Source organism: Camelus ferus, chromosome 25, assembly GCF_009834535.1.
Source record: "Camelus ferus isolate YT-003-E chromosome 25, BCGSAC_Cfer_1.0, whole genome shotgun sequence".
In the NCBI taxonomy this organism is placed as follows: domain Eukaryota; kingdom Metazoa; phylum Chordata; class Mammalia; order Artiodactyla; family Camelidae; genus Camelus; species Camelus ferus.
The window spans coordinates 25,449,265-25,571,160 of record NC_045720.1 but is presented as its reverse complement, the minus strand read 5'-3'; the positions used below and the strand labels follow the sequence as shown (position 1 = coordinate 25,571,160).

The following is a 121,896-nucleotide window of genomic DNA, read 5'->3' as shown; positions in this document are numbered from 1 at the left end:
CTCAGAGGTTGGGGAGTATGGCCAAGGAACTGGAATCCTGAGTGAGGCTCCTAGAAGTAGAACTTGAGATCAGAAGTCCAATCATATGAATCTGGCTGGATTTTTGGGAAGTTGACTCAGGAGTCCAAATAAAATAGAGACACCAAAGAATAGTGAACAGGTTGCAGATCAGGAGGGATCAGCCTGGGGATGCCACTTTTTCCAAGTCAGGGACTAACTTAATGCTTTCAGCCCCTTAGGATAAGATTTCCTGGAACAGAATCTACAGTCAAAGGAGATTGGTAGGTGTAACTATGGGGAAGGTGGGACAAAAAGGAAGTGAAAGGCATTGAGGAGAGGGCTCTCCAGAGCATGCCCAACTCTGAATTTCCTTAAATGCAATTTGCAAAGTAATATTGCAGGTATCACCACCACCTAGCATTTCAGTAAGTACGTACTATGTGCCGGGAACTGTGCTGAGTGTTTCACGTGTATCATCTCTTTATTCTTCCCAGCAACCTTGTAGTTAAGTTTCTTTCATCACTGAGAAAATTTTCAAAGAAGTAACGTGCTCAGCAGAAGAGCTAGAATTCAAATCCAGATGTGTTAACTGCTGATTAACAGAGATTAATTACAGATGAGTTTCCCTAAAATTTGCTCATTTGTATTAAATCACAATAGTCCTTCCTGAAGTACTTTTCTTTATTCCTTTCCACTTGTAACTCCAGTTTATGAAGAGATATGAAAAACCATACAAATATACTCACATTCTCTGTCCCCCTCTCGCATTGCTGTTATCTACATACATAATTTGTATCTATGTATGGCTAAAGCAGCAACAGTTGTTAAACTATACAAACACTGAGCTCCTATTCTGTTTTAAGCATTTAGTAAGACAGTGTGAAAGATTCAAGCCCATAGGAAACATTCTCCCTGGGCTCAAGGAACCTTTAATTCAGTTGGGACAGTAAGACAAATGCCATAAGAATGTGATGAAAGTCATATGTATCACATGCTATGCAGTCAGGCCAACAACATGCTATGAGAGTCCAGAAGAGGGAAATCTCCCTTTGATAATTGGGGATGACTTCATGAGCAAGGGAACCATTCAGTTAGGTCTTCCTACCGGTCCGTAAAAATCAGCTGACTCGAGTTTTTACATTTTTACTGGGAGTGCCTAAGACACAGTAGGAGTCAATACGTTTTGTATTAAGAGGATAAGCCAGCGAATGATATTTGTTGACCACTTAGTTCTACTTTTGTAACAGATTTATGACTACACACAAATCATTCCCTTTGTATGACTGTTACATATTATTTAAAGGATAATTACATTTACTACCAAGCCTTTGAATCCAATCACCCTCTAATATTTGTGGTTATTGTAAGGGACTCTCAAAAAAGGCTGGAAATGGAAAACTAAAAATACACTTCGACATGGAAAAGAAACTCAAAGTGTTTTGAATTACACTCATTAAGCTGTGCATATCTCTGTTTTTCCAGAAGCAGAAGCTTGCAGAATCTTGTCAAGAAGCAGTTCTTATCCCACTGAAAGGGACTCAACAATGTTCCTTTCATCTTTAGGGATCCAATGTTAGGGTTTCATTCTCTATTAATTGTAAATAGCGTCAATCTTCTAGTCTTCCTCCTACAAGGCAGTTGCATTACTTATCTATTTCTGTATAACAAATCACCCCAAAAGTTACCAGCTTAAAACAACCAACATTCATTATCTCAGTTTCTGGGAATTGGGAATTTGATGGCAGCTCAGCTGGGTGGTTTCACATCAGTATCTCTCACGACACTGCAGTCAAGATGGCAGCCTGGGTTGCTGTCATCTGAAAGCCTGTCTGGAGCTGGAGGATTTACTTCCAAGTTGTATCACCTGTTGATAGGAAGCCTCAGTTTATCACTGGTTGGTGGTTGCAGACCTCAGTCTCTTGCCACGTGGACCTCTCCATGAGGCGCTCAAAACAAGGAAACTGGCATCTTTCAAAATAAGTAATACGAGAAAAAGAAAGAACAGTGTTAAAGCCTGCCTTTTTATGACCTAGTCCGTGAAATTGCATGCCTTTGCTTTCACTGTATTCTATTTATTAGAAATGAATCACTAAGTCCATCAAAAAAGGGGAAGAGAAACAAAGAATCTGTTGAGATTTGTTTAGAACCACACAGTCACATATTTATATTTGTCTCTATACATCCTGCTTTAGAATATGAGTGATTTTTTTTCTTTGAAAAGAATGATGTGCAATTTGATTTATATCCGTGTCCATACTGCAAATGGATTGGTGTGGTAGTATTGGATTCTTTTGAAGAGTATTTTAAGAAAAAGACCTGTGTGAAATTGATTGTTTTCTAAAATAAGAGCTATCATCTGTTGAGTGCTTATTAGATGTAAATCGTTTTATGGATATTATTTAATGTTCACAAAGACCATTTGATGTAGGGAAGATTATCCCCATTTACAGATGATGCAGCAAGATTAAAAATAGCTAGTTATTGGCAGACCAGGATTCAAGCCCATGTGTGTCTAACGCCAAAGTCTCCCCATGACACAGGGCACACGTAAGGAAATGGCCAAGATTCCTGATCCCCCAGCCTGACTCGCAGTGCAGCTCTCCTCACAGTCACTGCGGATCAATCCTGCTGGCTCAGGAGAAGACACTAAGTTGCAGTCTCTGGGTCCCAGGCTTCCTTTCTGTGGTACGAGGGGTTGACTTCCCAACTGTCTTGTGTTTTGTCCATTCCTCTCCCCGCCCCCCACCAATATAAAACAGAACAATGAGAGAGCACTAGTGGAACAGGGACTAAAATTTATATTCTGGGAAGGCACAGAGAGCTTTGTGGACTTAAAATATTTGACAAGTATCTTTGAGGGCTCCATTTGATTCTATAAAATTCCCTTCACATTTCTGTTTGGACTTTGGGATTGAGATTAGTGTTTCACTTGATACTCAGTCCTACTGCCAAAATGAAATGCTGGCCGCCTTCTTGTTTTTAAAACAAATCTGTACAAATTACTGAGCCATGTAGAATTTCTACCTGTGTTAATAAACCGATGACCTAAAATTGGAGAGGGAGGCATGGTATGTATTTCATTTGATCTGTTGGCTGGTGAAGGCAGAGAATCAAGTTTATGAGATTCAAATTCACATTTTGCTTTCAATCAACTTTTCTCTAAGTCTAGAGAATATTTTTTTCCACTTTCAAATTTTCCACATGAATAGATTTTGGAGTAGTCTATGCAATCCATTCTATGACAGGTTGACAGGGATGGAAGCCCTTGAGAGGCATAAGCTCTCTGAGCTGCATGTGGTCTGTAATGTTCCTCTGTTGATTTAGCTCAGGGAGAACTCAGTTTATTCAGCATCAGCATATGAGTATTAGTCGACTGTAGCTCCTGCTTCATTTGCTCATGTAGATGGTGTTCTATTTTAGACCAAGGGATATAAGTGCAGATTTGAAGATATTATATAAGTGGTGAATATTTTTATAGCAATCTTTTTATGTCTTTAGGGATTGAATTCTTTTAGAAGGTAGATTTAGCAAAAAGCTGAAATATCTTAGAAGTTGAATACAGCAGTAAAAAAAATTAGTCTCAGAGATTGAAGTAGTATAATTATTTGACTTTTTTTTAAAATAAAACAATTACTCTATCCTCAGATCTATGAAAGTATAAAAGAAATTTTCTTCTCAGGAGATGGCTAGAAATCTAAACATTTCTGAGGGAATATTTAGGAAAGACATTGACTGGGTATTTCTTTCCTACATCTTTCTGGCTCTAATCCTTTGTTTAAATTTGTAATTTCTGAAGAAATGGGCCAAAAAAGATTTTATCTGATATAGCCAAATAACTGAAGCCAAACTTGGATCTTTAATTAAATTATTCAAATACTTCCTGAAATTTCTCTTGTCACTGAAACTAATAATGAAAGAAAAAAACATTCAGCTATGTATTGGGGATGGCAGAGAGTTTCTGAGATACAAAAAAACATACAATGTCTAGGGTTTTGGATATTCATTCATTTATTTATTCAACAGTTTTTCGACTACCCACTACGTATGCACCAGGCAGTGTTCTAGGTACTTGGATTCAGCAGTTAAAAAAAAAAAAAAGACAAAATTCTGTGTTCTCTTAGAGCAGAACATCTGGAACTCTGAAGGGACTCAGATGGACACCCTATGGAGTGTCTTGGTGAGGCCTTACATTATGGCTTTAGTATGTGTAGAGACATGTGTGAACTTGATTTATGTTTTAGATGTCTGTGAGGCAAGAAGTTCCCAGAAATTTTATCCCAATGGGAGCAACCAATGATAAGGATTTGCTGCTGCAATTTATTGAAACAGAGAGATCATTGTCAATGGCCTGTGAGTCTGCAAAAATGTGCAGAGAGGGCAAATTTGGTTCGGATGTTGAGAATGAAGATGTCACACATGCAACAAGAGGAAAAGCTTATCACCCAGATAGTGGGACTATCCAGAATGGCTTAAACAAAAGAGGGACAAGTGCCTTTGGTTTTTATTGTAGTTGGAGTTGGGGCTGGGATAAAAGATGCGTGGAGTTTGTGTGGTTTGAACTTCCTTTCTTGTGCCAGAGGCTTTCTTATGGGCTCGCCTAAATTTGGGGCAAGACAAAGGGGAGGAGGTATGGGGTTTGAGAGCAGTCAGGTGTCAGACAGGAAAATGAAGTCGGAATCTTTATTATAGTATGTTCATCATAATTTCGTTTATATTGAAAGAATTAGAATTAACCTGAATACGCAAGGAGAGCATTGAGTGAATTTGTAGATCCATGCAATGGGATATTGTGAAGCTAGAAATATTGTTAGATGAGGAAATTTAGTTATGCAGTATAATTCTATTTTAGTGTATATCCAAACACACATCTAAACATATATATACACACATACATTTAGAGGGAATGCACCAAAATTTTAACAATGTTTACTTATGTAGGATTACAATGCTTTTTCATTCTGATTTTGTTTATTTGAATTTTCTTTTAGTGCAACTTATGTGTGTAATTTTTTTTTTAAATAGCGTTTTTGTGTGGAAGTAGTTCTTTCTTAAAACCTTTGGTTTAATGTCATTTCTAGCCATGGGGGCACATGTAGAGTTGAGGTGAGAGTTGACTTTACTGCATGTGGATTTGGTCCTGCTGCCTGTGTATTTCATCATTTTGTTGGTCTTGTTTAAAGATGATCCAGATGGCCAAAAATGCTATGTTGTGTAGCTTTGCTGCATGGTCTGCTTAATTCTGATTTACCATGGTTCAGAACATCTTGAATTACTTTTGTATTTATTTTGTAACTTTGTAAAACCCCCAAATTTCAGAGGTAGAAAGATACGGTTTACTATGGTAAATTACCTTCCCCTCCACTTTTTCAGTGCCTTGCCTAGAAAATAACATCTTTATAATAAAATTAGTGAATTCTGATAATGGCATATGGTGAGAATTTGGTCCATGATAATGATTATTTCATTAGTAAAGTGTGTAACTTGTAGAGGATATGGATACTTACAGCATAAATGAAGTACAATAAATGAGGTTAAGTAAAAACTACCCTAAAAAGTATCCAAATGTTGCATGTTTGAAAGCAGCATTGCTTTCTAGTGATGAAAATGAATTACTCTCGTAAAAAAGTAAAGATCATTAAACGTGTTAATGCTTAATCATAATTACTGGAAAGTGTATATGTTTAAAAGTTGCTTCAGTAGGCCATCTAAAATTAAGACGTCTTTATTATGTGGCATTTACTTTCATTATCAGAATATTAATTAAAGATATAACAAAGTCCAGTGGGTAATACTGTAGAGTTTTCTAATCTGAAAAAAAGAGGGTTCATTGGATTAAAAACTGGTGGCAATACTGGCATTATCACATTCTAATTATTTTAGAATTGGTAATTTACATAATGTATATTTTACCATTTAAATACACTAATCCATAAATCAGAAAACCTATTTTCCCATCGCCAAATATAAGGAATTTATATAATGTAGTTTCCAGAGAGGTGAGCTTTATAAAACTGGGAGAAGTACACTCATTACTTGGCTATTATGTGCCACACAGCCTGGGTCTTTACCCGTATCATTCATCTATTCCTTGCTTTTTAAAAATTGATTACTCTAACAACTTTTATTAGCGTCCATTATGTGCCAGCCTTGAATTAGGGGTCCAGGTCTCTTCCTTGGTGGAATTTATACCTGTTTATAGAATTTCAACCTTACTACAAGTCTTCAAAGAAAGTCTCTGTAGTTGACCGATGGGCACAGGCTGTCTGTCCTCCACTTTGTTTTCTCAGCCTCCCTCATAGCTGAGATGTGGGCACCCTGACCTCAGAATTTGAGTAGGAAGAACAGGTCCTAATGAAGTGCAGGTCACCAGGAAAAAAAAAAAATCTATGCTTGTGACTGATGGAAGAAGCAGTGGGGATGGAAGGAGAAATCCATTCTCCCGAGGTGGCACAGCCTCCTACAGGCAAGCTGAGACGTCTGCCAGTGGTGGCTACTGCGGAGCTGGTCAGCCTCTGAGCCTGGTTCTCTGCTCTTCCCTGAGATCCTCTGGACCACCCATTACATCCTTCAAATAACGTCTTGCGTTTTTTGTTTTTGTTTTTGGCTAGAATCAGCTAGAGTCAGTGTGTCTGTTGCTTGCATCTAAGAATCTAAGTCATTTGATAGTATTCATCTTATTTTATCAAAGAGGAAACATCATCAGAAGAGGCTGCGAAGCCCATGCTCTTGTTAATGTCTCCGGCTGCAGAGACAGCCTCTCTTGCCAGCAAAGCGACTTCCGGGTTCAATTTTACAACTGGCTGGGAAGCCACTCAAGGCTTAGTAGAGCCCACTGCCCTTCTGCAGCCGCACCTCTAACGAGGGCAGGAACAGGACTGTCATCCTGACTCGGGTTTTATCTGTGGTGCTGAAACAATCTTCAATTCGTTCAATTCAGTGAGAAAGACTACAAAAAAAATGGCTGTACGGATAACGCTCAGCACCGTGAAAGTGGCTAAGTGGACTTACTGCATATTTTAGTTTTTGAGGCCATTGTTTTGCTATAAAGTGTAAAATAACAGTTTGTAAAGTAAAACCTGGTCATCTATCAGAACGGGCAAGGCCGTCTGAAGTGTGACAGGGCTGGCGCTGGGGCTGTGTTAACACGGCTCATTCCGCACGCTCCTGCTGTTATGTAGAACATGCTCCTGAGATTTATGTTTGTTTTGAAGTTAATTAGCCCAACGTAAACCTTATGGGCTTTTGATTAATTGGTTTCACACTGGCGGACTCCGGCGCGCATGCGTGATCTTAACGCAGATGCAAACTGGCCAACCGTTCAACCGCGGGGCTGGCGGGGCTGGGAGGGGGTGGCTGGGGGGTCTCGCCGTAAGAAGCCACTCCGTTCTCTTTGTTCTCAATTGTCTCCAAACAAAAACCTGAGTACGTTTTACAGTCTCAGAGGGAAAATTTGTGTTCCATAACCCACATCGTGATTTCATGATGTATCATGTTTCACGTTGGAACTCATTTCTGACAGTTAACAGTATTTTTTTTTTTTTTTAACAGTCTCAGGGTGTATTTTGTAAAATTCTGATGGTTATGTCTCTTTTTTGGGTACCCGAGCCCTATGCGAATAAAAGCTCAGTTTGTCAGATTGCTTCCTCACCCCTTCTCTTTCCCAAATTGACCACTTGGCCTTTGGCGCAGTCCGAAGTGTGGGGACGTAGTGAAGTTTTCAGCCTCGAAGTCCCAGAGTTGTTTTCTGGGTCCTTTTTGGGCTCTGCTTCGTGATGACTCTTCTCCGTGGGGTCACTGCTTGACCTGCTGGCCTTCCTGCTGAAGCCCTTGGCTGGGTTTTCTCCCACCTGCCACCCCGATCCTCCTTTCCTTCCCCTGCTTCCGCCGCCCCATTGCCTGAACTCCCCTGCTCTGCCCTCCCTTCTCTTGTCTTCTCCTAAGTCCTGATTTCCAGAAGGAACCAGTCCACGCCAGTCCTCCCTGTCCTCCCTACGCAGTGCACATAATAACCTTTGAACACCGTCTGCACCATGCTGGGGTAGCTGACAGGAGTTCTAGAAGGATGAGCCCAGGCAGTGCTTCTCCTCCATTGCACATTGCACTGTGTTTACTGTGGGTCTGCTTCCACAGGACAAAATGGGAAACCAGGCAAAATGGGAACTCTTGGGTTTTCCCCTCAACCTATCAAATATGCCTCCAGCCCCAACCTAAGATTTCGACTTCTAGTGGGGAGGAGATTTTCCTCTTTCCACCATCTTCCAGGCTTGGAATAGACTTCTTTCTTTTTCCCAAGATGACATCTTTCCTGTCACCTTCTCTGGACCTTAATAGTTGGTCAAATTACAATCAAAGAAATTGGCTTATTTTAAAAGAAGTTCCCCAAATTTTATGCTCTGTGTATATTGGCCTTTAGTTCTGTTGTCCTTGTATGTATACATAATATTTTTCTATACCTTGTAGTTAGAATTTAATGACATATACACACCATTCTTTTGGGGAAGTATGTAAACATAAACACTTAAAAGAATTTTGGAAAAAAGGATGCAGGAGTCCATTGGAAAGCCATAGTCACCTGCATTTCTCTTCCTTAACCCCCAGCCTGTTCCCCAGAAGAAACCATTTTTATCCTTTTATATAATTTCTATTTACATTTTTCTGGTCATTATCATTATACCACTAGGCAGTACATTGTCATTGTGAGGAGGGGAGCTATTAGCCTGCAGGGAACTTCTCCACTCCACCTGGAGGTGAGCTCAGAGGAGAGCCCAGGGGTTACGGGCTGATGCAGAAGTTGCATCTGTGACACTGTCTCTCTGTGACACTGTCTCTGCAGACTTAGAACCATCCATTTCTTACTGAGAACTCATTACATACTAAATGCATGAGTATGATTAAATTTGCTATAGCATTTGAATTAAGCATGCCCGATTATTTGCAGATGTCTTAAAATGTCAAACCACAACATTTATAATGAAGATTACATATATATAATAGGTATGTATAACCGATAAATTGAAAGCATGACTCATGGGATATGATCAAAGCTCTGTCTCCCAGTGCCCCTTTCAACTTTCTTCAGTAGAGGGAAGACTTTCCTCACCTACTCAGTAGAGTTCTTGAAGTAATAAACTGTCCCAGAGTAAATTTATGTTACAAAACAGTCACAATTGAAAAATTCAAAGCATGTGTCCAGTTAATTAACACTTCAGTCTTTATTCAAAGAGATGTCTTCTCGCCTTCCTCCAGCTAAGGCCTGGGGTGTAGTGATCACCAACAGGCTTGCTTTCTTATTCTGTCCTCCAGGGCATGTTCTGTCTATCCCGGCAGTGATCAGGCATGGGGAGAGAGGAGAGGTCATGGGATGCAAACATTGGCTGGATGCCTTTGTGCCGTCTGAACTTGGCCTGGTTAAAGCCTGCTCTTCCTCTTGCACTTCTTTCCTTTGGCTCTTTTGAGAATCCCAAGAGGGGGACCTCTTACTTGCTGTTCCCTTGACCCAGAAGATTGACTGTCTACTTTGCCTAGTGACTTGAATCTCCTTCTACAGCTAATAGGAACTTGCTTCTGTCTCTAGCTTCTTGCTGTAGGATCTCTGCCCCTTCTAGAACAGACCCAGGGTGACCCCTCAGTGGCTCTGTGTCACTTATAGCACATGGGAAACACTCATGCATTTCTTTCCCCAACAAACTCTGGGGATGCAGCTCAGTGATGAGGAAACTCCTGGCTCTGCCACCAACATATGAAATCAGCCGGTCTTATACCTTCAGTTTTCTCCCTGCATAGAACATTCTCCAGCCGATGGCCAAACATTCTTCCGTCTTCTATCCCCGCTAGCACCCTAGTTCACTATGCTTCCAACTTCAGGGTTCACAGATTAAGCTCTCTGCAGGGTCTAATTGACTCCGTCCCCCGCAGAGCTTGAGATAAGGGGCCCCATTTCACAGTCTTCCCCCTTAGGGAATAGGTCCTCTAGCATTATGTGGCACTCTCCCAAACTCCTCTTCACACAGGGATTTCTTCATATCCTACCTCCTTTCCACCCTGGCCTCCTTTACATTCTTCATCTGGCCATGATGTCTGAAGAGTCATGGACCAAGTTTTGACTCTTGTTTTATAAATTCTGTATTTTTGTTTGGCATTTCACCTTTGTAAATTCTATTATCATTTTTTTAATCTTCATAATCCATTTAAAAGTGAAACTATAACACTTTGTCACATTTTTTTCCATTCAGGTTATTGATCTTTCTTAACACAGCGAGTTGATTATAGTTCACTAGCTTGTAGCTTTTAGTCTCAGTTCATCCCTTGTCCTGTTTTCCTTTATCTGCAATATTTAGAACTCTTGGCATTCTAACTTAAAGAAACCACCTAAAGTTGGCTTATGGGACTGGTCATGATGACAGTTCTTTCATGGAAGTAAAAAGCAAGAATGCAGCCTGGGCTTGGGGTGGATTCGAGCCAGAAGGTTATCACCTAGGGAGCCTAGAGAATATGCTCATTCTGTTCTATTTATACACAGACACATATACATATATGTGTGTATGTGTATGTATGTATGCATGTGTATAAGTATGTGAACATAGTTTTTTCCTCTCTCCCTCCAGACAGTCTGACTGGCTTTGTTATCACCACCTGTCAGGGAGAGAAATGGTCACTGATGATGCTCTAGTTCATTTGTTACAATGCTAGTTGCAAAGAGAGACTAGTGCTCTTATTTCTAGGAAGTGGATCCTGATTGGCCCATCTTTGGTCAGGTGTTCATTTCTTGTTCCCATAAAGAGGGGTGGTAGCAAAATAAAAGAAACATTGTTATGGCTTCATCTGCCCATTTAAAATTTTTATTAGTGTATCAGTGTTTAAAGGAATGACCCATGGTTTCATCAAGCAGACCTGGTTTGTGAAATGAATAGATAGATGAATTTCACCAATTAGGTCTACTTATATTTTATGGAAAAGAAAGGAGAATATCTTTCCTCTTTCTGCAAGACAATATGCCAGTTATTTGTAGAATAGCCTTATTTCCTCCATGATAATCACAAATAATAGCAGTTTTGGAACTTTCAGTACCCTTTGTGCCTTCGTCTAGATTGTGCTATGATATCCTGAAATAAATAATACATGACATAATATTTGTTCAAACCATCATGTTGGGTCTCATTTGCTTTTAAGATACAAAATTTGTGGCTCACTATAGTCTTTTTTTATTGTGGTAAAACATAGAATATATAACATAAAATTTGCCATTTTAGCCATTTTAAGTGTACAGTTCAGTGGTGTTAATTACCTTCCCAATGTACGAACAAACATCACCACTATTTCCAAAATTATTCATCAACATAGTCTTTTATTTGACCAGTTTCCCAAGGCCTGGTTTCTATAAACTGGTTACTAAGTCTTCACACCCACTGCACTCTTTCTTTTTTTAACTTAAATAAAGGGATGTATATTTTGTTCTTCTAATTGTTACTGATTTTCACACCTCACATCAACCTGCCAAGATTACTTTGAATTTTTAAATCATATAGTCTGCAGCCTCTTCAGACTGGCTTCTTTCACTTAGTAATTTACAGTTAAGTTTCCTTCATGTCTTTTCATGGCTTACTCATTTATTTTTGGAGCTGAATAATATTCTGTTGAATGCATGTACCACAGACATTTATCCATTCACCTACTGAAGGACATTTTGTTTGCTTCTAAGTTTTGGTAATTATAAATGAAGCTGCTTATTAAAAGAAAAAAAAACCCACAGTGAATTGGGGTTGGTGAACAGCAAATACGTTAAAGCTGGCCCCTTTAACATCTATGATAATTTTTCTTGTTGAATTAGCTGCCATCTAATTGTCAATGTAATTACTGAATACCTTTTAAATACTAGTTTCTATTGCTGCTGTAACAAATTGCCACAAACTTGATTGCTTAAAACAACAAAAATCTATTGCTCGTAGTTCTGTAGGTCAGAAGTCTGGAATGGGACTCACTGGGCTAAAATCAAGGTATCTGCAGGGTTGCATTCCTTCTGGAGGCGCTAGGGGAGAATCAGTTTCTTTGCCATTTCCGGTGTTTAGAGGTCACCCACATTCCTTAGTTCCTGCCCCTCTTCCCTCTTCAAAGACAGAAATGGCTTTTTGAGTTCCTTTCAGGCTGCATCACTCTGACACTCACGATCTTGCCGCTTTCTTTCACTTACAAGGACCTTTATGATTACGTTAGATCTACCCGCATCACACAAGATAATCACCCTACCTCAGGATGCTTAAGCTAGTCACAGCTGCAAAGGCCTTTTTGCTGTGTAAGGGAACAGAATCACAAGTTGGGAGGACTGGGACATGGATATCTCTGTGGGGCCATTATTCTGCCTACCACAGCTTTCATTTGTCTACTTTTCTCTCCTGACTTCTCTGTATGTTGTACTTGACCCTATGCCTAATGTTTCTTTTTTTCCTTCCTCTTTTCATGGCTACTTTAGCTGGTCACCTACATCTTACACAGACAAAAATGATATTCCAGTGCTTTAGTCTATTCTGCCATTACTTTCTTGATGCCTTCAGGAGCTTACTAAGTATTTATTGGATGGACTTGTAGGTGAAAGATTACATACCAAACAGATCTTGAGAATGTATGTTCTTGCAAGTTGATGAGATCTCTAAAGGAGCAGAAAGTTAACGAGATAAAGGGATGGATATGAATAAGCTAATTTAAGAGGGAGCATTCTTATTAGGAAAGGAAGGAGATATGGGTTGTATGATGACAAGGAAAAGTGGTATCTTGGAAGTGAATGAAAAATGATACTCTTTGATTATGTGATTTTTCCCAAAATTAGTCAGTGAAGGAACCAACAAAAGTATCACTAATGATTTTAGCTATGAATAAAAGCAGGAAGGTCAGACAAATGAATAATAATGTACCTTTATATGGGTAGTAAAAATAAAAATAATGGCTATCATAGTTGGAAACTTAGTATGTGACAGGCATTGGGTTGAGTCCCTTATATATACAATCATAATAATAATCCTGCCAGCCTAGGTTCCTTTGTAACTGGGAGACTGAGAACTAACCAGACGATGTGAGTTTCCCAAAATCACACCAGCAGTAGGTAAATTGGATTTAAACCTATGTAGTTCATTTATACCCTACAGCCTCCTCATTATATCAGACATTTCAAGACTCCCCACTAATTGCCCTCCTCCCTACTTTTTCCTCCCTACAACCATGCAGATAAAGACATTAAGGCATGGTGAGATCGAGAGACTCTGCCACGGCCACCCAGTTTTTGACAAGGATTGAACTTAGAGTCCAGGTCCTCTGCTGCCTGTCCAAGGACAGTAGGTCTTAGGTATCAGCAGGACAAAAAAAAAAAAAAAAGAAGAAAACTGAAGCGGTGAGAAAGGAAATGAAGTAGAAACGTGGGAAAAAGCTAAGAAGGGAAAGGAAAAGAAGTAATTTAAGGTTGAATAAAACTTAAAAAGTATTCACAGTGGACAGGGGCAGATGCTGCTCTGTTTCCCTGCTACATGCCTGGAGTACTTACATCCTGTTCAGCTGAACAAAATATTCCTGAGCTCCCAGTATTTCCTGTTCTTTTCCAGTGGGCTGAAAGCTAAGCTGTGCTGTTTTTACATACTCATGAGTCATTGATAATGACCAAGCTGTACGGTCAGGCAGGGGGTCATTTAAAATCAGACTATTAAGGGCATACTCTTAAGGCGCGTCCCTCAAGGAAACAAATTGGCATTACCTTGACCTTGGGTTAAGGGCGGTTAGATGGACATGCATTTGGATGCTGTCTTCCTTTAGATGGCACCTGACAGTCACACTGATTAGTAGAGCTGCTCTAACCTCGTCTTTGCTTTGAAGTTGTGTTTCTCTGCTCCTGGGTTCACCTTTGGTGTGAAATGATGACTCCTCAATTCCTGAGAGTTCATTGCTCCAAAAAAAGACAAACAATCTGGCTCATCCTCAAGGCTTAAAGACATGAGGACCCCAGGAAGGGGGTAGTTAAAGGATGTAAAACTTTTTCTCCCTTTGGAATATACATATGGATAGGTACCCCCAAATTGCTTCTTAGAACTTCCCCAGGAAGTAGCCCAGAGAGAAAACTTTTCAAAAAAATTGACAAAATATTGCCCATTCCCTTGATGGGAGGACCTAAATTTAACATGCTCCTGTAATCAGGGTGTAGATGGAGAGACAAACCTGTATCTCTTCCAGATAACCTCTCTTTCTTACAAGCTAGCAGTGGTTCCTCAGCAGGCCTCTCCTAGTGCCACCTCGCAGGCAGTTGGCATCAGAGGATAGACTGTTTCTCTTGCCAGCAAGACCAGATAGGATGGTGATCTCAGCCCCTGTCTAATTCCTTTATAAATGCAAGAGGTGGCCAGAATCTAGGTCCCTTTCCAGGAATACAGTCCACAGTGTTTATCCATCATTGATTCTTGCACATCCCTCTATGGGTGATGAGAGGGGGACAATCTAGGCTTAGTCCTATGTCTTTAAGACTGTCGAATTTGCCCTCATTCCTTGGATGCTGATGATGGTCTCGTGATCTTTCAAAGACTCTATCTTAAGGTGAGAAATAGGCCATTTTTAGTTTCTGATCCCACAAGTCTATTGGCAATAGTCCATTTGAAATTCTCCACATTTAGCTCATCTCTACCTAGGTCTAGCTCCCTAAAAATCTGAAGAGTTTTCCTATGGTCTGGGTGGGTGAAGGTCAAGGTGGTGGGAGTCAGGGAAGATATGATTTTACTCATGACACATGATCCTAAATCCACGCTAGAGGTTCTCCAGTGGAAACATGAGAGCTAAATCTGGTCTATTATAACCAATATATAATGTTTAATTTTTAAACTTAAATTTGCCATCATTCAAATGAGAATATATTCTACATAAATCTGGGTGTCTACTTGTGTTTTTTTTCTTTAAAGGAAATTCTGAGTGGTTTCCAGCACTTGATGGAACATGTCCTCTCTGGCTCAGTATAGTCCCCTCTATTACACGATTATGAGTGTTAGTTGCCAAATATTATCACACAATAGCTTGAAATTCTTCTTAGTCTAAAAGTATGAGAATCCATAATTTTAGCTGTAATTTCAATAACACTGAACTGTTTATGAATTTCCATAAGAAATAAAATGGTAAAAGAATTGATTGTGGGTGTAGAATGAACAGGTAAGTTTCAGCTTATTGTATAAGCTTTAACAGGGCTGTGAGATACTCTGATTTAAAAAAAAAAAAAAAAGTGAAGCAGTGATTTTAATTCTAAAGGGCTACAGTGAAAATCAATAATTACTGCCAAAACCTTGTGATTTTTTTCTTTGATGGGACAGAGACTAAGGGCAGGCGAGAAATGTCAGAAACCCTATTTCCCAGGCACAGGCCTGGCTCATTTCTTCATGTCCAACAGCTCTGCTCAAAGGTTATCCGGGAAGCCTTCTCTGACCAGCCTGTTTAAAACTCGGCGCGGTTTACTCCTTGGCGTCTCTTTTTCCCTTCTCTGCTTGATTTTTTCTTCAAAGCACTTAACACCTCGTAAAAATAGTACCATATTTAATTTTCTTTATCATTTGCCCCTCTCTCATCTTAACTAGAATGTACTTTCAATGAAGGCATAAACTTACGTTTGTTTGGTTCATTCCCATGACCTAGAACAGTGCCTTACGTTTAGTAGGTCTTTAATCTGTATATTTTGAATGGATGGCTGCTGAATGAAGAATCAACATTTGCTGAATGGATAAAGAATGTGTGCTTCCATTTTAACTGATAATCTAAGCAAGTATTTTCCAGAGCAGATGTTTCTAAGATTTGAGAGTTGTGAACCATTTAAAAACAAATTAAATCAGTTATTATTACTTTTAACCACAGTACTTCGCATTGTTTAAATGAAAAGTTACTTGGCAGTGGGTGGGGGAGATCATGGAAGATTTTACTGCTCTTGTCTTATTTTTAATTTAAAATTTTCCGGAAGAGCATTCATGTTTCTTTTTTGATCAGAAAAAAAATCCATAAATATGTACTCTAGTGATCATTCTTAATGTTTGGAATGTGTCATGTCTGGAATAAGGACAAATCCTGAAGGCTGTTAACAAACGAGGTATTCATTGTTACTAATTCAGAGTCATCTGAAATCTCACTCTCTCTCGTAATGGCATGCTTCATTGCTATGTATTTACCAGGGCCAAGAGTGAAATTGCAAATTCAGAAAGCATCTAGGAAAATTCTGTATATATCCTAAAATATTATTATAAGCAAAAGTAAGCTAGTTCGAATGAAAAGGAAATGGCACATTTAAACTCCTATTCCTTTTTACTTAATTCAAGAATTTTTGTTGTTTTTCTATCTAAATTAATTTTGGCATGCACTTATTTTATTTTTATCTGTGCTAAATGTTACTGAGAACATTGTTAAAGGTTTCTTCTGATTTAGGGGGCTTTCTTTTGCTATATTTTATTAAACCAAGAGAATATAACACATAATAATATGAGGCTCCTTTAGAAGGGACATTAAGGTGATTTATTAAAATTGTCTTAATAGAGATATATGTGGAGCAAACAGTTTATTTCTTGATGCATTTAAGTTGAGTTTTTATCTCCATTCACCATATGGTGTATTTTAGCTCATTCATACATATTTTCTATGACCCACATCCCATTGAAGTATCTGGGGGAATTTGTAGAATGTAATGATTTAGCATAGGATCTTCACAAATAGATGACAAGAAGCAGAAAAGAGCTTGGATCTCTCAGCTGTTAAAGCAATGTGTTTAGTTCTGAGTACAGTGGTAAAAGTTGGAGGATTCTGTTGTATTTTTGGCTTTTTTATTATGAACATAGAGCAATGAAGAACTCTGGCTTTGAAGTCATAAAAGTGAATCACGATTTCATATTATAATTTAGGGCTTAATTTCTCTAAGCCTCAATTGCATCATCTGTAAAATGGGTGCTATTTAACACACGTGTTAAACAGTGCTTACTAGTTTGTCTGTATAGAAGAAACCATATGAATTAGCCACTGACTGTGACTTTATGGTATTGATCAGGGAGTTTTAGTGACCTAAGACCTTGTAACTAGTTATTGGTAGAGTCTGGCCAAGGCTGGCACAGCTTCCAATACTGCATTTTTCTCATTATGCCCTGCGGGAATCCATTAACACCTGCCTTACAGGACCAGTGGCATCCAAAAGACAGAGAAATAAAGAGTTGTAAACAATAAGAGACCAAGAGACAATGAAAATAAGTGGCAGAGCGAATGACAGAGAAGGGATAGGTTAGTCAGGGTCTAAAGATGTTTTCTTTCATTACAATTTTTTTCACTGAGAAATAATTAACACATAACAAATTATCAGTTTCAGGTATACAACATGATTCGGTATTTGTACATACGAATCACACAAGATTACAAGAAGTCTACTTAACATCCATCACCACACATACATTTTTTTTTTCTTATGGTGAGAACCTTTAAGATCTGTGCTCTTAGCAACTTTCAAATATACAGTACAGCACTATCAACTATTGTTACTGTGCTGCATACTACATCCCCAGGACTAATTATTTAATAACTGTAAGCTTATAGCTTTTGAACACCTTCTCCCATTCTGCACATCCCCCCACCTCCCATCTATGACAACTACCAATCTATGGTCTCTCTATCTATGAGCTCCATTTTTTGTTTTGTTTTGACTTTTAGATTCCATATATAAGCGAGGTCATGTGGTATTTGTCTTTCTCTGTCCTACTTCAGTTAGCATAATGCCCTGAAGGTCCATCCATGTTGTCATAGATGGCAAGATTTCCTTCTTTCTTATGGCTGAATAATATTCCAAATATATATATATACATACACAGACCACATTCTTTATCCATTCACCCACTGATGGATATTTAGGTTGCTTCCATGTCTTGGCTATTGTAAACAATGCTGCAATGAACAGATATCTTTTCCAGTTAGTGTTTTCATTTCTTTGAGATAAATACATAGAATTGGAATTGCTGGATCTGTTTCTATTTTTGATTTTTTGAGGGAACTCCATACTATTTTCCATAAGGGCTGCATCAATTTACAGTCCCACCAATGGTACACGAGGGTTCTATTTTCTCTCTATATCCTCGTCAACGCTTGTTATTTCTTGTCATTTTGATAATAGCTATTCTAACAATCATGAGGTGATATTTCATTGTGGTATTGATTTGCATTACCCTGATGATGAGGGATGCTGAGCATCTTTTCATGTACCTGTTAGCCACTTATACGTCTTCCTATATGTCTGTTCAGATCCTCTGCCCACTTTTAAATCAGGTTGTTTGGTTTTGCTTTTGAGTTGCATGAGTTCTTTATATATTTTGGATATTAAACCCTTATCAGGTACATGCTTTGCAAATATTTTCTCTCATTTGATAGGTTGTATTTCCATTTTGTTGATTGTTTCCTTTGCTGTGCAGAAGCTTTTTAGTTTGATGCGGTCCCTCTTGCTTATTTTTCTTTTGTTGCTTTTGCTTTTGGATTCTAAAGATAATTTTATTGATTAGCATAAAAGTGCAGTGAATTCTAATCATGAAAATGGACCTGTCATATTCACATTTCACTTACCCAAATTCAACTACATCTGCTATAAAAACATAAACAATTATCTATAACTTATTACAGGAGGAACTTTATATATTAGCTAAGTACCTTATTTGGTGCCCACCAAAAAGAGAAAAAACAAAAAACAAAACAGCAATCAGTCTCATGTTGGAGAGAGAGTGCACAAAAACGCGTAGTGTAGTTTATGGTGATTTAATGGTTTATTAAGCGTAATTTTTACAACATGCAGTTTTCTCCTTCTGCACTTATTTTAAAACATAATCCATGTTAGAGGTGATTTCATTGTGGTATTAATATAAATGGTTTTCTGTGAGTTATATTAATTTTTGCTTAACCTACTGTAATTCATAGATCTGTGCCAATCTGTGCCAACCCTTTACATTCTGCAAAAAGCTTTAACTAGTACAGAAGTGGATTTTCTTATGGTGATATGCTTATAAGTCTGTTAATTCTTAGTTTGTTCATATTTATATAGTTTACCTTGTGTTCGTATTTTATATTCACGTGCATATAGAGTCAGTGTTATAAATGGTAGTTACTGCTCCGTCAACCTCAGAAACTGCAATGTACCTGAAATACACATTCTACATTTATAATGAAAACAACAGCACAATACCAACTTGAAAGGAAATTGTCCTGGATGACTCATAGAGCAGAAAAACTTATCCACAGAAATGCTTTGAAAGCCTTGGAAGAAATGTGCCATCAAAATGCAAATATGTTTTCACTTAAAAAGAAAAAAAATTTCTCTCTGGAAACTGGTTTACATAGGATTTGGAGTTAACATTCCAGTTTTTCAACTGATTGAAGCCATTGGCTATTTTATTTACCAATGTTCTTTGGACTTAGTACCATCTGCTGTTCATTGCTGGAGCATGCAAAATTCCTGGGATTATGTATCCTCCAGCAGATTTCTTTGTTGTGGTGCATTTTTGTAGGCTGTTGGTTTAACTTTTCTTGGTAGCTCCAGTGTTCCTTTTGCTAAAATCTGTGTTTTGGTGTAGTTCTTCCATGACCCAAATTACAAATTCCTAATTTCCAGAAGATATAACAAAGCATATGTAAATTGGAATAGCTTAAATTATTCCTACCTTGTTAACCACATTTAATTTTTTGCTTTTGATGACTAGATGCGTTTCTCTTCCTCTCATTTTTACTTCTTCCCTGAACTAAACTTTAACTTATGTTGTTACCTAAGGTATTGTTAAACAGTATCTTACTTTGCTCGCCCATTACACAGAGCTCTTCCTGATCTGTTGCTTATTGTAATGGATTGATTATGCCTCCCCTGGTACCTGTCAAAAAAGATGTATTGGAATCTTAACTCCCAGTATCTCAAAATGTAACCTTATTTAGAGGTAGGGTCTTTAAAGAGATAATCAAATTAAAATGAGGTCATTAGAATGGGCCCTAATCCAATTTCTAGTGTCCTGATAAAGAGGGACACTGGGAAACAGAGACATGCCCAGAGGGGAGAATGCCATGTGAAGACGAGTCATGCTGCCACAAGCCAGTGCTGCCCATTCTATTTCTTCATGCCTTCTCCTGTTCCCAAACTTCCCCAGTTCTTTGCCTTTTTCCACTGCTATTTCTTTATCGTGGGCTGCTCTTCTTTCACATCGATGTATTCCAAGTTAACCTTTTATTTAAGACCCTGTTTCTCAAATGCCAGACTGTTTATGAAAATTTCATAAACAATAAGCTCATAAAATATGGGGCATTTCCTCCCTGATGTCCCATTTTGAGATCTTATCTTAATCACAGAGGGCTAGCCGGAGATTCTCTGCATCACTGTAGTAGATATCCAGGACCCACGTATTCTGGGAAGGTGTGCTAAATGAGTTACTGGAAGAAGACGTGAGATATGCATGTGGAAACTGATAAATACAGGTCTGATGAGATGAGTGATGGGTGGGAAAGCTCTCCGTATCTAAACCAAGCTCCGTTAGTTTCTGGGCATTTCCCAGAAGCTGTAGGAAAATTTCTCCTCTATTCCACTTATCCTGGCTCTGCCCAGGTTGCAAAACTACTGCAAAAATATTCTTCTATGTTTTATCCTAGTTCACTTTGTTTTAATACTTAGACTTTAATATGAAATTTATTTGGGGTGCAGTGTAATTTTATTTTCTACAAGTCAGGTTTTTCCAACTCCATTCAAATAGAATGACCCAATTTTTTCTTTGCTGTGCAATGATTCTTTTATCATATACTAAAACTTCATACATGTCAAGAGCACATTCTTCTGTTGCTTGGTTTGGGGATTAAGTTTATATTATTTTAATTAGTAAATCCATAAAAGTCTGAATATTGTGCAAGGCATATCACTTTTATTGGCTTCATTTGTTTGTAAAACATACTAACTAGATGTTTATTATTCCAGATAAATTTAAATATATTTTTTATCTTTGAGTGTGACTTAAAAATTTATTATAGAAAAATGATGTCTTTACATTATTTAACATTGTCATCATTTAATGTGAGTTTTTATTCTTTAGGAAAATTTTGTTTTATTCATACCTAATATGTTTCTTATTGAGTTAATTTATAGTTACCATATTTTATTATTTTCCTTCCACTAAATTAGAAGAATGATTATTCACTTGGGAATGGTTCATTTTTGTTCAGATTCTTTACTAAAGTAGTGTTTCAATTCTAGTAAGCTTTCAGTCAATTCCTTTTTTAAGTAGAGAATTATTGAAATAAAAATTTATTTATTTTTTAAACCATTTTTAAAATTGAAGTATACTTTACAATGTGTTAGTTTCAGGTGGATGGCAATGTCATTCAGTTATATAGATATTTAGTTATATTTATATATATATATATAAATATAAATATATATTCTTTCATAAATGTTATTTTTCAGATTATTTTCCACTATAGGTTATTACAAGATATTGAATATCCTTCCCTGTGTTATACAGTAGGTCCTTATTGTTCATCTGTTTTATATATAGTAGTGTGTATATGTTAATCCCAAACTTCTAGTTTATCTTTCTCCCCTAATTACTCTGTCTAGGGCTTCCAATAGTATGTTGAATAAACATAGTGAGAGTGGGCATCCTTGTCTTGTTCCTAATCTTAGAGGAAGTGCTTTCAGCTTTTCACCATTGAGTATGGTGTTAGCTGTGGACTTGTCATATATGGCTTTATCATGTTGGGGTATATTCCTTCGATGCTACTTTGTTGAGAGCTATTAGTATAAATGGCTGTTAAATTTTGTCAGAGGCTTTTTATGCATCTATTGAGATGATCATGATTTTTAGCCTTCATTTTGTTAATGTGGTGTATACCACATTGATCGATTTGCAGATATTAAACCGTTCTTGCGTCCCTTGAATAAATTCCAGTTGATCATGGTGTAGGATGCTTTTAACATACTGTTGAAGTCAGTTTGTTAATACTTAGTTGAGGAGTTTCCCATCCATGTTCATCAGGAGTATTGGTCTGTACTTTTCTTATCTTGTGTCATCCTTGTTTGGTTTTGGTATTAGGGTAATGCTGGCCTTGTAAAATGGGTTTGGAAGTGGTCCCTCCTCTTCTGTTGAGAAGGGCTGGTAATAATTCTTCTTTAAGGGTTTGGTAGACTTCACCAGTAAAGACATCTGCTGCTGGACTTTTGTTTGTTGGGTGGTTTTTATTACTGATTCAATCTCCTTACTGGTAATAAATGTGTTCAGATTTTCTATTTCTACATGATTCAGTCATAGTGGATTGTGTGTCTCTTTTGCTCTGTTCCTTCTAATGATGATGTTCTGGAGAGGCATGCTTAGCTTCCTTTCTGTGTGTTCCTACTGTAGGTTTTTGCCTTGTGGTTTATCAAGAGGCTTACACAAAACAACTTATAACAGTCTATTTTAAGTTAGTAACAACTTAGGTTGGAATGCATCTCAAAGATCTATATATTTACCTCCCACACACATTTTTAATGCCTTAATTTACATTTTTTGATGTATTATTAACTATTCATTATAGTTACAGTTATATTTACTACTTTTGTTTTTTAACCTTTATACTAGCCTTATAAATGATTGACTTACCACTTTACAACATTATTCTAAATTTTACTATATATTTACCTTAACCAGTGAGATTTATACCTTCATGTATCTTCCTGTTACTCTTTTGCAAGCACCCTTTTATTTCAGCTTAAAGATGTCCCTTTAACGTATCTTGTAAGGCTGGTCTAGTGGTGATGAAATCCTTTAGCTTTTGCTTGTTTGGACGCCCTCTCCTTCAATTCTTAACGACAAATTTCATTTTTTCAATAGGTACTTATGTGTAAGTCTTTTTTGTTTTATTTTTTTAAAATAGTTAATGAAATTCGGGATACAAAATTACTTTTACTGCATGTTTGTCATTCTACACCTTTTGATACATAGTATCATTTTTATTATCCTATAAATTGTCTACTGCTGTTTTAGATTTTCTCTTTGTTCTTAGCTTAAAAAATTGTTAGTTCCCATGGTTGGGATATACTTTCTTTTATCATGCATTTCAATGTTTAACTTTTTTACATTATGGAGAATTATGGGTTCTAAGGTTTTACTTAAAGTTGAGGAGAAGCTCAATATTAGTGTATGTCCCTTGGCAAATATGGAAGTATTCGTTTCCTTTGTAGGATAGGAAGTTAGTTATCTCTTTTTATTTAAGTTGATTTATTTGAGTAAAAGCCTTTTATTCTTTCCTCTTCTTGTTTGTGTCCTTTATCTGTCAATAATTGAAAGTTGTCTGTTAAAATCTCCCACTATGATATTTTCACTAATTTCTAATGGTGTTTTTTGTTTCTGTTTAAGTGTATCTGTCTGAACCTCAGAGGCAAAGGACTGAGGGAATCACACACTTCAATACACAGTGCATAATCACTGATGGTCCTGCAAGGCCCTACTCTTTTTTTGTTTTATATATTTATTCCTTTTAATCCTTATTCTCTATTCCACCTGTCTCTCAACCCTCACCCATAATCCCAAACTCAGTTCTAACTAGTTTGACAGATGTCCTTTGGTTTGTATATGTGCTTGTGAAGACGAGTTGTTCCATGTCCATTGTTATTTTTTAATTTTCATAAATGGCAATGTAAACTATATCTTCACCTGTTTATCTCACTTTTTCACAAAATACTATGCTGATATGACTATCAACTTTGCTGTGTATGCTGCTTCTGAAATAGGCTTGGCGCTATATAGTAGTATGTATATCTCTACCACATTCATCCATTTATTCTCTCGGTAATGAGCACCCAGATCACATTCAACTCCCTGCAGCAAATCTGCATACATTTCCTTATATACTTCTCCTCATGGACTTATTTCTTAGGGTTATAGAAGCAAGAGAAGGATGGCCAGCTGGAAGGATATTAATATATCTCATTTAACCAGGTGGTTTCCAATTTCTCAGAAGCTTTGCACAGTTTGCACTTCCAGCAGCAAGGCATGAAGAGCCCCATGTTTTTAATCCCAGCCAACACTGGGCATTCTCCAGCTTTCTAATTTTTGACAGTCTGAAGGGTATAAATTTCACTTTCTGCATTTTGCCTGCTTTTGCCTTTGGCCTATTTGGTTTTGCTGTTCTTCTTTTATCCTGTTTGTTTGCAAAGCTGCTTTTACAGACTAGACCAGGGGTCAGCAAATTTTGGTCTCTGGCCCAAATCTGACTTGCTGCCTATTTTCATACAGACAACAGGCTAAGAATGAAGTTTACATTTTTAAATGATAGGGTAAAAATGAAGAGAAGACTAATATTTTGTGATACATGAAAATTATATAAAATCAAATTTTAGTATCTGTAAATAAAGTCGTTTTGGACACAGCCACACTCTTAGTATATGTATTGTGTATTGCTGGCTTTATGCTACAATGACAGAGTTTAGTTCCAGCAGAGATCATATGACTCACAAAGCCTAAAGTATTTACTAGCTGTCCCTTTATGGAGAGAGTTTGCCAACCTCTCATCTGAAAGAGAGTTTCTGATCGATTTCACACATGGTTAATTTTGCCACTATGATCTCTAATCAACAGCCATTATTTTGATATAATCAAATTAATCAATGAAAAAATTTTAAATTTCATATTCTATGCTTCTAAGATTATGTTTAAGAAACTCAGTTCCACTCCATTGTCACAAATATATTTTCTTGCATCATCTACAATTAGTTTTATAATTTAATTTTTACATGTAAGTATTTTATAAATCATGATTCCATCTTTGCAAACTATATTAACTGAATTTTTCTCTGTATAGTGAACCAACTTTCCCAAAACCATCTGATAAATTCTCTGTTCCTTCCCTTTAACACATTAATATATGATGCCAGCTTTATTATGTATTAAGTTCCTGTATGTTCATGGGTTTGTCTCCAAGCTTCCTCTTTTGATCCATCATGTCTGCCTATTTATTAGCTATTATAACAACTGGAAAAGCCAGTGTTCATCTTTGCTTTTTTGTGTGGGTCAACTTAGTTCTTTGCACACTTCTTTTTGTCCATGGAAATTTTAGAATACGTTTGACTTTTTCTTTAAGTATTCCAAATGGGATTTTTTTGGATTCAGTTGAGTTTATAGATTAAGTTGGGAAGAGCTGATATCTTTATAATATTCAGTGGACTCATGCACAGCACAGGATACACACCATTTATACAGATAATTATCTACACACTTTAGTGAAGTTTAAAATTTAAAAAAATGGAGTTTTATGCATTCTTGATAACAGTAATTCCCAGCTACCTTAAATTTATGCTGCTGTTGGGAAGAAGTTGTATAGTTGCTTTTTGCTGTTATAGAGAATGCCATTGGTTTTTGTGTATTGATTTTCTCTCTGACAACCTTGTTGAACTCTTAGTCATACTGTTCTTTAATTTAGTTGGTTTGTCTAGGTAGACGATGATATTGTCTGCAAACGACATTTTTATCTCTTCTTGCACCTTAGTTCATCGTCATCATCGCTGCTGCTGTTGCTACAATCATAATACTTCATCATACTGGCCAGGTGTTCCAGTACTATGTCAAATGACACTTGTCGGTAGACAACCTTGTTCTTTAAAATGGAGTTACTTGCAAGTTTTCCAGTAAGTGTACTATTTATCAAAGCTGGATTGTGTGTGTGTGTGTGTCAATATAAACTTTAACAAGTCAAGGTCGTCTCCTTCCATGCTAGTTTGTGATTTTTTTCCTAATCTGGAAGTTTTTTTAAAAAGTTTGTTGTCTTTATTGAGGCAATTTCATTATTTCCCTCCTTTTTAAGGTTGCAGATTACATTGTCATCTTTTACAAGATACTGTACTTTTCAAATCCAGAATTTCTCTTAAGTTTTTTTTTTTTTTATAACCTATTGGTAATCTCTACCAGATGAGATGTTGTTCTCATACTTTCGTTTAGTTCTTGAGGAATTAATTCCTTTAGTTCTTTGGACAGATTAAAAATAGCTGATTGAATCTTGTCTAGTAAGTATAACATCTGTGTTTCTTCAGGAACATCTTCTGTGTATGGGCCACATTTCCTTGTTTGTTTCCATGTCCCATAATTTTTTGTTGAAAACTGGACATGTTGACTAATGTGGCAACTTTGAAAATCCAATCTCCCTCTCTCCCGGACTTTGTTGTTACTATCTGTCGTCACTGTTGACATTTGTTTTCTTAGTGACATTCCTGAACTAATTCTGTAAAGTCTGTGATCTTCGTTGTGTGGAGCCTTTGAAGTCTCTACTCGGTGAAAGCTCAGATTATGATCGGACAGTGATTTCCTTAAATGCTTGGAACTGAGAAGTCTCCCAGTTTTTGCCAAGGGGTTGTGTGTGCATGTTAATGCAGGCTTTCCACTGTCAGCCAGGCAGTTTAAAACTCTGCCTTAGCCTTGATTTCCTTGAAGTCAAGGTCAGCCAGAGATGATTGCTGAGGGCTACCTCAGGTCTTTCTGGAGCATGCACACAACCCTCCACGTGCGTGCAGCCTTCTTGAGTCCCAGGAATATGTAGGAACTTTTCAAAGCCTCCTATGCCTGCTATTAGCCACATCCATACTGATGCTCAAATGGATGTTCAAAGTTGAATGCTTCTCTTGAGGATAGTTCCAAGGGGTTCCTCAGAGATTCCCTAACTGGAAACACTTGGTTACTGCTTCCCGATGCAGGCAGTGACTCCTTGGCTGCCTGCTTGTTGCCTTTTCCCTCCACACCCAGTTTCTGCCTCCAGTGGTAAATGTTCCCTTCATTGTACGAGTAGCATTGCTGTTCAAGCTCCAGAAGGCTGGCATCAAGCTCTCCAGTAGTTTCTTAGAGCTCCTCATTAGGCATAAGGGGACACTCCTTTTTTTTTTTTAACCTACAGGGGAGAGGGAAGAAATGCTACTCTAAAAATTTTTACCATGGAATTTTTCTCTCCTTTCCTCTTTAACCTGAAGATAATTGTCCTCGCTGTAGCTGTTGGGCTGAGTATTACCAGCTACTTAGCAGGTACAACTGCTTCAAAGGTATTTACCCCATTTTTACTTCATTTTGTTCTTGGCCTCAGGGACTCTTTTAAAACAGAAAGGGACTCATTTTAATGTTCTATTATATATTCAATATGATACTAGTTATGTTTTCTAATGACAATGCAATGAAATTAGAAATTGAGAAGAAAGTGATAGTAAAAATTTTCTTTAAATTAGTCTATGAAAACTTTCCACACAGCAATAATGGTTAAGATAGTGTAGTAGTGGATAGGATTATACAAATAGGTAAGTTACATGGAACAGAGAACCCAGAAACAAGGCCATAGGCACATGAGAACACAGACTATGACAGAAGTGTTCATATAAATTAATGAACAAAGAACTGAGAATTAGAAATGATTCTTGGAAAATTGATGACCCAAACATAAAAAAACAGAAAATTGCTGCCTCATTTTATATACAAAATCCAAATTCAGGTAAAGAAATTATGAAAATCAAAACTTTAAACTTTAGAAGAAATTATAGAAGATACTAAAACTTCAGAGTAGGAAACATTTTATTTTTTTTTTAACATTTTTTATTGAATTATAGTCATTTTACAATGTTGTGTCAAATTCCAGTGTGGAGCACAATTTTTCAGTTATACAAGAACATATTTATTGTCACATTTTTTTCGCTGTGAGCTACCACAAGATCTTGTATATATTTCCCTGTGCTATACAGTATAATCTTGTTTATCTATTCTGCATATGCTTGTCACTATCTACAAATTTTGAAATCCCAGTCTGTCCCTTCCTACCCCTCTCCCCCTTGGCAATCACAAGTTTGTATTTTATGTCTATGAGCCTGTTTCTGTTTTGTATTTCTGTTTTTTTTTTTTTTTTTTTAGATTCCGCATATGAGTGATCTCATATGGTATTTTTCTTTCTCTTTCTGGCTTACTTCACTAAGAATGACATTCTCCAGGAGCATCCATGTTGCTGCAAATGGCATTATGTTGTTGGTTTTTATGGCTGAATACTTTTCCATTGTATAAATATACCACCTCTTCTTTATTCAGTCATCTGTTGATGGACATTTAGGCTGTTTCCATGTCTTGGCTATTGTAAATAGTGCTGCTATGAACATTGGAGTGCAGGTGTCATTTTGAAGTAGGGTTCCTTCTGGATATATACCCAGGAGCGGGATTACTGGGTCATACAGTAAGTCTATTCCTAGTCTTTTGAGGGATCTCCATACTGTTTTTCACAGTGGCTGCCGCAAACTACAGTCCCATCAGCAGTGTAGGAGCGTAGCCTTTTCTCCACAGCTTCTCCAGCATTTGTCATTTGTGGACTTTTGAATGATGGCCATTCTGACTGGTGTGAGGTGATACCTCACTGTAGTTTTGACTTGCATGTCTCTGATAATTAGTGATATTGAGCATTTTTTCATGTGCCTTTTGATCATTTGTATTTCTTCCTTGGAGAATTGCTTGCTAGGTCTTTTGCCCATTTTTGGATTAGATTGTTTGTTTTTTTCTTATTATGTTGTATGAGCTGCTTATGTATTCTGGAGATCAAGCTTTGTCGGTTTCATTGTTTGCAAAATGTTCTCCCATTCTGTAGGCTGTCGTTTTGTTTTACTTATGGTTTACTTTGCTGTACAGAAGGTTGTAAGTTTAATTAGGTCCCATTTGTTTATTCTTGCTTTTATTTCTATTGCTTGGGTATACTGCCCTAGGAGAACTTTTTTGAGATGTATGTCAGATAATGTTTTGCCTATATTTTCTTCTAGGAGGTTTATTGTATCTTGTCTTATGTTTAAGTCTGTGATCCATTTTGAGTTGATTTTTGTATATGGTGTAAGGGAGTGTTCTAGCTTCACTACTTTACATGCTGCTGTCCAGTTTTCCCAACACCATTTGCTGAAGAGACTGTCTTTATTCCATTGTAAATTCTTGCCTCCTTTGTTGAAGATTAGTTGACCAGGAAACATTTAAAATTATAACACCAAGAGCCTATTTCATAAGTATTGTTGAAAAATTAATGTTTACGTAGAAATGATCAAAATTAGAAGTCAGTTAAAAAGTAGACAAAGGAGATTAAAAAGATTACCATTCTCTGAAGAGGGAATACAAATTAGTAGTATTTATACTCAGTATCATTACTTAAAGAAAGTGAAAATTAAAATAAGACTGTTTTATATCCATTAGATTGGCATACATTAAAAAAATCACGTAATAGCAAGTATGCTGGCTTGCTAGAGCTGGTGTAACAAAGTACCACAGGCTGGGTGGTTTGATCAACAGAAATGTACTTTTCATAGTTCTGCCACCTAGAAATCTGAGATCAAGTTGTTGGCAGGGTTGGCTCCTCCTGGGGGCTACGAGAACCAGTTCTGTGCTTTCTCTGAGCTTCTAGTTGTTTGCTGGCAATCTCTGGTGTTCCTTGGTGTCTGCTACATCTCTGTCTACCTTTATCTTTACGTGAGTTTCTCCCTGTGTGCACATCTCTGTGTTCAAATTTCCTCTTTTCATAAGGATATCGTCATTGGACTAGGAGCCCACCCTACTGTAATATGACATCATCTTAATTAGTTTCATTTGCAATGATCCTGTTTCCAAATAAGGTCACATTTGAGGTATTGGTGGTTGGGACTAAAGTATGAATTTTCAACATGATTTCTTAAGTCAATTTTGGACGAGGACACAATTGAACCCATAACACCAAGTATTGCCAAGTATGTGGAGTAATGCAAGCTCTCAGTCACTATTAGTGGAAACATAAATTAGTACTAATGATTTAAAAAGCAATTTGACAATATATATTATAGTTATGTATCACTACCTTTAACTCAAACTTCACTTCTGGATGTCTGTCCTAAAGCTACTCTTATACAGGGACAGGAGATGATGTGTTTAAGGATGCTCACAGTAGCACTGAAAGGAGAAAATAAGAGACTGGATAAATGGACATGTGAAAATTAGAGAGCTGGAACTTCATGTTCCAACAAAGATAAGTGCCAGAAACAAGAGATTAATTAAAAAAACCGAATCATAGAGTGATGTATACTCTATAATAACATTTAAAATTGATGTGTACATACTGTTCATAGCTCTCTGCATATGTAGGGTTAGGTATTTACAGCTGGGCTGATAAGGATACATTGCACCTTCAGGATAGTGAGTTTACTGAAGAGACAGGGAAGGGGATGAGATTTCAGAGCTATCAGGTGGGCTGTAACTATACTCAATGTTTGGTTTTCTATAAAAAAAAAATCTGAAAGAAAATATGGTATAATGTTAATATTTATTATATCTGGGTTTGGGCACATGGATTTTCATTATATTAGTCTCTAAATTTTCATATGTTTGAAATATTTTATAAGAAAACTATTTTTAAAAATCTCAGCAGGGTGCTGACAATAACAAGATAAAAATTAGGAGAGATATATTAAAACATAATCCCAACCTGGATTCAAACAGAAACCCCATCAATTGGATGTATACACAATAGGGGGCATGTGGGTTAAAAGAAGGATTTGTTTAAATATCTCTGATTTGATTTGACTACAATTTCCTGTGTCAGTACTACTAAAGCCTGCCAACAAACCTAATTTGTCCTAAAGCTGCAAAGTATGAGTGAAATGGCAGAAATAAAAAAAGGATAGGACTGTTCAGCTTTGCTTTAGTCAAACCTTATGTTGCTCAATTTGATACAACCTGGAAGCTGTTTAGAGGGACAATGACCAGAATGATGAGAGGAACTCAGAGTTGTGTCAGGTGTAGCACTGGCAACTGCTTGGCTTAGAGGAGACCAAGGTCAGGACGGGCGTGGTGACATCATGGTTACCATGATGGTTCCATCCTGGCCTGTTGCTGTCCTGTAGAGGTAGGATTTGGCTCATTTGTTGGGCCCTGAAGGGTAGAACAGGAGCAAAGAGCCAAGAAACTGCAAGAAGATGATTACAAACATTATGTTTCACCTCAACATAAAGAACTTTGCAGTAGGACTGGCCTGGCCGAATATGACATTCCTCACCACAAGAATTGCTTAAGCAAAGACCCTAACTGTTTGATGGTTGGCTGGACTTGAACAGTGATTCCAGAATTCGGGGTTTCAGGCACCAGTAGAACTTCAAGTGAATAATTGGCAAACCAGCGAAAAAAAGTTTCCAACCTACTAAGGAAGATTCTTACAGACAGACAAAAAAATACACCCAGACACTATTTTCACCATTACTTTGACACCAAAATTAATGAAGTACATTGTCCCAGAATATTTTTCCTTCTCAAGAAAAAGACATTGGCCACTTTGCACTGATATTTTAAAAAATTTATATTTAAATATTTTCAAGTAGAGGAAAATGTAAATATATTTTTTGGCTTTATTATATGCTATGTCATTGTTTTCTCGACTAAATGTATCAATTTGGGAACTCATATAATTGCATAGTATGAAGTAGAATTCAAATATCCAAACTAGTCCTGAAATTTATGTTTGCTTATAGTCATTGTCAGATATACTGCTTGGCCTAGAGGTGGAAGTAAAATTCCAAATGTCATTTCTCTTAATTTACAATATTCTGTATAGGCTGAGAAAAGCCAAAGAACATCACCATTATAGTTCTCATCTTCCTTTTGTGCGATTTTGGCTACAGTGGGTCAGGATCTGAACGCCAAATCTGCTAGAAGAAAGGAGCAGGGCAGTGGGCTCCAAATAATTGCTTACAAGGAAGACCACCCTGCTCAGAAATAGGGACAGAAACCCCACCAACTGAACGTATGCACAGCAAGGGGAACATGGCTGCTCACCATGAGGACCGCCAATATCACATCCTCAAGATCGTGCTTCCTCCCAGATTGGGCTGATCTCGGGGACACTGATTCTGAAACAGTGTTTCTCATCCTCTGCATCTGATATTTTCAGCCCTATTGCTCTCTTGTCAAGGACTGTCCTGTGCAGTGCGGGATGTTTTGCCACATTCCTGGCCTCTACTCATTAGATGCCAGGAGCACCTCCCCCTACTCCAGTTGTGACCATCAAAAGTCTCCAGACATGCCAAAGGTTCTTCAGGGACCAAATTGCTCCCAGTGGAGAACCACTTGTTTAGAAGACCTTTAGACTCTTCCCAGCCTAGGGATGTTAGGATCAATCTTTGTGAACTGCCCAGATGTATCTAAAAGAGGGTTTCTAATAGTAACTAAAGAATCACTCACTTGTTTTTATGATCTTTAAGGATAAATGAAAATCAGGAAGGCCATGAGGGTGGGCAGTTTTACAGGCTCTCTCCTATTAGTCAGAGATATTTCTTCTTTTGGACGTGGATAAAAATATCTGGGAACAAGTTTCATCTGCATTTGAGTGTAGGGAAACTGGTGAACCTTTAAATACCAGAGCTGCCCTTTTGGCATTAATCAGTCTTGATGAAGGCTGTAGCCCCTTTATCATGCTGTTTCTTCTCTTTTAAAAATTACCTCAAAGTATTTGGAAAACATCTTAAAGTTTTGTAGTCTGACTATTACATTTCCATCATCCTCCAAAAGCCATCAAAAAGTTAACGTCATTATTTGGGGGAAAATCCCTACTTATGTACGCAACTTTCTCTCAAACACATACATATGACTTCTCTTATTCTAGGTTTGGCTTTCTGCCTAGATCAAAAGTAGGAACTGATCTGTATTTGTCTTTGAGAAGGGGGTTTGTGATCTGGCTTTTGTTTTCCAGTGCTATTACAACCCCCCACTCCCCAGATGTCAAAGAGTCTCTTTTGTTCATCCCAATGGAAAATTATACTTCGTATAGAGGGACTTGTGAAAACAGCAAAAGATTGAGTAAAGCACTACACCAATTAAATGAATATTTTCAGGGATTTATTTAATTATTGCAGTGAATAAAGAATGCAGAGGTTGAAGCAAAGCATAATTTGCATGAAGATATTTGGTGGTAGAATAAGTAGTTCATAAAATAAATTTCATATAGGCTAAAATCCATCTCACATCCTTGATGGAGCTGTATATGGTGTCTGGACCCTATGCTTTTCCAAAATGTTGACTTTTTGTGCCTAGAATCCCTTGTATTCCAATAAGAGAAAGAAATCCAAGGCACCAGTGATGGTAGATGAATGTTAGTGATCTGCTCTGGAGAGGTAGCTCAGAGAAGGTAGAGCTCGGAGCCCCCTTGCTACTTTTTGCCCACAGTTTTCTCTCAGTAACTCTTTGAATACGTATTCAAGTCTCATTTTTTGTTGCTTTGCTCAAAGTTGCAGAGAATTTCCCAATTATGACTTGTGCAAATGTCTTTGACTTATTTTATATTACTCTTTTTTTCCCTACTTTTCAGATGCTGAGAAGTTAATGACTGTTGTTTTATGTTTCTTTTATATCTGTACTCCAGATGAATACCCTTCTGTAAGAATTTATTATTGGTTTCAGGAAGGTTCTTTGTGTGACACATAAGCTGCCTTTCTACTAAATATAAGAGCTTTTTTAAAATTACATTCCTATAAGTATCATATATACAGATTTTATTTTTATAATAACTGTTAACAGATTTTTATTGTATTTTTCTTTTAGGTTCCTCTTACATGAGGGCAGAAAGATTCCTGCTCTCAAACTGGCCAGTGGCCCTTTGGAGCAAGTGTTACTTAGGGATAGATGGTTATTGATAAGCCAGCATCAGTGACAGTAGCTCCAGGACTGCTTGAATATCCAGGAGCTCATTGGGAGCATGGCCATACGGGAAAGGATGAGACCCGCAGAGAGAGTGAGGTGGACAAATAAAAAGCTGTGATCCTGATGTCTGCAAACTTAAGGTGAGAGAAGTGAACAATCTTTCTAGTGAGACTGTAGATGGGAAACACAGGGATGATTAGCACACGATCAAGTTATAATGAAGACTTCTACGCAGGGTCAGTCCCTTGTGCCCTAGCTGACCTAGCCTCATACCGGGTGGAATTCGATAGACTGACCAAAGAGCAGACTGCCAGCTTCTTATACCAACTACTTATGTTAGTATCTGCATGTACTGGTCTGTGTTTCATGTATTCCCAGGAGTGTTAGAAGAGCAGCTAATTTAGAAAAGGTCTTTGAAATAATTTACCCAGAAATTCTCCTCAGATGGCACTGACATAGGTCTCACACCAAGAATTTCAGTTTATTGGCGGTGAGCCATCCCTGGATGTGGCGCCTGTTTTGCTCACCACTGTGTCATTAGTGTCCTGAACAGCACGTAGCACGTAGGAGGCCTCCAATAAATACTGAAGGCGATTAATATTCAGAGAGTGTAAGTATTTCACTGTAGATTATACAGCTCAATCTAGCAAATAGCAAAGCAAAAATTCCAATCCAGATCTATCTAGCTCCAAGTTCATGCTTTTCATGTTCACTCACACATAATGTAATGTATTTAATGCATCCTTACCATTTTTTAGCAAGCCAGATTATGGGGTACATTGAACAATACAGAAAAGCTCTGATTAAAATGTCATGATATTTGATACATATAAATAATTGATGTGATTTTATGAAGCATAATAACACCAACCCTGGTAAACTGTTTAGATTAAAAACTAGAGTGTTATTGACATCAGTGAGTTATGTGCATATTCCTCCAAAATTCCATTCCTCTACTTCCATTCCAGAAATAACTGATATATTATTCCCTTTCCTTCTTAATATTGATGTATGTAGCAATCCCTAACTAAAATAAAAAGCTGTTTGTAAAATTTATCATATATAATATAGGTAATTCTATAATTATACATGTATATATTATGCATTATATAATTTTATAATATGTAATTTTCTTCAACTTGCTTTTTTTCACTGAACATTATTTCTATGACTTAACCTATCATGTTCCAGTAGCTATAATTAACTCATTTCCACAACTATATAATATTCTATTGTGTGACTATGCTATAATCCATTTATCCAATTTTTTTTGGTCAATACTATTGTTACCTGATTTTTTCTATTTTAAGCATTGTTGTCAATTATACAATTCTTGTACATATCATCTGGCACTCATATGCAAGTTTCTCTAGGTTTTGTTTCTAGGAATACAATTCCTGGGTGAAAGGTAAGTTCATGTTTAAATTTATAAAATGATGGATTTTTCCAATTAAATATTCCAATTATATGTCCCCTAGAGTTGAATATATTTTTCATCACTCTGCTTCCTTGCTAGCAATTGATATTATCAGAATTTTAAATTTTTTAATGTAACACAACTAATATCGCATTGTGATCTTAATTTGCACTTCTCTGATTACCAGTGAGGCTGAACCATTAGTATTTTCTCTCACTTGAAATACCTATTTGGTCATTTATTAGGTTTTTGTTTTGTTTTATTTTTTTGGATGGGAAGAGGGTAGTTCTTTTTCATGTTGCTTCATAAGCATAATTATACTTAATTGATATACTAATGCTTTGTTGATTCCATATGCTGTAAATAGTTTGTGGTTTGTATTCTGTTTTCTTTATGGTGTCTTTTGATAAATGGCAATTTTTTTCTTTTAATGTAGTTGAATTTAGCAAATTTTATCTTCATTTAAGGTTGACATTTTCCCTACTTTGAGATTACAAACATTATCTTCTAAATTTTCTTCTCAAAGTTTAAAAAGTTTCCCTTTGGAATTAAATATTCAGTCTACCTGGAATTTATAGAATACGTACATATAAGCAAAAATGAATTTTGTTTTTTTCGTATAATTACCTTAGCTCCTTTCTCCAGTGATCAGTAATATCATCTTTCTCCTTATCAAGTTCTATTAAGCATCAGTCTGTTTCTGAGCTCTCTAATCTTTTGAGTGATCTATTCCAATGGCCAATTGGTCTCTCCTTGAATTAATATCACCCTGTATTCACTGGCATACTTTTCTTTATTGAAGCTTGGTATCTGGTAGCACAGATTTTCCCACCTTATTTCTTCATCAGTTATGCTTTACCCATTGTTGAGCCTTTGCTTTTTCAAGTTTTAGAATTAATTTGTTTCCTCCAAAACCCTGTAAAATGTTGATTAAATATATAGTGAGACTTAAGGACAACTGACATTTTTATGATATTGAGTAATCTTCCCATCCATGAAAATGGTATATTTCTTTTTATATTTGTTTTAAAAATAGCTTTTAATAAAATTAAGCATCTTTCTTCCTTAGCTTTTTGCACATATTTTGTATGTATTTTTATATATATTTAAATTATGCTTTATAAATTTGTAGCCGGTACATATTAACACATTAATTTTAAATATTGTTATTCAGGCACTTTGATAAACACTAATTCTAATATTTTGTTGGTAGATTCTTTGGGTTTCTATGTAGATAATATTGTCTGTTAACAGTGCTATTTTTGTTTTAACTCCTGTCTTACAAACTAGATAGGCCCACTGGTAGATGTAGCTACAAGCACCAGAAATGTAGGTATTATGAGCAACTGAACTTTTAATTTTAAATAATAATTTGTGGCTAGTAGATACTGTATTGGACTGTGTAGATCTAGTATTTTTGTTATTTTTTAACATGTTATTCATCATTTATTATTTTTATATTATTTCTTTTTAGATTAATGTACACATTTAAAAGTTTCTTTAATCAATGTCTCTCCTTGTATTTCCTGATCTAGAATCTTTCCTCCTTTAAGTGCATCATTTAGAATGAACATCATTAGCAAAGGTCTCTTAGTGGTAAACTCTGGTTTTTGTTTGTTTTTGTAAAGTCTTAATTTTAATAATGATCTTGAGAAAGACTTTTTATAACAACACAATTTAGGTTGATAAATTATGTCTCTCAGTATTTTGAAGATACTTCTTTAAGAACATTTGACTTCCATTGAAGCTTCAATTCAGAAATCTATTAGACTAAGTTTTTTCTACAAGTGTTCCATTTTTTCCTCTGGCTGCCTTTCAGATACTTCCTTTGCTGATGTTCTCAAGTTTAATATGTTTTACATATAGATTTTTCTGTGATTATTATGCTTCTGTCATAATTCTCATAAGGCTCTCATGTTCATAAGACTCAGCAATTCTCAGCCTCATTTTCAGTCATTCCATTATTGCCCCTCTGTATTATTTTTTCAAGGACTACAATTAAATGTATGTTTGCCCTTCTTGTGTTTATTCTATCTTCAGTGATTCTTAGCCTTTCTTTTATATTTTCATGCCCTAATCTTTCAAATGAAAATTCTTCAGTTCATTGTCTCTTTAGCTTTGTCTAATGTTATTTAATTAGCCAGTGAGCTTTTAATTTCAATAACTATTTTTTATTCAGAACACTTCTACTTTTTCCTTTTACAATCTCCTTGGTCATTTTTAATAATCTCTTGTTTCTTACTGATTTTTACTGTTTCTTAAAAATTTTTTAGACATTTCAGAATATCATTTTACATTTTTTCCCATATTCTAATGTCTCTAGCTTTGACAGTTTTGTTGTTTTTTGTATGACTCTCATTCATGGCAGACTCTTTCATTTATTGTTTAGTGGTTTATTTAAAATTGGAAATTTTCTTTTAATTGTAGGCTAGGTTTCTACCCCAGATTTGCATTTGCTTCACTGATGCCACTGGCACGTATATCCACAACCACTTTAGCTCCTATGAAGTATCCTGCATCAACGTCCGGCATCCTTAGCTTGCAGGACATCCCAGGTCTCCTGAGCCCAGGCTGCTGTTAGAATTGGGGACCTTTAACTTCTGTATTTGTTCACTGGCACTGTTCAGGGTTTAGCTCACTGTTCTTTTTATTCTTCCCTTGCATATCTTTTCTTTATCTTAATATTTAGGGCTCTTCAATGTTTTTTTTTTTCCTGAGCTCAACTCATTATAAAACAAGTATGTTGTAGTTGTGCAGGATCAACTTGCATTGCCATAGGCGGACCATTTGGAACATCTATCATTTTGCTAACTCAAAAGCCAGTGCCTAACTTTTATTTGATGGCATATGGGCTTCTTCTAGAGCCCTACAGAATTTCTGGATTGGAGACTGCATTTATAGAGCTTTGAGCAGTGAGATTAAATTGATTGACTTGATTTTCCCTAATTCCAGACTTTTTTGAGCTTCATAAAAATCCAATTATGTTATCAGATAATTAAACTGATCATTTTAATAAAATATGGACAGAAAAAAATACTAAATCCATATTTGAAAAGCAGACGTAGGTTTCACATTTATGGTCCTCCTTGGAAAAAGTTTCCAAGAAGGCTGTAGATACATTAACTTTTTCTCAAATGTATCCTTCTGATCCATACTGTCTAAAACTGCAGAGAAAGGCAAGAGGAAAGAGTACTGAATTTGGGGTCAGAGAAATGACTGTAATCTCAGTGTAGACACTAAGCATATGATTTTTCAACAAAGTAATTAATGTCTATGAGCCTGTATTGCCTCATTTGTATAATGAAGAAATTTTGATTTCTCACTGTTATCCTAAGAATTAAATCAAACAAAATAGTACATGTGCAATTACCCGTGATAATGTCCAGTAAAAGAGAGCAGAATATGCCACCCTCAAATATTTTTCTTTTTCTTAAAAATAACCAGCTCAGGATAATTTTTTATGCCATAGACAGCAGACACAGGAGAAGCTCTGAAAATTATGTAGAAGTTGACTCTTTTATAAGAGACATGCACACTTCTAAGGGAAATCTCCGTTTATAAGTGTCTCCCCTTCTGTACTGGGAAGAGAAGGATCACTAAATCTCTAGATGATACTCTTATCAATGGAGAAGGCAAGTATACCCCTGTTTATTTTGCTTTGCTTGATAACCTTACATAACTGTCTTATCTCTCCCTTTCCCAACATCTTCTTTTGTCTTTATCTGGAGCTGGTATGTAAGGTGTGGCTTGGGACATTTGGGGGGAGGTTCTCAGTTTTCCATGGTATCTCCCAGGTATACATGTTATTAAACTGCTATGTGTTTTTCTCCTGCCTTTTAGTATAAGGGGTCTCAACCCAGAACCTAGATTAGAGGGAAAATTATTTTTCCTCCCCATCAAGGACCCCTGAGACACCATAGCACTCCAGAGCCTGCAGCTGGGATCCTGGAAGATGAGTTGAAGCTGGTGGCAAAAAGTAAGAATTCTTACCAAAAAGCTGTCTCAACTCTCTCTATGCCCAACTGAGAAATACAGGTAAAACTTTCTTGTCCTTTCTTTTCCAAATTTAGATTAGCATGAAAAACATTTGGGAGAACTAGCTTCTTGGCAGCTGGTAAAGATTTTTGTTATGAATGCTCTCGTTTTCTATTTCTCTCTTCCCTCCCAGAAATGGTCATTGTTTTGCCTCTGTCTTTTGTGTCCTTTATTATAAGGAGGAGAACTATGGGTAAGATAAAGATTTCCTTTTGTCTTGAGAGCTTAGCTTTGTGGCCAGTGAGGATATTTCTCTGTCAGCCATAACTGGCTGAGGGCCCATGACTTGAAATGACAAGCAACTTTCTCTTTGTCCAATGGAGCCGGCTCACAGGGAATTTGTCTTAGAGGCTCCTGGTCCTTAAAGGGCCTTTGTCGTTTCAACCTGTATTGTCTGTTTTCACTAACACCATTCTTAGCACCTTACCAATGAAGGTCTTTGCTTTTTTAGGCTAAATCTGGGAGTGAACATTTTGGATCATGGGGGCTGCACCTTCTGCAATTCCTTTTTTTTTTGGTCCATTGTTAAGCCATTAAAAGCTTATTGGTTTGCGTCACTATTGAGATACATATAACATTGAAGATCCTACTTGTCATTGGCCAGATGATGAATCTTTTGAATTGGAAAAACTTTTATATTGGAAAACATTTTTAAACAACTGTCTTAACACTGAAAAGAAGACACAAAGGAATATGGCATCTAACCTTGGGGATTTTATGTTATTTTGTTAAGGAAACCCCTATTTTTTTTGTTGTTTTTTTTTTAAAAACTTCCAGCTTCAAAAGATCCTACCAAAGGCATAGAAAAATTGGAAAGATCCATGAACTTTCACATTTCCACTTACATGGAACTTAACTGGCTGCTAAGGTATGTTCTTTCACAGAAAAGCCAGATGGCTGCCTGGGGAAAACTCCCCTCACCAAGGTAACAGAGGAACAGAATTTCTCCCAGGCCCTCTTACCAGTGATCAGGAAATGGCTCAGCTGGAGGTTGATGTTAAGGAGCTGATAGGAGCGATAGTAGAGCTTTTTCATCCTAAGGTGAATTGGTTGAGGTTGAATTGTACACTCAGGAAGAAAGGTAAGCACATACACAGCCTTCACAAAGGAAGCTCCTGAACACAGGAGTCTTGGTTTCCATCTTTGTTTATATAATTCAGGCCACAATCCAATTCCTTGAGGACTTAGAAGCAATTGTCAGTTTTAAAAATCTTTACAAAACCAGAAATGCATCTCTAGAAGCAATTCAAAGTCCACCTATCCTTAACAATCCCCCACATTTTCCCTATTGATCTCAAAATGCTTGCAGATACTGTAAAATATTAGGACACTGGAAACAGAATTGTCCTGTACTTGAGAAAAAGAGGGAAAACTGTAATTACACTAGTCCTCTAGTAACAGGTAGACACTCCAAAAATTTCACCTTGAAGAAACTTTGAAATGCAAACTTAAGGAACTCATTCTCATCAAGAGGGGAAAAAAGGAGCTATTCAGAAATTGGGCAAATAAAAAAATCTAATGTCTTCACAAATATTAGTTTAAAAAAAAAAAGCCTTTGTCATCTAAGCAGGTAAACTTATTCCATCTGCTGGAAACCTAATTTGGACCCAACTTTCTTTTTTTTTTTTTTTTTTTTCAATAAACTAGTGAGTTTTGTATGGTACCTGACTCAATGGCTAAAATTTGAGAATGAAAGCTATACTATTTCTGTTTGTATCTGCCTATGTGATTACATATGTATGTTGTAGATACGGTATTTTTCTATATATTTGTAAAAACTATTTGGTTGGCTTGAAGGATAACGCTGGATGGATCGAGTATTCCAAAACTCACAGAAATAGAGAAACTAATGTTTTTCAAGTACCAATAATCTTTGGTAAATTAAAGTGAGTTAAAGTTTGTTGGTTTAATTAATATAGACATGCAACTTTTGAACCCTTAAAGTTTTCCTGAATTGCATGATATATATTTATTGAATATCTAGATCATTTCTAAATAACATAAAATTTTGAGCATTTCTCTGTAATAGTAAAAAAAAAAGTAGATAAACCAAAGTTACTCAGGTCTATTAATAAACATGTCTCACACCATACTGAAAAATTATACTTAAATTGAAATGTATTCATAGACTTACCAATCTAAATGCTGTTGTAACAGACCGTTCACAGTTGCTTACTTCTGAGTTTTCACTAGAAATTAAGGTTTCTAGGGGTTAAGAATTCTAATTAATATATGTAAGTAAAACTACTAACAGTAGTAAGAGAAACTCTTCCATCTCTGTATACAGGGAGAGTGGGGTCTGTTTTTGGGGTGACAGAGTGTGAGATAGATATGGAGATGCATTTTTGTTAAGGGAAATGAAAGTAATTTTGTCCTGAAGAACAACTGGCTATTTCAGAATGGAAAAGACAAGAATGAAGAACAATAGAAAAGGGTAGGAAAATTTGGGAAGAGAGAATCTTACCTTGTATGGTTAAGCTGGCTAAGATTATTATAAGGATTTTTAAAATAAGCTTTAATATCAATATTGTACTTATATAAAATTTCATCTGCTAAAAGCACAAAATGTACTTACCAGGTGCAGAAAGCTCAGGCTATCTTTATTAAATATGTAATTGCTTGCAGGATATAGGTCTAACTTTGGGACCTCACCTGCAAGTCTGCCTCCTGAAATGAGACACGCTTGTTTAACTGAACTGATCTAGTTCAAGGCTGCTTCAGTGAGATAATGGAGCATTCCTTCAACTCAGCTTCTGTACGATGAAAACTTCTTGCAGACATTTTCAACAGCAGGACTAGAGGTTAACAGAATATGCCACTCCAAAGTGTGCCTCCCTGGCACATAGATTATCTTGAGCTGGTTATTTTTAAGAAAAGGCAGGCACAGACAAGCTCTGAAAACCAGTAGAAGCTACCCTTTTGTAAGAGACAGTCACATTTCTAAAGGAAATCTCCTTTTATAAGGGAGGTCTCCTCCTCTGTACCAGGAAGAGAAAAATGACTAAATCTTTAGAAATTTTTTAATCAATGGCAATGGTAACAATTGAAATCCACATAATTACCATACCCTTTACTGAGTTTTGCCACATAACTGGCTCCCTTGCTCGACCCCCATCTTCTTTTGTCTTTAGTTAGAGATGGTATTTAAGGTGGTGGCTGTAGCCATTTTGGGGAGTTACTCAGATTTCCTGGGTGTTTCCCAGGTATGCACATTATTAACTTAACTTCTGTTTTTTCCTCATTAATCTGTCTTTTATTACAGGAGGGGTCTCAGCCAAGACCTGGGAAGGGTAGAAGAAAACTTATTTTTCCTCCCCTATATGAGCACATAGTGGACAGTTGGTCAGTATTTTTTTTTTCCCCTTCTCTTAAAATCTTTGGGCTAATGTGATTAAATGTATGATTTCCGAAAATACATCTTGAATTTCCCTTCTCAGTCACTTCTAGAGCAGATCTATCAGCCTTATCTCTGTACTTGAGAGTTAATTAAAAAAAAAAAAAAATAGAGCAGGGTCTAACTCCTACCTATACAAATTAAGTTACTTTCAAGATATGGGAATTTAGGTCTGATTGTACTTAAAAATGTGAACAATGCTTATGTAACTTTAGTTAGGCAACATCTGGAGCTGATTTCCTAACTTTGATTAACAGAACCAGCCTGATGAATCCCAGATGTTCAAACATGGCTGTGTTTCTTAGACTTAGTGGATTATGCGAGTGAGCACATGGAAGGAAGGGAAACATTTACAAGAACTAGGTGTCAAAGTGGCCAAGGGGGTATTTGGGTGTTGGCTTCGTTCTGGGGGTGGGGGGCGTCTTTCTAAATGAACATTGCTTTTAAAGTTGTATGCATGTTATTAAGACAAAGGTCCAACCTTTGATGACCACAATAGTACATCATTATAATGTGACTCTTATTTATTCCTGCATAAGTGTATTTTTGAACATCTAAAGTCCTGTGGTTAGAAAGATAAAAAATAAACATTCCCTGTCTTTGAGTCGCTCAGTTTAGAGAAGGGGTCAGGCATGTGAACAGTAATTATGATCAATTATAACTGTTGTATATTGAAGAGCCAAATATAGAAAGTAACTAGGTCTTCCAGGGACGATAGGATGGTTTCAAAGAGAAGGAGACCTAGGCTCAAGATTTCTATACATTACTTCCATCAACTGCATTGAGCTGTGCTAATATTATACAGCTTCCATATATAATTGTATGTGCCCTAGACCATGGGACCATTTACATGTCAAAAAGATACAGTAATTTCTGAAATTGTACAGCTAAAGTATTTTGATAATCCAATCCAGTGTCATAGATAATCGTATGGACTTCCCAACATTTGGTAAAGCTTTTGGAAAAACAAATATTTTTAGTCTTTCTTTCCCACAAATTGTGCTTTTAAGTGAAGAAATGCCTTTGCCTTTTGTGACCTTTTCCTTACTCTCATGCCCCATGTTGTGGACAGAAAATCAGAAATGTTTTTAGTTCAGAATTACTGTAGACGTCTTTGGGGGGAAAGGTGGAGTTGTTTTTGTGACATACTGTAGTTCTTGTAAAACCAGCTTCATTGTTCTTCCCAAGGAAATATCAGCTCTGAGTGAAAAACAAAGTGTGCACCCAAAGGAGAGGAACCCCAAATGCCCTCTTGACAGCAATTTTGGGAAAAAATAAAAATTCATTGTTAACAGTGCACTTTCAGAGGCAGAGAGGGATTAAGTACAAAATAATTACCTGATGGCAAGAATAAAAAGGCTAACTCATTCTTATGCAAGGGTTTTCAGTGAAAACTGAGGGCCCCATCAGGCTCAAATGAACTTCAACTCGTTTATCCGGCTATCACTAGCAACTTCTTGCTTTTGTTTTATATTCCATGTCTCAGTATCTCCTTCTCTGACACCGATCAAATCTAAACTTTACTCCTGTAAATTAACAGATATTGGCCACTTTGACAAATACACCAGAAAACCCATACCAGTAGAGCTGGGCTGTTTCTTCTTCTTGGACAATCTCCTCAACCTTCAACCCTTCACCCAGAAAATGCCTACTTCCCTTTCACAACCTGGGATAGACCTCAGATCCCTAGAAAGGACCTCCCCAGTCCTTCTAGGCTTGGTAAAATCCACTTGCTGCATTTGCTACAAATGCCCGTATTACCCTATTTTGTGTTCCTCACCACACCTGTAATTGCATGCTCGGTGTCCGTCTGTCTTACCTGATTTTAAGTTCTAGGAGAGCAGCAACTTGTGTCTGTATTTATCATTTTAGCCTCAGCTCATCACATTCATGAAGCAGATACCTGTTGAAAAGAAAACATTCAAAATCTTTATCACTATAATACTTTAGGTGCTTACATTATCTCTCTAGAAGGTATGTCTTACTTTTGACACACTGTTCTCTATATCTATATCTAGACCAACTTTCTCCTTAAGTGTGGACCTTCAGGTCTCAGCTGAAACCTCACATCTTCATGAAAATCTGATCTCACCAATCTAAATGAATGGGATTTGTTTTCTACCTTGTCTGGTTTCTTCATGGTGCTCATCAAGAGTTATAGTTAGCTATTAAATAAGAAAAAATTCAGTACGTAAGTTGAGGGCAGGACTGTGTTACCCAGTGCCTAGCCAGGTGTTGAACAGACAGGCAGATGCTTATTTTTTTGTTTTAAATGGAATGAGTAGAAGTTACATATGTGAATTTGGTGACTATCTCCCTAGCACAGGGGTGCTGGCTTTTCATCACTATTATTCTATATCTAGCAGGCTTCTTTACATATATTAGGAGTTCATACTTTTTTATTAACTGAATGTATAAATGTTTTGGTCATCCAAAGAACTTTTAGTGTCTATTATATAAAACTTGTCATTTATCTATAAACTCTTGATCTATTAGGTATGCAATTCGTCTTGGATTTTTTTCTAAGACATCAATTACCAAAATATAACTAATATTACCAAGATATAACTATATACCTTTTACTCAGTGAGTATTAACACCTGGTGAGCAAGGTGCTATTGACCCCTCTGAACAAGACAGAGACCGTCTACTTAAGCAGTTTCATTATTGTAACTGGGGTGGCCCTTGTGTCAACATTTCAGGGGTGTTACTATTGGGTTCCAATCCATCAGGGAATAATATGATTGACATCTCTTTCCTTACGCATTAGGAGTAGCAGCAAGTCCAAAATAATTCCCTTCCCAGAGATCCCCTGGGGCGAAACACTCAGAATCAGACTCTGAGTATCAACCTGGTGAATGGATTAGGGACTCAGGCAGTTCTGGTGTGCAGAGCCTGAGGTCCCCAGGGATCCATTCTCTCCTGAAGCTCCTGGGGAGGGTCACCAGGGACTTGGAGCCCAGGGGCTAAGCAGGGTGCTCTGTCGAGGGCACTTTCAGGGGCATTGGGATGCTGCCTCTTTATAACCATTCCTACTTTTCACTGGCACAGTCACTTTGCAGGACAGTGTAGGGGAAGAAATGTTCTCTCTCTACCCTTCTGGTTGGGACCTCACCCTCGCAATAAAATACAGAAATAGGAGAAAAACAAACAAGTTTAGGAACACTGTGGATGGAAGAATCAGTAAACAGTGGATTGAGAAAGAAAGGGAAAATTTTATTTGAGCCAATCTGAGGATTATAACCCAGGAGAGAGGCTTTCAGAAAGCTCGGAGGAGTATTCTGCCCATTAGACGTCAAAGCACGGTTATAAAGTTTCTGAGACAAAGGGTTATACTTCAAATGATGTATTATTGGTGGTTTACACAATCCAGATCGAGATGTACAAAGACACAGGTAGTGGGTCAGGACTCATCCTGGCCCCTTACAAGATTCAGAAGGAAGATTAGCTCCTAAGGAGTTGTGACCTTTGATGAGAGTAAGAAGGAAGGTTATCTCCTAAGGAGTCTGGGTGATAATGCTGATGCACAGCACACACCAAGGGGGAGGGGCGAGGCCCAGACAGTCAAGGAAAAATTTTATGTTTCAATTTTTCTCATCTTGCCCTAAAATATGGGTTGTATTCCATCCACATGTGTACCTCCTGTACACATGGGCGATACCCTGAAAAGCTAAGTAAGTAAAACTACCTGAACTGGCCCCAAGCTGCCCTTAAATACCAGCTCCAGCAAAAGTCAATTTGGAGGGGATCCCAGTTCTGGGGGTGACCAGGGTAAGGTTTGATTTGCAGGTTTAAGTTGCCTTCTCCAAGGATAAGTTTCTGGAAATTGGGAGTCATTCTTCTCTTCCTGGGACAGAGGGAGACACCCTTACACACAGAAATTTCCTTTCCTTTCCAAATGTAAATGTCCCTTACAAAAGGGTAACTTCTATTCTGTTTTCAAAGATTCTCCAGTGTCTTCTGTTTCTCAAAAATAATCCTCTAAATATGATCCTTATGCCAAAGAGTTATTTGGGTTGGCAGATTCTGCTCCCCCTCAACAGCTCCAGAGGGGGCGCCAGGAGTGGGATGAGCATCTGCCAGCTGGTGGGCTCAGAGGCAACTCTCCCAATCCTGGGGCTGCCCTTAGTTTAAACTAAGGAATACAAAAAGCTTTGTTCTGCTTTCTTTCCAGGGACAATCAGGGCCACCCAGTCACATCCATCTTAATAAAGTAAAGCAACCTTTAGTGGTTCCACGTGCCTTTCTCTCCTACAGGTAGGAATGATGAGCTGGTGATTACAGAGTGCACCCCACCACCCTGCCTCGTCTAAAAGACGTAGATCTCATTTTTTTTTTTTTCCTTTTAAAGCATCTTTCTCGCTGGAGCAGAAAGAGAGAAGTTCCTGAGTTTAATCTATGTTAGGAAAATCCAAATCTAGTAATATTGGACAAGATGAAAGGTTTTCAGATACAAGGTAATGAATGATTAATGCTGAAGGGTACCAGAATGTACCACCCCAAATACACTTCTTTGGCATATGGATTATTTTGAACTGAATGTCATTGAGGACCCACAGAGGCAGGAAAAGCTCTAAAAACAGAGCACAAGTTTTCCTTTTGTAAAGCAAATTTACATTTAAAAAGGAAATTTTTCTTTGTAAAGGACTCAACAATTCTTATCAATAGAGAAAGCACTTCTTAAATATGCATAACAAACTTTTTTTAACCATACTTCCCCTGGTCACACCCCCTTAATTGCCCCCTTTGCTCCAAAGCCCCAAACTCCTTTACCTCTGTGTAGCTTGAGATAAACCCGACTTCTCATCACCCCTTTGAGTTACTCTATGTTAGGTGCTCCCAGGGTACATTTGTGATACAAATAAAAAACTTTTCTCTGGTTAAACTCTCTCTGGCCAGTATAATTTACTGGGCCCCACACTGGAGAATCTCAGATGGGTAGAGGAAATTAATTTTTTCTTCCCCTACAATCCCACACTTAGTAGCATGCATAAATAACATGTGACATGAGTTCATGGGTTTGGTAAAATCACATTTCCTTGCAGGAACCCGGACGATTATTGGAGAAATGGCCTTGGAAGTCCCCCTTGAACTTCTGGCAGGTGGAAGAGAACATCAACTGAATGTAATCATTACAGTCAAAAGTACAGTGGGGAGAAAGCATAGGACATGCCTGGGGGCGGAGAGAGGACTGGAAAGTCAGTCAGTGCTAAGGACAGCTTGTGGACATCTTTGACTGGCAAACCAAGGGGACTTCGGTTAGCTGGGCTAGGGGATGTGTGGAGAAGTGACATTAAAACATTCTGGGAGAGAAGTCAATGAGATTTAAAGCAGAAGCAGTGGGAAAGGAGAGAAGACAGATGGCCTGGATTGAAAGAGGTCCAGTGATTAATGGTGCTGGATGTAAGGAGAGCGCAAAGAAGCTACCAGTTCCTGGTGGAACAATCAGCTGGCGTCAGAGCAGGGCTCAGCCCAGAGCCTCAGGCTCTTGCTCTGCCCCAAGGATCAGTAGTGTTGTGGCGGTGGTTGTTGTTTTAACACTTTTGCCTTAAAATTTTGAGAATTTTCAGAGTTAGAACATTACTTACATAAAACTGCTTTACCCACTCAGGGATCTTCTATGAGCTTTCCTTTTTGCCAGGTGCAAGGCTTTTTGCCCAACAGGCAAGAATTTCCTTGAGGCATCTATCCTGCAGAATCATTTGTCCACCCTTTTATCAATGAGGGACTTCCTAGCTCTTGACATGCAACAGTTGTTATAACTTCCTAAGTAGGTTTCATATACTCTTCCTCATTATATCCTGATCACAGAATCATGAGAAAGGCGTTGAGGCTCTTTTATAGGTAAGAAGCAGTGCACTTTGTTTAGCTGCCATTGAGCTTACCTGGGAAACTGGGAACAGTTAAAAGCCACCCATGCGCAGCTGCAGCAGACGCATGAATGTGGAGACAGCTGTATTTTTAAAGATCCATCAGCGTGCTGTGTCAGAGTCTGGGAATAAGTACCTTTTCAGGCAATTACCAGCTGCATGATCTTGGGCAAATTACCCAGCTTCTCTACACTTTAGTCTCCCTCATCTATATAATGGGGTTATAGTGAACAGTCTCACTGAGTGGGGAAAAAAACATGCTAGGATCAGTAACAGCCCACAAGCTGCATTTCTTGTTTACTAAGTACCAAACATTCACTAAGAGTTCTACAAGCAAAATAGCCCTGGGGTAGGTACTAGCTCTATTTCCATTTTAAAGATGAAAACCTGAAGGCCTTTGAAATGCTGATTTGTCTAGATTATAACCATAGCAAAGTGCCAAATGAGGATTTAAATCTGTATTGGTTAATATTAAACTGATGCTTTTAAATCATTATTCTATACCATCATTGTATCTATGTAAAGTACTTAACATCCAGAATGCAGTAAGTAAGTACTGAATATGTAATATTATTATGATTCTTTTTAGTCTTAAATTACAACTTCAGTGGTACAAATATATGTAGTCTGCAAACTAAATGTTTGATAGATCTAAAGTTCAAGTAAAAATGTCAAGCAGGGTAGAATCAGATGAAAGCACCAGATTTTAGAGAATTAATATAGTACTAAGATAAAAAATGGATTTTAGAATGAACTGGGGTTCAAAGAGGAAAGTGATAAGACTTGAAAACAGCACAGATGCAGGGAGGGAAGGAGCGCCATCGCTCGCGCAGCATTTTTGCCATCTCCCCCCAATGAACCAGGGAAGCAATGGCTGCAGGAGACCCACCTTCAGACCTGGAGTCCGTACTCCAGGCAGCCTGTGCTTGGACCACCCCCAGGAGAGTCTATCTTATTGCAGATGGTTTAACGGGGCAGTATGAATTGCACATGAAATTTGTTGGCCACAGGTACCCTGGTAGGAGGCCAGGGTAGAAGTCCTGGAAGGAAAATGGTAGAGATTCTTGCTTAAAATGGCTAACCCAGGTTCTGTGGGATTAAAGCTCTCCCCAGCACACGGGCCTGTGAATCAGGCAGTGGCTGGAGGGAATCAGTGGGCTGGAGCCACCAGCATGCCGGAGAGAAACCTCAGCTTGTGAAAGGATGAAGCGCTTGTTTCTACCTGGAAGAAGTTGAAGTCACTGGCCAAAAGGTCTCCTGCGGACTTCAGCTTGATGTCAATAAGCAACACAGGGTTCCACTTGAGGTTGGCCTCCAGGAGGGGAGATTTTATAGCACCTCAGTGAGATTGCTGATGTTGAGGGCCAGTAACCAGGTTCTTACTGCCAGCATAGTTCAATATTAATGCCTCAGTCCCAGATTCCTAATCTGTTCAAACACCTGCATGGGACCATATTAAGCTGGACCCATCCCTATCACCCTTGTAGCTTGCTGACATCTCCTGAAGTGTCTGGAGCTCAGGGTTTTCCCCAGAGAACATCATACTTTTGAGTCAAACAATAAGACAGTTGTACTATACCTGCCTATCTTGGGCTGACCGAGGTAAACCTTCCTACAGAAAAATGGCACCAGATGAAGACTGAACTTTGTGAAACATGGTTAGTCATTCCTAAAAGTATAGCTGAATCCACATTTAAAGAGTTTATAGCCTACACTATGCTTTTTCAAGATGGTTTTTAAAATAATGAAAATTAAATTAACCAGAAGATTGAAAATCTGTCTATACACAAACAAGGTTGATTTGCATGGTGAAACGATTATGCTTTTGTTTCACTGAACTGACCAAGAATTTGATTGATTTAACTGAATGAGCCAGTTATTTTTGTGCTATGTTGGCTGTAGAAACCATGCATGTGGTCTGTAGACATTAAGCCATGCTGGCACAAATAAGCAAAGACTATGGAGTTCACCTTTTGTGTGTTTTAGTCAGTATTGTCCATGTTCAGAACTTGAAGCGGAACACAGAATCCCTCATGCTGAATTTCAGTTAAAAACTCAGATTCTTTTAAATGATTTGTATGGATAATCTAACATGGTTAACTTTATACAAGGGGCATTTTATCTTTTTGTGTCTTCTCCCACCTCCTTGCATTCCAATAACAAGTATCTTTACTTTCTTTCGATGCTACTTCAAATAATCAGTTTGAGCTGTGGAAAATACTGGGGAGTCTTACCTCAAAAGAAGAATTTTGGCAAGTTTTGAGTGAAAACACAATTATAATCGAAACCACTATGCATACCTCTACCGCTGAGAGCAGACCTCATGTTTTTACAGTCACCCAGCGCTAATGCAGCAGGAGGGCCCTGTCCTAGATTCTTTGTGGCTCCAGACTACTTTATTTCCTTTCTTCTCACCGTAGGAGAATGTTTCCTTTTTCTTTGCGTCTTAGGGCCTATGAGACATCATTAGCCCTTCTGGCTCTGTATCTTGCTATTTATCTTTTTTGCTTTCTTCTGTTTCATATTTCATAGTTTACTATTTCTGCTTCTGTGTGAACAAGGCTGGATTCACTATTAAACTAAAACTGGAGAGAACAGCTCATTATTACCACTTCTCAATACCTGTTATGTGCCAGGGGCTAGATAGGTGCTTTGCATACTTTATTTCTAATAAAACAACCCCATGAGCAAGGTCAATAGTCACATTTTACAGTTGTGGAAACTGACACTCAGAGACCAAGGAAAAGCTTGGTCATGCAGCCAGTAAGGGACAAAACTGATGGAAGACCTCAGGGCTATTGCCTTCCAAAGACTATACTCTGAATCTGTTCACCTGGCCTCGCTTAGCCTGGGTCGCCTTCCCAGGCCAGTGTCCAGTGATGGCTGTGGGACTGATCTTTATCTAAGGGTTACATGTCTTCTTTAATTTTGCAGTATTTCTTTTGCCATCCTGTCCGGAAACTCTAAAGGAAAACCCACTACACTGTGCAGTCCTTTCTAACTTTGCATCTTGCTACACTTCTTATCAGCATGATTGCTCAGTTATCATCCATCCACCAAGTGATGGAGGCTACAACAAAGTTTAAACTTCAGTGGCTGAGTTTCTTGGAAATGCTTTCAAACATATAATTGGAGCTTTCTGACATACCCTTTTCTAAACTGTTCTCGCTGAGGCAGTATCAGTCAGAATACAGCTAAAAGTAACAAAATTTAGCTGTGTGAGGTAGAAAAGGATTCAAAACAAGGAAAGAGCAGCATCTAGGTAGGTTCTCCAGGAATGACCCTCAGAGTAACAGTGAGGATCCCACCAATCAGGGAAGCTGCTCCTTCTGCTACACTCAAGGGGCAGGAATGGTGAGGCTACCTCAGCACCTTTACAACTGCTGCTGGGCCTCTCTATGGCAGCAACTGGAGCACCGTTTTAGAAAGATTCAACATCTCTGGCAAGTGAAGCAAATCACTGGCCTCCACCCCACTTCCATCTTCTGAATCTTGCATGAGTGGATCTCATTGATAAACCCTGCCTGGTATCTAGAACCCTAGCTGTAAGGGAGTTTGAAATGCGGTTTTTAGTTTTTCAGTCTCTGCCATACAGAATACCATTTAGAAAGCAGATGGAATGGAGGGCCAGTAAACCAATTAGTCAATGCTTGCGTATTTGGTAAACACCTGTTTTCCTTTGTTTTGCATTGAGATGGAGAATTTTTGGCAAATAGTTTTAATAATGCAAAAAGACAAGAATAAAAGCACACCCTGTGAGTAGGGTTTTCCTTTCTCAAATGCATAAATACTCTTTTAAGTGGAGATAATTTGTCTCAGTCTGTAACTCCAGGTAGAGGAAGTCAAAATGCAGACTGTAAACTCTATAATCCTTATGCTATAGAAAGACCGGAAGAGAATGGAATGGAAGGATATCTTCTTGGAAAATGCTAGACCTGTTATATTTTAGATTAAACTAAAAAATAGTGTTAATATTACAGGGCACCTTAAAGCTATCAAAGCAAGCTAATCAATTGTAAAGAAGTCAATTAATACTGGATCAGCCTGCAACAACAACGAAAGGCTAAGATTCTTTATCTAAAAGAGAAAACTCTAGAGATCTCAGTAATAGTAGTAATGATGTTAATGACCTAACTCAAAGTGACGACAGCATGAAAATTAACATAAACTTTTCATGTCTTTAAATGAAACTTGAAGCTAAGCATTCCTTAACCAACTTATTGCTGGAAATAGCTATTATAGGAATAACAAGAGACATTTATCCAATAAGTGAGATTCTTTTCCTTGAATTATTTTTAACTGGGCTGTAAACTAGTCATCTGAAACAACTATCAAAAAATATGCTTATGATAAAACACAGTGAAGGAGACAAATCATTAATCTTCTTTGAAGAAAAAGTTAGCTTTTAAGAAGTAAAATCTAAATATAATACCAACTTTTAAAATCTGGATAATGTGAAATTCTATTTTGGTTGCTTTAAATCTATTTTTATATTCCTTGTCTACTATTTCTGATGGGGGTGGGGGTTGTGGATAGGTTCCTAAGGCTAACTATTCTTCTCTGTTTTTCAAAAGTACTTTCAATTGGGTTTTTCGTAAATACTAAAAATGTTTTAATTTTATTTTCTACTAGGCTAGTCAGTTCCAGAATTTGAGTCCTGAGAGTTCTGGTTCAAGATGGCAACATTGAAGGATCCTGAACTCACCTCCTCCCATGAACACACCAAGTCTATAGCTACATATGGAAAAATACAAAATCCAAAGCCAGCTAAGCAAGTCCTATAAACTAGACAAATGAGAAAAAACTCACACTGAAGTGGGTAGGAGAGGCTGAGACACAATCTTGCCTTAAACAACACCACAGGCACAGCAAACCACAATCAGGAGGAGACTCAAAACCCTGAGCTTCTCCCTGAATAACAAAGAGTTTGAACCCCACAGCAGGCATCCTAACTTTTAAGACCTGCACCTGAGAGATGATCACACAAAACTCCTCACTTTGAAAGTCAATGGGCCTTGAGTCCAGGAAAACCACAAGGCTATATGGTAAACTGAGAAACAGTTCCTAAAGGGCTCCTGTGCATAAATTCTCCCACCCCAAGGGCCGGCACAGAAGTAGCCAAGACACTGAAAAGCACCCAGACACTCTGTGAGGGACTTATTTGCCTATTGCTTATCTCAAAGCATCAGCCTGAGGAGCAAGTGTCTCATTTAATGCACATCTAGCGATGTACTGAAATACTCTCCAAAAACAGAGGCCAGGAGATGCTATCTTTGTGCTCTCCTTCTGTCTCACTTCAGGTTGCTGGTATCACCTGGAAGGCAGCTTGTACACTCATCTGGCACCCCAACTTAGCATCTGCCACTCAGGGAACACCTCTAGATCACCTGGCTCTGATGACCAGTGGAGGTTAGGCCTGCAGGTCCCATAGGACTAACGAATGGAGAAAACATTCTTCACCAGCTACCACCCACAGGGCACAGCAGAAAGGCAATAGATTGAGGTGCCCAGTCTTTCTGTGAAAGAAGCCTACTAGTTTATCTTTACAGCTGTAGCCTAAAGGGCAGGCTTCTAAGTGTACACACTTCTAGGGGCTGACCACACTCTCCCCAGAGACCAGGGAGGATGGAAGTCACCATATTCACATTCCCCATTTGCTATACCTCAGGTCATTGGTGTCTTCAAGAAAGGAGCTTGTGTATAAATCTGGGTCCCAGATTGTGTCTGCTGCTTAGAGAGCAATCCCTTGAAATCCCAGCTTTGGTGGCCAGTGGTGGTTATGTTTATGGGTTCCACAGTACAGTAGCTAAATGAGAAATGGCTTTTATCTATCACTCCAGGCCTTGGCAAAGAGAGAGGAGACAGAAATGCCCATATCCTAGTCTTCCCTTAAAAGAGGTACATTTCATATTTTAAGAGTTGCTACCCGAGGAGCTGGCTTCTCATCAGCCAGAATCTAGGTGCTGACTAAGATCTTCCCCTTTGGACACTGGATTTGGTATACCCTCAACTACTGGGATCCACTAAAACCAAACTAGGCTGCTTGGACAATCATAAGGATTTCAGAGGCCAAAGGGCTAGGGCAGAGTTGAATGATAATATTCATCTCCTGCAGAATACTGCTCCTTCAAGACTGGGGGAGGTGGCTGTTTCATCTAATGCATACAAATGCATAACCCATACAGAGAGTCAAGGAAAATGAAGAAATAGGAATATATTTCAAATTTAAAAAAAAAGATAGAACCTCAGTAAAGAACTTAATAAAATGGAGATAAGAGATTTACCTGATAGAGCTCAAAATAATGGTCATAAGGTAGCTCACTGAGCTCAGAGAAGATTGGATGAATAAAGTAAGTTTCACAAAGAGATAGAAAATACAAGAAGGTACAAAACAGAAGTCACAGAGCTGAAGAATACAGTAATTGTACTGAAAATACAATAGAAGGGCTCAATAGAAGACTAGATAATGCAGAATAAAGGATCAGTGAACTCAGAGATAGGGCAATGGAACTCCTGTAATTAGAGCAACAAACAAGGATGAAAAAGAGTGAAGATTGCTTAAGGGACTTATGGGACAATCTGAAGTGGACCAACATTCACATTATAGTGATCCCAAAGGAGATGAGCGAGAAGAAAGGGACAGAAAACTTATTTGAAGAAACAATGGCTAAAAACTATCCCTAACCTGAGGAAGGAAAGATGATTCCAAAAAAGATGAATCCAAAGAGACCCACACATTATAATTAAAGTAGCAAAAGTTAAAGACAAGGAGACAATCTTACAAACAAGAGCAAACAACTTACTACATACAAGGGAACCCTCATAGGACTAGCAGCAAATTTTTCAGCCAAAACTTTGTAGGCCAGAAGCAGTAGCATGATATATTCAAACTACTGAAAGAAAAAAACAAACAAACAAAAAAAACCCCTAAAAACCTGCCAACCAAGAATACTACATCCAGCAAACTTTTCCTTCTGAATTGAAGGAGAAACAGTTTCCTGGATAAATGTAAGCTAAAGGAACTCATCACTACTAGATGGGCCTTTGCAAGAAATGTTAAAGGAAATTCTTTAAGCTGAAGCAAAAGGGCACTAATAGTAATAGGAAAACACAGAAAAGTATAAATCTCACTGGTAAAGGTAAATATATATTAAAATTCAGAATAATGTAATATTGTAAGGTGATAGATTAATCACTTATAAAGCTAGTTTGAATGTTAAAAGGCAAAAGTAATAAAAATAATTATAACCACAATAATTGTTACTGTATATACAAGCTAAAAAGATGGAAATTGGGACATCAAAACAAATTATGGGGGGAGGACTAAATATGCAGAGCTTCAGAAAATGTTCAAATTAAAGTTGTTGTCAACTTAAAATAGATTGTTACAGATATAAGCTATTTTATGTAAACCTTATGGTAACCACAATGCAAAAACCTATACACAAGTAGATACACAAGAGACAATGAGAAATCTAAGCATACCACTACAGAATACCACCAGATCACAAAGAAAGCAAAAGAAGAAAGGAACAAAGATATTACAAAACATCCAGAAATCAATTAACAAAATGGCAATGGGTACATATTTTATCAGTAATTACTTCAAATGTAAATAGACTAAATTCTTCAATTATAAGATATAGAGTGGCTGAATGGATTAAAAAAACAAGACCTATCTATATGCTGCCTACTAGAGACTTATTTCAGATAAAAGGACACATACAGACTGAAAGCAAAGGGATAAAGAAAGATACTCCATGCAAATGGAAATTTTAAAAAGCTGGAGTAGCTATAAAGGCATACCTTGGTGATGTTGTGGGTTCATTTCCAAACTACCACAGTAAACGAGTATCACAATAAAGTGAGTCACAAATTTTCTGCTTTCCCTGTGCATGTAAGTTATGCTCCTACTACACGATAGTCTGCTAAGTTTGCAATAGCATTATATCTAAACTATGTACCTTAATTTAAAAATATTTTATTGCTAAAAACTCTAACCATCATCTGAGACTTTAGCAAGGCATGATCTTTTTGCATTAGTAACATCAAAGATCACAACAAATATAACAAGAATTTTAAAAGTTAGAAATATTCCAAGAATTACCAAAATGTGACACAGAGACATGAAATAAGCAAATGCTATTGGAAAAATGGCACCAATAGACTTGCTTGATGCAGAGTTGCCACAAACCTTCAATTTGTAAAACACAGTATCTGTGAACTGCAATAAAATAAGGTATGCCTCTATGTAGACAATAGACTTTAAGAAAAAGACTGTAGTAGGAAAGAATGTCATTATATAATGATGAAGAGGTCAAGCCAACAAGAGGATATAACATTTGTAAGTATGTATACATCCAATATAGAAGCACTTACATATATAACACAACTATTAACAGACCTAAAGGGAGAAATAGACAGCAATACAATAATAGTAGGGGACTTCAATACCCCATTTTCATCAATAGATAGATTATCCAGAGATAGAATCAATAAATAAAAATTAGCCTTAAACAGTATGTTTAAGACCAGTTAAACTTAACAGACGTATGCAGAACTTTCCATCCCAAGGCTTGTTTGAGGTCTGTGATCTATCCTGGAGAATGTTTCATATGCACTTAAGAAAAGTGTGTGTTGTAAGGGGACTGAATCAGTAATCAGAAACCTCCAGCCAATAAAAGTCCAAGACCAGATCGCTTCACTAATCAATTCTATAAAACATTTAAAGAAAAATTAATACTAATCCTCTCAAACTGTTCCAAAAAATAGAAAAAGAGGGAGTCCTTTAAAGCTCATTTTATGAGGCTGCTATTAACCCTGATACCAGAATCAAACAAGAACACTACAAGAAAAGAAAAATACAGGCCAATATCCTTGATTAACATAGATGTAAAAATCCTCAAGAAAATATTTGCAAACCAAATTCAACAACACATTAAAAGAATCATACAGCATGATCAAATGGATTTTATCCAGCAATGTAAGGATGGTTCAATGTCTGCATATCAATCAGTGTGATATACCACATTAACAAAATGAAGGATAAAAATCATCCCAATAGAGGCAGAAAAAGTATTTGAGAAAATTCAACATCCATTTATGATAACTCCTAACAAAGTATAATAACATTATGAAGGCCATATATAACAAGCCTGTATCTAACGTCACACTCAATGGTGTAAAGCCAAAAGCTTTAGGATCAGAGACAAGAAAAGGAGGTACAAGATCTGTACACTGAAAACTATATGAACTTAATGAGAGAAGCTGAAGAAGACACAAATAACAAAAAGATATTCCTTGGTCATGAATTGGAAGAATTAATATCATGAAGTGTCCATATTACCCCAATCTACAGATTCAACGCAATCTCTATCAAAATTTCAATGGCTTTTTCACATAAATAGGTTCCATAAAATCTGTATGGAACCACAAAAGACTCCAAAAAGCCACAGCAATCTTGAGAAAGAGCAAACTGGAGGCATCACACAACCTAATTTCAAACTATGTTACAAAAGCTATAGTCATGAAAACAGTATGGTATTGGCACAAAAACAGAGACAGATGAATGGAACAGAAGAGAGACCAGAAATAAACCCACGTATATACAGTCAATTAATTTTCTTTAAAAGAGCCAAGACTCTACAATGGGCAAAAAGCAGTTTTTTCAATAAATAATGTTAGGAAATCTGGACCACATGCTATACACAAAATGTAACTCAAATGTATTAAAGATTTGAACAGAATACCTGAAACAGTAAAACTTCTAGAAGAAAACATAGGTGGTGAGCTCCTTGACATAGGTCTTGGAAATGATTTATAGATATGACACTAAATGCAAAGCAGTAAAAACAAAAACAGGTGGGACTACAGCACCCTAAAAGCCTCACACGGCAAAGGAAGTCAACAAAATGAAAAGGCAACCAACAGAATGGGAGAAAATATTTGAAAACTATATATCTGATAATGTATTAATATTCAAAATATATAAAAACACATACACCTCAATAGCAAAAGAATCCAATTAAAAAATAGGCTGATGATCTGACTAGACATTTTTCCAAAGAAGACATACAGATGGCCAACAGGTAGAAGAAGAGGTGGATTGGGAGAATTAATATCATTTAAGTGTCCATATTACCCCAAATAATCTACAGACTCAGTGCAATCTCTATTACTTATAATCAGGAAAATGCAAAGTAAAACTACAATGAGATATCATCTTACACCTGTCTGAAGGATATCATCAAAAAGACAAGAAACAACAAGTGTTGCTGAGGATATGGATGTGCACTGGTGGGAATGTTAATTGGTGTAGCCACTATGGAAAACAGTAGGGAGGTTCCTCAAAAAATTAAAAGCTGAACTACCATACGATCCAGAATTCAATTCCTGAGTGTTTATCTAAAGGAATTGAAAATACCAACTCAAAAACATATCAGCTACACTCACAGAACTAGGGAGAGGGGTACAGTGGCTCATAAAAGGGGATTGGGGTTGGAAATCATACATCTATTGCAATAGAAAAGAAGGACCTACAGTTGGCATAATTCACAAAAATCATAACAATTGCTTTCCTCTGGCCCAATCTAAGGAGAACTTAGCTATCAGCAATGACTGCAGAAGGGGCGAGTCTGGATGATCATCTTCGTATCATGGGATAATGAAAGCTATACATGACTGGAGAACCAGGGCTAGGCTTTGAACAAAGGGCAGTCAATCCATATGTTGTCCAATGAACTATAATAGGACCAGATTTAAAAGATGGCCTGGGGCAATCAGCTTTTTTAGTTTAGGTGTTTGAAGTGGGCAGTACTGGGAGCAAAAATTGGAGAGTCAGAGAGGTCATGATAACATAATGTATAGGCTGGAGTTAACAAGCAAGCAAGCATGAAGCAGAGAAAAGGCACACAGACAGTATAGGGTGAGGAAATTATTTGCTGTAGAATTGGAAAATGGAAAACAAAGTAGAAACATAAAGGGTAGCTAAATCATACTGGCAGAGCTCCAGAGCCAAGAATCGCAGAATCCTGGTGTTGCTTTTATTTCATCAGATGGGGAAAGATTTCAAAGAGCAAGATCAGGAAACACTAGACTGGATAAATTGCCTCTGAGAAGGCAGACACTTTGTTTGCATAATCTTGTTTTCTTTTAAACACTGAAATGCTTCTGGTATGCTTATGGTTAACAGTGGAATTGTTCTGCATAAGACAGACTAGAGAATCCTGGAGGCCAGGGTGCTACCAGAAGGAGAATGGTAAAGAAGGTGACTTTGAAGAAGATAGATGCCCAGGCAGAATTTTAAAGTTGTGAAGTGTGCAATGTAAACGAATTTACATAGCGTTTTTTTGTTTGTTTGTTTGTTTGTTTGTTTGTTTTTTGGATGAAGTGTGACTGGACTATGGAGATGAGAGAGCTATTGATATCTGGACTACCCAATATTATTTCCCTCAGGAAGGGAGAGAGGTGTGCAAAGATTTCCAAGTGAACTCTCAGGAAGAGCACTTTCAATCCGGGAAGGATTTCTGGAGGAGCAGAAGCCAGAGACAGACCCTAAGGATGGACAGTGGTTGGTATGGAAAAGAGGAGGGGCGCTCTGGTCACTATTCTGGAGAATAGTGAGAAGTGCTGGACTGTGGGTCTTGCCAGCTTTGACTCTTTTAGTATTCTTGACTATAAGATCTGGGGCATTTTGATCTCCTTCAGCAAGTGCAGAGAGAAACTTAGGTGGCCTGGGCCAGAGTTTAGTAAGGCGAGTCAGCTCTACAAAGCTATGAGATTTCTGAAACAGTGATAAAGTAAGGAGGCTGGAAGCTGGTTAGGTTCACAACTCATTCCCTCACCTGCATGAGAATATTCTATAAGAGGTATTAAATATGCAATTTTTAAAGTCTAACAGAGGCAAACTCTCCAGGAACTGCTAGATCTTCCTTAGCATTTGAATTACAAACTCTTTGACCCAAGAAAATAATGTGTGTGTGTGTGCACACATGCACATACGAATGCACAGGTGTGTTTATGTGTGTGTGTTTGAAAATACAACCATAGGTCCACTTTTGTGAGGTCAAGAGAATCTCAGACATATTCTGTTCTTTCTGCATTTGCCCTTTGCATTTAAGGTTTGTTCAAGTGATTTCCTGAACATGCCATTAAAACAGATCTCAAGATAATAATAAATGAGGTACAAAATATACAATAAAGTGAAATAATACAACAACGACAAGAAGATGGAATGGAGTAGACTGAGAACAAGTGTATGACATGAGCCCTCACTGTATGGGATAGAGGTGTTTGTGTGTAAGTGTGAGTGTATTTGTGAATGTGTAATTCTAGGATAGGAGAACATTTAACATCAATTCAGGAAAAACACCTCAGTAATTAGTGATTTAACATCCTTGGGTTCCTCTTGTTTCCTCTTGAAAACACTATTTAATACTACTACAGATCTTTCCACCACCTTCCTTTCTGAAGAATATGTAAGAGATAATTTCCCAGCTTCTAGTGTTAACGATGCTAATCTTAGATACTTCGAGTCTTTAATTTTAAAAGGGATATTTTCTCTGTTCCAACTGAGTGTTGTCATAAATGAAATACAACCACTAGAAGAAAAAGTATTAATCACGTCAGTTCAAGGTTGGGACTTATATGCAATGCTCTAAAAATCAAAACAGTGTGCTCCTAATGTGATAATAAGTATTTATAAACAGGGCTTTGTGGTTGATCCCATCAACCACTTTGCAAACTCTTGCCAGTAATATTATTGCCATAAAAATTGGAGAGTTGATTAGTGGGTTACTTAAAACTGTAATCTTAGCCTTTAGAGGATTTATTTAAATATAATTTTAAAAGAGTTCTTTAATATTTATTTTAACAGAAGTTTACTTAGAAATTTAAGACTAGAAAATAGTTTCAAATGAGTGCTGCTGAAACTAAAAGAATTTGGATATGTGGCTTTTTTCCAAGGTGGTCGTCTTTCCCTCAAGGCCAATTTGTCATTGATGAAACGTCTGTCCAAAACCATTCATGTGTGTTTTGAGAACCTAGGATCAATCAAACTCTCTATTTGGATAGGCAACTATTGTTTTCTAAGGAAAGATGGATGATGATAGGTGAATATATTTTTAGGTTTAACTTTAATGATGTCTGTTTTTCTGAAATTGGAAAAACTTTGTGCTTTTGCCTTATCTCACGATTAAGTTCTTATTGGAAACTCAGAAAAGGAAACAGTCGAAGGGTACTTAGAAGTCTTATGAGATACTTTATTTTGTGCTAATGGCACTTTCTCATGGAACTGTTTGAATACACTGCCAATGTGGAACTGGATGTTTATAAAAACAAATTACTGAGGATTTTTCTATTTTGAAACACTTTCTTTTTTGAGGAACAAAAACAATGATGTCATTCTACTCTTCAAGGGTCTACATACTCCATTTTCTATCCCCCAGGTCTTCGCCTTCCCTGTTCTAGCCACAGACATATGAGGTGTACTGTGCTATTATGTACATGAACTGAAAGTTTTAGTCTTTGCCAAGATAGGATAAACCATTACTCTAAGATGAGATCTCTGGAAAGAGTTACACACTACAGGTTAAGGTTTTCACTTAACCATTTTTCATTTATTCACTAAGCATTAACTGAACGTCTGCTGTCAGGCACATTTTACATTACGCTATAAAGAGCTGTTTAATGATCTCTTTTATCAGAATCTGAGAACTTCTGTTTCAGCGATGGGATTATGATAAGGCTATCATTTAGCATTTTACATACATGACTTGTCAAACAAACAAATGAGGATTCAAGAGTGATTTGTTTTGAAATGAAGGGAAATGGAAGCCAAGACACCTAACGTCTATTTAGCATATAATATATGTTAGATACTTTGTGAATCCCTTCACTTATGTTATCTTCTTTATTTTATTCAACTCTTACAGTAAACCTCTGAGAAAATATGAAAATAACGAGAATCAGGGAGACCTAGTGACCAGCACCAAGTCAGTAGGCTGGTGAGTTGGAAGGAACTGGAACTCATGACCTCATGTCTGTATCACAGAGTCCTTGTGCTCAGACTGCAACAGCTGACCACCACAGGAAACCCTTACCCCTCTACCAGGTTCAATAAGAAAAGAAGTCTTATCACTGTGTTACGTTAGAAGGAGATTTAATACACTGCAAAAAGCAATTACATAAAAAAATTCTTATAATGAAGTAGCCACTACACTGTGTTCTCTCTGAAACTGGGGTGGGGGAACAACAAGGGTGAGTACTGTTTTAAAAGTTCTGGCCAGTTAAAAAGGATACAAAACAAAGTTAAATCTAAGAAAGTAAGAAAATATTTTTTGTAGTTAATATGTTTGGATAACTAGAAGGTTCAAAACACTCAACTAAAATTAATTCACTTGAGTTTTAACAGTTGTAAGTAGCCAGATGCATGAACCCATAACAGCCATGACCATTTTATCTTTAATTCATTTAATAAATATTATGTAAAGTTACTATTCTAAATACTAGGGATACAAAGTGGAACAAGAAAGACAAAAATCATGCTCTCACTGAGCTTACATTCTTAAGGAAGGAGGCAAATGACATTTATTCTAAAAATTAGTGTGTATGTCGTGTCCATGTACCAGATACTTCATTTTTTCTAAGTTCTTTTTTCTCTCTGTCTCACACACAAACACAATCTTGTTTAAATCACATGATTTAACACCCTTATGAAGTAGATTCTATTATTATTCCCATCTTAACAAATGTGGAAAATAAATCATAGAAAGGTAAAGAAGTTGGCCAGGGTTATAACAGTGAGTAGTGGAGACAAGATTCAGTTCCAGGCAATTCATGCTCCTATGTCAGGTGTATTAACTATATTAAGAAAAGGTAAAGCAGAGGAAGACTGCCAAGATGGTGGAGTAGAAGGACACATAGCTCACACTCTCCCATGAAGTAAAGCAGAATAAGGGGACAGAGAGCATTAGGGGTGCTATTTTATTAAGGGCATTGAACAAAGGCCTTGGGATGAGGTGGCATTTAAAAGAGAACTGATTTAAATAATAATTTAGCAATGGTGTTATCTTAAGATAAAAAGAACTCCAAGAAGTGGGCTCAGTAGGTGATGCAAAGGTCCTGTGGCTGGAGAATGCTTGATATGTCCAAAATATAACAAGGATTCAGGTAGCTAGAGCAAAGTGAGTAAAAAGGGGAATGGAAATGAGGTCATATAGTTAGCTGTGGACTACATATGGGATCTGTAGACCATGTTTGGACTTTGATTATTCTGTTAAGGATGGGAAACCATTAGGAGAATTGAGCATAGATCTGGCATAATCTAACACTTATAAAAGTCTCATTCTAAAAGTTACATAAAGACTAGACCATAGACTTGCAAGACTGGAAGCAGAGAGGGTACTTAGGAGGCTTTTTACTATTGTTCAGGAAGAAAAGTGCTTGGACCAGGTGGTGAGAAGTTGGTAGATTTCAGATGTATTTTGAAAGGTGAACCAATGAGATTTACTGATAGATTGGCTTTTTTGGTGTGTGAAAATGAAGAGGCAAGATGATTCCACGGTGTTTGACCCCTATGATTGGAATAAATAGTTGCCTTTTACTGAGAATATTGGGAGGAAACCATGTTGGGGGTAAGGAGAATCAGAAATTTTGTTTTGAACACTTTAAGTTTTAGATTCTGATTAAACAGTTAAGTGGAAATGTTGAGGAGGTACTTGTGAGTCTGGACACTGGGCTAGAGCATATATGAGTTGCATATATGAGAGTCTGGAGACTCCGGCCAGAGCTGCACATTTAGGAGTCATCAAGTCTGAATGATTTTTAAATTAAGGGCCTGGATGAGCTCATTGAAGAATGAGTAGAGACAGAAGAAGAAGATAGAGATGAGGTCTGAGGACTGAGTTAGAAGGTATTCTGATATTTAGAAGTTGGAGCAATGAGGAGGGCCCAGCAAAGAACCTTGGGGAAAAGTGGCCAATGAAATAGGAGGAGACTTAAGTGCCTTCTGTCCTAAAGGTCAAGAAAAAAGTGTTCAGGTAGCGGGAGTCATCAACACTGTTAAATGCTACCAGTGGATTAGATGGGATAGAAACTGATGATTGGGTTTGTTGACGAGGAGGTCGCTGGTGACCTTGTCAAGAGGAGTTTTGGTGCAGTGGTGGCAATGAAAGCCCATGTGAAATGGGTCCAAGAGAGAATGGGAAGAGGAGAGGTAAAGAGGGTGGCAATAATGAACTCCTGAATTTTGCTCTGAAGACAATAGCTTTTTGGATGATGTAAGATTGAGAGAGATTGTCAATATGAGAGTAATTACAACATGTTTGCATGTTCCTGAGAATGAATCAGTAGAGAGGACAGTGCAGGAGAAGGGGGGCCATTGGCTGGAGTGAGGTTCTTCAGTGGACAAGGAAGCATGCGGTCTAGTGTACAAGCAGAGCCCTCGGTGCCAAAAGGAAGTACGTGTATTTCAGCCATTTTAACAGAAGAGGTGCAGAGAATAGGAATTCAAATGTGGTGGGTTAATAGATTTGGAGGCAGGATGGTACAGAAGTTCTCTTTTGATGTCATTTCTATACGAAATAAGAAGCGGAATCAATCACTGAGAATGAAGGGGGGAGATGCTATGGATGGAATTGTGCTCTCCCGTCCCAAAATTCATATGTTGAAGACCTGACTCCCAGAGTGATGCTATCTGGAGATGAGACCTTTGGGAGAAAAGTAGGTTTAGATAAGGTTATGAGGGCGGGGCCGGGGACTGTCAGGATGGGATTAGTACCCCTTATAAGGAGAGACACCAGATACTTGCTTTCTATCTCTCCCCTAAACATGTGGGCACACAGTGAGAAGGTGACCATCTGTAAGCCAGGAAGAGCCTTCACCAAGGAATCAGAATCCCAGCACCTTAAGCCTGGACTTTTCAGCCAGTAGAACTATGAGAAAATAAATTTGTTCTTCAGGCCACCAGCCTGTGCTTTTTTGTTTTGGCAGCCTGAGAATACTGATGCAGGAGAGGAGGTGAGGGAGATTTCAGAAGATACATAAAAATAATATAGGAGAAGAGTAGAGAGAATTGACTTGGGTAATAGTACGTTTGGCAGGCAGCTAGATGTATCTTATAACTTAAAACGTCAGTACAAATACTTCAACAGTAAGTATGTCAGAAAGCCTTCACTCTGAGTCCCTAAGGAGGCTGGGTGTGAAAAGAACAGAACACAGAAGTAGCCAGGTTCTATGCCACACATAGAAGTATTATATAGTTGTGTGAAACATCTACAGCAAGACATTATAAACTAGGAACCAAGATTTTCATTTCAGGTTGCAGGAATTACATAGAATGAAGTTGTAGTTATAGCTTGTACATATATGGTGCTTTATGTGTGGGACACTCATTTTCTAAGTGTTACACACACACACCAGTTCACTGAATCATTGTAATAGCCCTGTGAGGTAGGTACTATTATTCTTATTTTTCAGGCAACAAAAATTGAATCACACAGAGATTAGGGGCCTTGCCCAGAGTCACACCAGAAAGTGACAGTGAAGTCACACCAGAGAATAACACAGGCCAGAATTCCCATCCCACACCAGCCTCTGGCATTTCCTCATTGTGATGTGAGCTCTGCCATTTGAGAATTTCACTCTGGAAGAACAAAGGTTAAGCAATGGAGTGGACCGATAATTACAAGGTTTTTTTTTGTTTTTTTTTTTGAGAGGAAGGCAGCAGCAATTCATCCTCTAACTGAATTATCTGGACTGTTGAAGACGGAAAAAATCAGCTCATGAGCAGAGCTAAGTAAGAACAGTTGACCTAACCCGTATTCTTGTGGGTGACGGGGTAGTTGGAATGAGACTGGCAGAGTGGCCCAGGGATAGATGATTGAATGAAGCATGTTTTGGGCCAGGAATTAAGACAGCAGCTTTTGTGTTAAAACAAAACAAAACAAAACAAAACATCCTGACCTTAAGAGTGGGGCCTTTTAGCACATGCCAACATAAGGACCCCCTTCCTCTCATTGTCAGGGGGAGGTGGACTGTCTCACCTGACAGATCAGCAATCAAAATGGGAAAGGATACATTTCACGTTGCTCCAGGCCTCTCAGCCTGCAGGTACACAGTCAGACAAGGCAACAGCAGGGGCTAGAACGCGTTCTGCCTCTGGGGAGTAGGCGATGGCTGTGTGTGGTGGGGGGGGGGGGGGGCAGGGAAGGAGTTGCAGAATTACTGTTTCCTAAAAGGCCTTGTAAGGTTTTTAAGTCTTTATGTGCATATATGTCTGATTTTTTAAAATGAACTAAGAACTCTAACGAGACTCAATTTTTCACCTGTCAAATTAGCAAAGATGCTCGTGAGCCTGGAATGAAAACACTAAGAAGTATTTAATGGCGTACTTCAGTTACTGCTGGTGGCAGAGCTAATTGGTGTGACCTTTCTAGACAGCAATTTATTTGTCTGAAGAGTCTTAAGAAACCTGATGTCCTCTGAACAGTAATTCTGCCCCTGAGAATGTACCATAATAAAATGATCCTAAATACAGAAGAGAGCTTTTCATTCAAAGAAGTTTATAGGATCATCATTAATAATTGTGAAAAACTGGAAACAAACAGAATGTCCAACCATGAGGAAAAAAATTAAATAAACCATGGTACATTCACTCTTTAAAATATTATGTACCACTAAAAATATTTTAGAAGCAAATGTAATAAAATGCTAATAGAATAATGGTAAGAGTAGGATATAAAGCCATATATACAATTTTTTTAAGTGCACATATTTTTGTCAAAAGCTTAGAAGACAAAAGACTAAAACAATTAGAAAAAATAGTTGAAGGAAGCTGGTAGGAAAATTGAGTTTCCCCTCTTTGTTTCCATTTGCTTGAATTTTCAAGTCTGTTCATGAATATGTTTTGAGTGAAAAATTAAGTTATACGCAATTAACAATGTAAACGTAACCATCAGAAAGAAAGGGGGGTTGTCATAAAGGAGGCTGAGCCCCGTAGCACACTGTCTGTCATTAAGGCCAAAGGGAAGTCCCAACACTTGAAAAATGTAATTTAATGTTCTAGTGTAGCTGTTACAGGAATAGCTTTCAAAATGAAGCTCATAATAGAACCTAAAATTAATAAATGTTCTGGATATGTGGCAGAGCTTGGTTTATTTGCAGTCAGTTGGCTCGGAAACTTTGTTGTGATTAACCTGCATAAGAAAGCTGGAATCGAACTTGAATTTTTTATCATATTGCATTCAATCTTGTTTATTCCACTGAAAAAACTCATAATGTATTGGGAAAGGTTGGAGGTAGGAAGTGAGGAGAAATTACAGACAAATGTGTTTTAGATTAGAGACTCTTCTAGACCATGGCTCCGAGGTGGAATTCATCGTTGGCATGAATGCTTCTGCACCATGTGCAGTTTTGAAAAAGAGCAAAGGTGTGTGTGCGCCGGGTTTCCTCAGGTCTCTCGTGTTTCTGTGTAGTTACTTCAAACAGGATTTGAGTTAGGAGACGGGAGCCAGGGCTTCTAATCTGTAACCCACTAACATAATTTTTAAAAAAATTTCTTCCTCAGGACTGGTTACTACTCTTAGTGCCTAGCTTTTCAGAAATGTTTAAAAGCACAATAAGTAACACCTCTTGGTTACTGCCTTAAAATGTAAAAGAAAAAAATCCTGCCATTTGCAGCAACATGGATGGACCTTGAGGGCGTTATGCTAGTGAAATAATTCAAAGGACAAATACTGTGTGATATCACTTATATGTGGAATCAAAATAAAGAAAAAGAAGGAAAAAAAAAAAAAACCCTCACAGATACAGAGAACAGATTAGTGGTTACCAGAGGTGGGGGTGGGGAGGCGGGAGAAATGGGTGTTGGTGGTCAAAAGGTACAAGCTTCCAGTTACAGAATAAGTAAGTCCTGGGATGTAATGTACAGCATGGCAAATATAGTCAATAATACTGTATTGTGTATTTGAAAACTGCTGAGAGTAGATCTTAAAAGTTTTCATAAAAAGAAAAAAGTTACACCTATGCATGGCATAGGTATCACTTTGCAACATGGACATGTATCAAATCATTACATTGTACACCTAAAAACTAATACAATGTTAAATCAATTATGTCTCGATAAAAGACTAGAAAACCAAAATAAATACTTTTAGCTATAGAACTCTGAATTACAATGGTCTCGAGAGATACTCCATATAATTGTTCTTTTGTTAAAAAGTACCTCTTGTCTTTTTTCCCCCAAATGTGGCATTAGTTATTATTTTTTATTATAAAAGAAAATATAACAGGATAGCTCCATCTATACATTTTGGATATTTGCGATTGTAGAAGATAGATACGTGTAATAGATCAGGTCCCTACTTTTTGGCTCTTCTTTTGCCTTCCCAGTAAGATAATTATATGACGTGAATTTGTACATTCTGTCTATGCTGACACTATCTCCTATTTTTAGTTTCAAACTTGACTGCTGCCTTCAGCATTGCACAGTGTTTGGCTAGCATCATGTTTTGGCTGTGTCAGGAGTTTCTTGTGTTATACATTATTGCAATAGATTTTGTTATTGATTCCAGATATGTTTCTATGTCTTTCTTGTTCTCAGTTTTTGGAGGTTAGTCTGTCTAGTGTTCCTTTTCTTGCAGAAAGGAATCTGGGAATCCTTGAGAGCGAGACAAAACTCACAGAAAAAAATGAAAAAAAAAAAAAAAACCTGAATAGTCTTGGGAGACAAAATTGAAAAACGAGTCAAAGGAAAACCTTCCATAGGTATGAAAAATCTCAAATTTAGAACTATTTTTATGTATAGTCCCATCAAATTGTTGCCGAGTCTCAGAAGTAAAAATAATTGTTCAGTGATACGTTTTAAAATGCATAAGATGGTGTATAGGCTTCTGAAATGAAAACTGGCTCTGTAGTTGGCCAGCAAAAAGAGCAGCATGGCAGAAGCTGCCAGTACAGTAGCTGGTAGTGTTTTTCTTGGTTAATGAATATAACGGACAGGTGGACACAGATGGATTTATATTGAAAGCCATTTCAGCCAACCTGGTTTTCATAGAAAGGGCTCCATTTTAATCTCTGTCCCAATGTAACCACATGGATACACATGAATCATTGGATATAGTCTCAGTCAGTTTTATTTGTATCCCCCCTTGCTCCTTTAAAACTTATTTAGTTGAAGAAGGCTTTTCTCTGTCCATCAGATTAAAACTTAGCAGATCCCAAAAGGTTTCCGCTCACTCTTGCAGGATGCAGTTACTTTAACCGATATGACACTGTCTTAGTGCACAACTTTAAAAATCATCCAGTGCAAGGTATTAATTCGTATTTCGGTTTTTAATCCAAAGAAGCTGAGGCCTGTAGATGGTAGCTGGGGCATTGGGGGAGGAAGAAGAAAAGCTTATCAGTAACTTTCCTGGACCTGGACCTATCAAGCTGTATTTTAGCCCATGCCATGGTTGAAGAGGGAGGAGGGAAGAAAGGGAAATAAAAAGGCACGTTCTTTCCTGGCTGGTGACTGGTGTCTCCATAAACTGGCTTTTCAGTCTGTTCCCATCAGGTGTCTGTAGCTGACAGTACTTTAAAGTAGCTCCTGTGGGTACTTTTTTTTCCTCCCAGGGGCTTAAAACAACAGGAATTTATTCTGTTACAGTTCTGGAAGCCAAAAGTCTGACATCAAGGTGCCGGCAGGGCCGTGCTCCTTCCAAAGGCTCTGGGGGAGGATCCTTCCTTTTCGCTTCCAGCTCCTCGTGGCTCCAGGTGGTCGTTGGCTTGCAGCTGCATCAGTCCCATTCCTGCTTCTGTCTTCACGTGGCTTTTCCTCTTGCCTGTGTCTCTCCTCTGTGTGTCTTTTTTTTTTTTTTTTAAACCCAAAATGCCTGTGGGTACTTTAAAGACCACTGCGCAGCCCTTTTTATGTGGAAGCTCTCGTAGCATGAGAAATGTCTTCCTTCTGCCCTCAGCCCTGCTTTTGGGATAGCTGCCATCTTGGTGCTGCATCCAAGTCTTCTGTGCTCCAGATCAGCTCTTCCCCCACACGCCCACATCCAGTGCACGGGAATCAAACATTCCTTGACTATTACCAGAGGTCGAATTCCTTTGCCAACATAGCCCTGTCCCCTCTCTAGTGTCCTGAAAGAGGCCATATCATTAGTTCGTGGTTCCCCCCCAAATATGGAGAGAACTAGGCCCTCCAAGGGCTCTGGCTGAAGCCCTTACTTGCACTGAGATGAGGGGCAACCACCTCCCCTTCTGTCCCTGGCGGAGTGGAGGTGGGGCTCAAGCCCAGCTTTTCCGGTAGAAATGTTCCCCTCGGTGTCTCTTTCATTCTCTGAATGCTATGACCACTTTCAATATTCTGGATCTCATGGAATGGCCCCCAAAGTGTGAAACCAGTTTTTATATATTTTATGGGTGAGTTCTGCATTTTGTCTGGCCCCTAGCTTTGACATGCAGTCCTGCTTGTATTCTGTTGCCTGGACCAAAACTTTAGTTAACACACTGTTACATTCATGTGACTCCAGTCACGGTCATGTTACTTTGATCTCTGCCTAAGATTGACAGATAAAGTAGAGGACACACATTTAAATTTGAATTTCAGATAAACTATGAATACTTTTTTAGTATGTGTGTGTCCTATGCACTACAGGAGACATGTGTAAACTAAAAAAAATGTTCATGGCTTATCTGAAGTTCAAATTTAACTGGTCATCCTATACTTCATTTGCTAAATCTAGCAACCTCCTCTTAGCCAAAACCCTTTAAATGCAAATGAAAAGTATTTTGATTGACATTTCGTTACCTGCAGGGCTGTATGCATGTGTGGTAGGTATATATTTCTCTCATATCCAGATTAGATAATTAGGTAACAACTGTGTTAGAGACGATGTCTCTTCAGCAAATCTGTTTTGATGACAATATGTTATGATTCTGCTTCTGGGTGTGTAAGATTTGTCATCTTTCCTGGCTGCTAATCTGTCTTGTACTTACATGTGAGTATTGCATCTTGAGAATACAATGAATCCTGTTTTCCCTTAGCCATGTTGAGACCTGGTTGGGGAGGGTTATAATATGATGAAAAGCATTTTAGTACAGGGAATAAGCTGTTTATTCTGCTATTAGACACTTTTTAACTGCTTGCATTTGTCTATTTACTCTTCAACTCATAAATACTTTTATTTATAATGTGTCTTGTAAGGAGTTCAAAATGCATTACAAATGCATCCTATTAAAGCTCTCTGATTCCACTGTTGATATTATTGGATATTGTGCTATGATCATGGTTTTAATGATAAACAAAGAGGCTGAACAATGAGGTTACAAAAATTATAGAGCAAAAAAGCAATTTATCAAATCAAGGTTTTTACTCAACATTTCAGTTCACATCATGAGATTCATGTAATCACACCCTCTTTGTGAGGAATCTTTTTGTACTTGTATGTGTTCGAGATGTTCGGTAGTAGATAGAAAGACAGGTTTGCCACAGTGAGACCGATGAGGTGTACAGAGGGGATAGTTCCTGAGAGGAGTGTGGGAAGACATTTCACGGAATATGGGATCGTTTTTACTACAAATTCTGAAAGTTTTAGCCAAAAATGGTGTGGTAGAAAAATATAATTTATGCAAATTACCTGTGTGATGCTCTAAATATATAACAAATGTTTCTGATTATAGACAGCAAAATTTATTATTTTTCTTTCATAGCCTGAGACTTTATAGCATTAGCACTGTAATAATTCACTGTTTAATTTCTAAACCTAAGAGGACAGGGTCTCAATAAAGATTATTCTAGATTTGTGGAAAATGCATAGGATAGAAAGGGAGAGAACTACTTAAACAGCTAATGTAGGAAAAAGATACACAAATCATAAATGTATTCTGGTCATCTTAAACTACAACCAATTCAACATAAGTTAATCCAGTGAAGACATTGGATTCATGTTTGGTTTGAAATCATGGAAATGTATTGGTATGATGACCTCTGTGCTCGGTTCTGGGTGTAATGAAAGGTGTGTAAGAGCTCACAGTGTTTACGTAAAAAAGATGTTTCTATTACCTTCAAATATTCAGAATTCAGACTGCTCCCTTATGTAGAAGATGGGCGTACTTGGGTAGTTGCAGAATATGACCAGAGCTTCAATGGATAGAATTTACCAGGAGACACATTTCAGCCTGCACTGGCTAACAAACAGAATGACCTAAAAAAGAAACTGGGTGCTCTGCTTGGTAGCAAATGGTCTATTGAGAAAGAGCTTACTTAAAACTCACATTAGAACTCACCTTAAAGAATGTAGATTATTTAAGTTCTTTCTAATTCTATGATTTCACAAATCTATGCTACTCTTACAGAACATGAGAATAGTTAAGTTGTAGAGAGTACCTGCTATCTTCAGGCATTGTCCTAAGGGCATGTACTTATTTATTCATTCATCCATCCATTCATTCATTCATAAAATATTAACTACTAGGTACCGGGCATTGTCAAAGGCCCAAGGGTTATGTCAAATTGCTGCCTTCATAGAGGGATATTCTAAATACCGTAAGTAAACAATTTTTATAGTAAATGAGAAAATGATACATGTTAAAGAGAAAAAACGGTCAGTAAATGGGATGGGGAGTCCTAAGGAAGGAGTTATAATTTTGAATTGGGAAGTCTTTGTTGAGATTATATTTGAGTGAAGGTTTGAAGAGGGTGAGGGAGCAAACCACATGATTATCTAGGAACGATCCAGGCAGAGGGAACAGCAAATGCAAAGTCCTAAAGCAAGATTTGCTTTTGGTTCTGGAGACCCATGTGGCTGGAGACAAGTGTTGCAGGGAACAGGAGCAGGAGTTAAGGTCAGAGACATATTCATATTTATAGATATTATATATGATGGACATTACACTATGCATACAGCTTTGTATTATGTTTTTTCACTGACATATGACATTTTCCCCATATTATTAAATTCTTATAAATATATTATCTATTCATAATTCTTCTAAGCATTTCCCTGTTCTAGAACTGACCTGTAACTTTGTAATATCTTTAAAAAATACTTTTTTGGCATGTTACGAATATTTTCCAGGTACAGCTGTTTGTGTTTGGAATGAAAACATACGGAGACTGTGCAGTCAGGGATGTGCTCGTTTTGCTGTGAAGTTCTGTCTGACATGGTCATTAGTAAGCGAGAAAGCTTGCCAGCTGATACGTCACTTCACTGGAGATCTATGCTTCATGTTCCTTGAGGGTTTGATACCATTACTGTTCTTTTTCACATCAATAAACTTTGTCACAGACATCTGTTTTACAATTAGGCAAAAGAAGTGGTGTGCCCCACGCCAATATTTGTACTTTTGCTACATTTTGTCACATCCAAGAAGAATCTTGGAACTTTTATAGGAAGTGATTAATACAAGCTTCTCCAAATAACAATGTGAACTTCAGTTCTACTTTAATGATTTTTTTTCCCACTAAGTGGTGTTTAAGTGTTTAATATTTTTCAGGGATTAAAACTAGGTTAATGCTGCAATTATGATGAGCACATTGGGAAATGTTTGTAAATTTCAAGTTTTGGGGATTCAATTTGCTAAGTGCTCTGGAAATATTGTGTGTTTTCTTACATATCATGAATATATTCTGATATTGATCTCTGATTATACTTGGACAGACTTGACTGGAATATAAATTGATTTTGACAACACAGTAATCAATCTATGGTGATATTATGTGCCTATTTTTACCTAGGAATAAATGACTTTAAATTTCATCAATTTTCATGGAGTATTTGTGGTAGATCATGCATGCTTAGATCAAGTCTATAATATCCAAAAAATAAACCTGATTGAATAAAGATGTAGTCAATAGCAAATTATATTTAAGAAAAACTTTTATATAATAAGTATATGGCCAGTTTTAAAAGTTAAATATGAAAATAATATATACCTAGAATTAAGGATATGCTGAGTAAAATTTAATCTGTACATTTCTTTTTTGGATTATAAGAGATTCATATGAAAATATCAACTGTTCTTGAATTGTGAATACTTTGATGTTTACTAAGAAAAGCCCAAGAATATTGGAGTTGGAAGGCCTATAAACTTAACATAATAAAAACTTATTAGAAGACTGGAGTCAAATAAGTTCAAATAATGCAGAGCCACAGAAGTTCGAGGTTGTCTCACCTCTCATTCATGAAGTTTTTTCCACAATAGGACATCAGTCACTTTCCCTTATGAGGCACAGGCTTGTAAAAATGACTTAATGCTCGGTTAATTAGCTTCCTGTCCAAAGATCCTGAGACAGGAGTGACATTACCAAGATGGCAACATAGGTCATTTTTAACTTTACTTCTTTTCACAAGGACAATAATTAACAACTATTCACAGACAAGATAACCCTGGGAAAATCCTAGAACACAGGGGTGAGGCTGAGCACTACTCCCTGCACCACAGAGACCAAGACGCTGTATTAGAAGTGTTAGAGGAGTGACTACACACTAATGACGAGCCCCAGCCCTTGCCCAGGCTGGCGCAGCCCCACACTGAGAGCTCTCCCCTGAGCCTATGGTTCCTCCAGTGGGAAAGGAGAGCCCAGGAGACCATGATGCTCCCCCAGCATTGTGGGTCGCTCCGTGGGAACTCCCACTCTGGTCTCATCCCAAGGGATTGCAAGGGACTCTGTGAGGCTTGACCCCTGGCGGTCAGACTGTGATGGAGAATTGGGGAGAGGCTTGCAGCAAGCAGCACTCAGATCTTGGTAGACTGAGTTCCTACCTGCAGTGCCCAAGTAAGTAGCCCAAACCAACATCTTCACTTACTGGCAGAGCAAAGACAGTAGTCTGACTAGGGAATTTGGCAGGGTACAAGTCTGTCTGAATTGGTCTTCAAACAAAGAGCATTGCCAGCTCTGAAATTTAGACAAGATCACAAATAAAGAGACTTTCTGGCCTTGAAGCCAGTTCTCCAGCTTTTCCCAGACATGGGAATGAATTCATAGTCCTGCCTGTTGATGAACACAGCCTTCAGCCTACCCCATCAGTGAACCCGTTTAGGGTACATAGGAGGCTGCATAGCCCATCCAGCAGCCCTCTATGCAGCGGCATGGACAGAGAGCACAGACATGGCTTTCTCCATTTGCAGAGCAATGGCCTCATTTGGCCAGGGAATTCAGCATGCAGTATTTACTGACTTGGGTCTCCAAATAATGAGCTGTGTGAGCCCTGGGGCCTATTTTGCTGCCTTGCCAGGGCAGGCAAACTAATTCACAGCCCTGCCTACTGCTCAGAATAGTAGCCAGTCTCAACATCTAGGAAGCCTGAATAGAGGACCCAAGCAATTGCAGAGTCAATCCTGCAGCCTTGCTTGGGCAGTAAACGAAGCCAGCAGTCCTATCCAACTGATTTTCACCAGCAGCACAAACCCTCTCCTAACTTAAGAGCTTGGGAGGGGATGTGCCCTAAAGTAGAACCTGATAGCAAGCCCCACTTGCCAGGGCATTACCAGAAGACCTAGCCAGAAACCCAAACTCAACTGACTGCTGAAGAATTGCTTCTGCCAAAGTGAACCTATGAAGTCTGGAAGAGGAGATTTATTACTCAAATGCATAGGTACCAACATAAGGAATCAAGAATCATAAAAAATTAAGTCAACATAACACCGAAGAAAACTAATAAAATTCCAGTAACTGACCCTAAAGAAATGGAGATCTATGAACTCAAAGAATTCAGAACAATCCTGAAGTTTAGTAAATTACAAGAACACACAGATAGACAACTAAATTAAATTAGAAAAACAATGCATGAACACAAAAAGAAGTTCAAAGAAGTAGGAAAGCATCAAAAAAATCCTAGCGCTGAAAAATCAAATGACTGAACTGAGAAACTTTATAGAGCTTCAAAAACAGGCTCAACATTCAGGAGAACAAACCAGTGATCTAAAGACTGAACATTCAAAATTATTCAGAGGAGCAAAAAGAAAAAAAGAATGAAAAGAAGTGAAGAAACCCAACTGGACTTAGAAGACACAAAGAAAAGGAACAATATTCACATTATGGAAATTCCTGAAGGGGAAAAGAGAAAGGGACAGGCAGCATATTTAAAGCAATAATGGCTGAAAACTTCCCAAACCTGAGGAGAGAAATTAATATCCAGATCCCTGAAGTCCAAAGGACTGCAAATAGGTCGAGCCCAAGTAGGAATCACCAAGATACATTATAAATAAATTATTAACAGTCAAAAACCACCCCCCACCAAAAGAAGTTTGAAAGCAGCAAATGAGAATAGACATGTTACATACAAGGGAACCCCCGTAAGACTATCAGTGGATTTCTCAATAGAAATAGTTCAGGCCAGGAGAGAATGGGATGATCTATTAAAAACTTCAAAAGGAAAAAAACAAACCTATAAACCAAAAATTCTATTCCTGGAAAAGCTGTTTTTCAAAAATAAAGGAGAGTTAAAGACTTTCAGAACAGACAAAAGTTGAGGGGATTCATCACCGCTAGACCTGTCTTACAAAAACTGGTAAAGGGAGTTCTTTAGGTGAAAGCAAAAGGATGCTAATTAACATCATAAAAACATAAAAAGGTAGCATAAAACTCACTGGTAATGGTAAATATATAGTCAAAGTTAGAATCTGTAATATGGTAATGGTGGTTGTAATTCAGTTACAACTCTAGTTTCAAAATTAAAAAACGTAGCAAAAATAACCGTAACTACCATAATCTGCTATTGGATACACAAAGTAAAATATGCAAATAATAAAGTCAATAACCTAAAATGTGAGGGAGAGGAGAAGTTAAAGTGTAAAGTTTAGGAATGCTATCAAAGTTATCAGTTTAAAATAGGGTGTTAAAATTTTAAGATATTTTATGCAAGCCCTCATAGTAACCACAAAAAGAAATCCTGTAGTAACTACATGAAAGAACATAACCAGAATACAGCAACACACACAAAAAAGACAGCAGGGTAAGAAATCAGATACACAAAATAGCCCAAAATTTACAAATTGGCAATAGCAAGACCTTACCTATCAATAATTATTTTAACTGTGAATGGATTCAATTATCTAATCAAAAGACATAGAATGGTTGAATGAATTTAATAAAAATAAGATCTAATGTTGTGCTGAATACAAAACTCACTTTAGCCTTAGACACACAATGACTGAGAGTGAAGGGAAGCAAAAGATATTTCAAGTAAAATGGTAACTAAAAAAAACAAAAAAACAAAAACCCACAGGGGTAGTTACACGTATCAGACAAAACAGACTTTAAATTAAAAATGGTAAAAAGAGACAAAGAGTGCTACATAATGATAAAGGGTACAATTCATCAAGAAAATATAATTACAAATATTTATGCACCCAACATTGGAGCACATAAATATTTAAAGCAAAAAATAATACAGCTAAATTTAGAAATAAACAGCAATCTATTTAAATGTTAATATTTATATTTATTTAAATATTAATGACTTCAGTACCCCATTCTGAACAACAGACAGATCATTGAGACAGAGGAAACATAGATTTGAACAACTCTATAGACCAAGTGGACCTAACAGACATATATAGAACATTTTATCTGACATCAGGATATATTTTTTTCCACAAGTGCACACAGAACATTTTCTAGGATAGATCATATGTTAAGCCATAAAACAAGTTTTAGCAAATTCAAGAAGATTGAAATCGTACCACGTATCTTCTCTGACTACAATCGTTTGAAACTAGAAATCAGTAATAGGAGGAAAACTAGAAAACCCACCAACACGTGGAAATTAAACAAGTTTCCTGATCAATGGATTAAAGAAGAAATTAAAGGGAAAATTTTAAAATATCTTGAGACAAATGAAAATAGGAACACAGCATGCCAAAACTTACTAAATGAAGCAAAAGCAGGTCTAAGGAAAGTTCATAGCAATAAACACCTACAGTAAGAAACATAAGAGATTGCAAGGAAACAACTTAGCTCTAAGGGACTAGAAAAAAATGAACAGAGCCTGAAGTTAGCAGAAGGGAAAAAAAATAACAGAATAAAGCAGAAATAAATGAACTAGTGAATAGGAAAGCAGAGATGAACAAAATATAGTTGGTTCTCTGAAAAGATTAACAAAATAAACATTTAGCAAGACTAAAAGGAAAAAAGGATCCAAATTAACAAAACTGTACATGATAGAGACATTACAACTGATATCACAGAGATACACAGTAACATAAGAAGCTACTCTGAGCAATTATGCATCAACAAATGGACAACCTAAAAGAAATGGAAAAATTCTTAGAAACATACCACCTACTAAGACTGAATCAGGAAGAAACAAAACTTTTAACAGATCAATTACTCATAAGGAGACTAAGTCAGTAATACAAATATCCCAATGAAGAAAAGCCTGAGGCCAGTGGCTTCACTTGTTAATTTTACCAAACATAAAAATTAATACCAACTACTATATATAAAATAGATAAGCAGCAAGTTTATACAGTATAGCACATGGAACTATATTCAATATCTTGTAGTACCTTATGGCTAAAAAGAATATGAAAATGAATTTATGTATGATCCTATATGACTGAATTATTGTGCTGTATACCAGAAATTGACACAACATTGTAAACTGACTATACTTCAATTAAAATATTAAGAAAATTAATACCAATTATTCTTAAGTTCTTCCAAAAATCAGAGGAAGAAGCACTCTCAAACTCATGGGAGGTCAGCATTACCCTAGTATGAAAGCCAGAAAAAGCCAAGAAAATAAAACTACAGCTAATATTCGTATAAAAGATAGATTTAAAAATTCTCAATAAAATACTAGCAGAATGAATTCAGCAGCACATTAAAATTATTCACCATGATCAAATGGGATTTACCTGAGGGATTCAAGTATGGTTTAACATATGCAAATCAATAAATGTTATACATGCATTAATAGAATAAAAGAAAAAAAATCACATATCTCAATAGACACCAAAAAAGCATTTGATAAAATCCAACATCTATTCATAAACCTTCTAAACAAATTAGGCATAGAATGAACATATCTCAACATAATAAAGGCCGTATATGAAAAGCCCACAGCTAACATCGTACTCAATGGTGAAAGGTTGAAAGCTTTTCTTTTAAAATTGGGTACAAGGGCGCCCACTCTCACCACTCTTATTTGAATATGTTCTGAAATCCTCACCAGAACAATAAGGTAAGAAAAAGAAATAAAACTCATCAGAATTGGAAACAAAGTAGTAAAGTGGTCTCTATTTGCAGATAACATGATTTTACAAGTAGAAAATCAGACTTCACAAAAAATGTTAATAAATGAATTCAGTAAAGTTGCAGATTAAAAATTAACATACAAAAACTCAGTACTGTTTTAATACACTGACAAGTGTTCTGAAAAAGAAACTTTAAAAATTGATCCCATTCACAATAGCATCAAACCCCAAAGATACTTAGGAATTAAGTTACCCAAGAAGGTGAAAGATTTCTACACTGAAAACTACAAGACACTGATGAAAAAAAGTGAAGATGCAAATAATTGGAAAGGTGTTAGTGTTCATGAATTGGAATAATTAGTATTATTAAAATGTCAATACAACCAAAAGCCATCTGTAGGTTCAATGCAATCCCTATCAAGATTTGAATGGCATTTTTTTTTTTTTAAACAGAAGTAGACAAAACACTCTTAAAATTTATATGGAGCCACAAAAGACCTTGAATAGCCAAAGAACTCCTTAGAAAAAGGAACAAAGCAGGAGGTATCACACTTCCTGACTTCAAGCTATATTATAAAGCTGTAGTAATCAAAATAGTATGCTACCAGCATAAAACAGACACATCAACCAATGGAGCAGAATTGAGAACCTAGAAATAAGTCCATTCATATACAGCCACCTAGTATTTGACAAGAGAACCTTTAATACTCAATGGAGAAATGACTCTTTAACAAATGGTATTGGGAAAGTTGGATATTCACATATACAAGAATAAAACTAGACCCCTATCTTACACCACTCACAAAAGCTAACTCAAAATGGATGATAGAGTTAAATGTAAACCTTAAAACTCTTGGAAGAAAACATAGCAAAAAGCTCTGTGACATGGGTCTTGGCAATGATTTTTTGAATTTGACATCTAAAGCAACAAAATAAAAAACAAACAAGTGGGACCACATCAAACTTAAAAGCTTCTGCACAACAAAAGAAGTAATCAACTAAATGAAAAGACAACCTAGTGAACAGGGAAAAATATTTGCAAGCTATATAACTGATAAGAGGATTAATATCCAAAATATATAAAGAATTCATACAACTCAGTAACAAAAATGTAATTTAAAAATGGCAAAGGACCTGAATAAAGTACCTGGAATAGTCTTCCAAAGACGACATAGGAATGGCCAACAGGTACGTGAAAATGTGCTCAACATTACTAATCATCAGGGAAATGCAAATCAGAACCACACTGAGATCACTTCATACCTGTTAGAATGGCTATTATCAAAAAGATAAGACATACAAGTGCTCCCAAAGATGTGGAGAAAAGGAAACCCTTGTGCATTGTTGATAGGAATATAAATTGGTGCAGCCACTATGGAAAACAGCATGGAGTTTCCTCAAAAAATTAAAAAGGGAACCATCATATGATTCAGCAATTACATTTCTGAGTATTTATGCAAAGGATAATGAGTGCACTTGCTTGAAAAGATATCTGCACCTCCATGTTCAGTGTAGCATTATTTACAAGAGTCAAGGCTTGGAAACAACCTAAGTAGCCACTAATTGATGAATGGATAAAGATATGATACATGTATACAATGGAATATTATTCAGCCATAAAAAAGAAAAAGTCTTGCCATTTGCAACAACATGGATCGACCTTGAGGGCATTTTGCTAAGTGAAATAAAATCAGAGAGAGACAAATACTGTCTGGTCTCACTTATATGTGGAATCTTAAAAAACAAACAAAAAATAAAAACCAACCAACCAACCAAACAACTCACAGGAAAAGAGATCAGATTTCCAGAAGTGGGGAAAAAGGAATTGGATGAAGGTGGTCAAAAAGTACAAACTTCTAGTTATAAAATAAGTAAGCATTAGAGATATAATATACATGATGATTGCAGTTTACATTTTTGTACGGTATATTTGAAAGTTGTTAAAAAAGTAAATTCTAAAGAGATTTAATACAAGAAAAAAAATTTATTACCTATATGAGATGAAGGATGTTAACTAAACTTATTGTGGTGGTCATTTAACAATATATGGTCAAATCGTTATGCTCTAAACTTTACATTTATATAGTGCTCTATGTTAATTATATCTCAATAAAACTGGGGGAAAAAGATCCTGAGAAAAACTTAGGGCTATTGTTTTGATGATATGTTTAAACTACTGTCATATTTCCCCAGTTTTAAGATGTCACCATTTAGTTAATGTAGTCTATCTAATTACAGTAGTTCAGGGGGAAAAAACCCTACTGTCACAGAAATGTTATAACACTACTGATTCCAGAAGTAGTCAATTGTATACCTTAGTAATCATATATATTTTGGTGGGTGTTTGTTGGCTTTATACATTTAGGCTCTGTTCAGACAGTTTAGAGAGACCATTTATGACCTATTCTAGGAGAAGTGCTTCCTGTGACAGAGCCACTTCTGTCAGTGAGCCATGGTAGTGACTGCCGTTGCATGTAGGTCCTTCTAATTTACATGCTTTCCTTAATAATGTCTGAAAAGGTTATTTTACTTGATACTTTATCAACAAAAGACTTATTTGAAACTTAAAATCTGCTCTGCAAAGTATTCAGTTTACAGGTGACAGAAGCTTAAGACAGTCACTGCTTGAAGGTTGCTTGCAGCATTTTTCTAAGCTTCAGATTGCAAATCTGTGGCACACTCCTTATGGCTCTTCTGCCTATGGACAGCCATTAAGCTAAAACGTGGAGCTTCTATGGAATGAAATCCATAAAAGAGCACCCTTGCAAACGCTATCCCATGATGTGAACTGCTTCTTCAGTTGTAAACTTTATCAACCCTTTCTTGCTACTGATGAAGCACCTAGCCGGGCTTACTTAGAATAATGTACCTGTCAGATTCTTGGTCTGTTCTAAATTTTCTTTTTTCTTAGTTCTTTTTCTGCCTCTGACCCATATGGTTTGCTTCCATATCCTACATCTGGGGTTTGTTGAGAGCAGCAAAGTTTCCCTGAAATTGTTCAAAGCACAGTTTGTAAAGGACAGATACTTTCTTTCTGAACTCCACGGAGCCTATCAATTGTAATTTTACTGTCTCTTCTGTTTCTATCTACTACTGCTCAAACTGGTAAGAAGGAGGAGTTGCAGGAAGTACAGTTTTCTTGTGAAACTCTCTCCAAGTACTCTCAAGTAATAAGAACAACTGAAATACTTTTTGAATGAGTTTTGGCAGGAAATATAGTATTGCCTGTACCAAGAGCTGCTGGGAGACATTCTCTCATCATGGAAATCCCTTCTAAATCCTATTTTCTTCATAGTTGTTGGCTGCCTTTCGCTTAAAACCAATACAAACAATAAACATGCACTTTAAACCCCCCCCACACAAAATTCTGTTGCCCTGTGGCCCTTTATCTGTAAAAGACCATAGAGTTTTGCTTATAACAACATGTGAACTACACTGGGGTCTCACAATCACTCTTGGCTTCTGGCTGTTTGTGACCCATGTAGGATGAGGGTTTGAGTTGATTTATAGGAAACTATGGAGGCATGTTATTTTTGCATATTTGGATTTTATGACCTGACAATTTATACTTGCCACATATAACTGACTTCTTCCTATCTCTGTTGTAGAATGTTGACTGGAAGTGATCCTCTCTTGGAGTCTAGCAGAATCATCTCTTAAAGATTTGTTTCTTAAACCAGAGTGTAAAGCAAAATTGTTTATAACGAGAATCACTCATGAAATCCCTTAAGCCAAGCATACAGGACAGGAGACAGGCATGTCCTCATTCAGTACTTCCCACACAGGCAGTTCTTCCTTTTGGGCTGGAGTATAGCTATTTCTTCAGGTGACACTGGAGTAAGTTATATGCTTTGGGAGGTCATTTCCAGATACTAGGTTGCAAGATGCCCTCAATATGTGAGGCTCATGCAATTAGACACTGAGTGAGGGCAGATGCGCTCTTCCCGCCTGCTGCTCTGAGACATGGCTCATTCAGTAAAAGCAGGCTGCTTTCCCCACATGGTTTAGTTCTTTCTCCCACACACGTGCTTTCGCTCACCTGGCTCTTGTATATTTGAATAAACTGTACATAGGCAGTTGGATGCTAATGCTCATTCTTTGGTTTTGATTTGCAAGTTATGGCTCTGGGCTGATGGCCTCTGTAAACATCCTACCCAGCCTGACAATTTTGGATTGGATCCAATAAAATTTAAACAGCTTCTTCCCTCCCAATGCTAAGTGTCTGTTTTCCATATCATAAGGTTAAGACAATATGGGCTTCCTTCTTCACCAAGTATACTGAAGTTTTGACAGTGGGCTGACATTTTCAAAACTACACCTCACTTAATTCAATAAATAAGTGCTTATTTGTAACAACAAAGTTGAAGAATATCTGGCTTCTAACTTCCCACTAGCAATGAGTCGTTGTCTTCAAGATGCAAACCCATTGCTGATGGCGAATACTTCTAAAAACAAAACTAGTTATGCATATTTAATTGTGAGCTCAGATTCCATAAGTATATTCTTTAAAAGTAAACTTTCACAATAATTTTTAGCTAGGGAAAACAGATTATACTGAATTTTAGTGTTACTAACTGATTTTCATTGTTAGTAATGACTATAATAATTATAGGCATAATTATAGGTAGAGGTTTTTGTGGGACTTTAGGAAGTTTTCTAAGAAAAGGGATATATACAATTTTACAAAGATAAGGTTAGGTATTAAATTAATTTATGTTGAGATAACTTAAAATTTTGTTTTGCTTATTAAAAGTTGACATACACAACAAAGCCACGTTACCAGGGCTTTTTTCAGAACCTTAGAAGATATCCCAAGCAAATGAAGCAACCAGAAACATATTTTATTAGCTGCATGGCAAATCTCACTCTGCACAATTTATTGGACATTTATTTTATGTTAGATATTGAATTAGATACTTTATTATCTCATATCTCTTATGTCATATTTCATATTATCATTTTACTTGGAAGTTAGGAAGGCAAAGCTTAGAGAGGGTAATAAACTTGCCTAATGTCACACAGTTAAAGTTTAATAAGTCTGATTTGTTCCAAATCCCTTATTTCCCTTTTATAATAGCTATTTAAAATTTAATTAGATAATTTAAAACGTTACTTAATGTCATGTAAGTTACAGTTAAATATGAAGAGGCAGAAATATTTCCTTCCTTCACTCATCCTTATAAACTATTTTACATGTAAATTAAATCTTGACCATCAATATATGCATGAAAAGCCAACTCTGTGACAAACCTTAGACTTGTGCCTAGATTCTGGGAACAATTATGTTTTGGAGTAGGTTCTGGGTAAAAATCAGGTTAGGCACAGCATTTTAAAACCCTAGTAGTGCTATTAATACTCAGGTGAATGACTACATTCCCCTCAACGATTTGCTGAAATACTGAATGCTCTTAAAATGTTTATCTAAAATTTGTTACATATTGTGGTACAAAGAATTGGTGTAAATACTGGCTTCACGCTGTAATTTGTAATTCACCTGAGCCCCAGCTCTGAGTCTCACAGATATACAGAACACCACAATTTTTTTTTCCTGTGCTTAGATTAGTGTCTGCTTAGTTTATTGATTTTTGCTTTCAGCCTGGGAGCTTGATACTGAGTATGCCTGGCTGATACAGGCATTAGGACTAGAAGTCTTCAGGTTGCAAGCACAGGGTGGCTTTGGTTTGGTGGATTTACAATTTTTCAGGCTTCTGGGTATGTTAAGTTAGAGGTAAAAAGGAAAAGAAAAGCATCTTTCATAATGTGTATATAAATGTGTGTATAGATAGAGTGTGTACTGGTAAAGGTTATTTGTGTTCAGATGTGGCTGTTCTTGACATGACGACCCCACCCCCTCCAAGTCCCTCACCAGTGGATATTTCATTCTGCTTCAAGAGTATGTCTTGGTTTATCTGCTGCCCTGGAATCTCTGGCTGTGTCATCCTTTTGTTTTTACCCTCAGTATCATGGTAGGTTTTTCAAACTGTGCCATAACTTGGTTCACATCATCTTGACTTTAGTATGTCACAGATCAAGTATCTAATTATATGCTTTCTTGCTTCCTATGAACTCTCACTGCTGGTCTCCTGTCAACACCAGTTTTTAAACTGAATTCCTTTGGCAGCCATGCCTCTGAAATTTATATAGATATATTACACATGATATATAAATAATATGTGTGTATATATATATTTTTTGCCCTGGAGTTTGGCCACAGATTTTTCAACATCTGACTTTTAATCAAGATTTTAATTTTATTTGTTTTCCCTAGTGACTTCCAATGGTAATTACTACTTTCTCTGGGCAGTACTTTGGAAAGGGAGATATGAAGAGAATTAATTCCTCTTTTATAGAAATATTATCAATGTTATATATATGAATAACATAGACATTTTTGCCCCTTAGAATAAGATGATGATTGCTCTTCAGGTATGAATGGGGGAATCACACCTTGACAAAAAGTCTTTTTTTCTTTTATTTAATGCTTGCTAATAAATTTTCCTCAAATTCAGGGTATAAAGCAAGCACTGTTCAAAGAGAATTAGAGTCTTATCGTATTACTCTAGTATCTGGTTTTATTTTGTTCTATTATTCCAGGAAATGGTGTTATTGATTGAGATCCAAGAAGTGATTAAAAACATACACGCCTTATAAAATCATGTATTTTTTTCAGTCTTTTCCATAAAAGTGCTTGCATTCTGCTAAGAGGGTTTAAATCTAGTCATTGCTGATGTTATGTAGAATGTGAGACAATTCAGGTTTAGCTCAGTCCAAACATTGACTCTTAGGTGCCTACAGTGAGGCAGAAAATGTGCTTGCTCACCATTGAGAATATGAAGATCACTGACACATGCCCCCCTTCAAGAGCTCTCTATCCATTAATGATGAAACAGAATGCTGACAAAAAAGGAGGCAGGCTACTTGTTAAAGAAAGAAAAGGAGACATAGTGGCATAGTAATTTTGTCTCTGAGAAATTGCAGTGAAGATTATCTTCAAGAAATGTGTCAATTAATTACCTCTGTTCAATTAAATTGTGTGACACATACCAGAATAATTCATCTGTGGTCTCTACAAATTTATTTTCTCACAAGAATTCGTAGGGAGGGAGTACAGCCTCATAATCTGGTGTCAGGAGACCTCTATGTGAATCTTAGCTCTACTTCCAACTGTTGAGTGACTTTGTTCTTGTATCTAAAGTGGGGATAATATTACATATTTGATAATCTAATTAATACAATAAATTCTATCTATTACATAATGGTTTGATAACATAAGCCTTCAAAAATATTGCTTATTAATTTGATTATTACTAGTAGTAACTAATGGAGCAGAAACCTATATCATGATCATCTCCAGGCTACTTTGATGAGAAGTCTTCTCTCAAAGTAGCCTGGAGATGATCATGATATAGAGGCATTTTTTCCTTCTCTAAAATCCCATGATAAATGAAAAAAGTAATTGGATGTTCTTAGAAAGATTTTCAAAATATTCATGGAACAGAATAATGCTGTAGGGCATTGATTCTCAGTGTGTGGTCCCTGGAACAACTGCATCAACATCAACTGAGAACTTGATCAAAATGCAAATCCTAGGGCCCCACTCCAGATCTTCAGAGTCAGTGCTGGAATAAAGTCTTCAGATGTTTCTGAAGCATGATAACATTTGAGAACAACTGTTGTGGAGAATATTGGCATCAATATCATGTCTCATTCGACAAGTCAGTTGTCACCAGTTTGTCACAAAACACTTATTACTAAGCCTGTATTTAGTCTGTGTTTAGGTATTTAGTATACCCCAATTTACTCTCACATGGAAGCTTTCAAAGCCATTCCTTGTAACAAAAATTTCATTTTTATTTCATTTATTAAAAAAATTACTTTAGTCATTAGGGAAGAAGAGGAAAATAGACGAATGAAAAAAACTGAAATAAAGTTGAACTGGTGAAATTTAGTATAGACTGGAGCATGTAAAGTAATGGAATGTTCTGATAACTTTTTCTGTGGCAATGAATTGAAGGTAAGAACATTTTTTGGTTTCTCCTGATCTTAATGTTCTTGTTACCATTATTTTTTCCTTAGCTGATTCTTCTTTTTAACATCTTTTGGGAAGTAATTATTCTATCAAAAATGCTTTCTTGTTTTCATTTTGCAGAGAAGATAAGAAGTCTTTATAAACCTACTAGATGGAGGCTGCTTGAGGACTTGAACCCTGTTTAATACAATTTTGCATCGATAGTATCTACGAATGTGCCTGGTACATGCAAGTGTTTCATAAGTGTTTGTTAAAGTTATATTAAAATTATTACAATAGAACAAAGCCAAAAGTGACCAATGCCATAGATCAAATAAAGAAAAAATAATCTCAGACTTCATAAAAGAGATTACTTCCAGCTGTAAGACTGAGAAGTAGTTCACAATAAAGATGGAATTTAAGCTAATCTCTTGAAGAATGAGTAAAATCTAGACCTGCTTGGATGGAAGAGTTGGTGGGCATAAGGAATTCTAGGCAGAGTGAATAACATTTTGCAATACACACAGACAGGAAGTGCAGGATGTGTACTTGGAGCAAATAGTTCTACGTTCCTTAACACTTATGGAAAGTAGCATGACAAAATTTTTTTGAAGCCAGACCATTGATGGATAATAAACTTGGAGTCCGAACATTATTCTATGAGCAGTATAGAGGCATTCTAGGTTTTAGAGCAGGAAGTGAATGCTTAGAGCTATGCTTGAACAAGATTAGTCTGCTAAGTGTAAACTAGATTAAAGATTAGGGGAATAGTGATTCAAAGGAGGAGTGATAGAACAGGGGCTGAGGAGTTTTAAATTTGGGGCATAATGAATTTGAGCTGCCTTTAGACTGAATAAGAAGTCTAGTAAATAGATAAATATTAAATATTGCAGTTTTATAAAGAAGTCAGGTTGGACACACAGATTTGAGAGCCATCTATTTAGAAATGATTATATTATGATTTTCCAAGGAAGTGCAGGAAAAGTCCAAGACATAGCCTTAGAGGATATCTAGATAGTGTGGAAGAAATGAAGAGAATATCTGGAAGTATCAAGTAAGCAAATATAAAAGAGGAGGAGGAATGAGAGAAGGCCCCCTAACAGATGATTATAAAGTCACTAGTGAATATCAGTCAAGAAGTTTGCTAGAAATAAGATTGAAAACCAAGTTTTATAATATTTAGAGGAGATAAACAATGAAGGAATGAAGGGAGACATGGAAAGTTTTCTTTAAAGATACCTGTCTTGATTGAGAGTGACATTAGTGTCATGGTGATATAAGATGCCCTGCCTTTTCATCCCCCATTTTAACAACTAAAATTCTACTCATATACACGAACAAAAGTGCCTCTGTGGGAGTTGTGGGATCTAGCACCATACACCAAAGGAACTGGGAGGAGTCTTGCCCACTTGTGCATGGAGTAATAGGTAGACAGACATTAGTGTGAGCTGTGAAAACAGCAGAAGCCTATGAACTGGCCTCGGCATCTCTTGGCTGTGGTTGGGGTACACCTGGAGAGGGCAGACACCCAAAGATGAAAGAGCTCTTATGGAAGTCCAGGTTTCCAGAGTGGAAATACCAGCACTCCATTGGAGAAAAAAAATATGCAAGTTTGAATGTAACAGAGAAGGTAAGAAAGTTTGCCAGTGCTGTGTCTCCAAGATGGCATGGCATGGGGCTGAAGTAGCTGGTGGTGACCTTTCCTGTGCGAAAAAAGAGAACTATCAGTGAGTGCCCAGCTTCTCCAACTGTGTTGTCACTGTGCAAGAAGCCCATTTATCTCCTGTGAGACCCAGAGTATGGAGGTGTAACCTCCATGCTGGAGGAGGGAGGAGACTGAGATGTATCAGAGAGCATTAAAGGGATGTGGTTCCTGCTGACCACATTTTGAACTTCTGGCAGGAAGCCCGCCCATTAGCTACTGGAGAAACCTCACCTGATAATCACTCAGCCTGGCCCGTGGGCATCCCCAATGCTGCAAGTACCAAACCCACATCCTCCCCACTCTGAGGCTGTTTCCTTATGTGAGCTCTGGTTCCTTGTGTGGCTCCAGGGGCAGCAGTGAGAACAAGCTCTGGTAGACAGGGAATGAGCACAGAAAGAAGTTCAGAATCTATGCACAAGAGAAAAACCACAGACTTGAGCTGTAGCACCATCTTTGGGAACACAAAAGAAGTTTCCAACATCTCTGATCTTATCAGATCAAGAGAAGGCATACAAGCATAAGAATTCTGCAACAATCAATATGATGAAATAGGATTATGATGAAAACACTCAACAAAGTGGGTATAGAGGGAACATGCCTCGACATACTAATGGCTATATAGGACAAGCCCACAGCTAACACCATACTCAATGGTAAAAAAACCTGAAAGCTGTGCTTCTAACATCAGGACTGAGACAAACACGCCTACTCTCACTTTTATTCAATATAGTACTCAAAGTCCTAGCTAGAACAATCAGGCAAGAAAAAGAAATAAAAGGCATCCAATTTAGAAAAGTAAAACTGTCACTATTTTCAGATAACAAGACACTATATATACAAAACTCTAAGCAACTCTATGAAAAAAATATTAGAATTAATAAATTCAGTAAAATTGCAGGATACAAAAATCAGTATACAAAAATTAGTTGTGTTTCTATGCACTAACAAACTATCAAAATGAAAATTAAGAAAACAATTCCTTTTGCAATTGCATCTTAAAGAATAAAATACCTAGGAATAAACTTAACCAAGGAGGTGACAAACCCATACACTGAAAACTCTAAGATACTGATGAAAGAAATTGAAGACATAAATAAATGGAAGGAGATTCTGTGCTCATGGATTGGAAGAATATTATCAAAATGTTCATGCTACCCAAGCCAATCTACAGATTCAATGTAATCCCTACCAAAATTCCAATGTATTTTAAACACATATGAGAATGCAAATTTAAAAGTTTCATGAAACCACAAAAGACTCCAAATAGCCAAAGCAATATTGTGAACAAGGGACAAAGCTCGATGCATCATGGTTTCTGATTCAAACTATATCACAAAGCTATAGTTATCAAAACAGCATGGTATGGACATAAAAACAGAGGTATAGATCAATGGAACAGAATAGAAAGCCCAGAAATAAAGCCACACACAAATGGTCAATTAATTTATGACAATGTAAACAAGAATATACAATGGGAGGAAAGAACAGACTCTTCAGTAAATGATGTTGGGAAAACAGAACAGCCATAGGCAAAAGTAAGAAAGTGGACTACTATCTTACATCATGTACAAAATATAATTCAAAACAGATTAAAAACTTAATCACTAAAGCAGCACTATTTACAATAGCCAAGACAAGGAAACAACCTAAATGTCCATTGACAGATGACTGGATAAAGAAGTTGTGGTATATTTATGCAATGGAATACTACTCAGCCATAAAAGACAATAAAGTAATGCCATTTTCAGCAACATGGATGGAGAATGTCTTTCTAAGTGAAGTAAGTCAGAAAGAGAAAGAAAATTACCATATGATATTGCTTATATGTGGAATCTAAAAAAAAAAAAAAAAAAAGATAAATTTATAAAACAGAAACAGACTCACAGACATAGAAAACAAACTTATGGTTGCCGGGAGTGGAAGGGGGACAGAAGGGATAAATTGGGAGTTCAAGATTTGCAGATACTAACTACTATATGTAGCATAAATAACAAGTTTATACTGTATAGCACAGGAAACAATATTCAATATCTTTAGTAACTTATGGTTAAAAAGAATATGAAAATGAATATATGTATGTTCCTATATGACTGAAGCATTATGCTGTACAACAGAAGTTGAAACATTATAAACTGACTATACTTCAATAAAAATATATTAAAAAATAGATTAAATTGCAAAAAAATAGATTAAAGACTTAAATGTAAGACCTGAAACCATAAAACTCCTAGAAGAAAACCCAGGCAGTCAGCTCCTGCACGTTAGTCTTGGCAATGACTTTGTGGATCTGACTCCAAAAGCAAAGTCAACAAAAGCAAAAATAAGTAGAACTACATCAAACTAGAAAGCTTCTGCACAACAAAGGGAATCATCAACAAAACAAAAAGGCCATCTACTGAATGGCAGAAGATCTTCGCAGATGATATATTCAACAAAAGGTTAATATACAAAATATATAGAGAATTCATACAACTCAAGAGCAAAAAAAAGTCAGATTGAAAAATGGGCAGAGTCAGGATAAACATTCTTCCAAAGAAGGCCGCACAACAAATAGACATTTGAAAAGATCCTCAACATCAATAATCAGGAAAATGCAAATCAAAACCACAGTGAAATATCACCTCATACCTATTAGAACGGCTATCATCAAAAAGATAAGAGATGGTAAGTGCTGGAGGAAAGGGAACACTTGTGCACTGTTGTTGGGAATAGAAATTGGTGCAGCTACTATGGAAAATATGGAGGGTTCTCAAAACATTAAAAATAGAACTACCATATAATCTAGTAATTCCACATCTGGATATTTATTCAAAGAAAATAAAAACACTAATTCAAAAGATACATGCACTCTCATATTTACTGCAGCATTATTTACAATAGCCAAGATAGAAACAACCTAAATGTCCATCAATATACACACACATATAATCACATCTATATACATATATACACACACACACATATATATGCATATATATACACACACACACACATACACTCACATAACACGCTTAACACACACAATGGAATATTATTCAGCTATAAGACAGAAGGAAATCCTGTTGGGACAACATGTACGGACCTTGCAGTCATTATGATAAATGAAATCAGTCAAGCAGAATTATTTTTATACACTTTATGATACCACTTATGTGTGAAATCTGAAAAACAAGTCAAAACACCAAATGCACAGATACAGAGAACAGACTGGTAACTGTGGGGGGTGTGGGATGGAGGGCAAAAGCAGGGAAAGACATCAACAGGTACAAACTTTCATCTATAAAATAAATAATTCATGGGATGTAATGCACAGCATGGTGACTATAGTTATTAATACTGTATTGCATATTTGAAAGTTGCTAAGACAGTATATTTCAAAAACCTCCATTGGAAAAAAAATTTTTTTCAGAAGAAGGAACAAAAATCATGAAGCAGGTATATCCATATGAGGTTGAAGAAAGCCCCAGGTATAAGTAATAACAATGAAAAGTATTTCCTCCCGATGGCAACTAGTAAAAATTGGAGGATGTAATTGTGACTTCAAATGCAAAAACAGCAATACAAAATTCAAACATCAAGAATAAAGGAAACATGACATAACCAAAAGATCACAATAATCATCTAGTAATTGAGCCCAAAGACACAGAACTCTGTGATTTACCCAATAAAGACTTCAAAATAGCTGGTTTGAGGAAATTCAATTTTGCTACTAAACACAGAGAATTCAACAAAATCAGGAAAACATCACATAAGTAAAATGAGAAATTTAACAAAAGATATAGAAATTACATAAAAAACAGGTAGAAATTCTGGAATTGAAGAATTCAGTGAATGAAATGAAAACAAAACGCAACAGAGAGCATCAACATCAGAACAGACCAAGCAGAAGACAGAATTAGTGAGTTAGAGGGACTTTTAAATAGCTCCGAGGAGAACAATAACAACAAAAAATTTGAAGAAAGCCCACATGGTCTATGGGATACCATCAAATGAAATATCACAATCTTTGGCAATCTAGGAGGAGAGAGAGAGGGGGACAGAAAGTTTAAAGAAAAAATAACTGAGAACATCTCAAAGATGGAGAGAGACTTGGACATCTGAGTTTATGAAGCTAATAGTTCACCCCATTATCTCAATTCATAACAACCTTGTCCAAGATACTGTCAAAAATAAAAGAAAAAAGAGATAATCTGAAAAGTTGCAAGAGAAAAACAGACTACAACCTACTAAGGAACCCCCATTAGACTATCAGATTTCTTAGCAGAAATCTTACAGACCAGGAGAGAATGGAATGATTTCAGGTGTTGAAAGAAAAAAATTGCCAGCCAAGATAATTATATGGCAAAGTTATTATTCAAAAGTGAAGGAAAAATAATTATTTTCTCAGACAAACAAAAGCTGAAGGAGTTCATCACCAGTAGATCTTCCTTAGAAGCAATGCTGAAAGTTTAAGCTGAAATGAAAGACATTAATTAGTAACATAAAAACCAATGGAAAATACAAAACATTGATAAGGCTAAATATACAGTCAGATTAGGAAACTGTGATTTTGTAATATGATTGTCTGTTAAGTACTTAACTAGATTGTAACTGTTACAGAAAAGGAGTATTTAAAATAACTAGAGCTACTATAAGTCATCAAACACTCAATATAAAAAGAGGTAAATTGTGACATCAAAAACATAAGGGGGAGAAAAAAGGTAGAGCTTTTGTATGCAATTGTTTTAAGTAGCTATCAGCTTATAATGGAGTGTTTTATCTATAGGATGTTTCATGTGAGCCTCATGATAACCACAAAGCTAATCCTATAGTAAATTCACAAATGATGGAGAGAAGAAAATCAGAGCACACCACCACACAAAATCACCAATTTAGAAAGGTAGGCAAAAAGAGGAAAAAAGGAACAATGGAACTATAAAATATCCAGAAGTAGTTAATAAGATGACATTAATAAATCCTTACCTATCAATAATTAGTCAGTCATTCTAAATGTAACTAATTGACATCACCATCAAAAGGCTCAAAGTGCTTCCATCCAGCAGCTGGATGGGTAAAAAGTTAAGGTGCAATTAAGTACATGTTGCCTACAAGACCACCTTCAGCTTTAAGGATACACAATGGATGAAAGTGAAGGAATGGAAAAAGATATCCCATGCAAATGGAAACCTAAGGAAAGCCGAGATAGGTATACTTCTATCAGACAAAGTAGACTTTAAGCCAAAAACAGTAACAAGAGTCAAAGAAGGTCAGTATACAATGATAAATGGGTCAACTAAGTAAGTATATATAACAATTTTAAGTATATACACACCCAATGTTGGAATACCTAAATATATTAAAAAATACTAACAGATCTGAAAGGAGAAATAAACAACTACACAATGATAGAGGGTGACTTCAACATTCCAGTTTCAGCAATGGGTAGAACATCCAGACAGAAAAATCAACAAGGAAACATTGAAAGTGAATCGTACTTTAGACCAAATGGACCTAATAGAAATGAAGGACATTCCATCCAACAATAGCAGACATTCATCAAGTGCACATGACATTCTACAGGGTAGACTATATGATATATGAATTCTCCCAAACATTCAAAGAATTACTTGCTGCTCAAACTCTTCCCAAAAATGAAGAGGAAGTGAAGTTTCAAACTCATTTTATGAGGCCATCATCACCCTGATACCAAAACCAGATAAGGGCACTACAAGAAAATTACAGTTCAGTATCTCTGATGAATACAGATGCAGAATTCCTCAACAAAATATCAGCAAACAAATTCAACAATACATTAGAAGAATTACATACCATGATCAAATGGGATTTATTCCAGGGATGCAAGGATGATTCAACATTCACAACCAACGTGATACACCACATTAACAAAAATGAAAGACAAGAATCATGTGATTATCTCAATAGATGCAGAAAAAGCATTTAACAAAATTCAACAACCATCCATAATAAAAACTCTCAAGAAAAAACTGGGTAGAGAGGAAAACTTCCTCAACATAATAAAGGCCAGAAAGGACAAGCCCACAGCTACTATACTCAATGGTGAAAAGCTAAAAGCTTTCTCTCTAAGATCAGGAACAAGGCAAGTGTACCGATTCTAAACTTTTATTCAACATAATACTGGAAGTCCCAGTCAGCATAATTAAGCAAAAAAAAAAAAAAAAAAAAAAAAAAAAAAAGACATCCATACTAGAACAAATAACTAAAATCATCCATTTACAGATGAAATTATATAATATGTGAAAAACCCTAAAGACTCCACCAAAAAATGTTAGGTATGCGGATTTGGTAAACTTGCAAGATACAAAAATCATATACCAAAATTAGTTATATTTCATACTCTGACAACAATCTCTAAGAAAAATTAAGAAAACATTTCCATTTACAATTGCATTAGAAAAAGTAAAATACTTAGGAATAAATTTAACCAAGAAGGTAAAAGTCCTGTACACTGAAAATTACAAGACAATGATGAAAGAAATGGAGGATGACATAGATAAATGGAAAGATGTTACGTGCTCGTGGATTAGAAATATTGTGAAAATGTTGACACTACCCAAAGCCATCTACGGATTCAATGCAATCCCTATCAAAATTTCACGGCATTTTATACAGAAATAGAGCAATCCTAAAATATGGAATCACAAAAGATCCCAAATAGCCAAAGCAATCTTGAGAAAGATCAAAACTGAAGGCAACCTACAGAATGAGAGAATGTATTTGCAAACCAACCATCAGATAAAGGGTTAATGTCCAAAATATGTAAAGAACTCATACAAGTTAATAAAAATAAAAAAATGATCTGAATAAAAAGTAGGCAGAGGAAATTAATAGACATTTTCCCAAAGAAGACATTTAAATGGCCAATAGGTACATGAAAAGATGCTCAACATCACTAGTCACCAAGGAAATGCAAATCAAAACCGCAATGAGCCATCACCTCATACCTGTAAGGATTGCTATTATCAAAATTACAAGATGTAACAAATGTTGGTGAGAATGTTGAGTTTAAAATATTTAGACTTCTAATCCAATAAAACTTTCTGAAAAGAAGAAAAAACATAAACCTATAAATCAAAAGGGACCACTATATACCTATTAAAAATATTATCAGGGCCTCCATGTAAATGATTAAATTATTAATAGGGTTTAAAAAATTAAGTTGGTATCAGACTTCTCAAGCAAATAACAATACAAGGTTACAGTAGGCTAATATTTTTAAGAAATTCAAGGAAACAATTTGTGAACCAAGAATGCTGTATTCAAAGTGTCCTTTAGTTATGAGAGCAATAGAAAAATAGTTTTAAACATGTAAGTAATCAGGGAATATTATTTTTGAGTAATTTACTAGTAAATAAGTGTCATCCAACCTAGTGATAACTAGGGAAACTTTAGCAGCATAACCCGATGGTGAGCTAAAATATTTATATTATGGTGAGCAAACAATATACTAATTGTAAAGCCAAGACAAAAACACAAGTGGGAAGATGGGAGGAAGAATATTTGTAAGTTTTATGTGTTCTTATAAGATAAGCCTACAACCGAAAATAAGGGGAAGGGAAAAGTGGAATGAAGCTACTGTTGTTGAAAATGTAATAGGTGAGAGTCAAAGAATGTAATTTAAAAAGACTACATAAGAAGGTAAGAAGGAAAAAGATTAGGAGCTGTATAACACTATAAATACAAAGGTAACCACTACAACAAAAATGCAAATCTTCCTAAATTCCAACAGGAAATTTTATAGAAGTGAAGAAGGCATCTCCAGTAGAGAAAGAACAGCAAATAAAATGGAATACAGTAATTATCATGTAAAATTATGATAGAATTGAGAGCAAGTGCAGTCAAGAAATGTAAATTGGATGAACTTTTCTATTAAAATACTTTCAAAGTATTTGAAAGTCCAAAAGATACATACATACATACTTATGTACATATATGAATACATAATTAATGGATGTTGAAAATCACCATTTGTCAAACGCCATAGTAGTGTGCTTCAGGCAATAACTATTAATAATAATGAATAGATGATAAAGCTTAGGGGAGTAGGTGGGTAATGGGCTATCTGATGAGGAACAAGATGTTTATATTGTTCTTAAAGTGTCTCCTCCCAAGACAAGAGCTAGATTAGGGGCAAAAGGGAGGTAGTACTATTATAATGACAAAAAAATATATTATCTCAGGCTAAGTATTAGGAATTAGGGACTACTGGACATCATGTATCCCTGGTGTGATGGCAAAAGAAGGTAACAACATCATACTTGTACTATTCAGGCTGAAGAGATATACCTGACTATAATCACAAGGAAGTATCAGACAAATTCAAACACGGTATCATGTACATAAAATGCCCTGTATGAAAGCTAAAAGCTAAAGGAATTTTTCAGATAAAAAGAGACATAGAGCTACAGTGACTAAGTGCAATAGTTGATTCTGGACTAGAACCCGTATTGAAAGGAGGGGAAAATATTATAAAAGACATAATTAAGACTAGTCACAAAATTGGAATGCAGATTATAGATTAGGTAAGAGTACTGTATCAATATTATCCACCATAATCAAACTCAGAAAATGTATATAGGAGAATATCCTTGTTTTTAGAAAATTCACACTGAAGTATCAAGGGTTAAAATGTTTTAATATATGTAGCAGGCTTTCAAATGGTTCAGAAATATAAATAATAGTGTGTGTGTGTGTGAGATACAGAGAGAGAATAATCAAGTGGCAGGAATTTAACAGTAACCAATGTTAGAAAATGTTAAGTCTGAGTATAGGGGTTCTTTTCATTCTTCTTCCAAATTTTAATTTTTAAATTATTTCAAAATTTAAAGCTATAAAGGAGTAATGTCTCAATAAACAGTTTTACACTCTTTGCTCTTAATCTTTCAAATAGATATTTTAACAATTTCTCTCTTTCTGCCATCTGTGACTAAGATGCATTTAACTTGCGACAACTTTGAGAATACTAATTTTCTCATGGGTCATGTGATCATGACAAAAATCACATTTCCTACACAGTCCCAGTAAAATGCATGTAATTTCATGTACTCTTGCTGTGATTCTAAGAATTTGACATAATCTAAACCAAGGAGCATCAACTGAATATACAACCAAGTTACTGGTATAGCCCTTTATAACACAGAATTCCAGTATCCAAAGAATGCACAGCAATAGCACAAGCTAAGGGGTATAATATTCTTGTTATTTAACAGCTCATAAATATGGACAGCAACCACCTTCTCATAGAGACTAATGAACTGCAAGTTAGTTCAGAGTAATGTGTAGCATGACCTCAGAATTCAAATAGGTTCAGTTATAGGAAGTCAAATATAGTAAGAAAAAAAAAATCAGAAACAGAAAATTCTCAGCAACTTTCATATCTTACCTGAGGATATGTTCACACTGTCCAGTTACACATATTGCATATTAATATGGACACATACTCATACACAGCTTTGTAAGTTATGAAGTATATTTATATACACTGTGCCATTTTAGTTTTGAACTAATATTTTAAATTAAATGGGTAAGAAATCATCACCCATTTTACAGGTTAGAAAACCAGGTAAATGATTAAGGATTTTGCTTAATGGCTATTAAGTTACAGGGACAGACACCTACTGAACTAGGTTCTTATTCTAAGTTTACTGCCTTATACTCCCTCCTCAAGAAACTAGTGGAGTCACCTTAAAATCTCTTGTCTATATTTATAGTAACAGGAATAAACAAAGAATTTAGAATGCTCTTCAATATTTCAGGTCAAAAGCAAAAAGGACTCTGATTAATTGTTAGCAAACATGTAACAACCACCAACAGTTATGCAGAGTACTGGGTGGGCATATTCTGATGGAATCCAATCCTACTTCATATAGATAGTAGGCTATGAGAACCCTCTTCATGTCTCTGTGATATTTAATACTATTCTAGTAATTGCATCTATTTAGAGTTGAGGAATTGAAGGACAGTTTAACTTACTTAAAATATAGAAACAAGCCAGGCATGTTTACATGACCAGCATGTTAAAGAATATTCCTGATTGAAGATTTTGATTGAACCAATCATCTGCATTTGCTCTTTGGGGAGGTATATTTGGAATGATGGATACTTGGACGACTCAACTGATTGCACTGTTGGATAAAGGACTGTAGATTTCCTGTGGGTTTTGGAGCTTAAACAGTGAACTTTTCTCCGACCCTTAAAATATAGACTCCTGCCTTCTTCCAATAACATTAGTATATATTTATCTTGTGAAAGGACAATGTACCCTCTAAGCAGTTTCAGATTCCTTCATCTTTAAACATACACATTTTTGAGAAGATAAACAAATATAAAAGAAGCACATTTAGCTGTATAAGAGATTAACAATACTTAACCTTCTTATATTTCAGTTGAGCTGATGATAAGGATTAAATCATGGATGCCAATTACAAGTTGAGCCTGGTCGCCTGCCAAATCCAGTAAAGTGCAGAGCCTATGAGCATGAAGTTTAGAGCCAGATTTCTGGATTTGAATCCTTGTCCCATGCTTGTCAGCTGGGTACCTGGGACAAGTTAATTAACCTCTCTGAAACTTAGCTTCCTCCTCTATAGACTGGGAATAATGATAGAATCAATGTCATAGGATTGTTTTGAAGATTTCATGGGTCCATATATATAAGGAAACCAATATACAAAAACAGTGCCCAACATATTACAATTAAATTACTAACTACTTGGAGGTGCCAATGTAGAGAGTCAAAACCAATGCTGCTTCTGTCATAAATCCTCAGGGAGTAACAAACACTCAAAACTGGATCAAGCATTTCTGGGGTATGTGCACTTCTGATAATGAGGGCATTCACGTACTCCTACATGAATGTACGGAAGCGGGGCCACCACAAGTGGAGACAGGGCACCAAAAATAGCAAAGCTGAGAGCCATAACTGTGACCTGAGTCAAACCATAAAAATGTCCAAATGGAGGCAGTGGATGCCTAGACCCCAAGCTAATGTCTGAGTGAACAAGGGTTGAAAAGGTATCATTGAAGGCAGCTGGCTGGAAAGGCAGTGCCTTCCTGCATTCTCGGCATCAGTTTTGCAGGACTGATTTATTTCTTTCCCTTGCTAGACTCTGAGATTCTCCAAGGCAGCAATCATTATTATACTTTTACTTCAAAAATATCCCTATGCTTGGCATGTTATCAGATATTTCACAATTAGGGTAAGCACATGACTCAGTCAGGCTTTGGAAAAGCCTGACTTATATCTATCGTCCCAACATAATTATTAATAGCATTTCCATTTCACTCTCTAAAGTATCTCAGCTTGGGTAGTCGATTACACATTTTCCCTATTAACAGTGGTAGCAGAATGAACAAATTCTCCCTTCCTATGTATCTCTGTCTTCTACATCTATGTTCCCCTATCTTGCCAGTATTTTTCACTACAAATAAGTGAAGGAAGTATTATATTCAGTTAGAATAGACTTTTCGTATTTTTATTTTAATTTATTTATTTTTCCTTTTTATAGAATTGAAACAGAATAGTGCAAAGTTTCAGAATGTTATTTAATAGAAAAGAGCGTATCTTTAAATATATTTAACCTTTATGAGAGTTAACATAAATATAAAGGAAAAAGTCACTTCAGAGAAAGTGTATGGAGAGGCGATTTTACAATCTAGTAGAGGCATTTACTATCAAAATTGAGTAAAAAAATACTTAGTTTCTTGATCACATCTCCTCCGCATGTTTGAACCATCTGTGGGCAGCTGCTGTTTCAAACGATTTTAGTCATGCAATAACATTTTGAAGAACAGATTCAAATAGATTCAAATGTAATAGAAGTCTTCTCAAATTTGTTTTTAAAAGGATTGCAATAATTAAATTCACTCCAAACTGGAAATGTCCATAATTGGATGGAAGCAACTCAAAAACACTACAAGAATTATTTTTGCTAGTATACTCAAACACTGCTGTAATCAATCACGTTTCTGCTTCCTCATCCATTCACTATGCCAGATATAATTTGATCCAGTTAAAAATTCCTCAGGTGTCTTATCTTTTACATAGTTTATCCCAATTGAAGTCCAATCAACCAGAGTATCACCTTCGTTTGTTGCAATGACACACTCAGTTACTAGTTATTAAAGGCAATGCTCAGACTCATTTCATCTTATAACTTGCATTCATTGGAAATTCATACCAATGGAAGGAAAGTTAGAATCCATTCTAGGGGCTTATTGTCACTATTTTTCAGAAAATCATCAAAACAACAATGTTGGTAAAGCTATGTCTTCTTCTCCCCAGCTCTCTCCCCATCCATCAGCTTGGCTCATTCCACATAGTACTTCTTATCACATTTGCATCATTTAATTGAAAAGAAAAATATATCAATTTTAGTGGGATTAAGACCACAAATATTAGTCTGAATGTGTTCCTTCACTTTCTTTTTTATTATTTTCCTCCAAAAATGTAAAGCAAAGCTCCATTGTTTATCCAATTTGTGGTTAAGTTACGAGGTTGAGTGTCATAAATCTGTCTTACATTTTAAATCTTTAAAGTAACATAACTGCATGATTATAGTTTTAAAATATCTATATATTTTAGCCATGTACGTACTCATTGTTTAACTGCTAACATTTAAATGATCAAGAATGCTTTTACATGGCAAGTCTAATTTAAATTTTGAAAAATCACTAAGGATAAAATCTAGTAGAAACGTTTTTATTAATATTTAAAACACATGTTCACCACATCTAAACTGGTGGTGTGCTCATCTGCTTTTAATTCCTATTTTAAAATCCTCTGCATCATGGATGTCTGGAAAGTCTATAAATTTAAACAATCTATTTTCTCATTTTTTTTTGTCCTACAAAGTTTAATAAATAATATATCACACTACTGACTTTATAAAGTATTCTTGACTACATACTTAGGATGCACTCTGAACATACAAGCTGGAAACTGGTGATCGATTTTGATTATAGATATGGAGTAATGTAATTTGGAGAAACTGATTTTTCAGTGGCTGATTATCTCCATGTTGTAAAGGCTTACTTCCTTCTTCCTTCCTTCTACTTCAAGGCTTTTCTGAAGACAAAGAAGCAGGCAATAACTGCTTTAAAAGCCTGACAACAGATACACAAAAGGAATAATCTACTATACTTAGTTTGATCATGCAAATTAGGAATGGAACTAGCAGATTTAGTTGGCCTCAGTGGTGTTTTAATGGTAAAATTCTATACTAATCATTTAATTACTCACCCCTTTTTTGTGGTCAATTAGATACCACTTTGCTATATTGAAAATTATTTTCTAGCCAAATAGTAGATCCTGCAAACAGGTGGGTGATCACTTTGCTACTCACATCAGCATAACCTAAGCTTTACTGACAAAAAAAAATCATAGGTCACAGCAGACGTTATTATCTGAGACCCTGTCTGTTGACCAAATACTGTAAAGAATTCCATTTGGCTGTGCATGTGAACAACTTTGTAGGGACTGAGTTCTGAGCTTTTATATAACCCTCAAAAGAGCTTGAGACCAAACGATGCTTGAGAAGAGACACTACCACTTTATCTATTCAACTACGTGTGTATCTCCAGAATTTGCCCAAGGGTTGGTTGACTGACTGATAAATTCTATATTTATTGAACATCTACAACATGCCAGACCACAGGAGAAAATAATGATTAAATATGGACTCTACTCTAGTAGTTCACAGACTCTTAAAGGAGACAGAACAGTAATTATTACAGAACACTGTAAAACCTATTACAGACTATCTTCAAAGAACTGAGAAACTGTTCAAGACCAGATTTGATAGTTTGAATGAGTGGAGGTCTCACAGAGAACATGACGTTGACCTATATCTTGATTGGTAAGAATGAAGAGAAGAGGATTCTGAGCTTTGGGAACAAGATAGGAAAAGGGTTAAAGAGTAGAGGTGTGAAAAATTTGAGGAATGGCAAAATCAGCCAGAGTATAGTATAAGGGGGGTGCAGTGGACAATTAGGCCAGAAGTGGGAAGAGACACAGTGTAGAGGGATTTACATGACAGGTTAAGTAATTTAGTAAGATAATAGTTCTCAATTTAGGGGTTCATCCATTCCTTCTAGTGGCCTGGGAAGGCGTCTAAACACTATTGTCAATATTTCAAAAAGCCTATAAAGGTAGATATTTGTCCAAGATAAAAAAAATTTAGCCTTGTACTGAGATTTTATTTACAAGGCACTAATGATTAGTGCATGTTGGAAATCAAAACATTTCAAACCATGGGGTTCATGGAGGGAAAAATTTTAAGACATCTTTTGCAAAGTTTGCAACATGTTGCTGTTGAGTCATTGAAGTGGATGGATTCTAGATTTAAGAATATTCCTCTACTTGGATACAGAGATTAAGGGAGAGTGGATGAATGAAATTATCCCACATATTTCTAATCTATACATAGATAGATAGATAGATATCCTACTTTAGATAGAAAGATATTCTATTCACTTAGGGAATAAAAGGAGCATTCAATTGAAAACTTCAATAACCCACTCCTGGAGATTAGGGTTGGATATATCAGTAGGTTATTGAGACAGTACAGTATAAGAAAGAGGGAAATCTTCAGGAACACATACACTTAAGAGACAAAGGGACATGACAGCTAAATGCAACGTGCGATCCTTGATAGATCCTAGGCTGGTGGGTGGGAACATCAAAGGACATTATTAAGAAGTTGGGCAAATTTAAATATAGATTATGTATTAGATAATAAAATTACATGAAGCTAAGTTTCCTAAGTGTAATAACTATTCTCAGGAAATGCATGCCAAAGTATTTAGAGTGAAATGTCAAGATATTTGCATTTAACTTTCAAATAATTCTGAAAAAAAAAAAATATATATATATATAACACAAATGTGTATGTGTATGAAGACAGTGTGGAGAGTGAAATTAGGAAAATGTGGCAAATTATTAATAATTAGTGAAGCTAAATGAAGGTATCTGAGTATTCACTATACTATTCCTGCAGCTTTTCTGCAGACCTTTAAACATTTTAAAAATAAAAAGGGAAAAACAGGTAGATGTACAAAATAATAAACTGGTAAAAAAAAGATTAAAAAAACTGGAGTGAAAAGCAAGATAGACAAGCACTGGATGGGAGTGTTGGTAATGGAGTCAGCCACCACTGATGCTCTTGGAAGGACATCTATGTCTGAAAGAAAGGAGAGAAACCGTTTAAACGGAAGGGACCATTTTCAGGAAACTATTTGAAGACTGATGTGGGAGACTTGGAAAGGAGACCAGCTATAAAATTTGAGCTACCAAGCCCAGGAGAAGATTCAACTAGTACTTAAAGGCAGATGAATATTTTGAAGGAGGACTTTACAAAGACTGGTTTTGGTTTTGATGGGTTTGTTGAAGACTAAAATCCTTTGAAATTTTTCCTTGATGATTTTTTATTTCAATTATTTGAGGCCATTTCAGAGTTCATTAGTTAGTATTTGATACAACTCTTTCAGAAAAAGCCATTTCTTCCAGAGAAGGTATTTTCAACTTCTTAATGGTGATAATAATAATATAAAAATAATAATAAGCATCTTTTGATTATTTACTGTCATCTAAATACTGGGCAAAGAGCTTTGGCTACATAGCCAGGTTTAATTCTTGCAAAGATTCCATTTGGAGAATAAATTTTATTGAAATTTCAATTTTGCCAATTTTACACGGGAACTTGTAAGGGAGATGTAATTACATGTCTAAGGTTGTAGAGCTTGGAGACCTTAAAGTCAGGACTCAAACCAAAGCTATCTGAGTGTAAAGCCTGTGCCCTGAAACACAGAACATTTATTTTGTTTGAGAAATGTTAGAACCCTAAGCAGTATTACCAACTTCTCACTAATTGAGTATTATAATTTCAGTGGCTTACTTTAGAATTACTATAAACTTAAATCTCAGTGTAATAGGTTTATAAGCTGCCCTGCCCCCATTTTTTCCCCCTAACATGAAGCATTTTGCAAATTAGATTGTCTATTCATTCACTCATTCATATCCATTTACTTGGGAAATTGCTTTGCCTACATACTCACAACTGATAAGGCACATCGTTGCCAAGTCCTGGGGGAGGAGGGATGAGAGCAATGTAAAGATTCTAAGAAAGGGCACACAGTGGTGTAGTGTAGAAAACCTCCCTGTCTCTCCTTCCCCTTCTTACTCCAGAACACCACTTTCCAAGTCCAGTTGGCTTCCTCCTCAGCCCCACTCTTATTTATAAGGGCTTCTTTTAAAGAAACATCTCTGAAGTAAAGCCTTTGTTGTGAAAGGATCATACCATGTCTGAAAAAACAACACTTGAGAATTCACTCTTCCCACTGAACGTAAGTATTCCCAAGAAGTCACATAGAACAAGAGGCCGAGATTAAAACTTTGGCAAGATTCTTGGCCAACCCAAATAAAAAACCTAGCAGATGCTGTCCAAGGCCAGCAGTTCTGGTAAGAAATGATGAGTCACTCTTGTAGGATACAAGATGCCAGACTTCTGTTCTTTTAGAAGAGACCTACTTCTGCTTATGGAAAAGCCTAACTGAAACATGAAGAAAAGAACCACCTTTATGTGATCGTGGATAAATATATTTTCAATGGAAAACAGATATCTCGATTAGTCTTCTAAAAGCATGATACTTTCCATAAATTCAGCAGAAATTACAAGAGGTTACAAGTGATTACCAGTGAAAAATCAGGGTCAAACATTGTCTGCTGGTTGAATAAACTCACATGTTTCCACTAATGCTTTTTCAGTTTCTTATATGAAACTTCTCATGTCAAAGTAGTTTCAATTTCCTATATGAACTACTCTACCTGCTCAGTTAAGCCTTATTCCAGGCTTTCAGAAATGGTCAAGCTAGTGATAGGCACTGAGGGAAGTAACAAATCAGCCATGGGTGACAGATGGACCAGAGGAAATAGGATGGAGAAGAAATGAGGGGAGAATGAGTTAGAAGTTACCTTAGAGAGATCCAGGAGGCTACCAGTTGTATTAATTTGACAATACCTAACTTACAAAAAAGTGGATATTTTGGTTAAATTTGTTTTCGGCACAGTCCCAATAAAACTTACCAAACACTTGAACAATTTCACTTTAAAAAACGAACTTAAATGATGCAACCACCTTGGAAAACAGCCTGGCAGCTCCTCAAAAGATGAAACAGCATCACCACATGACCCAGCAATTGTACTTTTAGTTATATACCCAAGAGAAGTAAAAACACATGCCCACACAGAAATTTGCACATAGACGTTCACAGCAGTATTTTTCACAATAGCCCAAATGTGGAAACAACCCAAATGTTCATCACCAGATGAACAGATAAAATATGGTATACCATACAACGAAATACAAAAGAATGAATTATTGCTACATGCTACCACATGGATGTTGAACACAGTATGCTAAGTAAAAGAAGCATGTCACAAAACACCACGTATTTCATGATTCCATTTATGTGAAATGTACAGAACAGGCAAATCTATAGAGAGATATCAGTGGTTGCCCAGAGCTGGAGAGATGGGCATTGAAAGGTAACAGCTAAAGAGAATACGTTTCTTTGGTGGATAATGGAAATGTTCTAGAATTAATTGTGATGAAGGTTGCACAACTCCGGATTACTGAAAAAGCGTTGAGTTGTACACCTTATGTGGGTAAATTGTGTGATACGGGATTTATTTCTCATAAAACTGTTACAAAAAACCTACACCTAATGTAGCTAACAGAGGCAAAATTTTTTTTTTTTTAATTTATAAAGCAAGAGTCATTTTCCCTTTTGTCTCCTACTTTCCTGCCACTGGTGGCTCTTTGTGAGGATGCAGGCCTCAGACCCCTTATTTTTGAACCAAGTTGATCTCACAGCAGTGGGTAGTGGAAACATAAAAGTTCTAGATGCATAGCTGACATCATCTTTGATTGGGGAACAGCAAGGAAAAATACAGAAAATCCAGGACTCGCAACAAGGAAAGCTGAAGTTGGGACATGGCCCTGCCGTTAACTCTCCGGTTGACCTTGAAATGGTCAACTATTCTTTGTGAACCTCAGTCTTCTTGATTTGTACAATTGACTGAATAACAACAAGAATCTTACATATCTGTAGGTCAAAAAATAGGTCCATTCTTTCACTCAAAGCTATGCTAGGGTGACACTGGGGGGTTGCAGAGCCCTGGGGAGGCTAACAGAAGCCAGTTTGAGAGCAGTTGGGAAAGTACTTGATCCCGATTAGTAAGACAATAACCTCTCAAGAGAGGTGATGCCTCATCAATTCCTGAACAGGGAAGATTTAAGTGGGCAAGAGGGTGTGGTGGGGGGGTTGTTTGAAGAAGGAGAAGCTAGAGGAAGGCTCAGAAGTGCATCTAAGTAGGATGTTCAAGAAATTTCATGTAGTCAGATATGATTAGAGCAGGAGTTCTCAAACCATGACCCCGAGACCACTAACATTAGCATCACCTGGGAACTTGTCAGGGATGCAAATTCTCAGCTCACACTGTGGACCTACTGAATCAGATTCTGGGGATGCAGCCTAGCAGCCTGTGCTCTAATAAGCCACCAAGGGGATTGCAATGCCTGGTCAAATTTGAGAACCACTGGACTAGAGACTTGGGTACTAGTACCAAGAGATGTGTATGTTTATACTAGTTGCATATTTATACAGTTTACAAGAGCTGTTTTACAGGTTGATTTATAAACTGTATAAATTACTTACTTTAGGCTATTTATTAGAAAGTACAGAAAAGGTGAAAGAAAAATGTAATCTCCCTATCTAGATATACATATTGTTAGTATTTGGTGAATTATATAAATATACCTCTTTTTATTTTTTGCAACATTGGGCCATAACGTACATTTCTTTTGTATTCCTTTTTTGTTAACTTAATATTTTATGAGTATTTTCCCATGGATTTTGAATTCTATCAATCAGTCCTAAAAACTCATGGAAAATATTTTTAATGACTGCAAAGTGTTTCGTCCTGTGGACAGACCATAATTTAATTTACCACTCATTATGTCTGGAGATTTAGAGTGTTTCAATAACTTCTATAAGTATATGATGGAAAACATTTTACGTGACCTATTTTTTTTTCTGCATCTCTATTTTCCTGTAGTAGATTCCTAGAAGTATAATTACTATTCCGAGTACCTATTCTGCTTGGCTATGTCTCTCCTTCTGGTAACAAACCCACCTTCTCTGGCTCCAGGACTGGCAAGTATACTCAACAAGGCCAATTATAATGCCCATTCCTCTGACCACAGAGACTATTCAGATAGTTATGCGACTCAGGCTGGACCAATCAGCGTAATGACTGCATACTGCAGGGACGTCTGCCCCTCCCCCGCCCGAAAGAAACCAGTCAGCTGTAGGAAGCCATCAAGTTAATTTGAAAAGTAAAGCAGAGAGGCAGAGAGCGTCCACATTTTCAATGTTTTCTAGTTTACTTACTCTTCCAGAACGAAATCGCTTTTTTAAAAATCTAGTTCAAGCTGGATTTATTAGTCCTGAGTAATCTATAGGGCCTTGAAGGGTATGAGTGTGACTGTATTAAATCTATACTTAAGTCTGAGAACACTGAATATCTTTATAGTATTTAGCCCTCCTATTTGGAAGCATATTATGTTTCTCCAATTATTTTGAGTTTCTTTTCTAATTTTCAGTAAAATGTTTCAATTTTCTTCATATTGGAGCAACATATTCCTTATAAAGTATACTCATATTTAGACATGTCATTTTGGGTCGCTTTTGTTATGAAGAGCATTGCCCCTGTATCAGATTTCTATTTAAGCTGTAACTAATTACTACAAACTTAGTCACTTAAAACAACACATTTATTATCTTACCGTTCCGGAGGTCAGAAGTCCAAAAGGCGTCTCGATGGGCCAAAACCAAGACGGTCAGCAGGGACATGTTCCTTCTGGAGGCTCGAGGGTAGAATATGTCTCCTTGCCTTTCCAGCTCCCGCAGGCTGACCTCTTCGTCAGCTACTGGCGCCCTTCCATCTTTAAAACCAGCAACGCCAGTTGCGTCTTTCTCACAACGCCGTCTCTCTGCTTCTGCTCCTTCTGCCTCCTTCTTCCCTATTTAAAGATTCTTGTCTTTACATTGGGCCCACCTGGACAACCTGCTTACTTTAAGGTCAGTTGATTAGCAACCTTATTCCACCTGCAACCTTAATTCCCCGTTGCCACGTAACACATTCGCAGGTTTTGGGAGTTGGGATGCAGGCTTCTTAGGGGACTATTATGGTAACTCCTGCATCCCTCATATACATATCAATTGGCTACCGATTTTTGTACATATATGTATGTTTATATGTGTGTATATATATATATATATATATAATTTTTCTACTTTCACAGCAACACTCCCCAAGCAATTGTCTCTAAATTCGCTCTTGATAATGTCTCTTGAATGTGTTGCAGTCATGCTTTCACTCTCCCCATTCCACTAGAAACTTATTTCAAGCTTCTCAATTCCCTACACCCTGCCAAACCCAGGGATAGCTCATTGTTCCCATCAGGTGTTCCATCATCCCCTAGAGCCCTAGAGTCCGCCCCTGAATCCTCTGCATACAGCTGGCAGATGAGGGAGGAGAAAAGAGAGAAAAAGGGTACACAGTTTACTTTTTTTCAAAGGAGCTAGGGCTGGAACAATGTACATGATGTGCAATAAAACTTGCACACCCCATTCGGCATAATTCAGCCTCCTCGCCCCACCTAACTGCTAGACACGGTGGAAATCGGATCTAGCTGTGTGGTCAGGAGGAAAGAAAAATGGGGTTTAGGGAACACATGGCGTTGGGTCTGCTGCTAACCAGTTATGCATTTGGTACAATTGGTAATTGCCTTCCTGGGCCTTTTCTAGTTCCCTGAGACCAACCCAGAGAGTGTCTGGAAAACTCAGCCATTTCCAAAACCAATATAATTTGCACCAAACTGAAGTCATGTGAGATGATTTAATTCTGTACTTATTTTTCTCTCCCTAATTTTTCCCCTTCACCCCATTTTCCACTTACCTTTATTAGCGTTTTTCCTTACTATTAACTTTCTTTTTTTTTACTCTTCCCCTGGCTGTGGCAATATTTTGCCATTTTCAACACATCTTTTGGAATTCAAATTCCATTGTGAACAATTACCCTCACCCTCATACTCATTACTCCCTTCTAATAATTTTCTATTTTGATTAAAAAAACTTAAATATGGACATTTCTCAGTGAATCTCTCTAGTGGACAATAAACATTTTCCTCAGTTCACATAAAAAAGCTGGAAGGGGAAACTGGCACTTTTTTTTTTAACAAAAATTCTGCTTGTTTTTTCAAGCCTAAGTCCTTTTGTTCTAAGCTTTGGCCACACAGAATGTAATACTATTATTACTATTACTAATAACAACGCTACTAAAGCAAGAGAGCATTTGTTTATAAGTTTGCCAAGCATTAGGTTAAGGATTTATATATGTTCATTTAACCCACAAAAGAACAAATTCTTTTTCCCTTAATTTCCAAGAAAAAGCTCTCTCTTCCTTTAATGTATCAAATTTCACTTTGTTCAACCTCATAATTATTATCTCAAGGTCTTTTCTGATTATTTATTTTTTTACTTGGTTCAATATTTGATCTATCCAAAGCCCTTTTCATACTGATAACAGCTACCATGCCAATTATGGGCCAAAACTAAGAACTGTAGTATATAATACTCGGAGGCATTGGTGCTTCTTACCTCCACTTTACAGAGCAGAAAATAGAGGCACAGAAATAATTAAGAACTTGCCTAAGATCACATGGTTTCACAAGTGGAAGAGAAGGACCGCTAACGGAGACCCAGCGGACAGATGGACTCCAGCCGCCGTCGATGGTGTCACAGTTTCCCAGACGACGGTGTACCTCTCACTCCTTGCTCGGCTCTCCCATGTGCCCACTGCTCTGCCTGGCATGTTCCTCCTCCTTATAGCATGGCTCCTGTCTGTAGCTAATTTTCTGTGTTACATCTCTTTTACCTATTTTACAAAAATGATAATGTATTAAATGAAAATAGAAATGAGGTGGGGATTTTTTGCATGTATTATTTAAAAATAATCGTGTGTGGGAGGGATAAATTAGGAGATTGCGATTAACACATACACACTATTATATATAAAACAGATAAACAAGGACCTACTCTATAGCACAGGGAACTGTATTCAATGTCTTGTAATAACCTATAATGAAAAAGAATACGAAAAAAATGTGTATAACTGAATCACATTGCTGTACACCTGAAACTAACACATTGTAAATTAACTCTACTTCAATTTTTTAAATGACTTAAAACATTGTGTCCATAGATTTTCTTTTTCAATTCTGAATTTGCAGAATTTTGATGGTAAAATTAGAATTAGGGTTTGATTTTCAAGGTTGTCAATTAGCTACATTTAAAACTCTGCACTTTTATTCATTTAGTAAAATTTTGCTACATAAGATAAAATTTTGGCATGTAAAATCAAGCAAAAATTCAGCCTACTTCTGTTCTATAAATGTTTTTCTACAATGGGAAGAACAGAGGGTAACTTTTAAGAAAGATTTAAAATTCAAAGTTCAATATTAATAATGATAAGCATAATAAATAAATAAGCATGATAAATAAAAAAGGAATTAAAAACCAACATGTGTATGCCCATATCTGGATGAGTTTACTAATCCATGAACTTCCAGCATGGGTTCAAGTAGGCAATAAGCACAAACGTTGTCTCATCTCCTTCTTGACTAATCAAACTCTTAATAGTCAACTCTGTAGTCATGAGATTATACACAAGTCATTGTAAATCAAGTAGAATAAAATAGGCTTTGAGGTAATCTGATCCAGAAAATCTCCTGGCTTTTCTCTAAATCCATGTTCAATAAATTCTGGTAATTTTAATTTAGCCAATTCATGTGCCAAGAATTAAAGCCAATAAAGATATCTTTTCCAGTATCATTTTTGGAGAAAAAGTCTTCATGTTTATTGACAGTAGAAGAAAATTCAAAAGATTGAGGTTATTGTTGAAATTTTCATTAATAAAATATTCTAAAAATGTTTGTTAGGCTTTAGTTATAAGGAATGTAGATTACATTCTTATTTGAATACCAATGTTGACCTCGACCCAATGACACTTGTCAACTTTGAAAGTGAAGAGTGTAAAACTGCCTGGATTTCCATGGTGATTTAACTTTGCTGACCCTTTTCATCAGTTCTTATTTTTGAGGATTTGTAGTTCAAAGAAAAGTCCACAGTTTAGCCCATTACAAAGTAGCATATGCTCAAATCCACATGAACTGCACCAAACATTAACCTAGATTTACTGGATTTCTTTTGCTTCCTAAAGACACTGCAGCTACTTAGCAAATGTTTCCTAAATTTTGATTTGATTTGATTCTTCTTCTAGTTTCCCTGAAGTACAGTCTGCATATCTATAAGCTATTTAAAATTCTTTTCAACAAAAGCTATAATATATGCAAAATCAAGGGTAGAAATGAAGTCAATTATCCAAATAATGCAAATAAATACAATCTCACCTTTAGTCCTGCTACTAGCTAATAAATCATAAAAGTTTGCTCTTCCTTTTCTTAGAGTATTTTTGAATCAAGTCAAGATGTTGGTCACCAGAGTTACTGTAACCTTATCATCAGTAGCATAAAAATTATTCTATGATTTTCATTCTGCTCTTCCTACCTCTAGATGTTTTCTGCTTGTATTAGTTTCTATTAGGTCATATGACATTTATTTTTAAAAAGTACATTTTTTAAATGTAACATTAATTTACAAAAGTTGAAAAAATATCATGACATCTTAAGTCTGGATTAACTGTAACATTGCAATCTGTTCTGCTGACCAGAAAAGCAGCAATGTAATGAAGATAATTTCTAGCATCAGTCATGAAGGTTTGGAATTAGCAGGGAGGTGGCTCATTCGGGCAACATACTTCCCTCGGGTCTGATGCTGGTTAATTTAAGGCTTATAGCTAATGGGTCTTATCACTCCTATGACATAGAATTGGCCAGGGGCCCAGACCAAGAACATTTAATTGGATGAATGATCATTAATTCTAAGACAATATAAATCAAAGGATTTAAAGGATGGGACTGTTAATGTTCATCACGACTGGCATCTTTGGTGAATTGAATAATTCCCATCCTCCCAGCACTGGCAGACCATGTTAATCTTGGGGAGGATTTCAGCATAAGGAAAGGTCCAGGCTAATGTGATCTCCAAGCTCTGTGGCTCAGACTCCAGGCAAGGTCGATGTAACATTATCTGGGAGCCACCAGATGTCGTACATACATTGTTCATTATTTGATTTTTCCAAGTATGTGTAGTAAGCGCTGGAAAGAAGAAAAGAAGTTTTTGCAGCTGTTAAAAGGTTAAAAGGACTGTATCCAGAGCAGTGTTGCATTCACTGATAAAATTTGCTTCCTCTACCTTTGTAAGTGTAGTTTATAAAAGAACTTCTGCCTCATTCATGGGAAGCATTTTAAGTTAACATGAAACATAATAATTATTTCATGATGATTCAATTTTACTCAACACATTTTTTTTCCTTTCAAGTTAACTCCTTGCTTATTTTTCGTTCATTTAATGTACAACTCCTAACTGAGTGTCTCCTATATAATCACCAATAGCTAGGTGCTGTGGATATGGAACTAAATAGGATTTTCCCTGTCCTCAAGGATCATACAGCCCAGTCAGAGAAGTAGACTGATAGAACCCAGATCCTGTGAGATCTCAGGCTAGGCTCTCTAAGAGCAGCTGTTGAGATGGAGTTTGGGAGGCAAGATGTTTACTATCAGAGATGAATCCTCATGAAAAGATGGGGCAGGAAACAGGATTGGGCAGAGGGAAAGTCAAACTGAAGCCAGTCTGCCAAACTGTTGGCTAACATGGTGGGACATTCTGGAGCAAGTATTAATAGCTCATCAGACCTGTCCCATGTCATGCTGGGTCTTTAAATTTTTAACTTTGCTCAGTGGCTGGATGTGGGGTGCCCTAGAAAGGGCATGACCTTGGGGAAGGTCGCTCTCTGCAGCTGAGGCAGACTCCAAAGCTGTCAGTGGAAAGGCTGTCTGATGGCCACCCTCCTTGTAAGCTGGGAAGCAAGTCCTTTCTTTTAGGGAGCTCTTGGTGGTGCACATCTCTGTTGACCACACATGGGATGCCATGGGAGCCTGGAAGAAGTTTAGCTCAGTCTTGGGAGGTAGTTCATAGAGGTTTAAAATGAGGCCATGATAAATCTGAAAAACAATACTGGTAATAATAGCTAAGATTTATTGAGCAGTTACTATATGTCAAGTATCATATTAAATTATTTACATGGATTCTCTCATTTAATATTTACTCTATACCCTAGGAGATAGAGATGTAACTGTCATTCTCAGGTACAGATGAGGAAAAAGCAGATGGATGATTAAGTGACTTCCTAAAGGCTACCCAGTCAGATTCAATTCTAGGCTGTATGCCTTCAAGACCTATTGCATATAAGCATATACACCAAGGAGTGTGGGCTGGGCTGTTACTTTGGGAAACAGTGCATAATAACATAAACTGGTTATCAAAGTTCTTGACCTACAACGTGAATGTAGTATTTGGTGAAGGAGGTAGAAAAGGAGGGAGGGAGAAAGAGAAGGATGAAGGGATAAAGGAAGGAAATGACAAAGTAAAGGAAAATGGGGATGGTTAGGTAAGTCAGTCCCAAGCCCTGTCAAGAATCTCCCAAATTTTTCCTTAAAAGAATTGAATGGGTATCAAGCATGTTCTTTGTGTTCTCTGTATAGGAAGATAGACTCTTTCTGAGATTATTTCCTCTAATCCACCATTTTTTAGAACCATACATGTGCTTGACAGTTCTCCCTCCAGTGCGCATCAGAGGTATCCTATGTTGGGATTACTTGCAGAGGTCTTCACACCTCACCGGTGGCCTTAGGGACCACATGATTCTTGTCCCCTCTCGTCTCCAGATGCTAACCCTCCCTAGAGTATGACAACACACTGCCCACTGGATTCGACTCCTCAGAATTTGATGCTTATGCTATTTTCGCTTCTATCTTTGTGTCTCTTTCCCAGCTTTCCCCCTTTCTACACATTTTGTGTAACGGCCATCTCATCTACCATCTACTTGTGTCTCTTCCTCAGTTAGCAAGCCTCACGGAAAGGCATTTCCACAAGACATAAGACTGATTTCAGTCATATTGGAATAGCTGCATTCTTGGCAATCCTGTCTACCTTAGGCATATAATGTTGTTCAGGGTTATTAAAAAACTACAAATGATGCTACTTATGATAACTGCTGTTATTATGACACTTTGTCTTTCAATCTTATATAAGGGTTTCAAGATCTTGTTTAGATTTTCTACTTCCTGGTTGTATTTTAACTTATGTGACCCTATTCTAAAGCCCATGATTCATGGTTTCTGGAGTTGAGAACAGTACTATGTATAAATAGAGCCTTATATTTAAGATACTGTAATGGAAAAGAATGGCGAAATAGAAGAGGTGGGTGACAGTGTATTTGTGTTCTACATGAGTCTGGAAGAGATGATATATCAGAAAAATCAGTTCCAATGGCGCTGGCCAATAGGACTCTACCAGGAGCTCATTTTTAAAAATTGACAAGAATCTCTATAAAAGAGAAGCTGGGACCTGTACAATAAGCTAACGAGATAGATTCAATCAAAGCCCCTGCAGATGTCTGAGTTTTGGTTGAACACTGGTGATCTGGACTGGCCCCCGTGTGCTGTCCAATCCCAGAGCAGGAGTTTTACCTGAAATGATTTAGGAAGCAAGACCAGAGGAGTGAGTCCTGGAGGAAGCACATGCTTAGTATCAAATCCAAGGTTAAATGAGGGTTAGTAGACAAGAGGTGATCAAGTACAGATCTGAACATACTGTTGACCACGGCAGGCAGATGGGATGAGAAGCCCAGGATGCAGTTAATAAAGGTATGGTCTGGGGAGCATCTCCCACCTAGTCCAGGAAAGGCTTAGCTTCACTACACGAAAGCTTGATAGTGGCAGCGGACAGTGATCATGTTAACATGGGGAACAGGAGAAAGAAGGGAGGTATGAGATCTCAGAAAGCATCTCTACTTTATTTTTTGGTTTTAGCTTCTCTACTTATATATATAACAGTGTTTTACAAAGTATTTTTACTTTACTAGTGGGCAGAATTCTACATGAAACCCCGAGACAGAAAAGAGATAAAAGCAGAGCCATAGTGGTTGGAATGGGGTGGTATTGGGGCCAATGCCTTCCTCTTCTCTCAAGGGGCCCCTAAGAAGAAATCTTTGCAGTTTCTACAGGCTTAATGGTTTGAGACGAGGGATGAGATTAAAGAAAAATTCTTGATTTAGAGTGAATTCAAATTATAGAATATTTTTGTACATATTTTATTTGTGCTATTAATGTATAGTTATTTTGAGATTTAGTCTTTTTAATTGAACTGAATTAATTAAATTTAATTTTTGTTATCATTAGGTCATTTATGGCATAATACATAGGTTGAGAGTACCTCTAAATTCAGACTGCCTGGGATTTTGTTCTAATTTCACCATGTACCTTATATAAATTCCTTCTTTCTGTGTCTCAGTTTCCTCACTGGTAAAATTGTATCTATGTCATAGATACTATAATGAGGATTAAATGAATTAACACATATAAAACTCTTCAAATGCACTCTGGCACACAGTATATGATGTATAAATATTTTCTGTTATTTTTGTCATTATTAACATTATTTTCTGTACCTTGCATTTGCAAGCAGACTGTAAACTTCCTGAAGTCAGAGACATTATTTATGTCTCTTTTTATCTTGTGACTAGAATAATGTTTTGTATGTTGTAGATATTCAGGGAAGTAATTGATTAATTGGGCACATGCCGTGATGCAAAGGCATTCTTGGGGTTTGAGAGCATAAATATGAGTAATTCAGGGCTCTTGAGAACCTTGCAATCTAATGACCCTAAGTTAAGTAAAATATAACAGAGTTAAATATAATTAATTTAATGTAATTTAATTTAGTATAAATTAATGTAATAAAAGAGTGATAATAGAGGTATGCAAACAAATTTTTAAAAACACTTTGGGAGAATAGGCCCTTGGGTTACATTTTTTCCATTGGTAACAGTACCCCGAATTTTGTTTGAGCTAAATTTTGAGGAATGCATTTGATTTTGCTGGTTCTAAAAAGTGTGAAAAAGAATTTTGTCCAAAAGGATAAGTGTAAGTAAGGGCACAGAGGCAAAAAGCAGCATGACATTCAGAAATAGCAAGACTTTTAGATTCTGAAAGAGTGAGAAATTCTTAGCTGTGTAAGATGTAAAGGTGAACAGGAACTCGCACATGGGAGCTCGGAGTGCCACCCTAAGATTTAGGACTTACTCCTGTAGGAACTGAGTAACTGTGCTGGTTTCTCCGCATAAGTATTTGCGGATCCTGATGATTTCTATTCCGGATTGAACAACTCTGTCAAGTTCCCTTTGAGGCTTTTTTGGATCTTTATACATAGATACTTTTTTAAAATGAAAAACTAAAAATGAAGAACTTTGCTCTTCAGTGGCTCCAATTAGCTGTCATTAAAGGTCGCTACAAATAACTGAGAAATTGTGTATTTTGAACTATTCACTCTCCCAGGTTTAATTTTGAAATCCTGTTTTTCTGTAGAGAAATTAGATTTTTCTTTTCTATGTAGCAAAACATCAGGAACATAATTGTGGGAAGTTTTTACTTGGACAGGAACCACAAGTTCATAGTCTACTGTAATTTTGTAGGAGGACGAACAGGAGCTAAACTTGGCTGTAACACATTCCTTCTCTAGATTTAGCGGGATGAGAACCACCAACATACACGAGGCAGCCTGTGAGATTTTGTTGATTTAGCTGAATTTTGGTTTTTCCTTTTGTACTTTCCTTTATTTATCTTTAAAACTGGTTTCCATCTTTACTGTTTTATTAGGTATTTCATGCCTTTAAGTTTCTTTTTTTAATGCTTGCCTTACAGTAAAAATTTGATAAATTGTTGTTATCTAAATAAATAATACAGTCTGACTTTCCATACCAACAAATTAATATAAAATCTGTGACAAATAATAGATCTGCTGATTGCAAACAGGAGTGGAAAATCCCACCAAATCTCCATCCCTTTAATGCTATAGTAATAGTGGGAAAGAAAATCTTCCAACTTAACCTCACCCCCAAAGGCCTTCCCCATCCTTTCCGCTGCTTTCAGTGCTAATGACCTCCCAGTTCCTAGATCCTAGGAATGGATCACTTTCTCAAAGTTGACCTCTAACAGGTAACATGTCTTTTTTCTTAGAGGAAAGGAAGAGGGAAAGCAAAACAAAATGCAAACCTTGCTTACTTTGTCAGGGCACCAACATTTTCCAAGTAAGACCATTACCTTCTGTGGAAAAGCACACGCTTTTCAGAAGTAGATCTGGAATCAAAACTGGGCTTTGATTCTTGTGTGACCAAGACTGTGACCTAGGTCAATTTACATTTTCAATCATAAATGAGGAATAATAGCACGCTGCTCGCAGGGTTGTTCTGACGATGAAGAAGACAGGCACGGTCACATGCAGCGCAGTAAGCACTGTCTGTTACAAACAGAAGTCTTCCAATGCCCCCCGGGCAACCTTCCCGCTCCCAAATTACGCCTCCTGGCTTTTGGAATCCACTCTCTTTCTAGAGACCTGAACCATAAAGCTTGCCTAAAAATAGTCCCTGAAAATAATAGTCCAATGAATTCTTTATGGTTGCTTACATTGAGTGGTATGGCAGACCTTTCCAGTATAAGAAGCCCTCTTTCCCATGGTTCTGTGGTTGAGATAACTCTATTTACCCCATTCATCTATCACAGGGGTGGTCTGGTGGTCATAAACCCCAATCAAAGTATTTCTTCCTTCAGCCAGAGAGCTTGGTTAAGAAGTGGGCCTGTGGCACGTGATCGCAGTCAGGATAGTTCTTCCCAAGTTTGTCACCATAAATACCACTGAAACTATTTCTTTCCATTGGGTTTGATAAATTGACAGGGTATGAGTCAGGGGTTGTCTTCAGCTATCTCGCGCACCCCAAGAAGAAGTGCCTGAGGAAGGAAAAAAGAAAGAGACAGAATCTTATAGTAGCAGTTGAATCCCTGGATACAGATATTCCAGAAGCCATCTTTACCTCTAGATTTCTTCACTGTATTCTCACACTGTTTGGGTTTCTGTTATTTGCAATAAAAAGAATTCTGAGAATACACAGTTTGGCTTCTGGAAGAAGTTACTTTGACTAAATAGATTTAAAAAATCAATCAGCCCTTTACAATTTTTAATTTTCTAAAGACGATTTTATGTTGGAAAGGATATATACAAAAATATTTGATGTTTTCCAATTTTTTTAGGTCCTTAGTATTAATAGCTAGTCTAAGGTTTGTAGAGTAGGGTCACACTTTCTTGTGTTGAGAGAACCGTGTTAATATTGAATCTGGGTGGCTAATTCTTATATTAAAATGCACCTCAGAAGCACCTCAGTGGATTTAGAATCCACTTGGATTAAGAATCCTAAGGAAAGTCAGCACTAGCACCAAACACAAAACCTTAGGCATGCTGAGAATATCTAAAGGTGTTAATCAGGACAAGTGCTTGACTAAGCTGCTGGATACAAGCCCCTGACAGCTCCTCTAGAATCTCTGAAGTATCTGCAGTGTGGTACTCTACACCTCACCACTCTCCAGTGACAAGGGATTTAGTACAATTAAGGTGGGGAGAAAAAGTAAAAATTAACAACAACAAAAAGAATAGAGAAAAATGACTGATTATAATAATATAGAAGACTAAAAATGTGTTTCCCCAAAGTCAGAAAACACAGGAACTCAGTCTTCTTAGAGACTCATCAGCGCCTGTAGCATGCTACTAAATCATCCGGTACCACTGATTCCTCAACAGATTCAACAGATAGTGCCCATTAAATGCTAGTTACTGGTCTAAATCCTGGCGATACGGCATTGTGCAAAACAGAAGGAAGTCCCTTCCTTCATATAGATTATATTCTGGGTGGAGGAGACAATTTATAATAAAAGTAAGTAAAATATTAATGTGCTGAATGCTGCTAAGTGCTATGGGGGGCAATAACACTGCATGGAAGAGGGAACTCTTTGGTGGTGGTGGAGGCAGGTGTGGAGTTGGAATTGTATTTTTAAGAAGGGTGAATGTTGAAAGGTCTCACAAAAAAGAGATGAGGGAGCAAGTCACTGAGGCACCTGGGGAGGAGCGCTCAAGGAGGTGGGAAGAGGCAGGGAGAGCCAGTGTGAACGTCCCCAGAGAGGAGCATGGCTGCTGTGCCGAAAAACAGCAAGGAAGTCAACATGGCCAGTGAAGACTGAGGGTAGGAAAGGGCACAGGGGATGAGGTCAGAAAAGTCTCAGGGGCCACATCTTGTAGAATCTTGGAGCCACTCCAAAGAATGGATTTTTATTCCACACAAAAGGGAAGCCATTTAAGGGTTTGAGCAAAGGAGCCACATGATCTGAATTAAACTTTGAAAGGCTCCATCCTGCTGATTAAAAGAGACCACGTGGCATCTATCCCGTGCTCCCAAAGAGTAGTTAAATCAATACCTTTATGACAATATTCACTACTCAGAATTACAAGTATTTACACTGTATCTGTTTTTTCCTAATATACTGTGAATATTCTGAGGGAACAGACTGTGTCATATGCAGACATACACCCCCATCACCACCTGCAGAGCTAAATTTAGGCTCCTAATAGAAAGTATTCAGCACTTACATCCTGAAAGAATGAAGGGTTGTTTCTTACTCCTGGGGTTACAACTTTCACTGAGCTTTCAAAAACACATTTTAATATTTACAAGCTATTCTTCATAAGCTGCTCTAATATTTTTGGTTGATTTATGTAGAAAACCACATCTAGGAATCTATGGTTTAAGAATACACATAAGTATCTTAAGCATCTCATTTTTTGTTTTTTACATACACCTTTAATCCCTTGGATCTCTGAAGATAATTTTTCCAACATTACCATTAGACATGGAAACTATGACTTGCATAGAAAAACTGCTACCCTGTTCCTTTTTCTGGGCCCTGCTCAGTGGAAGTGTGTCCCCATTTGCAGCAATATTTTCTCCTAACTTCCAGGGTCACTGCCAGGGCACCGGGACAAAAAAACTAAGCTGACGCAGAATAGGACTATATAATTCTACCATCATCCACTCCATTATATTTATTTTACGGAATTTTAGAACTCTTGAACTGGGAGCAGAGTTGAGGATCATCTTAGTCTGACTTTTTTCTTAATGCAGGAATCTAGTGTATATCACCTTTGACAAGTTTATAAAAGTTCACCTTCGAGTTCCAGGCTCTGAATCAAGATTCAAGTGTGTGCTCTGGAGAAGGAAAGAATGTGTTTCTGTTTTATACTCAGAAAGCTTCTTCAAGGGTGTTATTTCTCAGTCATCATCATAAGCTACCAGCCTTTTGATTTCATAAGACTTCAGCTTTCAGAATATATTGCTTTTTAAACCATATTTTTCTTTTAGGAATTTGGAGAACTTTTTTTTTTGCAATTACTTGACTGGAAATGGTAATAGTCACAACTC

General features: G+C 36.9%; 1 long non-coding RNA gene across 1 annotated transcript; it reads right to left on the bottom strand.

Moving 5' to 3' along the window:
• Positions 1–626: 626 nt before the first annotated feature.
• Positions 627–109,416, bottom strand: LOC116659717. Its single transcript, XR_004315064.1, has 3 exons — positions 109,139–109,416; positions 44,328–44,411; positions 627–1,968 (listed from the first exon to the last, which is right to left on the bottom strand). It is a non-coding gene; the product is annotated as an uncharacterized LOC116659717 (long non-coding RNA).
• Positions 109,417–121,896: the final 12,480 nt, after the last annotated feature.